The 144179-nt window shown below is 36.4% G+C and overlaps 3 protein-coding genes, 4 long non-coding RNA genes and 1 pseudogene across 19 annotated transcripts; 5 read left to right on the plus strand and 3 right to left on the minus strand.

The window, feature by feature from the left end:
* Positions 1-430: 430 nt before the first annotated feature.
* On the plus strand, positions 431-1169 carry LOC125776140 (tigger transposable element-derived protein 6-like). Its single transcript, XM_049447022.1, has 2 exons — positions 431-869; positions 940-1169. Exons 1-2 carry the CDS (start codon positions 431-433, stop codon positions 1167-1169), a joined length of 669 nt encoding a protein of 222 aa, XP_049302979.1.
* Positions 1170-26033: 24864 nt separating this feature from the next.
* Positions 26034-33451, plus strand: LOC125776773 (uncharacterized). Its single transcript, XR_007421914.1, has 6 exons — positions 26034-27745; positions 27800-27979; positions 28061-31708; positions 32407-32757; positions 32822-32888; positions 32955-33451. It is a non-coding gene; the product is annotated as an uncharacterized LOC125776773 (long non-coding RNA).
* An 850-nt stretch (positions 33452-34301) lies between these two features.
* LOC105234133 (uncharacterized) lies at positions 34302-112611 on the plus strand. Of its 13 annotated transcripts, none has more exons than XM_049450323.1 (3): positions 34302-34764; positions 77139-77212; positions 112334-112611. In XM_049450323.1, exons 1-3 carry the CDS (start codon positions 34528-34530, stop codon positions 112341-112343), a joined length of 321 nt encoding a protein of 106 aa, XP_049306280.1. In that variant the 5' UTR covers positions 34302-34527; the 3' UTR covers positions 112344-112611. The 13 variants fall into 13 exon arrangements, with proteins under 13 accessions (XP_049306280.1, XP_049306283.1, XP_049306285.1 ...); XM_049450326.1 differs by lacking the exon at positions 77139-77212 and adding an exon at positions 85140-85213; XM_049450328.1 differs by lacking the exon at positions 77139-77212 and adding an exon at positions 100416-100489.
* On the minus strand, positions 77332-114424 carry LOC125776799 (uncharacterized). The gene is made up of 2 exons (XR_007421971.1): positions 112641-114424; positions 77332-77444 (listed from the first exon to the last, which is right to left on the minus strand). It is a non-coding gene; the product is annotated as an uncharacterized LOC125776799 (long non-coding RNA).
* On the plus strand, positions 78345-81184 carry LOC125776779 (uncharacterized). Its single transcript, XR_007421940.1, has 2 exons — positions 78345-80429; positions 80498-81184. It is a non-coding gene; the product is annotated as an uncharacterized LOC125776779 (long non-coding RNA).
* On the minus strand, positions 89201-90030 carry LOC125776826 (uncharacterized). The gene is made up of 2 exons (XR_007422002.1): positions 89899-90030; positions 89201-89843 (listed from the first exon to the last, which is right to left on the minus strand). It is a non-coding gene; the product is annotated as an uncharacterized LOC125776826 (long non-coding RNA).
* An 88-nt stretch (positions 114425-114512) lies between the features above and the next one.
* LOC115066063 (uncharacterized) lies at positions 114513-118591 on the minus strand. The gene is made up of 3 exons (XM_029549695.2): positions 118435-118591; positions 118343-118369; positions 114513-117439 (listed from the first exon to the last, which is right to left on the minus strand). Exons 1-3 carry the CDS (start codon positions 118580-118582, stop codon positions 116853-116855), a joined length of 762 nt encoding a protein of 253 aa, XP_029405555.2. The 5' UTR covers positions 118583-118591; the 3' UTR covers positions 114513-116852.
* A 19309-nt stretch (positions 118592-137900) lies between these two features.
* LOC125776905 (small nucleolar RNA U3) lies at positions 137901-138030 on the plus strand (annotated as a pseudogene).
* The last annotated feature ends 6149 nt before the right edge of the window (positions 138031-144179 follow it).

A 144179-nucleotide genomic window follows, 5' to 3' on the forward strand; every position in this document is an offset into this window, starting at 1 on the left:
ATTGATTGAAAATTACAACGCAAACGACATCTTTAATGCCGATGAGACTGGATTGTTTTTCAAATGTCTGCCAAATAAAACACTGACATTCAAAACTGAGCAATGCTTTGGGGGAAAACAAATCAAGGAGAGAATAACTGTCATGATGGGAAGCAATGTGACTGGATCGGAAAAACTTAAATTGCTTGTAATCGGAAAGGCGAGGAATCCGAGGTGCTTTAAGGGAGTAAAATCGTTAGATGCGGATTATGAGTTTAACAAAACAGCATGGATGACCAGTGAGATTTTTACCAAATGGATTCTAAAGCTGGACAAAAAATTTGGTAAACAAGACAGGAAGGTCTTACTTTTTGTTGATAACTTCACTGCGCATCCTAGAGATGTAAAAGACAAACTAAAAAACATACAGCTTGCTTATTTTCCCTCCAACATGACTTCGTTACTGCAACCAATGGACCAAGGCATTATCTACAACATAAAACAACATTACAGGAAACGTATTTTAACGAATATATTGGCTCAGCTGGATGGGGGAACTTCTGTTTTTACCATAGACTTACTCCACGCTATTCGAAATTTAAGCACCGTATGGGATGTCTATGTTAAACCAGAAACAATTGCCAACTGTTTTAGAAAGGCAGGATTTTCAAAAGATGCCATGCAAAATCCTTCTGAGCAGTGGGATGAAGAAGACCTTTCAATAGCGGATTTGGCTGCTCTGCAGTCTTCATTTAAAAAAGTGACAAATATCGAGGCATCATTTGAGGACTATGTTAATGTTGATATTGATGTGCCGACCTCGGAAAACCCGTCCGAGGAAGATATCATCAGCAGCGTTCTAGAAAGTCGCGGAGTTCCAGCTGTACCTGGTGAATATTTATTTTTGTTGTAACCAAACAAATATTTATGTAATAAACATAATTTTTTTTTCCTTTTTAGATATCGATGAAGTCGATTTGGACACTGAAGAAGAAATGGCAGATACTGATGAGGCATTACCTACATTAGGACAAGTTTCTTCTTCCATTAACTGTATTAGAACCTTTGCGGAGATGAAAAGTGACGTACCGATTAATGTTTTTAACTGTCTAAATAATTTTGAAGCTTTTGTTGAAAATGAAAAATGGAAGAATGTAATTCAAACCAAACTTACTGATTATTTTAAATAAAATTACAAAAGAAAAAATGAATTTCTATACAATGAAGTCTTCATATAGTGAAGCGATTTTCAGGTCCCCTGCGAATTCACTATAAGGAAGTTCCATTGTATTTATATTCATATTATTCTGACAATACCGCTTCAGTTTATTAACTGTGAGAGGAATTGCTTCCAAAAAAGTAAGCAAAAAGTAGCAAGAAGAATATAGTATAAAAGAGGATACAAACATACATAATAGGTTGTCAAAAAAGTCTTGCGGTATTTTTAGTGAATTTTCATTTGTTCATAAAATTGGTTACAATACTGCGATTCAAGTCAAATATGCGCCGTTCTGTTCGATGATGCGTTCCCAACGAAATGCCAACTTCTTAATGCCCCTCTCATAGAAACTCGCTTCCCTATTGGCAAAAAACTCGGAGAGCCAATTTTCACAGGACTCTCTTGTGGCCAACTTCAGACTACCAAGCGCGTTCGCCATGGACAGAAACATGTGGTAATCACTTGGTGCGAGATCCGGACTATACGGTGGATGCAAAATAACCTCCCATCCGAGCTCCCGGAGCTTCTGGCGCGTCACTAAAGATGTGTGTGGCCTGGCGTTGTCCTGATGGAAGGCAATTCGGCCTCTGTTGATCAAAGATGGCCTCTTTTGCATAAGTGCTGCCTTCAAGCGGTCCAGTTGTTGGCATTACAGGTCCGAATTGAGCGTTTGGCCATAGGGGAGCAGCTCATAGTGGATTATTCCCTGCCAATCCCACCAAACACACAGAAGAACCCTCCTGGCCGTCAATCCAGGCTTGGCCACCGTCTGGTCCGCTTCACCGATTTTCGACCACGACCGTTTGCGCCTTACGTTATCGTTAGTGACCCACTTTTCATCGCCAGTCACCACACGCTTCAAAAACGGGTCGATTTTGTTGTGATTCAGAAGCGCTTAGCATGCGTCGATACGGTCAAAGATGTTTTTTTTTGCGTCAATTCGTGTGGCACCCATACATCGAGCTTCTTAGTGACTCCAAGCTTCTTCAAATGGTTAATAACGGTTTGATGACTCTTGCGCAGCTCTTGACCGATGCTACGGCTGCTACTATGACGGTCTCTTTCGACCAATTCAGCGATTTTATCGCAATTTTCGACGACAGGCCTTCCGGAGGGTGGCGCATCTTCGACCACCTCTACACCAGAACGAAAACGATGAAACTATCGTCGTACGGTGGAAATGGAAACTTTATCGGGTCCATAAACTGCACAAATTTTTATTTTGCTACATGTTTGCGACGCTATAACTCACGAACGACTTAAAAGAAACGACAATCAATTAAACACGTGTTAGCGCGTGAAATGAGCTTTCCAGAAAGGTATAGCACTACCCGATGCGATGAATAAAACTAAAACTACGCGCTTTCAGCGCCAACTAGCGAAAATACCGCAAGACTTTTTTGACAACCTATTATTATATTATATATATGTCGGTCCAGATATAGTAGCATCGTCTGTATTAATTTCCATGCAATTAGGTGCTGCAGTAGGAGCGCCGTTCATGGGCAAGCCGGTTTCCATTTCTCTAAAGTTAATACATATATATTTCTGGGAAAGCGCAGCGAACAACTGTGCGACCGATCTCCTCGAGTATTTTCACACTATTGATCCAGTACCAAAAGCACTTCATCACTCTCAGTATATCTACCAGAACAAAGCTTTGTGCACATTCTTTGTCTCTTTCTTGCCTTTCCAATACTCGTTGATTTTATCGTGACGCGTAGAAGCACACTCGGTAAAACAAAATGCTTTTACCTCGCTCTCACACCGAAGGATATAATGAAGAAAAACATGAAAAAAACATACTTCGATTACATTGAAATTTATTTACAAGTACTTTGCATACACAGTAGTTTGTCATGTAATATGAGATGCATATACAATTACTATACACAGTAGTTTACAAAACACGCCTCGGGTGTAATACCAGAACAACTAAATAATATTTTTTTTTTAATTTATTTATTTTTTTTTTATATATAAATGAAATATGTCAATACGACATAAATTAAGAAATAATTTCCATAAGGTAGCTTTCAGTGACAGGGTCTTGCAAATAAGAGAAACTTCCTTACATCAGGGCTTTATCAAATAGCTCACATAATATAATATTATAATTATTATTTATTTATTTATTTACGTCTTTTTCAACGTCTTCATCGACGGCAACGTCTTCATTGACAACCTCTCTTTCAACGCCTTTATCGGCATTAACGTCTTTTTCAACGTCTTTATCGTCATTAACGCCTCTTTCAACGTTTTTATCCCCATTAACGTCTCTTTCAACGTTTTTATCTTTATTTTTAACAGACTCAATTGCATTTTCATTGCAGCTCATGTTTATTTCATTAGCAATTTCTTCTTCTGGAAGCTTTCGCAAGTGCTCATGTGAGTATTTATACGACCTTTTACTATTCAACGATTTCAATATGTACCTGTCTCCCTCCAAAATCTCTGTCACTAAAAACGGCCCTCGGTACCTAGGGTCTAACTTTGTTTGATGTCTCTCTTCATTTTTAAGTAAAACGTAATCACCAACCTTATATCTAACAACTTTTGCTTTACCTTTATCAAATCTTCTCTTATCATAACAAGCGTTTTTCTGTATATTTTTAGTTGCTTGATCTCTCAATAAATCAATATCAACTTTGTTTTCTTCTATATTAAATGAGAGTAAACCGAACGGCCGTGCCTCTTTACCTATTAATAATTCTAATGGACTAGCCTTAGTAGTCCGATTAACCGTGGAATTCAGGGCCAGTTGAATTTCTCCCAAAGCATCCTGCCAAGAACGTTGCCTTGTTTCAACTGCTGTTAACAGATTTTTCAGCGTGCTCATTACTCGCTCTACTTGTCCATTAGCACGACTAACGCCTGTAGCAATCAAATGTAAATTAATGTTTTGCGAAATACAGAAATCCCGGAACCCTTTGCTATCGAAACACCTACCTTGGTCAGCAATTACAGGATTAGGCACGCCAAATAATGAAATTGATGACTTGAGAGACCTAACACAGTTTTCTGTATCAAGGTTTAGAGTGTGATAAAAATACACAAATTTAGTAAATGCATCGATTTGGACGATAATATATTCTTTAAGGTCATTCTTACCAGTTAACTTCCCAGTGATATCGATGTGAACGGTATGCCATGGAATGTTAACTTTAGGAATGGGGTGCAGTTCGGCTTGTATTTTGCCCGAATGTGATTTGGATAGGTTGCAGGTAATACAATTATCAACAAATCTTTTAACGTACTTAGACATATTATCGAACCAGTAATATTCATAATATTCTTTTCTGAACCCAAATGCATAATGGACTCATGCACATGATTAATTACGGACCATTTGAAAAGCCTACGAACGACCGGTAAACATTTTGCTTTGCCATTTCTTTGTATTTTTCTATGCAATGTCCCTGCACGCAGTTCATAAGTATTTGCCTCATCTCTGCTTAGTTCATTATTTCTTAACTTACTAACAATAGTAGCTATCTCTGGATCCCGTTGTTGCTCTGCAAGGAGCCAGTTTTCTGAAATTTCTGCTAGGTTGACCCGCTTCTCGGGAATTCTCATAACCGGTGGACTATCAGAGGGCAATGGGTTACGAGAAAAGAAATCTGCATGTGCCATTCGTTTACCCTCTGTATACTGAACCGCAAAATCAAAAGATTGCAGATAAGCCCACCATCTATGGACTCTAGGTGTTAAATCGTTTTTAGTCCGTGAAGCTTTGAGAGAATTGCAATCCGTGATTACAACAAACTCTAAGTGACGAAAGCAGTGAGTTCAATCGATTTTGGATGAACAGGGATTTGGTGAAATCCGCTCGCCATATCCAAACAAGAAAAATAATTTGCTCCACGCAGCCTAGCAATTTGGTCCGATATAAGTGATAAAGGATACTTATCCGACACCGTGTTCGAATTCAATTCGCGGTAATCAACACAAAGGCGATCAGACCCGTTCTTCTTCTTTACAAGTAACATAGGGCTAGCAAAAAGAGAACAACTAGGGCGAATATGTTGTATTTCATCAACTCTGCTATTTTATTTCTAACAATCTCTTTCTCTTCTGAACTAAGCCTATACGGTCGCCTTTGTACAGTTTTATTTTGATCAATTAACCGCTTCTCCAAATGGCCAGTGGCGACACGATTTTGCGGAATCCCTTCTATAAAAAACTCGATATATCCACTCAACAAATACTCTAACTGTGCTTTATCGTTTTCGACCAGGTCGGTATCAAGAGCAAATGAGCTGTTGCAGCATACATTCTGACTCAGAATTTTACGGCCAATCATAACATCGTGCTTTAAATATTTATCTAGTACAACATGAAACAAGACTTCGAGGGAATGTACACCAATTTCAATATTTGATAAAATTTGTAAATAACTACATATTTCCGATACCTCTTAAAAATACAGTATTACTTATACGTTTCCCTGAAAATTTTCCCGACACCGTCTCTTTGAGAAGCGAACATTCCGCCCCGGAATCAAAACACAATTGGTATAACTCACCAGATTGACTCAGTACTCCCTTAGGCTCGATAATTTCGCACACATTCACTCTCTTTTCAAATCCGGATTTATTGTTGCTTGAAGATTGCTTGCTGCTTTTGATGCACTTCGATGCAATGTGCCCAGCTTCTCCACACCGGAAGCAAATAAGTGGCTACCGAACTCTTTCAGTTGATGTGCTGTCTGAGAACTTTCCCGCTTTCATTGCTGATTTGGTTTTATCTTTCTTCATCCGACAATCGGCGATTTTATGGCCCACTTTACCGCAAAAATGGCATTTAAGGTAAGGCGACGGTTTATACTTTTTCGACTCTGGTGGATTTTCGAAAACAAACTTTCTTTTACCGAATGCAAAAGCTCTGAGTTCTTGCTGAAGTTCATTTCGAGTTTTTATATTCGTTTTAAACAACAAACGCTATAAATTGTTGTCAAAACGAGCTGAATGTGCGAGGACCACTGCGATAGCTATTTCTTCAATAGTCTGTGATTCCCATTTATGCATAAGAGAAGTCACTAGCCGGCTTGCATATACTGAGATGCATTCATTGTCATTCGGGTGACCATTAAGGATGTTCATCAATATAGCAGCTGATGTTTCAACACCCTCAAAGCGCTGTACAAACAAGTCCCTAAATTGTTCCCAAGTAATTCCCGCAAAGCTTATTTGTGGCAGCCATTGCGAAGCGCAACCTTCCATTGACTTACTGAGAGCTACTATAAGTGCACTGCCTTCCAATGGATTGTCTGCCATGATCACGTCTACAGTCGAACAGCAGGAAATCGCATCTACACCGAAAACGTCAGGATTAAACTTTGGCAATGTAATACTTCCTTGTCTTGCGGATTTTGAAGGCTGCACCGCTTTTAAAAGTTCAATAAATTGTCGATTTTGCATTTCCAATATTTGGCGCAGCTGCTCATTCGCATTTACTGAAGATGGGGGAGTCCATCCCACTTCTGATGTCGGTCCAGATATAGTAGCATCCTCTGTATTAATTTCCGTGCAATTAGGTGCTGCAGTAGAAGCGCCGTTCATGGGCAAGCCGGTTTCCATTTCTCTAAAGTTAATATATATTTCTAGGAAAGCGCAGCGAACAACTCTGCGACCGATCTCCTCGAGTATTTTCACCAGAGATAAAGAGATCCCCAACTCAACTGTCACTGGAAATGTGAGAGCCGCTCACCTACCGAACTTTGACAGTTGACTGGATTGGGTAGGTGTTGACGTTTCGCTATTGGAAGAAAAGAGACGACCGGATTGAAATCCCGCCAAAATAATATTAGAATGGAGGAATTCGTAACGGCCATCGTTTCTTGGCAGAAAAAAGAATTAGTAAAAAGTGAAGTGGTGAAGAACAGGTGAATAGTGAGTGAAGTGAGTGAAAATTGTTTAAATATACAAATTATAACAAATATAAATTAGCAAATATAAACGTAAGTACCATAAAAGTAATTTGCGTATATAATTATATATAAATCACATATTAATTTACAGCGAAAATGCCGAAAACACCAATGTGGAAAAAGTGCATTGTGGGCTGCAGCGAGGTAAATACCGTATTTAGATTTCCCAACGAGGGATCGGATCTCGAACGGTAAGTAATTTTAAATAGACTATAAATAGTGCAAAAAGTGACTGAATAATGTATTATAAAAATCGGGTGTTTCTTTAAAAAACAGAAAAAGTGTAATAGAATTATCGATACATTTCGATATTTTGAAATTTAATTTCGTAAATACATAAATGTAACGTTATCGCGGGTTCGTTTAAATATTTGTAATGTGAAATTGATAGCATTATTTAGATAATATTTAATTATATAATTTAAATAATTAAATTCAATTAGCGGGTAAAGAATTGTAAGAAAAAGTTTCGATAAATTTCGATATTTTGAAATTTAATTTTTTAAATATTTAAATGTAACGAATGTACCGGTTCATTTGAATAGATATGTTTATATGTTTGGTATTTTTGCACTATATGTAATATATGTAGTTATTTTATATTTTTATATTCTTCCTTTTTATTTTAAATAGACGTAAATGTTGGCTCAACCGTTTAGGTGTTTCCAATGAAACACGTAAACATATTTTTGCCTGTGAGCGGCATTTTTCGGCAAAAATGCGCCTTGAAAAGCGATTGCGTTCGAGGGCCGTTCCCGATATCAATTTAAAAGTTGAGCCTACATTTGACGTCCCAAATTCTAATGTAAATGATACAATTTTATTGGGTTTCGAGGATTTTGCTCCCCAAGTTGAAGAAGCTGTCTCAAATGCACACAATGCATCGAGACAGCTTTTTCCAATTATTAAAAGTGAGATAGAAGAAGAAATTTTAGAGCCTCTTCCATTTTTTGAGGAGGATATATCTCTTAATTTTGATACGGCCGCGCAAACAGGTAGGGGTCTGACAGCAGGTACAGAAAGGAAGAAGAAATTGAGGGAAGAGAATAGGGTTTTGAAAATAAAGTTAGAAGAAAAAGAGCAGGAAAATAGGAGTTTAAAGGCCCAGTTAGTTGAAATGGCCGCAGAGTTAGAAAGATGTAGGGAACAGCTAAGGAATAGCTCATTTAGGGAACAGTCAGACCCTCTTTCTTTAGTTTGTAGTAAAGTTCCTCCTCAATTAGGTGCTTGCATTAGGAGTAGTTTTATAAATAGTAATCGCCGTACCCATGGACGGCGATATGACAATTTTTTGAAAACGATAGCTTTGGGTGTTTTTTTTCTATCGCCAGTTGCTTATCGGCACTTAAAGCACCAATTAGATTTTCCATCCGAAAGTACTTTGGAAAACTTTGTTACAGACTGGCCCCGTTTCCCAGGTTGCACCCAAAGTAGCATAAAATCGTTAGAGATTGGGAGTAGGGGATTCACTTTCGAACAAAAGTTCGTGTCGGTTTCATGTGATGAAATGTCACTGAAATGTCATTTGCAGTATGTTAGGAAATTCGATAGGGTGATAGGTATTGAGGATTATGGCGATGAAAATCGCACTTCTAGATTAGCAACTACTGCAATGACTATAATGGTGCAAGGTATAGGTGGAGAGCCTTGGTCCCACCCATTGGCTTACTTTTTCGTAAAAGGTTCCTGCAAAGGGGATGTCCTCAAGAAATACATTTTTGAAGCCATTACCCAACTGCAAAATATAGGACTAATTCCTTGCCATTTTGTTTGCGACCAGGGCACCAATTTTCAGAATTTCGCTAGTTTGTTAGGTGTTTCAGCGTCACGGCCTTTTTTTAATGTTAATGGCAAGGAAGTGTATTTTTTTACGATAGCCCCCATTTGATAAAAAGTAGTCGTAACTGTTTACAAAATTTAAAAAAAACGGTTTTCTTTAAAAATAGTCGGGTAAGTTGGTCGGATATTGTTCATTTTTATGAAACCGACTCTAAGTCGAGTTATCGGTGTGCGCATAAATTAACCGATGCTCATATTTATCCAAATACCTTCCAAAAAATGAAGGTTAAATTCGCGTCTCAAGTATTGAGTAATACGGTCGCTTCTGGTATGTTGTCCCTATATAGCTCGGGAGCCTTAAGCTCGAATAGTAGTAGCTTTATTAATACCGCGGAATTCGTTTCGTTTTTTAATAAATTATTCGATATTTTAAATAGCAGTTTCGTTGAGGCTGTTGTACCCACTAAAAAAGTGTTTGTAGGTTCCCCTGAACAGTTAGAGTTTTTAAATGAGGCAGAACAAGTTTTAAAAACAATTCGGGTCGTAGACGATTTAGGAAGCAACACAACTAATAATTTTAATTTTATAAAGGGGTGGGTGTTAAACATTAACAGTTTAAGACGATTGTGGCGATTTTTGTCACACTCAGGTTTTCCGTACTTGAAGACGAGACGACTATGTCAGGACAGTTTAGAACATTTTTTTGGGCAGATTCGAAGCAGAGGAGGTACTAGAGTAACGCCCTATATGTTCTCTAGTTTGTTTAGGAAATCGTGGGGCTTACGTTACGTAAACGTCGTAACAAAAGGAAACTGTGAGCTGCCTTTAGAATCTGATGCTACAGTAATTTCGGAACATAGCAATAATGTTCTACTTAATGTGTGTAATGATTCACTATTGAATGACCTTTCTTGGCAGGATTTTCAAGGTTTACCACGGCCTGAGCACTCTCTCGTTAGATCAATCGCATTAGATAGTAGTTTAGAAATTAATTTTTTGAAAGAAAATGCGTTTAGCTACTTTTGCGGCTATTTTTATTTAAAAATTTTCAAACTGCACACATGTTCCCTGCCTTTACCATATTTAGGAGATGAAATTCCTTCGGACGAATTCATCTTCATGCATCAAAATCAAATAGACAAATGCAACTTAGTCAAGCCGCCTGAGGATTTTATTGCATTTGTAAAAATTTTGGAAACAAAATTTTTAGAAGAATTCGACAGTAATTGTCATAAAATAGGATTAGGAGATATTCTTTTTAATAAAATGAAAGATGTTAGGCCCTTTTTGTGTTGCGATAATTGTGACCCAAAAATAGTTTTAGCCCTTTTTATTAGAATTAGAATATATTTTTTAACAAAATTTTTAAATAAAGACCTTTCTGTCCCTAATTTTAAAAATAAAATTTTGTGTGTTTCACACCTATAGGTTTCCATTTTTTTTTATTTTTTAGTGGTTACAATAAGCGAACTTAAACTTCTTCTTCTTAATTGGCGTAGACACCGCTTATGCGATTATAGCCGAGTTAATAACCGCGCGCCAGTCGTTTCTTCTTTTCGCAACGTGGCGCCAATTGGATATTCCAAGCGAGGCCAGGTCCTTCTCCACTTGGTCCTTCCAACGGAGTGGAGGTCTTCCTCTTCCTCTGCTTCCCGCGGCGGGTACTGCGTCGAATACTTTCAGAGCTGGAGTGTTTTCGTCCATCCGGACAACAACTTCAATGGTTTCGGTTGCAGCTGTACGTAAGGAGTTTGAAATGCCGTCCCACAGTTCCCTTATACCGAGTTGTTGACGAGTGCTCTCAGAGAGCAGGAGTGCAAGCCGAGTAGAGAATCGTTCGGCTGTCTGTTGTGATTGCAGCTTCTCGACGTCGAACCTTCCTTGTGTTTGTTGGCGTGCGTTTTTTGCTGCACAGAGGCGGGTGCGAATCTTAGCTGCAACAAGATAGTGGTCCGAGTCGATGTTAGGACCTCGGAGCGCACGCACATCTAAAACACTGGAGACGTGTCTTCCGTCTATCACAACATGATCGATCTGGTTGGTAGTTTTTCGATCCGGAGACAGCCAGGTAGCTTGATGGATCTTCTTATGCTGGAATCTAGTACTACAGATAACCATATTTCGGGCCCCGGCGAAGTCGATCAGCCTCAACCCATTTGGGGAAGTTTCCTCGTGGAGGCTGAATTTACCGACCGTAGTACCAAAGATAGCTTCTTTGCCCACCCTGGCGTTGAAGTCGCCAAGCACGATTTTTACATCGTGACGGGGGCATCTCACATAAGTGCGCTCCAAGCACTCATAAAAAGCATCTTTGGTCACATCGTCCTTCTCTTCCGTCGGGGCGTGGGCGCAAATCAGCGATATGTTGAAGAACCTCGCTTTGATGCGGATTGTGGCTAGACGTTCATTCACCGCAGTGAATGATAGTACTCGGCGACGGAGTCTCTCTCCCACCACGAATCCCACACCAAACTTGCGCTCCTTTATATGGCCACTGTAGTAAATGTCACAAGGACCTACACGTCTCTGTCCTTGTCCCGTCCATCGCATTTCTTGGACGGCGGTGATGTCAGCCTTTGTTTTCACGAGGACATCAACCAGCTGGGCAGTGGCACCTTCCCAGTTAAGGGACCGGACATTCCAGGTGCATGCCCTCAATTCGTAGTCCTTACTTCGTTTGCCATGGTCGTCATCAAAAGGGGGGTCTCTCATCCGAGGCTGGTTATGACTATTCACTGGAGTGTTTTTTTTACGTGGCGGGTCCCAAACCCAGCGCACAACCCTATGCAGGGGATGTTTCGACTTCTCACGTTAGCTCGCCTTCAAACGGATGTTCTTAGGCTACCCAGAGGATACTTGGTCAAAGACCGGAAGTCGTGAGCTGCTTGAGTCACATGTAAAAGAATCGTTTCTGGCCACTCCCAAGTGAATGGCAATCAGAGAACTTTCCTCACTTGCGTGAACTTCTACACATGACTCCATCCTCCTTAAACTTACGATAGAAAATAAAAAAGTAAAAATTTTGTAAACAGTTAAAATAAAGAGGCTCTAAAATAAGAAAGCAGTTTTTTTTAAGGAAAATTAGAATTTGGGATGTAAATGTAGGCATTTGTATATATGTAAATATTTATATAACTGTGATATTTTTATATATTTTTTATATGAATTGTTATTGTTTTGTTTTAATCGTTTTGTTTTTTTTCGTTATACATTAATGAATTGTTATCGTTTTGTTGATTTTTGTAAATAAATTTATTAATGGGTGATATAGGCCTAAAGGGGAACCGAGCACCCAAAACTAACTTCGGTAACGCGCCGTTTTGCATACCTCCTGGGTGGTGTGGAAAGTGCAATTGGGCATTTTAATTTAAATGCCCAAAAATTTTTATTTTGTTCGATCTGGCCACAATGGAAAATGTTATAAAAAACGCTTATTTTGAGGCGCTCTCACACTGGAATAAGTTGGGCATCCCATTATCCCTGATTTTCACACTAATGGCATAGATAACTTGATACGAGACTCTTTAGTTCGAGAGAGAGCTGTCAAAACTCGCATTTTTTATAACATTTGCCAGTGATGCCACTGGTGATAAATATTAACTTGGACATTTTAGATATTTTGCAGTTTCCACACTATCACTGAGGTATGCAAATAGCGCGTTACCGATTTTATTTTTGGGTGCTCGGTTCCCCAGTAGGCCTATATCACCCATATATATAAATAAATACAAATATATACATATATAAGAAAAATTGTACTTACAGTAACAATTAAAAACAAAATCAAATAAATAATAAAGTAACAATTGAAAATAAATACAAAAAAATAAATGAAGCCATATCATAATTCACATGAAAACAAATTAAATAATAATATTAATTGACAATAATTCCTAAAAATAAACAAAAAGATAAATATTTCAAAAGCAAACATAATCCAACAATAAGCAAAAGACTTATTTTCATCACATATAATAATTATCACAAGTATACAATATAAGAACTGCACTCTGCGGCTAAATATAAAACTAAAAATACTCAATTTAAAAAAATAAGTACAAACATTTTTAAAAAGCAATCTGCACCCAGTCTCCAATACAAAATTTAAAACAGAAATAAGAAATTAATATTAAGAGGCAAAAAAAGAAACAAGGGTTTAAAAAAATTTCGAAAATTTAAAAAACAAATGATACAGTTTTGCCAGCCTATCCTACAGATGAGTAACACAAAGAATTTCAGTTCTAAAATTGGGCCTACTAAGATCTCTATTAAAAAACTTTACGAGGAAGAATATTCTCGTCCTGACAAAAAGAGTTAAAACAACATTCGGGTCGCAGTTGTTGCAGCAGAGAAAGGGTCTGACATGTTTCATTCTATCGAATAAAATTTGGCCTACTCCTATTCTGTGACAGGTGGATTCAAATTCTCTATTAAAAATATCTTCTAACTCCTTAATATAATCTAAAAATCTCTGGGGTGGTTTAATTAAATTGCACCTATCAATTTGCCTCTGCTGAATGAAATAAAAATCAATTGAAATCTCTTCTTCTCCAAAATAAGGTAATGGTTGGGAACAAGTGTGCGTCTTAAAAACTTTTAAATAAAGGTAACCGCAAAAGTATACATATGCATTTGCTTTCAGAAAATCTACTTCTACATCTTCTAATTCTGCCTGATGGTCTAACCTTAGCCTATTAAATTCATGTTCTGGTCGAGGTAAGCCTTGAAATTCTTGCCAAGATAAATCTTGGACTAAATTATCATTGCACACACTTTGAAGAATTTGGCTTGATAAGTCTGGAGAAAAATGCTCGTCCTGAGCTACTGGTTCGCAATTTCCATTTACAACTATTCTTGCATATCGCAATCCCCATGACTTTCTAAACAAATTACAGAACATGTAAGGTGTTATTCTTACACTTCTGCCACCCCCTCTCCTAATCTGTCCAAAATAATGCTCTAAACTATCCTGACAAAACCGTCTCGTCTGTAGGTGAGTGAAGCCGGCGTGTGACAAAAAGCGCCACAAACGTTCCAAACTAGAAATGTTTGTTTTCCAACCATTTATGTAATTAAAAGTATTAGTTATGTCAGACCCTGCTTCACACACAGCGGCACAGCGGACAGGATTTTGAGAATCTTTATTGTAGAAATGTACAATATCGGACCAACGAACTAAGCGCGATTTAAAACTAACTCTATTTTTTAAGTTTTCTAAACAATTCCTAACACTCTTTACAAGATGGGGGCAATCACTGAAAAAGTATACTTCCTTGCCATTAACCCGAAAATAGGGACGCGCTTCAGAAACTCCAAACACTCGAACTAAATTGAGAAAATTTGATCCCTGATCACAAACAAAATGGCAAGGTATGAGACCTATATTCTGCAATTGGGTAATGGCCTGCAAAATATATATTTTGGCAACATCACCCTTACAGGAACCATGGACAATGAAATAAGCTAGAGGATGGGTCCAAGGGTCGCCACCGATACCTTGGACCAAAAGAGTCATTGCACTGGTATCTATTCTACAAGTTCGATTTTCATCGCCATAATCTTCTAATCCTACAATTTTATCATACTTTGGCAAGTATTGCATATGACTCTTCAGAGCCATTTCATCACACAAAATGGACACATATTTTTGTTGAGTTGTAAAGCCCCGGCTTCTCAACTCTAAACACTTGAGAGTACTGTTATTACATCCTGGGTCACGGGGCCATTCTGAAACGAACTCATCAAGTGTTCTCTCTTCGGGAAATCTAAGGATAGACTTTAGGTGTCTATAAGCTAAGGGAGACAGAAAGTATACACCTAAAGCTAAGGTTTTGAAATAGCTGTCGTATCGACGACCTTTAGGGTGCCTATTATTATTTTTTAAACTATTTTCTACTATGGCTCTAATCTGTGGGGGAAGCTGGCTACATAAATGCATAGTATAATTGAACCCATCTTCCGTGTCTTTTAATAGTTTTTTTAAATTTGCATATTTCAGCGAAAGGTCTGACAACTGGTACTGCAAATAACTAATCTTTCTATCTTTTTCTTCTAATCTAGCCTTCAACTTCCTATTCTCCTCAACCAGTTTGTGCTCTTTATTAATTACAGCTGTCAGACTCAAATTTGTTTGACTCCCCCTGTCTACAAAGCTTTCATCTTCAAAGGATGTTATTAAACTAATGTCTTGATCCGCATGATCAACGACACTATCCCTCATTTCTATTTGAGCCTCTTCTGCCACAGATGCGAGTAAATTTAGATCGCTCGTATCGTGACACTGAAGCGCGTTTTCTTCCACCAATTGTGGGTAAAAATCGTCTGCTCCCATTTCTATCGGAGAATTGGGAGCCAAAATTTGATTACCTTGAAGACTGGGTGCAGGTACACATTGTAAATTAATATTAGGTACTGCAAACATCATCAACTTTTTTTCCATCCTCATTTCTTTGGAGAAATGGCGCTCACAGGCGTACAAATATTTAGGCCTGTTTTGCCCCACACCAAAAAGATTCAGCCAAATTTTAAATCTAATAAGCAAAATAAATAACCCATAACCTTAAAGCCATAATTAAAATATTTGATTATTTATTGCTACATTTTTTAACCAACAAACGCAATTTACAATAACCAACAATTAAAAACGCACTTAAAACAACTTATATTAAAACTAATAAAAATTAAGTTAAATCAAGTTAAAGACTAAAACATAAAAAAAAAGATGACTAGTATCTACATCATGCCTTCTATCTAGTCATATTTTATAATATATAGTAAAACTAATAAGAATTAAGTAAAATTAGCTTAAAACCTAAAATATAGAAATTACTATACTAATTACATACTACTATTATTTATTTATACAACTATTTAACCACTTATTAACAAATAAATATTAATTACCATTTCAAATAATCTTACCTGGCTTCATCCTTTTCCTGATTTGGGAAGTTGAAAAAACGCTGTTGACCTCTGCACCCCATTACACATTTCTTTGAACTCGGCATATTTCCTATAAAACACAAACATTTTTGTTTTAAAACATTCACATCACTTCTTTTTAACTTCTTCATGAACTTACGCACTTTTTTTATCGGTAAACTGCACCAAATTAATAAATTTAATATTTTTATAGTATTAAGAAATAACCACAACCGATTTGCAAAGAATAATAACAACAAACTGATTTTGGCAGTTCGTTTTACCGCTATTATTCTGGCATCCCGCCTTTTTGACAGACTGCTGGTTGACAGCACCCTGATTGTGTTTTGTTGCCAACTCAAAAAACAGATCAGGGTTCGCTGCCAGCTGACAAGCGAGAGAGCAAGAAAAGAGATTCTGATCAAGTTATCTATGCTAATGGTTCAGTACCAAAAGCGCTTCATCACTCTTGGTATATCTACCAGAACAAGGATTTGTGCACATTCTTTGTCTCTTTCTTGCTTTTCCAATACTCGTTGATTTTATCGTGACGCGTAGAAGCACACTCGGTAAAACAAAATGCTTTTACCTCGCTCTCACACCGAAGGATATAATGAAGAGAAACATGAAAACAGCATACTTCGATTACATTGAAATTTATTTACAAAGTACTTTGCATACACAGTAGTTTGTCATGTAATATGAGATGCATATACAATTACTATACACAGTAGTTTGTCATGTATTACAAAATGTATATACAGGGTCATTCGTCATTTCAAAAATGATATTCAAATTAACAAAGTTATTTGTTTACATCGACATATACATATCTTCAAGCGGATTAAACATAACGAACGACCTAGTATCAGTGCGCGCTGATACAAGGGCATACGAATAAAACCGTAAAAAATATTTTTTCAAACAAAAAAAGAAAAAAAGGCAAGTGAATACAAACGCGAGCAATAACAGCGATAAACGTGTTCTAAAATTATTTTTCGGAACTAACAACTCTTATTTATTGAAAACAGTTTTCGGTACCACATTCCTCTATTATAATAAAATATACATATGTATGTTCAAATTTTCTGCACAGATTCAAAAGAATCTAAAGCAGAATTCTTAAGAATTCCAAAAATGATTACTGATGACCAAAGTTCATGTACACCTGCAGAAGCTACACGATCGAAGCAGGATGCTACAAAACAAAGGAGGAAACAAAAGGAGGAAAGACATTTCGTATAGTAAATTCATTTCTGGGAGTGATAGTTTAATTAAATACTGCACTCGATTTGCATCTTCACCGATTCAGGACAACTCTGAATCAGTACTAGAAATAAAAAATAAATCGATTGACAATTTTTGGATACGCCTCCAAAACTGATGACTCAGATCTACTTGAAAATTTCAAATCCTCGGCTTACGCCAAATGGCTTAGACCAGTAGAAAGACACAAAAGCAATGATATCAAATCAAATAAAATGTATAAAATCAATTGCACCTACTCCCACCAGTTGAGTAGAGCTACCACAAGCCCAAGAGACAAGTAAGTTCAGGCATTCATCTCAAAGTGTCAGCGTGTGATACGGAAATATTTCACGGAGGTTATGAAAAATGGCCGTCCTTCTGGGACAATCCAAAATTCTCACAAGCGTAAAAAATTATCAAGAGCGATACAAAACTAATAGTCAAGCAATTCGCATTAAATTACGATAATTTCAATTTAGCTTGGAAAGCCCTAAGATCAAAATATGAAAATAAGAGAATATTGGTCGACAAGCAAGTAACGATACTTATGAACTTACCTAAAATTCAAAAAGAAACCAGTGAAGAATTAATCAAACTGGAATCCACTTTTGCAAATTGTTTATCGGTCCTATCAACACAAAATATTCGCACACAAAATTGGGATCCTATTCTGGTAAACATATGTACCGCCGCATTACCAGAAAATTCGTTACTTTTGTGGGAGCAATCGCTCTCATCAAGAAGAAAATGCCCAACGTGGCAGCAGATGAAAGATTTCTTAACTACCCAATACTAAATTGCCGAAAGGGTAGACAAAAAATAGTCAGAACTAAAAACGTTCAAAACGACCTAAATCAAAGTAGCGCTTTCTCAAAAAAAAAACCACGTGTTTAGTTGCAACAGCAATTCCCGAAACAAAAAATCCCGAAGTATGCCAAGAGACACCATGCTGCGCAATGGCATTAAAAACTCTAACGTTACACAGCGAAAATCTAAGTAGAGTACTACTACCCACAGCAGTTGTCTCCATCGAACATCGAGGAGAACTATTCAAACTTAGAACCCTAATAGACCAAGGATCACGAGGATCATTCATAGCGTCTAGGGCACAAAATAGGCTAGACTGCCAACAAAGCAAACCAACTACATATGAAATTACGGGAATGGGCGGACAAGTAGTACAAAACACAAATAAAATCTGTCCCATTACTCTAATTTCCCCTCAAGCGGATAAGCGCGTTCAAGCAGAATCCATAGTCTTCCAAGCTATCATATGTATACATTGGCAAAAGGTTACACACCTAAAGTTGGCAGATCGCAACTGCAACCCCTCCGCTCAAATGGGCCTTCTATTAGGCAGCGATCTTACATAGCAAATTGAAAAAATTTCAAAAACACCTCTGGCGCATACCATTTTCGGATAGGTCCTAAGTGGACTAGCCACAACAATGAAAACTCAAGTTGAGGAAATCACAAACGAGTACCTCAATTCACAATTAAGAAAATTTTGAGAGTTAAAAGAACTCCCCCCCATTTCATCAGTATTGTGAAAACTTTTACAATGCCACAACTACTCGATCAGATAATGGTCGGTATGTCGTACGACTACCACTAAAAGAACAATTTCCAGACACACTCGCCTAAGGTCTCTCGCACCTTTGCAATACGGCAGTTTCTAAGTATGGAAAAAACCTACTTAGAAAAGGTGAGCTCAAACAAGATTATGATGGTGTCTTAGAAGAATATCTCCATTAAGACCACATGGAGGATGAAGCCCATGCGAAAAAATCATAAGAGGCAAATATTACTCATTGTACTTGCCACATCATGCAGTAGTAAAGCATGACAAAAACAACAAAAGTTAGAATTGTCTTCAATGCCTCAAGATCCATTAGCTCGGGGAATTTCCTAAATGATATTCTATTGGCGTATATACAAATAAGTATTCCATGGGGATGTTGAAAAGATGTATCTACAAATACTCGTACATAAAGATGATAAAGATTTTCAGCGGATTATTTTATGAAAATCGGCCAATAGCCCACTATGCGACTTTATATTGAAAACAGTTACCTTTGGCGTAAACTGTGCGTCATATCTAGTCATTCGTATGCTCCACGAACTGGCAGAAGACACAAAGTCAGAGTTTTCTCTGGCAACACAAGTCTTAAAAACGCAAACGTATGTAGACGATATCCTGTCTGGAAGCCGCAGTCTTCCACAAGCACATGAGTCTTTATCACAGGTAATAAATGCCCTCAACACCGCAGGCTCTCCATTAAAGAAGATAACAGCCAATCACCCAAATATTTTAAAAAGTATTCCAAAAGACCATTTGTTGGATACTAACATACTTACATTTGAAAAGTACAACAAAAACACTAGGGATCCAATGAAATGCGATATCTGACAAGTTTTCATATTATACTACAGAGTCAATGTCAGCATTATCCGCCATAACAAAGAGACAAATTTTATTCTCGGTGGAAAAACTTTTCGATCCCGCAGGATGGCTTTCGCCAATTATAATACAAATGAAAATTCTGATACAAGAATTATGGCTAGACGGAACCGACTGGAACGAACAAGTCTCTTCGCTTAGAAAAATGGTCCCAGTTCGCTAATAAATTGAATGACATGAATGAATAAAAGTTACGCCGCCTCTTGTCTTGACCTAGTAGGATCAGCCAATTGGCGACACGTAGCCAGTGCTAACAATCCTGCTGATCTAGGTACAAGAGGATGCAAACCTCTGCATCTCACCACCTCCACCTTCTAATGGAATGGCCCCCGATGGTTAACAGAATCTCCAGATTCTTGACCACAATCGTGCATGCGCAACATACTTGCCCCAGAAAGTCGAAAATCGACAGTTATCATGCAACACTGGATGACACTGGCATTTTTGAACAATTTCATCGTTCCCCCGAGCCCTCCAGGTATTCGCCTAAATGCTTAAGTTTTTAGAGCGGTTTAAACTTAAAGTAAAGGGAGCAACTTATCACCATTGCGATTCATTGGCGCACCAAGACTTACAAAAGGCAAAGATCGCTCTTATCGCATAAACGCAAACGCGCTACTTCAGCCGCGATATAAAATTACTAAGAGAATCGAAGCCTCTTAATAAAAAGAGCTCACTCTTAGTTCTAAACCCATTTCTAGACACGAAGGGTCTACTTCGTGCGAATTGTCGGCTGCTTGCTAATTCAAGCCTAACGTATAATGAACGCCACCCTTTAATATACCAGAGAGGTGTCCGTTTGCCACTTTATTTATTAGATATATCCACATACTAGTGCTATACGCCGAACATCGTCTGTACATACCCCGACTGAAGCCCAAAATAAAGAAGTGCATTTTCATGTGCAAAATCTGCGCTATGCATATGCAGAAAATGCGATCGCAGATTATGGCAGCACTTCCACTTGAACGCTGCAACTTTGCTCTGCCTTTCACCACCACAGGTGTCGATTTTGCTAGGTCTTTTATGATAAAGGCGTCCTACCTTCATAAAAGGATATGCGGCTGTTTTTGGGTGTTTCACGACAAAAGCAGTACACCTTGAGCTATGTATGAATCTGAAGACGGAGGCTTTTCTTGCGTCTTTTCGTCGTTTCGTCGGACGACGAGGCTTTCCATCAGAAATCATGAGCGATAATAGTGAAACATTTATCGGAACTCAAAGAGCTACCGAAAAACAGTTTGTGGACTTCACAAAACAAGTCTCACCTGAAATTGTTCAAAGATACGCTTCTCAAGGTATCAATGGCAGTTTATTCCCCCAAGCGCCCCTCATATGGGCGGCTTATGGGAATCAGCCGTGAAAAGCTTCAAATCTCATTTTAAAAAGATAGCTGGCAACCACAAATTTAACTATGAAGAAATCACGACACTGTTAACTAGAATTGAAGCCGTTCTTAACTCACGGCCTCTCGCTGCACTCTCCCAAGATCCCTCAGATTCTACTGCCCTCACGCCAGAGCATTTTCTTAAAGGAGCGGCCATTCTGGCCACATTACATATGGCTCAAGCAGCTAACGACTTCCGGTCTTTGACCGAGTATCTTCTGGGTAGCCTAAGAACATTCGTTTGAAGGCGAGCTAAAGTGAGAAGGCGAAACATCCCCTACATAGGGTTGTGCGCTGGGTTTGGGTCCCGCCACGTAAAAAAACACCCCCAATGAAAGGAAACAACAAGCCTTGGATGAGTGAGCCCCTTTTCATGACGACCATGACAAACGAATTCAGGAATCCAACTCTATAAGTCACTCATAATTCCCATCCTGCTATATGGTGTAGAGGCTTGGACGATGACAACAACTGATAAGTTGACGTTGCGGGTTTTCAAAAGAGAAGCTCTGCGAAAGATTTACGGCCCTTTGGCCATTGGCCACAGCAAATATCGCATTCGATGGAACGATAAGCTGTATAAGATATATGACGACATTGGCATAGTTCAGCGAATTACGCTGGGTAGGTCATGTTGTTCGAATGGACGAAAACACTCCAGCTCTGAAAGTATTCGACGCTGTACCCGCCGGGGGAAAACAGAGGAAGAGGAAGACCTCCACTCCGTTCGAAGAACCAAGTGGAGAAGAATCTGGCTACGCTTAGAATATCCAATTGTCGCCACGTAGCGAAAGGAAAAACGACTAGCGCGCTGTTGTTAACTTGACTATAAGAGCGTAAGCGGTATCTACGCCAATTAGGAAGAATAAGACTTCAGTCGCCGATGGAAAGATGACTATTTAAAGGACCTCCACAGAAGGTACCGATGGAAAATCACAAAAAATGCGCCTCAGCTTGGAGATTGTATCTTAATCAATGACGATTGTCTCACCCTACCGAATGGCGGCTTGGCTAATAACAAAATCATCAACTAGTAAAAAACAACAGCAAAAGACAAAAACAAAACAAGCTCGATCCACATGACGACTCACTCGTGCCACTTTACATGGAACCAACGGTCATATGATTATATACACATATATATATGATAATAAAAAATACTATTTGTTAACAGATCAAGATGCCGAGATGCCGGTGGTACCTACGCCCACTGTACGTTCGGCCGTCACGGTTCCGCGCTCTAAAGCTACCCCAGTAGCAGCGCCGCGAACAACTATTGCTACCACAGCCCCCGAAAAGTTCCAACAGCTCCACGTAGTTACACGCGTTTACAACCCACATTCCAAACTACTCATGAGAGCACCTCACATCGAGACTCACATACACGTACACTAACCAACCACATCACACCATCTGATCCCACAACCAAAGGGAAAAAAGGAACCAACAAGGAGATGACACTTTACTCCGCTTTCGAACTCAACAGCGACTCGTACGCGTGTGCGGTAATAGTTTCTTTATTCGATCTCATCATCGAGCGGGGCGCATTTTCGCCAATTTCACACTCCTCATTATACCGGAGTTATATATTTAAATTTTCGTTTGTTAAACCCTTTTTAAATAAAACCCCGGCACGATTCCGGTTACTTTGGCGGAGAGGTAAAAAAGCGATTTTCCGTATAAATGGGATATGTACGGATAGGGGAGCTTCTCCAGAGGAGGAATATCCAAAAATAATATAAAAATTACTAATATTTTTTAAAATATTCATGTTTAAAAATTCATTTTTTTACGTTTTTTACACTGTATTTTTAAATATGCACTCTAAGCTTTGAAATAAGCTCACATTTCACATTTTTTTCCAATTTTTCAACTAAATTTAGTAATTTAAAAATCACTTATCAAATTTATGGCTGAAAAGTTTAGAGTGCTTATAATTACGAGGAAAACCAGCATTGCCACACCTTAAAAACCAAAAGTGAAGGATTTTTCAGCGTTTCACAGCGTTTTCTTTGTTTGTACTTTCGAGTAATTGTTTTTTCTTTATTAACTACAGAAAAACTATTAAGAAGATTTTTAAAGCTAAAATTGAATATGTGAACACTTTTCCATATACATACATATATATATGTATAATATGTGATTTATATTTAATAAACACAGATAAGTAAAATCGTGTGATAATATTATAATATGATATATAGTATGTACATGATCAGGGTCCTCCAGCTGATTGATTCTGATGCGGTGAGGAGTCCAATCATCTTCAGGTTCTATATTCAGTAATCGCACGTCGATTATACCTTCTTTTCCTTCTGATTTGGAGTAATGTTTACATTCCAGTGGACAAGGGCGACGTGATAATGCATCCGCATTTTTGTGGTGAATCCCCTTTCGATGTTCCGTTGGTTGTTTCCGTTTTGATGGGTTTACCTTTATATTGCAATTTCGGGCAAAGTGACCCGCTTTTCCACAGTTGAAACATCTGCCTGTTGTATTTACTCGCTGTGCAGCAATTGTCTTCAGAGTCTTCAATATTTCTTCCATCAGCGCTGGTTGTTCCATTTCAACCCTTTGTACTTTGTGTGCTGGTTTGCTTAGTAGGGAAGCTGTTTCCTGTGTGAGGGCGTGCGAAACCGTTTCAGCAAACGTTCTTTTTGGCAATGCATATGTGGCGCGTTTGGTGTCCACATCACGAATTCCATTTATGAAACATTAAATTTTTACCCTCTCAATGTAATCCACAGGTGCACCTGCATTTGCCAAATGAGCCAGTCGTTCTATTTCAGTTGCGAACTCTTGCAATGACTCGTTCATCTTCTGACCCCTATTTTGCAGTTCGATCTGGTATATTTGTTTCCGGTGCTCACTACCATATCGTATTTCTATCGCACTCATCAATGCCTCATAGTTGTCCCGTTCACAGTCTGGAATAGTCTTAAGGATTTCTGCCGCAGGTCCTTTCAATGATACAAACAAGGACGCCACTTTGTCCGCTGCATTCCAGTTATTGGCCATTGCTGTCTTTTCAAACTGAAGTTTGAAAATTTGAAATGGAATACTTCCATCGAATGTGGGTGCCTTCAATCTTTGATTATTTGTTGATGGTGCAGGGCCATGTAGTTGCAGTTCTCGCACACGATTACTTAGTTGAAGAAATTCTGATCTTAAATTTTCTTCGTCATTTTTTATTGTGCTTAATTCGTCTTCAAATTTTGAAAATTTCTCTTGCACTTGTGTATTATTTTCTGTAATCTGTTGTACCAAACGTTTTTCTAACTGCGTATTATTTTCAGTCATTTGTTGTGTAAGGCGAGACTCTAACTGTGATGTATTTTCAGCTATTTGCGTCATTTGCTGTGCCAGACGATTTTCTGTTTGCACTACATTTTCTGCTATTTGCTTAATAGCCACTAACAGCATGTTCGTGTCTACACTTGATGATGTTCGATGTTCTTCTACTTTTTCTTCTACCTTTGTAGAAGTTCCTGGCCCATCAAATTCGAACTCGTCCACATTAATTTCATCCGCTTCCATTGCTTCACGTAATCGTGCCTGCAGATCCGCCTTTTGCCCGCTTATCGGCAAATTACGCTCCTCCAGTTCCTTTTTTAATTGCTGAATTCTCAATTCTCCGAATTTAACCATCTTGAATTTGGATTATTTGACAATTTCACTTCTGACACCAATTGTTACGAATTTACTCCTTGCTAGTTTTACTTTACTAGGTTCGTATCTCTGGATTGAAAAATAAAACTAAAAGCCGTTTAATTCACTTCAACAAAATCTCTTTATTTTACAACTCGTCTACACTATATCAGTTTACTCTTAGCACTGGTTGATTACGTTGGTGCTGCCACGGCTTATATAGCCACGCACTTCTGGCTGATGCCGACGTGTCCTTCTAGAATATTGCGTCTGGAAATTACCAGAACATAATGCTATACGGCGCCAAACGCAGCTATTGCTTAGACAAGCAGACAGCCGTGGCGCCAGACTCAGCAATTGTTTAAGTAGATAAGCAGACGGCTGTGGCGCCAGATGTCTATTGTTTCTACAAGCAGACAGCCGCGGCGCCAGATGTCTACAACAAGACAAATGCTATTCCATATACCTACAGCTATTGTTCATAATAAGGGATGCATATAGCAATACAAATACAACTTAATACTACTTTTGTAACAATATTTTATTATATTTAAAATATGAGTTTTGGATATAAAGTGGTTATATTTTTCGAAACAAAAATTGAGTTTTCGTACTGTACTGCATACTGCATACTTTACACTAGGGGTATTCTCTTGCTCTTGCAAAATCCTTGCACGGTGCAATAACTGCATATATTTCCTCCTGGTGCACCGGCGCAACAATAAACCCACGCAGAAAATTATTTGCAATGGCTATATGTCAGACCAAAACCCATGTCTATTTGCGTGCAATGTCACGCAAAAATATAATTGCAACCCTGTTTTAGCTGTAATTTTACATAACGGGGCATCTCGACAGGATAAAATCTATGTCTTACTAACTGTCAAATCTATTGCTATTGCCATTGCCAAATCTGTATGTGGGCATTTGTTATCATAACATAATCATTTGCGCAAAGGCGTAGGGTAGGTAGGTTCGAGATGATGTAGCGCATGCTTTGAGCTCTTGAAAAATTTTTTTAATCACATTGCGAAATGCCGACAGGTAGGTAGCTGATGCGGCGCATGTTTTGAGCTCTTGAACTGTTTAAATCTTTTATGAGGGAAATAAAAAAAGGATTACGATCCTTTTTTTACAAATGTATTTCTGGGAAAAATAAGATAATAAGAAAGGAGAAAGATCCTTCTTTTACAAATGTATATGTATGCATAAAATTTATATACCAATTAAAATAATAAATTTAATATGAGCAATGATCTTTTGATTAATGCTTTTATAAATTTATTAAATTTAAGACTTCGCTCATTCCCAACCGAATTTGAATAATTTTTCTATAAATTATCAATATTAAACTATATATTCATATTTGGGAAAAATGTTATTTTGAAAATATACTTTATATTCATAATATAACACAGTCGTCTTAATACTCGCTCTACTAAATTTCATATTACCGAAACGAAAATCTCGTCGGCATATGTGCAAATGGGATATGTTGCCTCTTCGAAATTTTCATAGAAATTAAAACTGCGCTGTCAAACTGCTGAAGTGACAGCTTATTGCTTACAACAAATGGCAAACTAATTAGTTTACCATATATTGTAAGCAATAAGCAATATGGAGTCTCCACAGGCAATAGGCACGGCAATACAGTTAGTAAGACATAGATTTTATCCTGTCGAGATGCCCCGTAAAGACATATTACGTTGTTAAATTGTTGAGGAAGGTAACCGTGCGATTCTGTAACTTGAGACAGTCTCAAGTCTCTAAATTTGAGATTTTAAGTTAGAGACAATTTTTGAGACTTGAGATGATATTGCTATTCTGTAAGTGACAGTCACAAAATCTATTACATTTCATTAATCAGAGATGTTTTTACACTTGAATCAAAATAAATATGCCGATAACAAATATTAAATTTCCTATAACATAGTCAAAAAACATAATTATCAATAAAAATAAAAATATATGTTGACTTTGTTTCATAATATTTACGAAAATTATGTAAAATTGATTTATTTTTCATCTTTTCGTGTTTGAGTTGCTTACAAAATATAAAGAAACGACAATCAATTAATATCTATGATGATCTCTATTCAGTATATTCAAAATGGCAGACAAGAGCTCTTTTTAGTTTGTGACTTGCTAACTACCAGGTCTCAATATTTTGAGATTAACGCTAGAGACTGTTTAGTGAATAGTAACTAGTCTCAAATTGAGACTTTGTCTCAAAATGCCTCAAATAGAGACTAGAGACTGGTTACAGAATCCCGCTATAAGTTTTAAATAGATTTTATAACTTCTATTTAAATTATAAAGATTTGTTACAGTTTTTTTTTGTTAAAAATGTATGCAGAAGGTGCGCCAATTCACAATAGCCATGCATAATAGTCATTCACAATAAATTGACCGAATCAGCCGTTCATATATCACTAGATTCTGCAATGGGTGTTTTTGGTAAACAAATGAGATTCAAACGAGTGTAAAATGTAATTTTTAAAATAAAGATTTTTTAGGTAAAAAACCTGCTAAAAGAGTAAAATGTGGATTTAATTAAAAGATTATAGTATAATTTAATTAATTTGAAGAGAAAAACGTTAATAATGTGTGTTTAATGTGAAAATGTTCGAATTTTGCGAATTTTTGAACGTTAAGGTCGAATATCTCGTAAACTAACCGCTTGCGGTACCTATAACCCCATATATTTTTTTAATCAGGAGGACTTCCTCTTTCCAACGGTACCTTCAAATCGCGGCGTCAAAGAAATCGGAATTGTGCCAAAACCCTATTGGGACATCCCCTTTCGTTCACACATCGCGTGTGCATACATACAAACGTGTTTTTAATTTGGAAAATTACAGCCCTATTCTGAAAAAAACCTCTCAACTTAGTTCAGAGGAAAAATTTGAGAGATTTCTTGTGAGGCATATTTTGTGAAGCTATTCTTGTTCAAATCTCATTAGAATAAAGCTTAAAAAAGTCACCACGTGAGGTAAAAAGTTTTTTCAATAAAAATAAGCAAACAAAATGGATAATCAAGATATGTAAGTAATTTTGCTTTGCAAATTTTAAAATGTAACTCAACCTCAAGGGCTGCAAATACTTTGGTCGGAGTTAGCAGATACCTTAAATGCCTTAAGAGGTCCAACTCGGTCGGCAGCCAAGTGGAGGGAGGTAAGTTCATAAATGCTTGTGTATGTTTCACATTATTAAAATATGTTTCCATAGTCCTTGATGCATTGGAAACATCAGTTGCGATCGCGAGCACGCAAACTTAAGGCACATGCGCAAGCGACTGGTGGAGGCCCTCCGATAAAAGGAATAACGGAGTTCGAGGAGCAAGCCATTACAACCTTTGGTGCAGCAGCGGTGGATAGATTGCGGGGTGTTGGGGCTTTGGGTCACCAGGTAATATTTTAATTGAATATTTGTCGGACTATATATTTTATAATTACATGAGGCAATAATTGGTCCGTTTTATGCTTACAGATTTTGCCGCAGTTGCATTTAAATACATAACCAGTCCCCGCTCAAGCTCCAGCTTCCTCCCCAACAGTCACATCGCTTGCTCCAACTTCCTCACCAACAGTCACATCACCTGCTCCAGCTTTTCCTGCTTTCTCAATAAATTTTTCTTCCTCACCATCACCTCCAGATTTGTCCTCTTCTTCCTTATCTCCTCCCATCTTACCTTCTCCTATGCCATCGCCTTCTTACATCCCTTCTAAAGGTATATTGACTGCAGCGAAGATGCTTGGAGCAGGGCTAAAAAAATGGAGGACCGTGAAAAGCCAGAGGAGGAGGCCATTGGTATACAAAAGAAAATTGTAGAGCAAAACGAGCAGATGACGGGGGTGCTGAACCAACTATCACAAGCACTAAGCTCGATGTCAGAGGTTACGATTAAATTGTGCGAAAAATTAAATAAATAATAACAAAAATAAAATACATATATGTACTGAATTATTTAAACATATGTAGATGTCTTTTTATTCATACTTAGAGGAAGTCAAATGTACAGAGAGAGTAAGTAACTTACATATATGTATATACTTATATTTACAGTACACTGGAAATATATCTTCTTCTTTACTGGCGTAGACACCGCTTACGCGCTTATAGCCGAGTCAACAACAGCGCGCCAGTCGTTTCTTCTCTTCGCTACGTGGCGCCAATTGGATATTCCAAGCGAAGCCAGGTCCTTCTCCACTTGGTCCTTCCAACGGAGTGGAGGTCTTCCTCTTCCTCTGCTTCCCCCGGCGGGTACAGCGTCGAATACTTTCAGAGCTGGAGTGTTTTCGTCCATTCGGACAACATGACCTAGCCAGCGTAGCCGCTGTCTTTTAATTCGCTGAACTATGTCAATGTCGCCGTATATCTCGTACAGCTCATCGTTCCATCGAATGCGATATTCGCCGTGGCCAACGCGCAAAGGACCATAAATCTTTCGCAGAACTTTTCTCTCGAAAACTCGCAACGTCGACTCATCTGTTGTTGACATCGTCCAGGCCTCTGCACCATATAGCAGGACGGGAATTTTGAGTGACTTATAGGAGGATGGAGTCATATGTAGAAGTTCACGCAAGTGAGGAAAGTTCTCTGATCGCCATTCACTTGGGAGTGGCCAGAAACGATTCTTTTACATATGACTCAAGCAGCTCACGACTTCCGGTCTTTGACCAAGTATCCTCTGGGTAGCCTAAGAACATCCGTTTGAAGGCGAGCTAACGTGAGAAGGCGAAATATCCCCTACATAGGGTTGTGCGCTGGGTTTGGGACCCGCCACGTAAAAAAACAACCCCAGCGAATAGCAACAACCAGCCTCGGATGAGAGACCCCCCTTTTGATGACTGGAAATATATACATATGTATATTATAAAGACATGATGTAACGTTCTCTTACTTTAGCACCCTCCCTAAAATTGGGGTTTTCGAAAACAATTTCGGTGTCTTGTGATTCTTCTAAAACTTCTTCGAAGCCAAGGTCTGCAGCCACACCATGCTTCAGTAAAATGTTGTGAAGAATTGCACACGCGTAAATAATAACAGACGCTTTTTCAGGGCTGTAATGAAGAATGCGGTGTTTTGAGAGGCACCGGAATCGTGACTTCAAAACACCAAAGGCTCTCTCAATGGTGTTACGTGCTTTGGCGTGCAATTTATTGTAACGCACTTCCCTTGCATTTGAAGGTTCAGCGACTGGCGTGAACAGCCATGGCGCCATGGCTCCAATCCTTGTTTACCTAGCAACCACGAATCACTTTGCGTGTTATAGGTACTTATGAGGTGCATACGTGTAGGGGATGTGGGCCAAATACCAGAATCATGGCATGACCCGCGATATCTCGCGTTGACAGCGGTGAACATAAGTCGATGATCACAAACCTGCCAAAAATGCAAATATATACATACATACATATGTATTAACAGAAAGATTGGCAAATAGCTTGTATAATATAGAACATTACCTACTGCTTCTACATTAAGGCTGTAAAATCCTTTCCGGTTCATGAAAAGTGAGAAAGGAGTAGTGGCGTCTGTGCTTGAGGGTGAAACAATCCCAATATGGGTACAATCGATTGCGCCGATTGTGCCCTTGATCCCAAATTTCGTGTAAAATCTTTAAGAGAAAATTTATTTATTTATTTTTATTTATTTATCTTACCCGTTGTTTGTATTAAAACATCCTGCGCGCTTGAAGAGAAATAAATTTCACTGCCCTTAATATCCACAATTAATTTCGAAATAAAGTGCAGAGCTCATGCAGAGAGAACCTCACTACAGTGATGCTTCTCATTATAGAGAGGGTTACCTTATGCTGGCGAAAATTCAAAAGCTCAAATGCTCACTATTATCACAAATATCTGTGACGTGTGAAAGAAGCCATCATAATACAAAACATCTGTGTTTGTTTTGTTTGACATCAATATTTGACATTTTTTAAAAAATTGAGAATTGAGTGTTATAATTAGCGTGCAGGAACTATTCTTGTATATGCGGCAATTTTTGAGGAGGAGGAATCGGGGGATAGGAGGAAAATTTTGAAGGGTTTACGAGACAAAAGCGATCCTTTTACTATGCAAGACACAACATTTATTAATACATTTCGATTCCCAAAATCGCTATGTAAATTACTTATAAGTGAATCGGTGCCGTATGATGTACAGAAGTCGAATATATTTTGTGATCTACGTTTCTTAGCGTGTTTGTCTTTTTACGGGTATGGCTCTTATCAAAAATGCGTTGGTAATAGTTATATGCTCTCTATGAGCAGCCCTTGAGGGTTGGTCGTAGTTAGCTTCCCCCGTTGAAACTCAGGATGCTGCTTGCAAAACAATATGTAATGTTGCAGCTGCTCCTGAGCTATCCTTTCCGTTTTTGTAAGCCTAGGAATATATGAAATTATTGTTTATATATATATTTAAAATTTACAAAATTACTTACATACATACATATGCTGATTATCCATTTGCGTGTCCATTTTTGTTTGCTTATTTTTATTAAAACAGCTGTTTGACAGCAAAAAGCTTTTTACCTCACGTGGTGACTTTTTTAAGGTTTTTTCTTATGAGGTTTGAGCAAAATAGCCTCACAAAATATGCCTCACAAGAAATCTCTCAAATTTATCCTCTCAACTCAGTTGAGAGGTTTTTTCAGAATAGGGCTGTAAACTAATAGCCAATGAAAACTGAAGAGTAACGGGTAGTTTTACAAAATAGTTCGCAAAGTAGAGCAACGTTTAGGGAAAGGCAGAGATATTTTTTTTTTACCCGAGGCTAGAACTAAACTAACCTATCGGATAACCCTGCAAGGCGGAGGCAACAGATTGCACAAACACATTGAACCATTTTCAGCTGTTCACTAACACTGTTACATTTTCTGCAATTTTTAATTGCATGGGAGAATACGTAAGTAAGATAGAGAAAAACTATCGACATTCTAAACATATTGTAATGGTAACTAGCGAGAATAGGAGAGACGTATACCCTATTTTTCAAGAAAAAGAAAACGAAAAGCGCGGTTTCAAGAATGATAAAAACAAAGATTGCGCAATGACAAGTTCAAATTTTGTTCGTTGTTCGTTGTGTTGCAGACATACAAAATCAGGAATATCATCAAAAGTTAACATCAATATAAGTGAATATTTTATAGTGAACATTTACCCACATATTCATTTAATTGAATTTTCATTGTATTATTTAATTTTGTCTCTTTGCTGTGTTTGTTTCAACCATATACATTTATGTAAATAAAAAGATTGAATATTTTGTAACCAAGTATCAATACTCTAAGTCTATTATTACACGAGGCGACAAAAGTTGCTAATTCTCGGGCGATTCTCTTTTGCTGTCGCCCATTATCTTCACACGAGCAACTTGTGTTGCGCAACTTTGTTCGAGTTTTTTTTCATTCTCTTCCACTTTACTTTAACCCATTGTCTACTCTTTACTTTAACCCATTGTCGTTTCTTTTTCCTTATGGGTATTTGGGCCACTCTATCACATATATTAATCAGTTCTGACAATTAAGAAATACATTTTATTTATAATTCAAAATTAAAACAAAGATTATATGACAGACTTTCACATACATATGTCACCCTTTTCACTATAGTCTGAATCAATTTGTATGGCTTTCTCCATACATTTCACAATATCTTTAATTAATTCGATTTTTTCGTCATACTCCATTTTCTAAAATATTTGTATTATATTATGTATATCTGTATACATATTTGCAAATTACTTGCCGAAAGATGAAATTAAATTTTTTAAATATATTCAAAATATTAATTTCAAAAAAATATACTCAAATGCAACTATGTACTACGATAGAAAGAACACGAATGCCGAAAAACGTCGCAGCGAACTGCTACGAATAAGAACACAAAGCGAGTTGCTGAACACTGGAAACTCGGCGCGATTCTCCTCTCCTCGTCGCCCCCTCGCCTATAAACCAAGAGTTGCCGAGACAAAAGTTGCTGCGTGTAATAAGCGAGTAAATGTTAATTTTCTTAAACCTATGTGCTTCTGGGCGTAATTTGTGCATAAGTATATGCAAATCAGTACCATTGACTTCGTCAAATACTGATTGCAAGGCTCTCATATGCTCCATCAACATATGTATCTGTTGGATAGAACCATCAAATATTGTGGTACCGTCACCATCGTCTGGCGGCCATGCAGGTATAATGTATTAATATATAAATATATTAGTATTTGCTTACAAAAATATATTTATGTTTTTCAGATATAATCCAGAAGCTGGATGCCATTGAGACCCGTCTCACTGCAATTGAAAAGTCCTAACAGACAAAGTAAGTAACGCTGTACTACATTACCAAATTAAAACAGAAACTAATTTTTATATTTTAATTTTCTAGATGCCAGAAAAGGCCGAAGTGCAGGCGCAAAGTAAGTTATTGCGCTAATGCCGCGTCATAGCGGCAAAGATGCACCATTCAATTAGCCGATTCACCGGTGACTTGGAGGACGAGCATTACGTGGAGCTCGCTTCGAAACTGCCCATGTCATCGGAGGAGCACGAGCGCTTCGTGGAAGACAAACTTAATCAATATAAGTTTTTTATTATTACTTATGTATAATAGTTTTAAGTTGTAAATATTAGTTATAAGTTAAACATATTAGCTTTAAGTTGTAAATATTAGTTTTGAGTTGTATAAATTAGTTTTAAGTTGCATATATTACTTTTAAGTTGTATAAATTAGTTCTAAGATGTACATATTAGTTTTAAGTTGAAGTTTCTAATTTTACTTTTACAAATTTGAATTTTTAGAATTATAATTTTTTTACTGAAAAAACTTAATTTGTATTATTTTTCTGTAATAATAATATTAGTTTAAGTAAATATTTGATTATTTTGATTTTATTATTAAATAAAGCGAAATAATAAAAAAAAACTGAGTTTTATTTAAAATAATTGAATTTTCTAGAAGTAACAAATGGGTAACAGATAATCTTGTTACTGCTTGTTCTTGCTAACATGCTTATATGTTAAAGGTAACAAACTGATAACCAAAATAATAACACTAACAGATATTCGGGTAACAAATACTTTTTGTTATCCATAATACATAGGTAAGCTATGCGCTAACAAAATAATTTGTTACCCGTAACATACTGTGAAGAGATTTGCTAACAAATGTGTGTATTCTGTTAGAACAAGGCAGCATGCGATATTTGCCATTGGTTAGAGCGAGATAACCATTGAACATCGAATATCTATGAGTTTATTTTTTCCCACACTCTGAACAAAGGTAACAAATATTTTAACGAATGCAAAAGTGAACAATAACAAGTCGCTTACACGTTTGCTAACAACTACCCGCCTTGCAGGGAAGTAATGCATTCATCACTGATAACTAATCGGTTCTCAGTTAGATTGTAGTGATTTTATAGTAAAAGTCGATAAAAATTAAATATTTCTATCAGGTATCTAATTTGCGTCAAATGCTTTTCAGAAGTTAATTTAGGGACATTTCTGTTAACACTTACTTTTGATTTTTAATAATTTTAATGAGTTGTGTTGTTAGTGCATATGTGTAACAGATCCGAAATAAGTATGTGAACAAAGATCTATTACTTCGTGGCATTGAGTTACTAAATTAACGTTTATTTAACCAACAGAAAAATACTAGCATGTAATTTTCCATTGCTTTATCTGTGAAGTAATTGGATGTGGAGATATTGAATAAAAACATCTGATATAAATAAAGTAAAGTTATAAAATATGGTGGTGGGCATATTTCATATGAACCAGAGTATGGTTTATATATATATATTCATATATTTTAAGACGTGTTTTGAAATGTTGAGATTTGTAAAATTATGACGACATGGAATTAAAATAATAATACTTGAGCTACCGTTTGCTGTATTTACAGAAAAAGTATTATAAATTGCAAGAAATTGATTCAACTAATTTAAACTGTAATTATGTTTAATCAGGATAAAAATGGTCAAAATAATTTAATGAAAATGTCCAACATACATATTTCTTGCGAATACCCTTCTGGAAAAAGCAAATTCTTCGAGAACAAGCGTGTCTCGTTTATAAGAACCACTGGTATTACAAATAATGTTAATACCCCTAAAGAAATAATATCTATCAACAATAAGCGGATATTTCCACCAATAATTCCTACGCCGAATGCCAATAATAATTTTGAGAATGTAAGTAAAATATTGATATACATTTAGTATGCCCATAATAATATACACATGTATACTAGAAGACTCCCATAATGGCTTGCTGGTGTGAATTTATAATAAAATAATCAACAGCTCAGAGCAAAATTATTTTCGAATAAGAAAGCCGGGAAAATTTTACAATAGAAAAATGAGTATGGGCTGATAGTGGACGTTTCTTATTCCGGCAATATTACGATTTTTCCGGCGCCGCGATTTGATGGTACGGATGGATAGAGGAGGTCCTCAGCATTAAAAAATGTATACACATATACGGTCCTCAGACCCATAGTTTTCGAGATATTTCACTTTAAAGTTCAAAAATTTGTAAAAACAATGCTCGTTATTTCACTATGTTTAACCCACTTTTCACATATTTTTTAATTAATATATATTTAATTACACTGTACACATTCGTATTTATCAAAAATTTACACTAATTGTATATTTTTTAAGAAAATAAATATACTTTAAAAATTATTTTGCACATTCAAAGTTTCAAGTGATTTGCGTGTTTACATTTATGACAAATAGCAGTGTTGCCATACTTTGTGTCCTGAAAATATAATCAAAAATGTGTATATTATATCTTAAATAGAAAAAACGTATTATAGAATGGAAAGTTTTTCAGTTTTCCTCTCTTTTTGATTAAAATAGGTGTTCGATCGATGAGGGTTATTTTTTTTGAAGCGCGGCCGAAGGCCGCCAGTGCAGAAAGTAGTTCGACACAAAGGAACTATGAATACCCCGGTGTTCGATCGATGAGGGTTTTTATTTTGAAGCGCGGCCGAAGGCCGCCAGTGCAGAAAGTAGTTCGACACAAAGGAGCTATCAATACCCCGGTGTTCGATCGATGAGGGTTATTTTTTTTGAAGCGCGGCCGAAGGCCGTCTGTGCTGAAAGTAGTTCGACACAAAGGAACTATCAATACCCCGGTGTTCGATCGATGAGGGTTATTTTTTTTGAAGCGCGGCCGAAGGCCGTCTGTGCTGAAAGTAGTTCGACACAAAGGAACTATCAATACCCCGGTGTTCGATCGATGAGGGTTATTTTTTTTGAAGCGCGGCCGAAGGCCGCCAGTGCAGAAAGTAGTTCGACACAAAGGAATGTTATTTTTTATCTATATATTACTTATTTGCTTAATAAATTTAAAAAAGAAAATATCCATATGCATGAATAGAGGAATTTTTGCGAAAAAGAGGAATTTCAGCGAATTGCCTTATCATCACATGGCAGCGCTCCATTTCGTCGTAATTTTTGGTAAACAAATGAGGTTCAAACAAGTGTAAAGTGTGATTTTTAAAATAAAAATTTTTTAGGTAAAAAACCTGCTAAAAGTGTAAAATGTAGATTCATTTTAAAGATTATAGTGCAATTTAATTAATTTAAAGTGAAAAATGTGAAAAAAAGTGTGTTTAGTGTGGTGAAATAGCTCCTTGAAATGGTCCAATTTTGCGAATTTTTGAACTTTAAGGCCGAATATCTCCTAAACTAAGCGTTTGCGCACTCTATAACCCTATATGTTTTTTAATCAGGAGGACTTCCTCTTTCCAACGGTACCTTCAAATCGCGGCGCCAAAGAAACCGGAATTGTGCCAAAGTGGTTATATTTTTTGGTTATTATGCACTCAAACTCATATTTTAAATATAATAATATATATATTGTCACCTAAAATACAAACCAATGTATCATCAAAAATAAATGGAAATCGCTGACAGATATAATAACCAAAATTTACCACTTTATAACGAAAACTTAAATTTTGAGTGCATGATAACCATGAGTTATAACCACTTTATAACAAAAAGTCAATATATTTTTTTATTTTCAACGCAGAAACGGGTACTCGCGAAAGTACTTCAGTCACCCCGGGTATTCGCTCGGCCAGGGTTATTTTTTTTAGCGCCCGGTCGAAGGCCGCCAACGCAGAAAGGAGTACTATGCGAAAGTACTTCAGTCACCCCGGGTATTCGCTGGGCCAGGGTTATTTTTTTTAGAGCGCGGCCGAAGGCCGCCAACGCAGAAAGGAGTACTACGCGAAAGTACTTCAGTCATCCCGGGTATTCGCTCGGCCAGGGTTATTTTTTTAGAATATTTTTAAAAATATTAGCTATTTTTACATATTTTTTGGATATTCCTCCTCTGGAGAAGCCCCCTATCCGTACATACCCCATTTATACGGAAATTTTTTTACCCCTCCGCCAAAGTAATCGGAATCGTGCCGGACTGCATATTAAGAAACGGTTCTCAAGCGTGGAAAGACAAAAAAATCGGCTGGCAAGGTTATGGCATCATTCTTTGGGTGGGGCCCGTGGTGTATTATTCATCGAATGATAAATGAGCCAGTTTTAATTCATTGCATTGTGTATTTGATTGCAGTTCTATTCTACCATTCCCAATATTTAGCAATTTTATTATATTTCAGGAAGGATCAGTTTGAAATTGTACGCATATACATATGTATTCATCGTTCCCGTTTAAATATTGCATTGCTTTGTGCAATACTTCGAAAAGATTTCTGTATATCTCAAAATTTTTATCAACACTTCTGTAATTATCGAGCACTCCCCTTTCAGCTGACCACAAATTTCCCGTAACGAAAGAAATTAAAACAATGAATTTGTTTGTGCACGCGTGCTCGAATAGGGTTTTATTAATTTAAAATTCACCGCTGCTTAACAATAATTTTGGAGACGGGATGTCCTCCAATAAGGTTCTATAAATACTTTAAAATTCCCGAAGGCACTGATGATCGAGTTTCGGGAACGGTATAAGCCCACTAGGGTTTGATGGAAAAAAGCCGGAAACTTCCCGAAAAATTGAAAAAAAGGTATGTCACTGTTACTCTAGGCGGCGTGGGAGATGCGCGACGAAAAAAAATGCACCGATCGTTGCTGATGTCGATAACCAACTGAAACTGCATCTCCTTGTAGGTTCCCTTTTTCGCTTTGGTAAGGGGGCGGTGTCATGGTTGTTGGTTGGTGTACTTGTGGGTGGGTGTCAATATGTGTTGCTCTCGTGAGTAATGTGGATGGTAAGTGATGATGTGATGAGTGTGGTGAAGGATGCGTGTCAGTGTTGATGTGGAGTTGATGGGGCGTGCTAATGTGGTGTGTGTGTGTGGATGCTCATTTATACATCCTGGCCCCCCTAGGCGAGTATTTAGCCTAGTAGGCTCTGAAGTTGTTGCAGGGTTGCAACAACGTTGCTGAGGCCAGTTGTACGACGGGCTTGCGTTCTAGGGTGGCGCCTTCGGTTCGAGATTGCATGCCGATAACGCCAAAATCGGGACTCCTCCAATGGTAATGCCGGCCTTCGCGGTTGCGGCCGCGGGGGCCGACGGCTGGCAGTACGAGTGCGAGGGACATGATGACGCCCGACGTCGGGTTCGGCGGTGCGGTGCAGCATCGTGTGATGGTGCCGCATGCAGACTTGGCACTGGTACCCAGTCGTGCATTCGCGCGTGCTATGGGTAGGCGCCAGGCAATTCAGGCAATGGCCGTGTGCCTGTGCGATCTGCTGGCGTTGCAAGGGTGTCATCCCCTTGAAGATGCCACAGTGTGGCAACCGATGTCGTCGGCGACACAGCACGCATTGACGCTGTGGCTGCTCCGGAGCTATTGCTTGCGGTTCACTGCGGAGAGCCGATGGAGTTTCTCGGGGAGGTGCGGCCGCGATGGTTGTGCGCGGCGCTGCTACTGGGGTAGCTCTAGGGCGCGGAACCGTGACGGCGGAACGCACAGTGGGCGTAGGCACAATTGGCATCTCGACGTCCATATTAATCTGTTAAGAAAATAGTATGGTTAATTATTATATATTGTGTATATAATCATATGGGCGTTGGTACCACGTGATGTGGCACGATTGAGTCGTCATGTGGATCGACTTTTTTTTTTTTGGTTTTGGCTTTGGTGGCTATTTCTTATAGTGGGTAAGATTATTATTATATTTTTTTTTGTTAATTTCTTGTTTATTGGTTGCGGTTACGTTTCAATTTTATCAGCGGTTGGCAAAAAGCATAATTTAACGAGCGGTCTAGTTAGCGTTCCCGATTGTGTACGGAGATCGACTACGCGAATATGACCGTCGGAGCCGTAGTAGAGCTTCTCTATGCGGCCAAGCCGCCATTCGGTAGGGGGGAGACAATCGTCATTGATTAAGACACAATCTCCAAGCTTAGGCGCATTTTCTGTGATTTTCCATTGGTACCTTCTGTGGAGGTCCTTTAAATAATCATTTTTCCATCGACGACTGAAGTCATGATGGAGAATTTTAATTCTCCTGGCCTGGCTCAGGTGTGGCCAGAATGGGCGCTCCTTTAAGAAAATGCCCTGGCGTAAGGGCAGTAAAGTCTGAGGGATCTTGCGAGAGTGCAGCGAGAGGCCGTGAATTAAGAACTGCTTCAATCCTAATTAAGAGGGTCGTGAATTCTTCGAAATTAAATTTGTGGTTGCCAGCTATCTTTTTAAAATGAGATTTGAAGCTTTTTACGGCAAATTCCCATAAGCCACCCATATGTGGAGCGCTTGGGGGGATAAACTGCCAATTGATACCTTGGGGAGCGTATTTTTGGACAATGTCTGGTGAGACTTGTTTTGTGAAGTCCACAAACTGTTTTTCGGTAGCTCTTTGAGCTCCGATAAATGTTTTACCATTGTCGCTCATGATTTTTGATGGAAAGCCTCGTCGTCCGACGAAACGAGCAAAAGCCGCAAGAAAAGCCTCCGTCGTCAGATTCGTACATAGCTCAAGGTGTACTGCTTTTGTCGTGAAACAGACAAAAACAGCCACATAGCCTTTCATGAGGGTAGGAGACCTTAGCATGGATGCCTTTATCATAAAAGGCCCAGCAAAATCTACACCTGTAGTGGTGAAAGGCAGCGTTCAGGTGGAAGTGCTGCCATAATATGCGATCGCATTTTCCGCTTATGCATAGTGCAGATTTTGCACATGAAAATGCACTTCTTTATTTGGGGCTTCAGTCGGGGTATGTACAGCTCCTGGCGGACCATATGTTGCATGAGGCGATGTTCGGCGTGGAGCATGAGTATGTGGATATATCTAATAAATAAAGTGGCAAACGGACACCTCTCTGGTATGATTATAGGGTGGCGTTCATTGTACGTTAGGCTTGAATTAGTAAGCCGACCATTCGCCCGAAGTAAACCCTTCGTATCTAGAAATGGGTTTAGAACTAAGAGTGAGCTCTTTTTATCGATAGGCTTCGATTCTCTTAGTAATTCTATATCGCGGCTGAAGTAGCGCGTTTGCGTTGATGCGATAAGAGCGACGTTTGCTTTTTGTAAGTTTTGGTGCGTCAATTTATCGCAATGGAGATAAGTTGCTCCTTTAACTTTAAGTTTGAGCCGCTCTATAAACTTGAGCATATAGGCAACTACCCGGAGGGCGCGGGGGAACGATGAAAATCGTTCAAGGATGTCAGTGTCATCCAGTGTTGCATGATAAGTGTCGATTTTGCGACTTTCTGGGGCTAGTATGTTGCGCATGGGCGATTGTGGCCAAGAATCGGCAGATTCTGTTAACCATTGCGGGCCATTCCACCAGAGGGTGGAGGTAGCGAGATGCAGAGGTTTGCATCGTCTTGTACCTAGATCAGCAGGATTGTCAGCACTGGCTACGTGACGCCAAGTAACTGATCCTACTAGGTCAAGTATTTCAGATGTTCGGTTAGAAATATAAGTTTTCCACGCATGTGATGGTTTTTCTAACCAGGCTAGAACTATCTCGGAATCGGACCATAAATATAATCTGTATTTCGCCATTTTTAAGTGGGTCTGCACCATTGAAGCTAGCTTTGCTAGTAGCAGAGCGCCACAGAGTTCAAGTCGTGGAAGACTTAGCGTTTTTAGAGGCGCAACTTTTGCTTTTGCCGCTAATAAGTGGCTTGTAGTTGCGACATCGGTTTGTGTACGCACATATATAGTGGCGCAATATGCCTTTTCAGAGGCGTCGCAGAAGCCACACGGCTTCCACGTTGTATTCGGGGGAATAGTTTACCCACCGTGGAATTTGTATCTTCGAGATGTCCTTCAAATTAACGGGTGATTTTTTTGAGGTTAGGATTTTCATGCATTAGTATTTGACAGATCACGTGGGATTTCAGACATGGTGTCAAAGAGAAAGATGCTCAGTATGCTTTGACATTTCATCATGAATAGACTTACTAACGAGCAACGCTTGCAAATCATTGAATTTTATTACCAAAATCAGTGTTCGGTTCGAAATGTGTTCATCGACAAATTTTGTTCAGCGATGAGGCTCATTTCTGGTTGAATGGCTACGTAAATAAGCAAAATTGCCGCATTTGGGGTGAAGAGCAACCAGAAGCCGTTCAAGAACTGCCCATGCATCCCGAAAAATGCACTGTTTGGTGTGGTTTGTACGCTGGTGGAATCATTGGACCGTATTTTTTCAAAGATGCTGTTGGACGCAACGTTACGGTGAATGGCGATCGCTATCGTTCGATGCTAACAAACTTTTTGTTGCCAAAAATGGAAGAACTGAACTTGGTTGACATGTGGTTTCAACAAGATGGCGCTACATGCCACACAGCTCGCGATTCTATGGCCATTTTGAGGGAAAACTTCGGACAACAATTCATCTCAAGAAATGGACCCGTAAGTTGGCCACCAAGATCATGCGATTTAACGCCTTTGGACAATTTTTTGTGGGGCTACGTCAAGTCTAAAGTCTACAGAAATAAGCCAGCAACTATTCCAGCTTTGGAAGACAACATTTCCGAAGAAATTCGGGCTATTCCGGCCGAAATGCTCGAAAAAGTTGCCCAAAATTGGACTTTCCGAATGGACCACCTAAGACGCAGCCGCGGTCAACATTTAAATGAAATTATCTTCAAAAAGTAAATGTCATGAACCAATCTAACGTTTCAAATAAAGAACCGATGAGATTTTGCAAATTTTATGCGTTTTTTTTTAAAAAAAAGTTATCAAGCTCTTAAAAAATCACCCTATATTAGCGAACTGGGACCATTTTTCTAAGCGAAGAGGTTTCACTTGTTCGTCCCAGTTTGTTCCGTCTAGCCATAATTCTTGGATCAGGATCTTCGCCTGTATCATAATTGGCGAAAGCTATCCTGCGGGGTCAAAAAGTTTTGCCACCGAGGAGAGCGGATAATGCGGATATGGACTCAGTCGTGTATGAAAACTGGTCCGATATTGCATTCCATTGGATGCCTAGTGTTTTTGTTGTACTATCCTTTTCAAATATAAGGAAATTAGTATCCAACAAATGGTCTTTAGGAATATTTTTTAAAATATTTGGGTGATTGGCAGTAATCTTTTTTAAAGGAAACCCTGCGGTATTGAGGGCATTTATTACCTGTGATAAGGTCTCGTATGCTTGCGGAAGACTGTGGCTTCCAGACAGGATATCGTCTACATACGTTTGCGTTTTTAAGACTTGTGTTGCCAGTGAAAATTCTGGCTTTGTGTCTTCTGCCAGTTCGTGTAGTGTACGAATGGCTAGATATGGGGCACAGTTTACGCCAAAGGTAACTGTTTTCAATTTAAAGTCGCGTAATGGACTATTGGCAGATTTTCGGAAAATAATCCGCTGAAAATCTTGATCATCTTTATGAACCAGTATCTGTCGATACATCTTTTCGACATCCCCATTGAATACGTATTTTTATATACGCCAGTTCAATATGAGAAGGATTAAATCTGGTTGGAGTGTGGGTCCCGTAAATAGAATATCATTTAGGGAATTTCCTGAGCTCGTGGATCGTGATGCATTGAAGACCACTCGAACTTTTGTTGTTTTCTTCTAAGGCTTTACTACTGCATGATGAGGCAAGTCTTCTTCTTCTTTACTGGCGTCGACACCGCTTACGCGATTATAGCCGAGTCAACAACAGCGCGCCAGTCGTTTCTTCTCTTCGCTACGTGGCGCCAATTGGATATTCCAAGCGAAGCCAGGTCCTTCTCCACTTGGTCCTTCCAACGGAGTGGAGGTCTTCCTCTTCCTCTGCTTCCCCCGGCGGGTACAGCGTCGAATACTTTCAGAGCTGGAGTGTTTTCGTCCATTCGGACAACATGACCTAGCCAGCGTAGCCGCTGTCTTTTAATTCGCTGAACTATGTCAATGTCGTCGTATATCTCGTACAGCTCATCGTTCCATCGAATGCGATATTCGCCGTGGCCAACGCGCAAAGGACCATAAATCTTTCGCAGAACTTTTCTCTCGAAAACTCTCAACGTCGACTCATCTGTTGTTGACATCGTCCAGGCCTCTGCACCATATAGCAGGACGGGAATTATGAGTGACTTATAGAGTTTGGTTTTTGTCTGTCGAGAGAGGACTTTGCTTCTCAATTGCCTACTCAGTCCGAAGTAGCACCTGTTGGCAAGAGTTATCCTGCGTTGGATTTCAAAGCTGACATTGTTGGTGGTGTTTACGCTGGTTCCAAGATAGACGAAATTATCTACAACTTCAAAGTTATGACTGTCAACAGTGACGTGAGTGCCAAGTCGCGAGTGCGACGACTGTTTGTTTGATGACAGGAGATATTTCGTCTTGCCCTCGTTCACTGCCAGACCCATTTGCGTTGCTTCCTTGTTCAGTCTGGAGAAAGCAGAACTAACGGCGCGGGTGTTGAGACCGATGATATCAATATCATCGGCATACGCCAGCAGCTGTACACTCTTATAAAAGATTGTACCTGCTCGATTAAGTTCTGCAGCTCGAACTATTTTCTCCAGCAGCAGATTGAAGAAATCGCACGATAGGGAGTCGCCTTGTCTGAAACCTCGTTTGGTATCGAACGGCTCGGAGAGGTCCTTCCCGATCCTGACGGAGCTTTTGGTCCCGCTCAATGTCAGTTTACACAGCCGTATTAGTTTTGCGGGGATACGAAATTCAGACATTGCGGCATAAAGGCAGCTCCTTTTCGTACTGTCGAAAGCAGCTTTAAAATCGACGAAGAGGTGATGTGTGTCGATTCTCCTTTCACGGGTCTTTTCCAAGATTTGGCGCATGGTGAATATCTGGTCGGTTGTTGATTTACCAGGTCTGAAGCCACACTGATAAGGTCCAATCAGTTTGTTGACGGTGGGCTTTAATCTTTCACACAATACGCTCGATAGAACCTTATACGCGATATTAAGGAGGCTAATCCCACGGTAGTTGGCGCAGATTGTGGGGTCTCCTTTTTTATGGATTGGGCATAGCACACTTATATTCCAATCGTTGGGCATGCTTTCGTCCGACCATATTTTACAAAGAAGCTGATGCATGCTCCTTATCAGTTCTTCGCCGCCGTGTTTGAATAGCTCGGCTGGCAATCCATCCGCCCCCGCCGCTTTGTTGTTCTTCAGGCGGGTAATTGCTATTCGAACTTCTTCTTGGTCGGGCAATGGAACGTCTTTTCCATCGTCATCGATTGGGGAATTGGGTTCGTCTTCTCCTGGCGTTGTGTGTTCACTGCCATTCAGCAGGCTGGAGAAGTGTTCCCTCCATAATTTAAGTATGCTCTGGGCATCGGTGACTAGATCACCTTGGGGGGTTCTACATGAGTATGCTCCGGTCTTGAAACCTTCTGTAAGCCGCCGCATCTTTTGGTAGAATTTTCGAGCATTACCCTTGTCGGCCAGCTTATCAAGCTCTTCGTACTCACGCATTTCGGCCTCTTTCTTTTTCTGTTTACAAATGCGTCTCGCTTCCCTCTTCAACTCTCGGTATCTATCCCATCCCGCACGTGTTGTGGTCGATCGTAACGTTGCGAGGTAGGCAGCCTGTTTTCTCTCCGCTGCGACACGGCACTCCTCGTCGTACCAGTTGTTCTTTTGCACCTTCCGAAAACCAATGGTTTCGGTTGCAGCTGTACGTAAGGAGTTTGAAATGCCGTCCCACAGTTCCCTTATACCGAGTTGTTGACGAGTGCTCTCAGAGAGCAGGAACCACCACGAATCCAACACCAAACTTGCGCTCCTTTATATGGCCACTGTAGTAAATGCCACAAGGACCTACTCGTCTTTGTCCTTGTCCCGTCCATCGCATTTCTTGGACGGCGGTGATGTCAGCCTTTATTTTCACGAGGACATCAACCAGCTGGGCAGCGGCACCTTCCCAATTAAGGGACCGGACATTCCAGGTGCATGCCCTCAATTCGTAGTCCTTATTTCGTTTTCCATGGTCGTCATCAAAAGGGGGGTCTCTCATCCGAGGCTGGTTGTTGCTATTCGCTGGGGTTGTTTTTTTACGTGGCGGGTCCCAAACCCAGCGCACAACCCTATGTAGGGGATATTTCGCCTTCTCACGTTAGCTCGCCTTCAAACGGATGTTCTTAGGCTACCCAGAGGATACTTGGTCAAAGACCGGAAGTCGTGAGCTGCTTGAGTCATATGTAAAAGAATCGTTTCTGGCCACTCCCAAGTGAATGGCGATCAGAGAACTTTCCTCACTTGCGTGAACTTCTACATATGACTCCATCCTCCAAAGAGAAAGAGTAGTATTTGAGTAATATTTGCCTCTTATGATTTTTTCACATGGGCTTATTTCCTCCATGTGATCTAAATGAAGGTATTCTTCCACGACACCATCATAAACTTGTTTAAGCTCACCTTTTTTAAGTAGGTTTTTCTCCATACTTAGAAACTGCTGTATTGCAGAGGTGCGAGAGTGACCTAAGGCGAGTGTGTCTGGAAATTGTTGTTTTATTGGTAGTCGTACGACATACCGACCATTTTCTGATCGAGTAGTTGTGGCTTTGTAAAAGTCTTCACAATACTGATCTTCAGGTGTTGTAATTGGAATGGGGGGGAGTTCTTCTAACTCCCAAAATTTTCTCAATTGTGAATTGAGGTACTCGTTTGAGATTTCCTCAACTTGAGTTGTCATGGCTGTGACTGGTTCCGCAACTAGTCCACTTAGGACCCATCCGAAAATGGTATTTTGCGCCAGTAGTGTTTTCGAAATTTTTCCAACACCTTCTAATATGATTTGCGGTATAAGGTCGCTGCCTATTAAGATGTCTATCTGAGCTGGCGTGTTGCAGTTGGGATCTGCCAATTATCCCAATGCTTGCTATTTATTTGATAGCTTGGAAGCATGTTTGTTAGTTACGGTAAGACAATAGCATTTGCTTGAATGCGCTTATCCGCTTTGGGGGAAATTAGAGTAATGGGGCAGATTTTACTTGAGTTTTGTACTACTCGTCCGCCCATTCCCGTAATTTCATAGTTGGCATGTTTTGTTGGCAGTTTTAGCCTATTTTGTGCCCTAGACGCTATGAATGATCGTTGCGATCCTTGGTCGATTAGGGCTCTTAGTTTGAACAGTTCTCCACGATGCTCGATGGAGACAACTGCTGTGGGTAGTAGTACTCTACTATGATTTTCGCTGTGTAGCGTTTGAGTTTTTAATGCCTTTGAACAACAGGGTGTCTCTTGGCAATTTTCTTGAGTTTTTGTTTCGGGAGTTGCTGTTGCAACTAAACCCGTGGCTTTTTTTGAAAAAGCGCTGCTATAAGGTGTGTTGGGAAAGTTATTGAGATGTAACATAGAATGATGCCTTTTGTGGCAATATACGCAATTAAATTTGCTTTCGTATGTATTAAGATTGTGTGAGTGGGACAAGCAGTTTGTGCAGAGTCTTTTTGACCTGACAAAGTTGTTCCTTTCAGTGACATTCATTTTTTTAAATTTCTCGCAAGCTTTTAACTTTGAACTTTGAAAAAGCTTCTGTTTAAATGATTGTTGCTTCCGGCTTGGGGTTTATTGAAGCTTCGATTTAGTTCTTGTTGAACGTTTTTAGTTCTGACTACTTTTTTGTCTACCCTTTCCGCAATTTCGTACTGGGCAGTTAAGAAATCTTTCATTTGCTGCCACGTTGGGCATTTTCTTCTTGATGAGAGCGATTGCTCTCACAAAAGCAATGATTTTTCTGGTAATGCGGCGGTACATATGTTTACCAGAATAGGATCCCAATTGTGAGTGGGAATGTTTTGTGTCGATAGAACCGACAAACAATTTGAAACAGTGGATTCTAGTTTCATGAATTCTTCCCTGGTTTCTCTTTGAATTTTAGGCAAGTTCATAAGTATCGTTACTTGCTTGTCAACTAATATTCTTTCATTTTCGTATCTTTGTCTTAAAGCTTCCCAAGCTAAATTAAAATTATCGTCATTCAATGCGAACTGCTTGACTATTACGCCTGCTTGACCTTTAGTTTTGTATCGGAGGTGATACAATTTTTGCGCTTGTGATAATTTTGGATGGTTTATGTACACGGCTGTAAACATGTCCCGGAAGGACGGCCATTGTTCATAACCTCCATGAAATATTTCCGTATGACACGCTAGCACTTTGAGATGAATGCCTGAACTTGCCTCTTGGGCTGGCAATTGTGGTAACTCTACTCTACTGTGGGGAGTAGGTGCAATTGGCTTCATAAGTTTTAATTGATCTGAGATCATTGCTTTTGTGTCTTCATAGCGGTCTAAGCAATTTTCGTATTTGGCGTAAGCCGAAGATTTAAAATTTTCAGGTAGATCTGAATCATCAGTTTCTACTATTGCGTCGTATGCAGCTTGGAGGCGTGTCCAAAAATTGTCAATAGATTTATTTTTAATTTCTAGTACCGATTCAGAGTTGTCCTGAATCGGTGAAGATGCAAATCGAGTGCAGTATTTAATTAAGCTATCACTCTCAGAAATGAATTTAATATACAAAATGTCTTTCCCCCTTTTTTGCTTTGTAGCACCTTGCTTAGAGCGTGTAGCTTCTGCAGGTGTACATGGACTTTTGTCATCATTAACCATTTTGGGAATTCTTAAGAATTCTGCTTTTGATTCTTTTGAATCTGTGTTCATTCAGAAAATTGTATTTAATAAAATATATATGCATATTTTATTATAATAGAAATTTGTGTCACCGAAAACTCTTTTTAATAAATAAGAGTTGTTATTTCCGCAAAATTGGATTATTAAAATATGTATGTAACCGGTAGCTCTTTTCAGTAAATAAGAGCTGTTATTTCAGTAAAAGGATTTAAAAATGCGTTTATCGCTTTAATAATTTGTATTACTTGTTTTTTTTTTTTTTTGTTTTAGATATTATTACGGTTTTATCCGTACGCCCTTGTATTAGCGCGCACTGAATACTAGGTCAATACCCTTTGTACAGACGTATGGAGTTTATGAGCATATAGTATGCGTTAAATAAATATGTGCAATTATGCTGGTTCTTGTTTGACAAGGAACAAGAAACTCCTCGGAAATCGCCAAAATTGGACTTTCAATATGTGTATGAATGTATGTACAAAGGGAAGTATTAGTTTGAAATATTTAATTCTCTCAACCAATGTCGTTGGATTTTCCGCACCAAAGATATTTTTCGCACCGTTTGTTTAATTTCTCAATATCTCTTCATTAATTGTATCCTATTTTTATAGGTATACACGCATATGAGAATATAAGGCAGTATGTAGAAATAATTCGCGGTTGTGTACTCGCGTTTAGAAACATGCGCTAAAGCGCTAATGTAAAATATATATGTGTATATATATTATATATATGTGTCAATTTTAGTTATATAAGTTATCGCGAAGAAACGACACACCCTAATTCCCGTCGTAATAAGAGCCTACCACTCTGCACATGTCGCTAAGTCAGCACATTTTGCGTGAGAACATTGGCCAGACATCTAAGTAAACAAACACCATGCACGAGGCGCAAGGTCAGCAAAACGTCAGCAGAGGAGCTACAACGCGATGCGGGTTGGTGGCTTGAGCTAAGTTAGGAATAATTTAAACGGCACTTCATACTTGACAACTAAGCCGTGATGACGGCAAATAAAATAACTTCAAATTGAAGAATACATTTGAATAATTGGCGCCCAACGTGGGGCTCGCGAGTGAAAAGTTTAATAGAAAAATATAAAGTTCTTAACTCGACTCGTGTAACTACGACAGTTGGCTCACTTAAAATCGACAACAATCAACTACTTGGACTCAGCGTGGACTTAAAGAAGAGACAACCTTTGGCCCGATCAATTAACCGGAAGAACCTGAACCTAATTTTAATCTATTCAAATCCAATGGAAGGGTAAGTGAGATGCTCGTTTCCTGGAATAAATATAGCAATAATTGTGAATAAAATAAAGGAAAGTGACAGAACAAAAATTAATGAGTGAAGGTCTGGAAGACCTTTTTAGAAATTTAAAGTTAGGAAGTCAGAAAGCAAATATGAACACGGAACAAATAACCGAGTTAATTAAGGCGGAAGTTAGAAGTGCTTTGGCAGCACAAAGGTTGGAGTTCGATAGGAAGTTAGGAGCAATCCAAAACCAGGTGACAGGCAGCAGGCCAAAGGTAGAAAAATATCTAAAGGTATCTGTAAATCCACTAGTGACATGTGACATAACGCTTGATGCTATCAAATCACTTCCAGAATTTCATGGTCACATAGGCACATATGTGTCATGGCGCGAGGCGGCGCATAACGCTTATGAACTGTTCAAAAGGTACGATGGCAGTGAACGACACTACCAAGCAGTTACCATTTTGAGGAACAAAATAAGAGGGGCTGCCGATGCGGTCCTCTCATCGTTTAGTACTGTGCTGAACTTTAATGCCATTATAGCACGTTTAGACTTTACGTACGCGGACAAACGTCCCGTATATCTTATAGAGCAGGAATTATCTACCTTAAGACAGGGTTCTAGGTCCTGTCTGGAATTCTACGATGAGGTAGAAAAGAAGCTAACGTTACTAGCTAATAAGACTATAATGTCTTACGAGAGTAGCGTGGCAGAAATTATAAACGAGAAATATAGGGCAGATGCCCTAAGAGTTTTCATTTCCGGCTTAAGGAAGCCCTTATGCGACATTCTTTTCGCCTCACGGCCGTCTGACCTTCCGTCTGCTCTTGCTTTAGCACAGGAGGTAGACTCAAACCATGAGCGGTATGCGTTCGCGGCCAATTTTGCTGCCAGGAACGTCGAGGGCAACCACATTAAAAAAAATAATAATATAATTTCAAGCCAGAACAACCATAGGACAAACACTTATGATCCACCCTCAGCTCATAAGAGCCCACACTACTATAGTAATAGGCAGTACAAACCCGGACATGCACCTCATTTTACGGAAAATCAAAGGGTAAATAACGGACGTGACAACGACAGACTAGTCAGAGCGGAACCAATGGACGTTGATCCATCCTTATCGAAATTTAAACACCAATCGTTTGACAGAGACCGAGGTGCCTATCAAGGAAACAGTAATAGAATGCAACAGGGCTATCAACAAAAACGTCCAGCAAATTCTGGACGTTACACAGGACCAAAGATCCAACGTGTTAATCATCTGGAGGAGGAAGTTGAGCTACAGAGTGAATCATTGTACGGTGCAGAAGCCGAACAAGCGGCGGATGACGTAAGTTTAGATCAACTTAATTTTTTAGGGGAAGGTCCCTCCTACCCTGGATTTCAAAGTTCCTAGGAGGGAAAGAAGTGAAACTCCTTATCGATACTGGTGCGTCGAGGAGTTATATGAAACCAACACCGGCTTTAAGGACACAACATTTCAGGGACACATTCTCTGTAAAATCTATTCACGGGGTTACTTCTATCATGGAAAAATGCTACATGAAAATATTTGGCGTAGTGGCAGAATTTTTCATCTTACCGGACTTAACATCATTTGATGGCGTGATTGGGCTCGACATACTAAACAGGGTCCATGCGAACATTGACCTTAAATCGAATACAATAAATCATGATTTTGGTGAGGAGGAAATCTTCTTCATTTCCAGTCATGACGTAAGCCATCTTAGGCTTCAAACAAATCTAGTACCAACAGACGTTAGGGAAGATTTTTCTAGAATGATCAAAAGGATGAATAGGGTTTTTGCTGACCCCAATGAGGCACTACCGTACAATACAAAGGTGATAGCAACAATTCGCACGGAGGACGAAACACCAGTTTACTCAAGATTATACCCGTACCCACTGAGTGTAGCGGATTTCGTGGACAAAGAAATCAAGGATTTGTTAGCAAATGGAGTTATCCGGCCATCAAGATCACCCTTTAACAACCCTATATGGGTGGTAAAGAAAAAGGGGGTAGACGAAAACGGACAGGCGAAGCAGAGATTAGTTATAGATTTTCGGAAACTCAATGAAAAAACTATCGGTGATAAATACCCAATTCCCGACATAACAGGAATTCTTTCCAATTTGGGTGGTAGTAAATACTTCACCACTTTGGACTTAAAATCTGGTTTCCATCAGATTAAACTATTGGAGCGTGATAGGGAAAAAACAGCTTTCTCTGTCAAGAATGGCAAGTATGAATTTTGCCGGTTACCTTTTGGATTAAAAAACGTGCCGAGCATCTTTCAACGCGCCATAGACGACGTATTAAGAGAGCATATTGGGAAAAGCTGTTTTGTCTATGTAGACGATGTTATTATTTTTTCGGAAAACAAACAGCAGCATCTGAAAGATATAGAATCAATTTTAAATGAATTATTTAGGGCCAACATGAGAGTGTCAGTTGAAAAATCCAAATTTTTTAGGACTGAGGTCGAATACCTGGGGTTCTTAGTTTCACAAGGAGGAATAAAAACGTGTCCAGACAAAGTCGACACAATACGAAGTTTCCCTGAGCCCACCACTCTAAGGGGACTCAGATCATTCCTAGGTCTAGCGGGTTATTATAGATGTTTTATAAGGGATTTCGCTAGAATATCAAAACCATTGTCGAGCATCATGAGAGGCGAATACGGTCGAGTTACTGCGTCCCAATCAAAAAAAATCAGAATTGATTTGACGGACGAACAGAAAAAGACCTTCGAAACAATTAAAGAAATTTTAGCGTCAGAGGATGTAACCCTGACGTATCCAGATTTTAACAAACAATTCGACCTAACTACTGACGCGTCGGCTCATGCTATAGGCGCCGTCCTCTCTCAGGAGGGCAAACCGATTACCATGATTTCTCGCACTCTGTCCGGGAGCGAGGAGCATTACGCTGCCAATGAAAGGGAATTGTTAGCTATTGTATGGGCATTGAAAGCTCTTAGAAACTACCTGTACGGCGTAACAAAACTTAATGTTTATACTGACCACCAGCCGCTGACCTTTGCGGTTTCGGATAGGAATCCTAATTCGAAAATTAAAAGATGGAAAGCCTTCATAGACGAATGCAACGCAAAGCTAATCTACAAACCAGGAAAGGAAAATGTGGTGGCAGACGCTCTATCTAGGCAACATATAAATGCTTTAGATAACACGAGCATCGAGACAATTCATAGCGAGGAATCATCAACCCATACAATTGAAAGATCGGAAAAACCGGTAAATTGCTTCCGCAACCAGATTATTGTGGAGGTAGGTACAGAACCTCAAAGAAAAACTTTTATAATTTTTGGAAAAAAGACAAGGCATATCATTTCTTACCGAGAAAAAAAGGATTTATTAGAACTTTTACAGGAGGCCGTAAACACAACAGCAGTAAACGCAATACACTGCGATCTGCATGCACTTGCACAGTTTCAGCACGAACTGGTCGAAATGTTTCCAACAGTTAAATTCAGACATACGGAGAAATTCGTTAACGACATTTCGAATCCGAATGAGCAGCAGGAAATTATCGCTGCAGAACATAACAGAGCGCATCGAGCAGCGCAGGAGAACACAAAACAAATTCTAGAGGATTACTTCTTTCCAAAAATGGAGAAAAAAGTTAAACAATTTGTGGGAAATTGTCGAACTTGCTCGCGGGCGAAGTATGATCGGCACCCAAAGAAGCAGCTTATTGCTCAAACGCCCATACCAACATATTGTGGAGAAATTCTTCACATTGACATATTTTCTACCGGGTCCAAGTTCTTCTTGACGTGCATCGACAAGTTTTCAAAATTTGCGATAGTACAGTCGTTGAAATCAAGAACGATAGTAGATGTCAAACCACAGCTCCTTCAGTTACTCAACATGTTTTTCGGTACTCGAATAGTTTATTGCGACAATGAGAAGTCGCTGAATTCACACAGCATCAAAGCTACATTAAAGAATCACTTCAATATCGACATTGCGAATGCTCCACCACTACATAGTACATCAAATGGTCAGGTGGAGCGATTTCATAGCACACTAATGGAAATAGCACGATGCCTTAAACTTGACAAAAATCTTGATGATGTTGAGGAAATTGTCCTTTTAGCTACGATTGAGTATAACAGGTCCATTCACACAGTAACGGGGATGAAGCCCCTTACCGTATTTCGTTCAATTAAAGATGACAACCAAATACCATGCCGCTTAAGAAACGCACAGGAAAGAGAACTAACAACTCATAATAAGAACAGGCAGGATAGGGAGTTCCCTGTTGGAGAAAAAGTACTTGTTAAAAATAACAGGAGACTAGGCAATAAGCTTACGCCTCTTTATACTGAGGAAGAGGTGGAAAAAGACATGGGTACAACAGTTTTAATAAAAGGGAGAAGGGTCCATAAGGACAACCTTCGTTAAACTTAATCTAGAACCTAGGCGTTTCTAATGATAAACAATTAACAAAAAATTTCATATATGTTTTTAGGATTTTCATAATTTTGGCCATATCAATATCGGTAACGACAGGAAGGTTAATCGACTATACCAATGCAAGGTACATTCCGGTGGTCGGTGAGGACCTTGTAATTTGGGAAAATTCAGGACACATCAAGCATGTTACCAACTTGACACTTTACGAATTACTGAGAGACGAGACAATTAATGCCACAGACCACTTTCCTCAGTCACATATGAGGAAGTTACTAGACGCGGACATAAACCAGATAAGTCGACTGATACAAATGATAAACGCTCACCACAGACAGGCGAGAAGCCTGAATGCCCTAGGGACAGTCCTGAAATACATTGCTGGAACTCCTGACCATGACGACTTCAATAGATTAATGAGCACAGAAGAACAGCTAATTAACTCGCAGGACAGACAGTTTACCATAAACACTCAAGTACAGAAAGAAATCAATAACCTTACCATTACAGTAAATAAAATCCTGAAATTAACAAAAGAAAGAGAAATAAACACCGGTCACCTTTATGACATACTACTGGCTAGAAACAGAGCAATTATTACAGAATTAAATAACATTATAACAGCTGTCACTTTCGCCAAAATTGGGGTCTTAAGTCCCATTCTCTTAGACAGTAACGAAATAAATTTCATAACAGGAGACGAGCACTTCACTGACCTTACCGTGGCCGATGTTATGGCAGTAGCTAGAATTAAGATATTACAGTATAATAACATAATTTACTTTTTAATAAGATATCCGATTCCTATGTTTAGATGTAAGAAAATTACTATTTTACCGGTAGCTCATGGCCACCAAATCCTGCACCTAGAAGAATCCATCTTAGCCAAGTGTTATAACCATACCGTAGCCGTAAAGAACTGCAGCGACACAACACCAACGTTTTGCTTACCATCTCCGACTACATCATGCGCTCTGCAACTACTGACTCGCAACACCGCTAATTGCAGTACAACATTTAACAACCTCACACCAATTTCACCGATAAGTGACGGCCTTGTTGTCATCAATGACCAATTGGCTGTCATCGAGGAAAATAATGAGGTCCCTATTACGGTCAACGGAACATACCTCGTGGTCTTCAAAAACAACGTAAAGATTAATGGTACGACTTTTTATAACGAAAATTCTACATTGCCTCTAAAACCTGAAACTCCATGGGCTTCTACAATCAACTTGACGCAGCACACAGAAATATTAAGCGCTTCTTGCCTTCACCATGTGAATCTAGAGAATGTTCAAAGGATCAATCACCTGCAGCGATCAATCCATTATGGCCACGTTACAGGTTTCTCAGCCATTGGTGTCTTATTAATCATGGCATTCACTGTTTACGTCCTTCTCAGGATAAGGAGGACCAAGAGAGAGATTATCATAGCCAGGTCCGTTGAAACTGCAATTAAAACCGCTTCTTTGAGGACCGAGGACGTTCCCCATTTAGAAGGGGAGGAGTTATCGCGAAGAAACGACACACCCTAATTCCCGTCGTAATAAGAGCCTACCACTCTGCACATGTCGCTAAGTCAGCACATTTTGCGTGAGAACATTGGCCAGACATCTAAGTAAACAAACACCATGCACGAGGCGCAAGGTCAGCAAAACGTCAGCAGAGGAGCTACAACGCGATGCGGGTTGGTGGCTTGAGCTAAGTTAGGAATAATTTAAACGGCACTTCATACTTGACAACTAAGCCGTGATGACGGCAAATAAAATAACTTCAAATTGAAGAATACATTTGAATAATTTATATAATCCGCTTGAGGATATGTATATATGTATGTTTGTTTTCGTTCTCTTTTGTGCCTTATTTTTCCTATTACCCCTTAAGCTTATTAGCTTAACAAGCTGAAGCGGTATTGTCCGTTTAATGTGCAAGTGACTCTCTCTCCAGCTTAATATTCTGAAGGGGTATTGCTGTGATAATTTGCAATTATCCCTCTCACAGTTTAACAAGCTGAAGCGGTATTGCTAGAATAATTGTGTGTATTTCTATACACGAATTTAAGTTAAAAAAGGGCAAGGAATAAGAATTTATTTAGTTAATTATATACACATACATGTATATGTATACTGTGGATACATAACATATATATATATATATTATTTACCGAATTGGCCGGTTTAGAGCCTTTATTAACCGTTTTTATTAAACGGGTTTAATTATTATCGGTACTATGATTTTGACCGTTCGTGCACGTTACATACATACATATATACATTTAATAATAAAATCAAAAGTGGATTGGATACACTCACTCTGATTTCCCTCAGGGATTTTGGGGGTTAAATTGAGGAGCTGTGTGCGGTTCCTTGGTGGTGTTGCTCTCCTTCGCCAGCGTTCCGATTTGTATTTTTCTTGTTGTTGTGTTGATTTCTTGTTACTTTTTCTCACGTTTTTGTTTGTTTGTATTTAATATTTTATTTGTAATTTGTGTAAGCCGTTTTCTATTTATTAAGTTTCGCGCCCGGTTTCCTTTTTTGTAGTGTTAGAATTGCTTTGTTGTTTTGTAATAATCTTTTACAGGTGTTTTTTTTTTTTCACTGCTCTAAAGTTTCACTTTTGATGTGTTCTGATATTCTTTTTGTTTTTTATAAATTTATTTTTTCACTGTGAATCCACTTCACTTCTTTAGTTTAAAGCACTTTTGATTTTTTACTTGGTTTTGTAGTTTTTTATTCGTAAATAATTATTTCCTTTTGTAAAAAAAATTTTTTTTTTGTCACTGTATTCAATCTTGTGCTTTTTCTTTCACTTTTATATTTCCACTGTGCCGTTCTTTATGGCTCGAAGGACCATGTAATTATCGAGCATTCACCTTTCAGCTGACCATAAATTTCCCGTAACGAAAGAAATTAAAACAATGAATTTGTTTGTGCACGCGTGCTCGAATAGGGTTTTATTAATTTAAAATTCACCGCTGCTTAACAATAATTTTGGAGACGGGATGTCCTCCAATAAGGTTCTATAAATACTTTAAAATTCCCGAAGGCACTGATGATCGAGTTTCGGGAACGGTATAAGCCCACTAGGGTTTGATGGAAAAAAGCCGGAAACTTCCCGAAAAATTGAAAAAAAGGTATGTCACTGTTACTCTCGGCGGCGTGGGAGATGCGCGACGAAAAAAAATGCACCGATCGTTGCTGATGTCGATAACCAACTGAAACTGCATCTCCTCGTAGGTTCCCTTTTTCGCTTTGGTAAGGGGGCGGTGTCATGGTTGTTGGTTGGTGTACTTGTGTGTGGGTGTCAATATGTGTTGCTCTCGTGAGTAATGTGGATGGTAAGTGATGATGTGATGAGTGTGGTGAAGGATGCGTGTCAGTGTTGATGTGGAGTTGATGGGGCGTGCTAATGTGGTGTGTGTGTGTGGATGCTCATTTATACAACTTCAGTTATGCCGCTATTTTTTACGCCAGACCTTTTGCAATTTTAAATTGCCTGTCAAGATACCCCCTCTAATAGTTAGCAGGTATGAAAAAAATGTTATAGCTACCCATAGATGTATTGAATCACCCAATTTATTACTTAAGAACGAACAACTCTGTCCACAATATAAAAACTTGATCCACAGATGTCGCCTTTTACTTTGGCATCGTTTTCTTTAATGCACGTTTACGCCAATTTAAGGTTTGAATATTCGATACTGCGATGGTAGCGCCATCTATCGGTCAAACATTCCAAAATTACCAATTGATTAAAAATGAAAAAATAATTTAAAAAACATTTTCCAGTGGACCAAATTGTAAATCTAAACCATTCTCGAATCTCCTTGAACATACACAGAAAATTTCATCAAAATCGGTCCATCCGTTTAGGAGCAGTTTAAATGCAAACACACGGTCAGAAGATCAACAATTTAATTGTATAAAATGCCTGTTTTACCCATTTATAATGAATTTTATGGTTATATTTTTAATTTTTATATCCACTAACACTTCACTAAATCGTTTCTAACCATTTTTTTATATTAAATAGTGCAAAAATATCTTTTATTCAATATTTAAGTTTTGTTCATTTATTTATGTTCGTACAGTAACAAAAGGGTTGCATTCTAACTAATAATCTGTGCTACCTTATATTCATATTTTACAGAAAAACCAAAAGAAATAAAGAAAACAAATAATACCCCAATGACAGGAAATATATAACACATTAGCTTTCCAAAAATTACCCTCAGTCGGACCAACACTTGGTCGTTTTCAGTTTTTTTGCGTTGAACTCCTTTTTGCCTGACCCAACACCGGGATTTATCAAGATAATGAGAATTCTAAAAGATTTTACATTACTCATCACACGATAATGAATTTACTTATGACGTCATAATCTTTATTTTTTCTTATTTTTATTCAATTACAAAATACGGTAACACCAATTTTTTGCTTGTTTACAACCACTTTCTTATTTTATGAATAAATGGATTTTAACTAAAGATTGATATGTATATTTTTGCACTATTTAATATAAAATAAATTATTTCAAACTACACTAATTCGTTTATTAATTCGTGTTAGTGGATATAAAAGTATAAAATATAAGTGCATAATGCATTATAAATCGGAGAAACACGCATTTAAAATAGTTGATTTTTTGAACTTTAAATGCAAATATCTCAAAAACCATATGTCAGCGGCAACTATATGTAGCGTTACCAGATGTGCTGATTTTATCAGTACGCGTACTGGCTTTTACACCACCGTACTGATATACTAGGGGTATTCTCTTGCTCTTGCAAGATTGCAGATTGCAAAAATACTACACCGAAATATACAAGGGAACGAGAGCACCCATTGAAGAATCTAGTGATATATGAGCGACTGATTCAGTCAATTTATTGTAAATGACTATTGTTATAAAATTTAATTAAAATTTACCTTTCTCAACAATTTAACGACGTAATATATCTTTATGTAAAATGGCAACTACAGCAGGGTTGCAATTTTATTTTTGCGTGACATTGGACGCAAATATACTTGGGTTTTGGTCTGACATATTTTACAGCCATTGCAAATAATTTTCTGCGTGTGTTTGTTGTTGTGCCGTTGTAAATCTGCAATTCTTGCACTGTGCACCGGGTTTTGCAAGAGCAAGAGAATACCCCTACTGATTTTTTAATGAAGTGTACTGATTTTCGGCGCAAACGCCTGTTTTTCGCAAATTTATCCAATTTTATTGGATAAACACGCGCACATTCGATAAACGCACCGAACGATTTTTAAATCGGATGAAAAGAGACAAAATATATCGATCGTTATCGAGACTTTCGATACTGTTATTTACAGCCACCACCATTGTCAACAACGTTTATAATTCTTTCAAATCAATCGTGTTTTCGTTTAATTTACATACTTGTCGAACGAAAACGGATGTGAATGTAATTATATTGCAAGCTCCAGTTTTCAAACTTTTGGAATTCGTCGACGTTTCCAAGTTATCGGTAAGTGTACAGACCAAGACTTGTGAGGTTATAAATATGTTGTGAAATGAAATTATTTCGAAAATTAAATTTATTTTACAGATAATATTTGGAGTACTTGCAGTTATCAATGGCAACTGAAGCAAAAAGGAAAAGAAAACAATCCCCTTGTTTTGTACAGGGCAAAACCGAGCAAGAAGTGAAATGTGAAGTTTGTTCTTGTTTCCTTTCTTTTGCTTTTGTCGTTGGGTGACCTTTCTAATTTCTTCGCTAAGATCAATAATACTTGTTTTTCATGCCGTATACAGTATGACATGAAAAAAAGTATTGTTGATGTATATAAATTCTTGAATGTGTCTAAAAACTTTATTCGATTTTTTTCTCGCTTGTATTGTAGTTGATTGAATGCACGTTTTTCTGTCTTCTCAATCTTTTTTCTATGAACCGTAATAATTTGAATTTTAAATGATGCATTATGCATGATAAATGAAATTTGCCAGCTGATAGTTGAAATTTTTAAATGTTTCAATTGTTTTAGGAGTTTATGATTTAAGAAAACACGTCAACTCAGAGAAACACAAAAAAAAATTGAGAACCTCTACAACATCGCAATCCTTGGATACTTTCATGGTCGCAAAATCATCTCCAACGGCACTTAAAGTCTGGGCTGCAGAAGGAACTCTGGCATTCCACACTGTAAAACACCACTCCAGTTATAATGTAATGGATCGTACGTTATTCGTAGATTCTGAAATAGCCAAAAAATTGTCTTGTGCGAGAACAAAAACTGTGGCTATAATTAATGGTGTTTTGGCTCCACATGCGATATACTTACGATGTACAAAAAGCTTTAGAAAGAATTCAGTTCATAAGTTTGAGCACAGATACTTCTAATCATGGTCATCATTACTCAATACTTTGATTTTGGTATTCAAGTGAAATTGCTGGATTTACAAGAAACAAATAACGATAAGGCTGAAACGATTACAAATTCGATTGAAAGCGTTCTCGAGACACAAAATTTGACTGAAAAATTTACAGCTTTTGTAGCAGATAACGCTCCAATCAATTTTTGTGGCTTGAATCGCAAGGGGTCTAACAATGGGTTGGCCCTACTCAAAGAAAAAGTAAATTCTGGTGTCATTGGTGTTGGGTGCCCTGCTCATATTCTTCATAATTGCGCCCAGCATGGATTGGATCAATTCGGAAAATATGATATTGATGCCCTCGTTTTTAAACTTAAGTTCGTTGATGTTCAATATCAACCTTTACTTTCACACAGCAAGACTCGATGGCTTAGTTTGTTTCCTGCAGTGCAACGAATTCTCAAACTGTTCCCTGCATTAAAAGCTTTCTTTTATCAATCGAAAAACCTCCAAAATTTATGGAAAATTTCTTTTCTGAAGATTTGGCTGAAAGCTTTCTTTTGCTTGTCCACTCATTTATGTATGTTCATTTTTCAATGTAAAATAGCATCAATAGAAAGCGATGGCAACAGTGTTCTTGAAATTAATTCAATCATTGAATCCGTTGCTAATTCCTTGCGCGAGAGAATCAAGCCAAGGTTTTGCCTCTTACTCTACTTTCAAATCTTGACACTTTGAAATCATAAGGAAAAGAAAAGGAATGCCTTGATTTCCATGAAAGAACCATTAGTGTTTATCAGGTAGCTCTTGAATACTTCTTGAAATGGACTTCATATTTGTCCGAATAAAAGTTTTCCAATGGTTGAAATTTGATCACACATCACAAGATGTTTGATATGAAGAAGTTGTGCAAACAATGCAGTTTCTTGAGTCAAAAAATGTTCATATCCATGAAGAGAAGATAACTGATCAATTGGTGAATTTGAACAATTTTATAGAAAAGAAAAAGGAGAGTGACGAGGATTCTATAAAATTTTTTTCACAAACTTCAAATGACCAGATTTGTGCATTTTTTAAAGCGAATTCAAACATTGATTTCTTTTCTGAAATTTTGAAAATTGCGCAGTACTTTTTTTTATTCCCGGACATAATGCTAGTTGTAAAAGAATTTTCTCTCTCATCAATATCCAATGGAGTGATGAACGCAATCGTCTCCTTGTTGAAAATGTTCACGACATGATTGTCACTAAATATAATTATAAGAACATGCCATGCAACGATTTCCATAAGTATATAATGAAAACTGAAAATGTTGATATGCTAAAAGCAATCGGCAGTGGCAAAAAATATGACAAAAAAAATGTAAATTGTACGATGCTGGAAGATAATTAAATTCTATCTATTTGAGACGCTGGAATTTGAGATCTATCTGTACCCTGCTCCTTTTCTTTTTACTTTTTTTTTTTTTTGTTTTTTTTTTTATGGAGACGTACTGATTTTTCGCTGTACCGATCTGGTAACCCTAACTATATGTACATATATATGTATATTCTTGATCTGGAGGACCTCCTATATCTGTCCATACCCATTTTAACCCCGAAATCCGGAGATGCTATTCTAAATCGCAGCCATTTAAAGAAAAAAATTCAACTATTTAATGTGCGTGTTTTTCGATTATTTTAAACACAAAATCAGAACAATTAAATGGACTTATTATTCGCAATAGGGGCATTCATTAAAAAAAATCTTCGATGATTTAGCCCATATGATGTATCGAAAATACGATTTTACCGAAAATTGCTTTGCATTAAAACTGCAAATTAAGTTACCTTAGTTTGTTTGTATGGGCCCACGAAATATTTAGAACAGCATAGGTATGTACGGCTAGAGGAGCTCCTCGAGATAAGAAAAAATATATAAGTTAACACAATATAAATTCATATAAATTCGCTGACAACAATGTCTGCACAAAGTTAACACAATATAAATTCATATCAATTCGCTGACAACAATGTCTGCACAATTAGGAGTCAACTTACAGTGGAGATTCCTATTGCAACCTTAGCTCAATGGAATGCGCTACACGCGCAAACTTAATTCTGATGACTAGGCAATTATAGAGCTTGAGCTAAGCTTGATGGTGGCTTGCAATAGAATTAAGTTTTCAGTTTTGTAATAAAGCTCAACATAAGCACATAGTGCTGCAAAGGAAAACACATCGTTTTATTTTATGTGGCGCCGAGCAGGGACCGCGAAAGTTAAAAATCGTTCATTGATTTATATTCGCGGCTTCTAAAACAAAAAAAATTCTGGTTTGGCCCCGTAGTAAGAACAAAACACGTGTTCAAGAAAAGGATGGTCCGTACGGACCCGCCAAACAGAAGATTAACATAATCAACAAGAATAGAAAAAAAACTTTTTTACATTTTTAAAGAAAAAATAAAATAAAATTAAAAAAAAAAATTTTAAAGAATACTAAAATTAAACGAACTTAAAAGGCTAAAATCACCAAATAACGAAATTAACAAATAAAGCTAAGTGCAAAAAAGACTAAAAAAGGTGCAACAACATTCATCAACCCAGGAAGAAAAAAAAGGGTGCAACAACATTCATCAACTTACTATTAACCAGCAATCAACCATCTAAGGACATAATGCAGTGGCTAGGATTAATGTAAGTTAGTCTAAATAAAATATTGGTTACTAAATAGATAATATAAGGAAGAAATTATTAAAAATAAATGTTTTATATACTGGAAATAATATTAATAAATTATAAAGGAAAGGTTCATATTTTTCACCTTTCAAACGTAAAAGAAAGGTAGTGAATCAAAATGAATCAGGAAGAACAAATAGCATCGACATTGTCGAGATTAAATCTGCACTCATCCAGCACTAACGTTTCCCCTCCTAACATCCCTTCCACTTTCACTCCTAATCAAAAAAGAGAACTCGTTTCGTTAATATCGGAAACAGTTTCGGCCATACTACACCCACAAACCGAAGGAGAAGTTGAACATCCTGTAGATTTTAGCGTTAACGTGGACGCATCCGAGAGAGTTCCGGATGTGGTAAAATATTTAAGAGAATTTTCGGGTAAAAACGGAGAATTCAGTTCATGGCGGAAATCGGTAGATAGAATATTATTAATGTACGGACAGAATAAGAACACCCAAAAATATTTTGCTATCCTGCATACAATAATCGCTTGGAATATCCAATTGGCGCCACGTTGCGAAAAGAAGAAACGACTGGCGTGCGGTTGTTAACTCGGCTATAATCACATAAGCGGTGTCTACGCCAATTAAGAAGAAGAAGCATACAATAAGACACAAGATAGTTGGCGAAGCTGACACAGCCCTTGAGTCTTACCGCACCCCATTAAATTGGGGTAAGATAAAAAAATGTCTGATGCTACATTACTCAGACAAGAGTGACGTTAGCACGTTGGAATATCAAATGACAACACTTGCTCAACGGGGTAGCACTGTTGAAGAATTTTACCAACAAGTTTATCAATATCTCTCGCTTATCCTAGACAAAATCGATTGCCTTGAGTTAGGTGAAGAAGCTTTGTATGCCATGACAACGACATATAGAGAAAAGGCACTTGACACATTTATAAGAGGTCTGAACGGTGCCTTACCCAGTCTGTTAAGTGTAAAGGAACCAACCAGTTTACCACAGGCTCTCAACATGTGTCTCAAATTAGGCAACATGAATTACAGGACGAACCATTCGGCCGCTACAACAACAACAGGACGAACCATACAAATAGTATCAGTCGCTTGCCGACCAAACCTATTAGCCACTATCAACCTATTAGCCACAACCAACCAAGGTCATACTCATTCAAACCCCAAGTAAGACCCTTTTACCCAGAACTTACAAATGTTCACAACCAATCACTTAGACCAAATTCGTATCAACAGTACGGACAAAACCGACACTACGTCACAGTGCAACCAAACTTTAGACCACCTCTTCCTCCAAAACCTCCTACACCAATGGAAGTTGATCGCTCTCTTCAAACGAAGCAAATAAATTATCAGAATAGGCCTCAGTATCAACAAAATCAAGCATTTTATAATAGGCAGCAAACATTCAGTAACAAACCACAAGCATTTAGTAATGAACTAGCGCAGGCTAATAATAATCAAGCTAGTAAGAGACCACCATCACAGATAATACAGACTCCTAATAAAATGCAACGGATCTACAATACTGAAGTTACAGAAGCTGACCCAATAGAATACGATAATGAAATATTAGAATATCCTGAAGGGTACTACGAGTCTTCGCAGGACTACCAACCCGAATACAACGAAGAACAAGAAGAGATCGAAGCAACCCCTAGTGACAATATCAATTTTTTAGACTAAACTCCTCATTGCCATACTATCGTTTCAAAATGAAAAATGGCAATGAACTAAAATTTTTATTAGATACAATCGAACAAAAATTATATTAGTCCAACTTATATTAGGAACCCCACTCCGAACAAACCCTTCATTGCAAATTCTGTTGGTGGACCCGTCAAAATTACTCATCATGCTAATATCAGTGTTTGCGGTGATGAAATAGGTAATTTAAAATTTCACATTTTGCCCAAGTTAAGAACCTTTGATGCCATAATAGGTAACGATACAATGAAAAGTTTAAACGCAGTAATTTTTACTAAGGAGAACTATTTTACATTACTCAATAAATACGAATACCCCATCCACCAGTTAGCAATTAACTCTATTGCACACACTACATTAAGGCTAAATCATTTGAGTCCCGAAGATAACGAAAGATTAAAACAACACTTTAACTCTTGCCCAACATTATTTGCTGAACCAGATAAAAAATTAACATATGTCACGAACGTTAAAGCCGAAATTAGGACTAAAAGCGATAGGCCAATATATTCCAAAATTTACCCCTATCCAATGCCTTTAAAAAAAGAAATAGACAAACAAATTGAGGAATTACTTAAAGATGGCATTATTCGACCATCGAAATCTCCCTACAATTCTCCGGTATGGGTCGTACCGAAGAAAGAAGACGCCTCAGGATTGAAAAAATTCCGTATGGTAATCGACTATCGTAAATTGAACGAGGATACCATAGCAGATAAATATCCCATTCCAGATATTACCACTATTCTAACTAATCTAGGATCAAATAAATATTTTTCTACAATTGACCTTAAGAGTGGATTCCATCAGATGGCTCTTAACGAGGCAGATATTGAGAAGACCGCATTCTCCATTGCCAATGGGAAATTCGAATTTACTCGACTTCCATTCGGCTTAAGAAATGCGCCTGCCATTTTCCAACGCACTTTGGATGATGTGCTACGAAAACACATCGGCGTCCGGTGCTACGTTTATGTCGATGACATAATTATTTTTAGCAAAAGTAAAGAAGATCATTTTAGAAGTCTTAAAATTGTATTTGACACTCTCGAAAAAGCGCATTTAAAGGTGCAGTTCGATAAATGTGAATTTATCAAAAAGGAAATCGAATTCCTCGGTATAATAGTTGGCCAAAATGGAATTCTCACTACACAAAAAAAGATAGAAGCTATAATAAATTTTCCACGGCCCAAAACTGTCCATGCTTTACGCTCCTTTTCAGGAATGACCGGACATTATCGCAGATTTATAAAAGCGTACGCACAAATTGCAAAACCTCTGACTGAAATACTGAGAGGAGAGCTGGGAAGAGTTTCCAAGAGTCAGTCTAAAAGGACACTTAAATCTAACGGCACAACAAGTAGAAGCTTTTAAAGACCTGAAAAATTGCTTGACGTCAGACGATGTTATACTTCACTATCCAGATTTTGAAAAAGCTTTTGAGCTTACCACGGATGCTTCAAATTACGCTCTAGGAGCCGTACTCTCCCAAGACGGTAGGCCAATATCCTTTCTGTCAAGAACTCTAAGCAGAGCAGAGGAAACTTTTGCCGCCAATGAAAAAAAAATGTTGGCAATAATTTGGGCTCTACAGTCCCTGAAATGCTTCCAATACGGATCAAAAAAGGTTAAGATTTACACTGATCACCAACCATTGACCTTTGCTCTCAGCAACAAAAATACTAATGCAAAAATGAAAAGATGGAAGGCACAATTGGAAGAATATAACCACGAAATCATTTATAAACCAGCCAACACAAACATCGTCGCAGACCTACTCTCACGACCACCAATCGCTAACTTAAATTCAATGACTGTCCACAGTAGTGACAGCTCTTCCGAAAATTTAATTTCTTCAGTAGAAATACCCATTAACGTCTTCAAAAACCAAATTTTCATATCAGAAGATTCCAAAAATTCATATAAATTCGAAATAGTTTTCCCTACGTACCATAGGCACTTAATAACTGAAACAACCTACAATGAAAAATCGCTAAAATCGCTTTTAAAGAAATATCTTAATCCATCGGTAATCAACGGTATAAAAACCACAGAGCCCATTATGCTAAAAATCCAATCAATCTACCCTCTACATTTTGCAAATTACAAAATTCGTTTCACACAAATAGTAGTTGAAGATATTACTAAGACCGAGGACCAAGATAAAATAATAATCGAGGAACATAATCGTGCTCACAGAAACGAAAAAGAAAATAAGCTACAGATTTTGGAAAAATATTATTTCCCCGCTATGTCGAAAAAAAAAAAAAATCACAAAATTATGCAAAGTTTGTAAAGAAAATAAATACGATCGCCACCCAAACAATGCAAAATTAGGAGCTACACCCTTACCAGAATATCCAGGTCATACTATTCACATAGACATTTTCTCAACAGACAAACATAAAGTACTGACTTCTATTGACAAGTTTTCCAAATTAGCCATTATAAAGAAAATAGATGGGAAAAGTATGGACAGTATAAAAAAACCCTTAAGAGAAATAATATTTTATTTTGGAATTCCGAAGGCTATAGTTTTCGATAACGAAAAGACATTTAATTCTCAACCAATAAAATTCATGTTAGAAAACGAATTCAATATAAAAATATTCACTGCACCACCCTATAAAAGCGAGGTGAATGGACAAATAGAACGGTTCCATTCAACAATATCAGAAATTATGAGATGCTTAAAACAGGAACACTCTGATAAAAATTTCGACGAATTAATGGAATGGTCTGTAAACGAATACAACCATTCTGTTCATTCTGTTACAGGAAAAAAACCCGTTGACATATTCTTCGGTAGACCTACCTCAAATGCCACTAATGGAGAAGAAACTATGAAGAAGGTTCTAGGAAAATTAAAAGAGAAACAGGAAAAGGACCTACAATATCATAACAAATATAGAAAGGAAACTATTGACTATAGAACAGGAGACAAAATTTTTGTTAAACAGAATAAAAGATTAGGAACAAAACTTTCAAAAAGGTACAAAGAGGAAATAGTTAAGGAAAACAGACATTCCACTGTAAAAACAGAATCAGGCAAAATAGTCCACAAAGATCGTATAAGAAACTAATATAATCATATCTCCCTTTAGATCACTAATTTCCATAACCTTTCACATCCTTTGCTACGCTTCGGTTGAAGTACTCGATTACTCTCGATCCGAAATTGTTATCATCGAAAATGGCATCGGGAAAGTGCAGTCTGGAACTTACAGGATCCTTCACTTCATCAACCTCACCGAATACTCCATAATCCTAGAGGACATAAATACCCACATCACAAAAAATATCCCACCGTCCCATCCCTTGCACCTATTCATTGCAGAAGAAATTAAAATAATTAATATTACTATCAACAATATAACACCAAAATATAAGGTAAAGAGGTCATTAAATTTTATAGGATCAACATGGAAATGGATTGCGGGAAATCCCGACCATGATGATCTTGTAGCGATCAATAGTAAATTTGAGGAAAGCATAGAAAACAATAATCAACAGCTAGTAATTAATAGAAACGTTTTTGAAAGAATTAAAAATATTACCGATGTAAGCAACAGTATATTAAAAACACTACAAAATAGCAATGAATTTCGAACCTCACTAATACTTCAGTATAAATTTAAAATTGATATAATAAAAGAAGAAATTGAAAACATTAACAGAGTAATACATCTTACCAAAGCAAACATAATAAACAGTTTCATAATATCGAATGAAGAGGCTCACAAGATAAATGACATATTTATTGAAGAAAACATTCCGTTTGATTCTTTAGAAGAATCATTAAACTTTGCAAATATTCAAATAGCTATGAAACAAAATTTACTAATTTATGTAATAAAAGTACCAAAAACAAGGAATGAATTTTGTAATTGCATTTTAATAAAACCAATAAGCAAAAATGGAACAATTTTGAAATTAAAATTTGAAAACGTTTTGAAATGTAAGGAAAATTACTATGGAATAGAAAATGATTGTAAACAAATAAATAATGTAAAAATATGCAAACAAGACCAAATTGAAGATTTAAAAAACGAAAATTGTATTAAAAATTTGATAGAAAACAAACCTTATGATTGTATTATTACAAATACTGAACATGTAAGAAACATTGAAGAACTAAAAGCAGGATTAATTTTACTAAATAACTTTCAAGGAAATTTAACTGTAAGTAATAATGTAACGAGACATTTAAATGGATCATTTATTGTAAAATTTTTTAATGAAACAATAAAAATTAACCATTTAAATTTTACTGCCATCGAAGCTCACAGCCTGAGACCATTGCCAGCATTAATCCATAATTCAAATTCTCGATCCGAGTACGAAGAAGTACTATCTCTAAAGTTTATGAGAGAGCTTAATATTAAAAATATAAAAAAAAAATAGCTCTCTAAATTTACTAGTCAAGTCTAGTATGCTAACTCATTTCGGTATTTTGGTCGTTGTTATAATCATAATTATAACTCTTAAAATTCGGACACGGAAGATCGCCGAAATCACTATTCAAAACGCGGAAGCGATTCATATGCCGGCAAGAAAAGTAGCAAAACATAAAAGTCTTAACAACATACCATACTTTTAAAGACCAATCGGGGACGATTGGAATTTCGGAGGGAGGAGTTAACACAATATAAATTCATATAAATTCGCTGACAACAATGTCTGCACAATTAGGAGTCAACTTACAGTTGAGACTCCTATTGCAACCTTAGCTCAATGGAATGCGCTACACGCGCAAACTTAATTCTGATGACTAGGCAATTATAGGGCTCGAGCTAAGCTTGATGGTGGCTTGCAATAGAATTAAGTTTTCAGTTTTGTAATAAAGCTCAACATAAGCACATAGTGCTGCAAAGGAAAATACATCGTTTTATTTTATGTTATATGGGTGCCGCTGACTTTTTTTGAGATATTTGCATTTAATATTCAATAATTTAACAATTTAAAACGCGTGTTTTTCCGATGTATAATGAATTTTACACTTGTTTTTTTTTTTTAGCTTCTATATCCACTATAACACTTTAGGCTGGGATTTAGAATAGCAACCCTTGATCGTATATACATATATCCTTTTCAGACCTTCAATACACAATAGTGTGGGTAAGACTAAAAATACTCGAAAGCAATGATTGTGCCATTTATTTCTAACGGTTCTTTTTGTATATTTTTGTCACAATTTGCAAAGTTTTGAAGAGTTCAGCCGTGTTGTCAAGAATGGAAAAAGGTAAATTGAAATAAATTTTGTGCAGTATTCTACTTTCGTGATGTTTTGCAAAAATATATATTGAAAAATATTAAATAAACTATATACTGTCTTATTGTGAAAAAATTATAATTAAATTAAGTGTTTTGAACAAGTTTAAAAAAGGACCACACAATTGTGTGCTTCAGACTTTGACCTCGCATTTTCATTTACCCGCACAATTGTGTCATTCCAGGTCATTTCAATTTGAATCTTGATGAGGATGCTTCAGGTTCTCCAAATATTGGAAAATTCCGATGCTGACTTTAGTTCTGATGACTCAAATGATGATGCCCTCTGGGAACCACCAAATAAGCAAATGGACGGTTCATCCGAGTCGGATTGTAATGAAACTTCTTCGGAAGATGAAATTTTACTTCCAGCTAATCAAGACCCAACTGTAAGTCATGTAAATACAAGCGTATCTACTCGGGATGAAGTCTGGAAGAGCGTCGGTTTTGTTGACTCGACGCCCCCGCAACAAACAAGTCAAGGAAATATTTTAGTTGGTACACCCATAGAATATTTTCAGAAATTTGAAATGAAATGAAGATCATTTTCAAAACGCCGCGTTTTTCACGAATAAGTATCACTTATCTCAGGATGTGTCCTCAATGCCACTGCTGCCGATATTAAAAATCTTTATGGACTCCATATCATAATGGGTTGCCTAGCTTACCCCAGAGTCCGCATGTATTGATCGGAAGGCTTCGGATTAGCACAAATAAAAAACGCGATGGCCAGAAATAAATTCTTTACATTAAAGAAAAGCCTCCATTTTGTTGATACTCTACAGCTTCCGACAAACAAACTGTTTAAGATTCAGCCAGTTAAAGACTGGGTTAGATCTCGATGCCAAGCACAAGCAACAGAAATTACGGAATACTCGATTGATGAGCAAATGATCCCATTTACAGGCAGGGCGTCCATGCGGCAATACGTTAAAAATAAACCGAAACCTGTAGGTCTTAAGAACCTTGTTGTTGTGACTTCCAGCGGGCTCGTCGTCGATTTCGAAATATTCCAAGGAGCAGGAACTTTTTCTGACACTGGCTTGGGAGTTGGACCGTCTATTGTCATCAGATTGACAAAACCTTTGCCGAAAGGGAGTTTTCTCTATTTTGATCGGTACTTTACCTCGATTCTGCTTTTATAAAAGCTCCTGGAACTCGGCTACAAGGATATTGGGACCATAGCTTCAAACCGATTGCCTGTGCAGAGGATGGATTTCCCGTTAGACCGAAATATGAATAGAGTAGACATAAGCCAGTTTGTGAAAGGTAATGTAGTTGCAGTTAAATGGCGCGATAGCAAATGCGTTACGCTAGTATCCACAGAATGTGGAAAAGATCCAGTTTGAGTGGTACAAAGGTGGTGCAAAAAGGAACGCAAGCACATTAATGTACCATGCCCTCAAATCGTGAAGCGTTACTACGCTAAAATGGGCGGAGTTGACGCAGCTGATCAGTCAATGGAATACTACAGAATTTTTATAAAAACGAAGAAATGGACTGTAAAAACAACTTTTCATTTGATTGACATGGCAGTATGCAATGCATGGAGAGAGTACAGAGCCGATGCACTAAAGGCGGCCATGCGAAAAATAATATTAAAGACCTATTTAAGTTTAAAACTGAGCTCGGCGAAGTAATTGCCTGACCCCTGGATTCTCCCGTTGATGTACGTACTGATCGGTATGATCACTGGCCAAAGGCAAGGGATGTGACAACACTACGGATGTGCCGCGTGAAAGAATGTACAAGCAGAACTAGAATAAAATGCTCCAAATGCGATGTATTTCTCTATCTAACCAAAAATAAAAACTGTTTTCAGGAGTACCACATAAAAAAATTATCGCTTTCAATCAATGTACATGAATATTATTTTTAAATACATTCCACCAATATAAAATAATTTTTTTTTAATAAGATTTTTAAATCGTAGCAAAAAAGAAAAAAAAAACAACAAACACATGCGAGAGCTGTAGCACATGAAAATTTTCATTAGCTCTTCTCTACTACCGCTCCCTTTTTTTGCTACCGCTACATCAGAGCAGAACACAGCACTTAATTTTTTGCTCTCGCTTCAGCTATAGTTTTTTACCTAACAAATCTCGGAGGAGAGTAGAGCACATACTTTTACATGTTATGCTATGGCTCTGCTGTGGTTCCCGACAAAGTGAGAGCGGTAGCTTAGCAATAATTCTAGAAATTTTGATGCTACAGAGTAGTAAATGAAAACCCTGGTCATATGATTCTTTGTTTACAAGCCATTTAGTGTCGTCGTGTCACTGAGATTATACTGAATAAGTGTATTTTGATTCATAAAATTTGGTTTTTCTTATCAAACGACAAAACTTATTGAACAACCTGGTATATGTGCTTATGTTGCCTTAGTGTTTCTGCGTTTTGTTTGTTCTTTCCTTCTCTGTTCTGTTTTGTTTGCTTGTATAATTCTTTTAGTGATTGGTGTTTGTTTTATTGTTTAGGTATTTTTACTTTTCGCGCCCGATTTATATTTTTTGTGTTCGTAAAATTTTTTATATTTTTTTTTTCTTGTAAGTTTTTGTTTTGTCACTGCAGTTTTGGTTATTGCATATATGCATATATTTTTGCCTAAACACCCCCATTTTTTGTTTTGCTTCAATGCACTTTTTTGTGTTTTGTCTTTTTGTTGTATATGTTACTTTTTTGTATATATTGGGTCTAATTATTGAATCCGTTCCGATCGATAATTATTACATTGTAATCATTAAAACCGTATCGAAAATTAAGTTTTCGATGCAGTGGAACCGACTGATAGCCGACTTGATAAAATACATTCCGTGGCTAACAGATGGCGCTAATTTCGAAATCATTCAAAATCGAAAATTTGTCGAGATCTATCCGTGAGCATTTGTAAGTATTTATGTAAAAAATACAGTTTAAAAAACTAAAAAACCACGCTTTTAAAGCATATCAAACTAAAAAGTGAAAAATAATTCTTTGTATAAACTAACAATAATAATGAAAGAAAAATTCCTGCATTATTGTGAGAAAAGCGTGGGGTGCTTTGTGACATATTTTTCATATATCGAGCATGCCACGCTTTTCTCACAATAATGCAGGAATTTTTTTTTCATTATAATTTTTAGTTTATAACGGGTGATTTTTTTGAGGTTAGGATTTTCATGCATTAGTATTTGACAGATCACGTGGGATTTCAGACATGGTGTCAAAGAGAAAGATGCTCAGTATGCTTTGACATTTCATCATGAATAGACTTACTAACGAGCAACGCTTGCAAATCATTGAATTTTATTACCAAAATCAGTGTTCGGTTCGAAATGTGTTTCGCGCGCGTGTTTTGTTCAGCGATGAGGCTCATTTCTGGTTGAATGGCTACGTAAATAAGCAAAATTGCCGCATTTGGGGTGAAGAGCAACCAGAAGCCGTTCAAGAACTGCCCATGCATCCCGAAAAATGCACTGTTTGGTGTGGTTTGTACGCTGGTGGAATCATTGGACCGTATTTTTTCAAAGATGCTGTTGGACGCAACGTTACGGTGAATGGCGATCGCTATCGTTCGATGCTAACAAACTTTTTGTTGCCAAAAATGGAAGAACTGAACTTGGTTGACATGTGGTTTCAACAAGATGGCGCTACATGCCACACAGCTCGCGATTCTATGGCCATTTTGAGGGAAAACTTCGGACAACAATTCATCTCAAGAAATGGACCCGTAAGTTGGCCACCAAGATCATGCGATTTAACGCCTTTAGACTATTTTTTGTGGGGCTACGTCAAGTCTAAAGTCTACAGAAATAAGCCAGCAACTATTCCAGCTTTGGAAGACAACATTTCCGAAGAAATTCGGGCTATTCCGGCCGAAATGCTCGAAAAAGTTGCCCAAAATTGGACTTTCCGAATGGACCACCTAAGACGCAGCCGCGGTCAACATTTAAATGAAATTATCTTCAAAAAGTAAATGTCATGAACCAATCTAACGTTTCAAATAAAGAACCGATGAGATTTTGCAAATTTTATGCGTTTTTTTTAAAAAAAAGTTATCAAGCTCTTAAAAAATCACCCTTTACAAAGAATTATTTTTCACTTTTTAGTTTGATATGCTTTAAAAGCGTGTGTTTTAGTTTTGTTTAACTATATTTATTTTTAATTTTTTAGTTTGATGTGAGAAACCCCAAATTTGTTAAAATATGAACTATGACATGTATAGGGTGGGCATATAAAATTTTAAATTTAAAAAGTCAATAAAACAAAAACGGCTTGATTTTTAACATTTTTTAACATTTATTTAAAAGGCTGTTTTATGAAATTTATTTGTGGAAAACAATTTCTGACAAATGACCACCACGGCTAAGTTTACAGTAGCTTATCCGATCCATCCAATTTTGGAGTACTTTCTCGATGGTTTCAGGCCTTATGTCAGCTACAGCAGCTTGAATCTCGTACTTTAGATCTTGAATTGTTTTTGGATGGTTGGCGTAACATTTATCTTTAACAGCTCCCTACAGAAAATAGTCCAACGGAGTTAAATCGCAGCTTCTGTGAGGCCAATTCACATCACCTCTTTTGCTGATTATGCGATTTTCGAAGATAGGGCGTAAAAGATTGAGTGTAGCGTTTGCTGTATGGCACGTAGCGCCGTCCCGTGCCCCAAATGCGACAATTCTGCTTGTTAACGTAACCATCGAGGTGGAAATGAGCCGCGTCCGAAAAGATGATTTTTCGGTAAAATTGACCATCCTTTTTTTTCAATATTTCCCAATTTTCTTCTAGTAAATAGCGACACATTGGTAAATGTTAGACTTTTTACTGAATATCTGTCACTTTCCGAATGGTATTTGACGTTTCCAATGTCGAAATATAGATAATTCAAATTTAAAACGTTAGATGGCCCACCTTTAGTATTGGTTAAGTAAATCGATAATTAGGCAGCATTTAATATCTACTCGTAACCTTTCATTGACTAATTGTTACGTTATTTGCGACCAAGTTCTATTGACGATTTTACGAATTATTACTTCTTAATCGAATCATTTCTTCTAAAGCTTCTCTGTTACATGGGGTTTTACCTGTCAACTTTGAACAGTCTAGTTCTTCAATTCGAATACCATCCAAAGATCTACAACGACTGAGTGCTACATAAGCTTGTCCAGCAGCAAACAGTCGAGAGCCCAGATAAATTACTGCATGCTCTACTGTACAACCTTGCATCCTATGAACGGTCGACGCCCAACTCAGTATGCTATTTAAATGTCACCAATACTAGTTTTATATATACGTTGCATACTTTTAAGCGCATCGTTTTGGTGAGCTGCTTAAATTTACTATCGCCTTCCTACAGTCTCGCTCAAATATTCTAGGTTTCAGTACCATTTAAAAAAGTTACATACATACATTCATATGTACATACAAGTGAAGCTAATAAAAGCGTAATAAAAAACTCATTAAATTATGTTTTAAATGTGTAATTTATTTATTTATTTATTAAAAACACACCAACGGAAATCAACCAACCAATTCAAATCACTCATATCCCATATGTGAGAATCATGACTACTGGTGGGCTATTTAGCACAAACGTAACCTATTTGTAAATTGTGGTCAGACACACCTACATACGAAAAACATATATGTATATATAGAACACTGAGTAAAACTTAAATTTGAAAAAGTCTAACCACCATAACATCCAGACTTGAGAATCCTTTGCGATTAAAATACTGATGTTTATCTCTTGACGGTGCAATTATATTTACGTGACTTCCATCAACTGCCATTGCCACACCAGGATTTTTTGATTTTCCAAAAAAAATGTGTTTTTTTTCTTCCTCGCTGGCGATCAATTCAATGGAAATCCAACTTGAACATAGCCTGTACTCAAAAATGTTGAGTAAGTACTTCAGTTAATACAACACAAAATGTCGATTAAGCCATATTTATATTGAAGTCCTTTCCAATACAATGGTGATTGTGGCTAAGAAACGTAGACATGCAGCAAGTTTTATTTTTGGAGAAAGAGAACCTTGTCTTTTGTCGTTTCCAAATTAATTTTCGCATTCCCCCAAAATGTATATAAATGCCCTTTTTTGATACGAGAATTTTTGATGAAACTACGTATGTACATACATACATATATATGTAAATAAAATGTTGTTTTTTTTAGCTTAAATAGTACAATTCACTTATAGTGATCCATTTCCAACACGTCTTTTGAAATATTCCTCAAATTTCTGCGCTCACGACGAATGTTTACACTATTTTCATCATCACTGTCACTTAAATATAATGCAATTGTATCCATTTTAAATATAAAGTATTAGCTCGTTGGCCGGTATGGCCGCCAGTATGCCAGTGCAAGCCTTTTGAATGGCCTCTACGTTTGCATAACCCTTTCCTTTCATGGTCACATGCTTTTTCTGAAAAGAAAGAAGTCGCACAGGTGAATACGGGGAGTAGTTAATGGTTAAAATGTGATTTTTGGTCAAATAATGGTCCTTCGAATGTTGGATTCTGATCAATGTTTGGTCGTCAGTCAATTTTTGCGGAGCAAACCCTGCATACACCTTTCGTAAACCCAAATGTTCGGTCAAAATGCGATAAATCGATGTTTTGGAGATGTTCAATTTCATTTCCATGAATGCTTTTGGCTGATTTTTGATGAATTCACGCACAGTTTTGATGAAATTTCCGGTGATCTCGGATTTTGATTGGCCAACGTGTTGATCGTCATTTATGTCTTCACGACCACTTTGAACGTTGAAAGCACTCATGCACTCTGTTACAGGATAGGCAATCATCGCCATAAACTTGTTTCATCAATTGAAACGTTCCGGTAAAAGTTTTACCAATTTTAAAACAAAATTTAATGTTGGCTCTTTGTTCGAAGCTCATTTTCGCACCGATAACACAAACATATTGACACTTAAAACCCAACAACTTCTAAAAGATTCCTGTTACTTTGGAACGCACTTTGCATGTCATTTTATGACCGAATATTGCTCAGTATGTGAGATAAATGATTGAAAATGAAGGATAATCCTTCGCTGGCAATGGTATATCTGTATGTCAAAAATGGGTTGAATAGGGTCAATACTTCCCTTAGCCCCCATATACCTAACATAAAGATTTTCGAACTTCCGAGTGACTTTGTACCGCATATATCGGCCAACATCTGAGTTATGTTAATACAAATGAGAGAGCGTGTTTTACTCACAATTTTGTATCTTTGTGCCTAAAATTTATAAATTTGAGCGAAAACTTGACGTAGACCCTATATAACTAATATCAGGATTTTCGAACTTCCATATACTTCATGGAAGGATTTTCATTTTTCTATCAAATCTTATGTGTCTTTCAGTGCATGAGTTATATGAAGTATTAAATATATACAATTGCTTGGACGTTTTACATCTGAAGGTTTGTCCCTGGCTTTGCAAGAGTATAAAATATTCAGTTTAACCCAAACTTAGCCCTCTGTTACATGTTTTGTCTATTTATGTATATATTTGTTATTAAGCAAATCACTCAAATTTAGGAAAACTGCAATTTTAATTTAAAACTATTCGCGCATTAGTTATGATAACATAAATGTATAAAACTCTTTATTAATGTGTTAGTTGATATAATATTGAATTAATTTAACCGGAAATGCACAATACATAAAAATATTCATTTTTTATAATAATTTGTGAATTTTCGGACTTTTTGTGCGAATATCTTAACCGAGAGAAGATTCTCATCAGCCCATACCCATTTTATTGTCGAATTCGGAGAATGCTGTATTAAAGCCCAATTCTCATATTAATTAATAAAACTTATTTTTTATTTTTAGGTGGCTTTAGGAGCAGTAAATGATAAAGGTAGTTTTGGAGGCTTTCGAAAGCAATTCAGTGGACGATTCAAACGGTTCGTTTCGAAACAACCGAAAGCACATAATTCATCCATTCCCCCCGAACTCAAACCACAATTAAAAGCTATATACGTATATTAGGAATCTCGGAGCGAACTGAAGATGCCATACTCTAAAACTTAACTGTCATATATAAATTTGATTGGATAATACTTAAGGAATAAAACAAGTGTTGTTTTTCTCTTAATTTTCAGTTGTGCAACTAAAATATGAATATGTAATAAAGACCTATAATTCTTCTTTTCAAGCAAAAAAAAAATACTAAAATTCAAACTAAAATAGCTTATTAATGGTTAACTAAAGACAACAACTGATTTGTTTTGTGGCTAATTGTAATTCTGTGCTATATGTTTTAATTTTTTAGTTTATATCTTCAAATATTTCTTTTCTCAATTGTTGTATGCAGTCCTTCTTATTACTACTTCTTAGATCGTTGCTACTAGCCCAACATTTTTTGTTTTGTTGCCTCACTTTTCATATGAACGTATGTGAAGTTTCATATCAATCTGTCATATCCAGCGTTTGTAAAACTACGCTACTCCCGTAGCATTTCATTTTGCTATCGCTATCGCTACCGACCTCTCTTTGTCGGGAGCCACAGCAGAGCCATAGCATAACATGTATCATTAAAGTATGTGCTCTGCTCTTCTCCGAGTTTTGATAGGTAAAAAACTACAGTTGAAGCGAGAGCAAAAAGTGAATTGCTGTGCTCTGCGGCGTAGCGGAAGCAAAAAATTGGGAGCGGTAGTAGAGCAGAGCTAATAAAAGTTTTTATTTGCTACCGCTCCGCATGTGTTTGTTGTTTGTTGTTTTTTCTTTTTTGCTATTTTCTGTCTTAATATTTGAATTAATTGAAAAATTCAACCAAAAAAATGTTATGCGAAATATTTTGGCACTTGTTGCGTCAAGTGACTTTATAAATCTAAAATCAAATATTTTAAGAAATAAATTAATAAAGTGAATTAGATAATAATTGAATAAATTATGTGTAAAATGTTTTTTATATTATGTAAAATATTTACCATTTTTATATTATTACAAATGTATGTATTACAATACCCAATTACTATGAATTTTCGAGATTAATTTTAACTACATATACTTTCCCCTTTTTTATATACATACTTACCCCTAGTTTAAGATGTTAGGATAAGTTTTAGGCTAAACCATGAAATTCTGGTAATAAAGAATTCTATTGTACTAAAACCATTATCGCGAACGTACGTTTTCTTAACCGGCATCTTTTAAATTCGCTTATACACAGGCGCGTTCTCAGTAATTCGCGCAACCCAATTAATTTTTTCGTTCAGAAACAAAATCAGTTTAACCCATATACTAAATTTTTTACTTTTTTCTTTCTATTTTTTAATTACTAAAATTTTCAAATGATTCTTACATGAATTTTGAACCAATGCTTATGATTTGAAATATAATTTTTGTATTTATTAGTTGTATTGAACTTTAACATAAAGAGATAAAAAGTATCCTTGTCCTTACCCTGCTTCTAAGCTACCTCCCCACCAATTTTCAGCCAAATCGGTCCCGCCGTTCCTGAGTTATAAGTGGTGTAACTAATATGACTTTTTTTATTTATGTGCATAAAGGACAGAAAATAGCAAAAAAGAAAAAAACAACAAACACATGCGAGAGCTGTAGCACATGAAAATTTTCATTAGCTCTGCTCTACTACCGCTCCCTTTTTTTGCGACCGCTACATCAATTATATAAATTTTGCTGCTATAGAGTAGTAAATGAAAACCCTGGTCATATGATTCTTTGTTTACAAGCCATTAAGTGTCGCCGTGTCACAGAGATTATACTGAATAAGTGTATTTTGATTCATAAAATTTGGTTTTTCTTATCAAACGACAAAACTTTTTGAACAACCTGGTATATGTGCTTATGCTGCCTTAGTGTTTCTGCGTTTTGTTTGTTCTTTCCTTCTCTGTTCTGTTTGTTTGTTTGTATAATTCTTTTAGTGATCGGTGTTTGTTTTATTGTTTAGGTGTTTTTACTTTTCGCGCCCGATTTATATTTTTTGTGTTCGTAAAATTTGTATATTTTGTTTCTTGTAAGTTTTTGTTTTGTCACAGAGGTTTTAGTTATTGCATATATGTGTTTGTGTGTATCGAAAATTAAGTTTTCGATGTAGTGGAACTTACTTGCCGACTTGATAAAATACATTCCGTGGCTAACAGATGGCGCTAATTTCGAAATCATTCAAAATCGAAAATTTGTCGAGATCTATTCGTTGATCAGTGAACTGCGTAAATTGGCAAGAATGGAGAATTTATAAATTATGTTTTAAATGTGTAATTTATTTATTAAAAACGCACCAACGGAAATCAACCAACCAATACAAATCACTCATATCCCATATGTGAGAATCATGACTACTGGCGGGCTATTTAGCACAAACGCATCCTATTTGCATCTTGTGGTCAGACACACCACATACAAAAAACATATATGTATACTAGAGGACCCGCCCAAGTTTTACTGTGGCTGTTACATAGGTAGTACTACTAATACCATCTATATGATTTCTATTAGTTAGATTATAAATATTATTTAAGGAATAATCGCATTTTTGGTGAAGCAACTTGTGTTAGTTTACAAAAAAAGAATCATAAAGAATTTCGTGCGTTAAGAAAGAATTGGTTTTTGGGGTAAAAATACTATTGAATTTGGGCTGTGCATCAGTGAAATCAATCGAGTCCAATCGATTGTCAGCCTAGTGAACTGCATATTAAGAAACGGTTCTCAAGCGTGAAAAGAGAAAAAAATCGGCTGGCAAGGTTATGGCATCAGTCTTTTGGGATGCCCGTGATATATTATGTATTCATGGTTCCCGTTTAAATATTGCATTGCTCTGTGCAATGCTTCGAAAAGATTTCTGTATATCTCATATTTTAATAGACCTTTTTATCAACACTTCAGTTATGCCACTATTTTTTATGCCAGACCTTTTGCAATTGTAAATTGCCTGTCAAGATACAGAAAATTTATATATATAAAGATATACATAGAATAGGTCGACTTCCTAAACGCAGGTTGCAATGCATATTTACAATGCATATAGTTCCTAAAGTCATACTTGAATTTTCTGGCAACGCCTAATGTTTCTAATTAGTTGGCAACTCAGTTTTAAACGCATCAGATGTTTAAAGCGTGCATCAATTTTATTTGGTATGCAGAACAGACAATGGCAGAGTAAATAATTTTTATTTATTGTAACTAATTTAAATTGTGTTATCATTTCGTTTTATCTTATATTATAGAGAAAAAAAAGTGGACACACGAGCGGAAGAAATTATTAATAACAACAAGGCTTCGCCATGAAGCAGAATTTTCCGGCAAAAAAAGAAAGAGAAATACAATTTGGGAGTCGATTTTAAGGGAAATGAGGGACGTTGAGAGCTCGTTTCCATTTTCAAGAGATGAAATAACGAGGTGTTTTCTCAACATAATGGGGACTTATAAGCGTATAAAGAAGAGAAACAGTACTTCTGGCGAAGCAGCATCAAATTGGGAATATTTTAGCGAAATCGATGAAGTGTTTGGGAGTCGTTCTAGTATTGAAGTCCCACTAGAAATGACCGAGTATTCTATAATTTCATTGGAAAGTCCTTCCACCACAGCAACAATTGACGGAATGGATGTAACACCTACAACATCAGTTAAAAGAAAGAGATTTGACGTAATCGAATTCTTAGAGAAAGAATCCGAAAAGGAAAACGAAGCTATAAATAAGCTTATAAAAATAGAAAGTGAAAGACTTGAAGTTGAAAAAGAAAAACTTACAGAATTAAAGCAACTACGGGCTTTATTTGAAAACCCAGGATAGTTTATAAATAATATAAATAATTACTATTATATAATTATAAGAAATATATATATATATATATATATGTTATAGTTTTGAAAGTTCCTATCTTATGAAATAAAATACATTTATGTTCATGTTATTCAAATTGTGTTTTTATTTTAGAATTGTCGTTTAATTCAACTTGAAAACAACGCTGCCAGGGCATTTCGTTTTTGTTGGGCTTCATCTCTTTGCAATGATGGAACACTAACTTCAGATGTTTGGGCCTCCTCTTCGTCCAATTCTATGCAATCAATGTTTTGCTGACCTTCATTGATTATAATCACGTTATGTATTATCATGTTTAAATGAGTTAAGCATCCGCCCACTCTTCCCGGAAAAACTGGCGCACCTTAATAAACCATCTCAGTTCACCACAGCAGATGACACTAAAATATAACTCACCACATCAGTAAACCAACCCACTCCGCAGAAAGGATGAACAAGGAAAAAGCAGGTCACTTCGTTACAGACAGATCACACATCAACATACGCTTTTCGTCACCGATCTCGCGCTACAATTTACAATTCGTTCGATACATACTTTTCAACCATCAATTTTCGCTGAGACACTGCGCCGCGTCAACACGTCTACTCAAGCGGGATTATACCTTTCGACTTTTCTCGCCGCCCCGTTTGACGACATCTATTTTAATAAAATTCAATTTTTATAATAATAAAAATTATAATCTCTGCAATCCAATTGTGAAAATACAAACAAAGTTTATTTTAATAAACATAAATTTCGTGTACTTTTATTCAATGCACGTTAATACAATAATTTTTGGAATATGAGCGAGCTGTACACCAATAAATTTTAAAATTCTGAACTTTTGTTTTAATATCCCGAACGCCTGTTCAACAAAAACTCGGTTAGTGCTTAAAATAGTGTTAAATTTGCTCTGCTGCGATGTTAAAAAACCATTATCCCGATATGGCACCATGAGAAACGTTTCTAGCGGATAAGCTGCGTCGCCTAAGAAGTGGTGATTTGGTGGAATTTTAATTCACCGCTTACTACTGCTCTACGAAATGGGCTCCTTTGCCACACTGATGCCTCATGACATCGTCCGGGACAGCCGACAAAGACGTCCAGAAATTTCATATCGCTGTCAACAATGCCCTATACAAATTGCTTATTATAATTTGACAAGAGATGAGTATACATGTGTAATTACCTGTGCAATGATGGAAAACGTCCCTTTTCTGTTATAGAAACTTATTGCATCATTTTTTGGTTGTGATATGGGAATGTGCGTTCCATCAATGCATCCTAATACAAAAGGAAATATATTGTGGCGACGTTGAGAAAACGTCGAAATGATGTATTATTGGCAAGCTTCCAAATTGTCAAACACAATGCCTTTTCCATGGAAACTGCAGTACGACCTATTGATGATTCGGTCCACATTGGTTGTAGCATAGTCATCAGAGTCTGAAATTGCATCGAACACGTTTTATGTTATCCATATTTGAAATTCAATCGTGTACTTACCTTGAACGTGCTTCTTCGCATCCGAAAATGGGAATAAAATATATCGTCTTCCATCAATACAATAGATCCACAAAAATTTTTATTTTTCAAAAATTTTTTTATTTTTTTATTAACTTAAAGCTAAAGCTAATTCTTCAGCATTTGCTAATAAAATTAATGAATAATTTCTTCTCTCGTCCATATTAACTCAAAATTTCGTTATTTGTAATAACAGTTATTATTTGACATATGTTTTATGTATGAAATTTACGATGACGTTCCTAAACGTCATTTATATGCAAAGCATTAATTTGCAACGCAGAGTTGCGTTGAAAATCAGCTTTGCATTTCATACGCATTTTTTCGAGTTATGCATCGCAACTTGCGTTTAGGAAGTCGGCCATACTGAGTAAAAGTTAATTTTGAAAAAGCCTAACCACCATAACATCCAGACTTGAGAATCCTTTTCGATTAAAATACTGATGTTTATCTCTTGACGGTGCCATTATATTTACGTGAGTTCCATCAACTGCCATTGCCACACCAGGAATTTTTGATTTTCCAAAAAAATGTGTTTTTTTTCTTCCTCGCTGGCGATCAGATCAATGGAAATCCATCTTGAACATAGCCTGTACTCAAAAATGTTGAGTACTTCAGTTAGTACAACACAAAATGTCGATTGGGCCATATTTATATTGAAGTCCTTTCCAATACAATGGTGATAACTGTCTGTGGCTAAGAAACGTAGACATGCAGCAAGTTTTATTTTTGGAGAAAGAGAACCTTGTCTTTTGTCGTTTCCAAATTAATTTTCGCGTTCCCCCAAAATGTATATAAATGCCCTTTTTTGATACGAGAATTTTTGATGAAACTACGTATGTACATACATACATATATATGTAAATAAAATGTTGTTTTTTTTAGCTTAAATAGTTCAATTCACTTATAGTGATCCATTTCCAACACGTCTTTTGAAATATTCCTCAAATTTCTGCGCTCACGACGAATGTTTACACTATTTTCATCATCACTGTCACTTAAATATAACGCAATTGTATCAATTTTAAATATAAAGTATTAGCTCGTTGGCCGGTATGGCCGCCAGTATGCCAGTGCAAGCCTTTTGAATGGCCTCTACGTTTCCTTTCATGGGCACATACCTTTTCTGAAAAGAAAGAAGTCGCACAGGTGAATACGGGGAGTGGTTAATGGTTAAAATGTAATATTTGGTCAAATAATGGTCCTTCGAATGTTGGATTCTGAGCAATCTTTGGTCGTCAGTCAATTTTTGCGGAGCAAACCCTGCATACACCTTTCGTAAACCCAAATGTTCGGTCGAAATGCGATAAATCGATGTTTTGGAGATGTTCAATTTCATTTCCATGAATGCTTTTGGCTGATTTTTGATGAATTCACGCACAGTTTTGATGAAATTTCCGGTGATCTCGGATTTTGATTGGCCAACATGTTGATCGTCATTTATGTCTTCACGACCACTTTGAACGTTGAAAGCACTCGTGCACTCTGTTACGGGATAGGCAATCATCGCCATAAACTTGTTTCATCAATTGAAACGTTCCGGTAAAAGTTTTACCAATTTTAAAACAAAATTTAATGTTGGCTCTTTGTTCGAAGCTCATTTTCGCACCGATAACACAAACATATTGACACTTAAAACCCAACAACTTCTAAAAGATTCCTGTTACTTTGGAACGCACTTTGCATGTCATTTTATGACCGAATATTGCTCAGTATGTGAGATAAATGATTGAAAATGAAGGATAATCCTTCGCTGGCAATGGTATATCTGTATGTCAGAAATGGGTTGAATAGGGTCAATACTTCCCTTAGCCCCCATATACCTAACATAAAGATTTTCGAACTTCCGAGTGACTTTGTACCGCATATATCGGCCAACATCTGAGTTATGTTAATACAAATGAGAGAGCGTGTTTTACTCACAATTTTGTATCTTTGTGCCTAAAATTTATAAATTTGAGCGAAAACTTGACGTAGACCCTATATAACTAATATCAGGATTTTCGAACTTCCATATACTTCATGGAAGGATTTTCATTTTTCTATCAAATCTTATGTGTCTTTCAGTGCATGAGTTATATGAAGTATTAAATATATACAATTGCTTGGACGTTTTACATCTGAAGGTTTGTCCCTGGCTTTGCAAGAGTATAAAATATTCAGTTTAACCCAAACTTAGCCCTCTGTTACATGTTTTGTCTATTTATGTATATATTTGTTATTAAGCAAATCACTCAAATTTAGGAAAACTGCAATTTTAATTTAAAACTATTCGCGCATTAGTTATGATAACATAAATGTATAAAACTCTTTATTAATGTGTTAGTTGATATAATATTGAATTAATTTAACAGAAAAATGCACAATACATAAAAATTTTCATTTTTTATAATAATTTGTGAATTTTCGGACTTTTTGTGCGAATATCTTAACCGAGAGAAGATTCTCATCAGCCCATACCCATTTTATTGTCGAATTCGGAGAATGCTGTATTAAAGCCCAATTCTCATATTAATTAATAAAGCTTATTTTTTATTTTTAGGTGGCTTTAGGAGCAGTAAATGATAAAGGTAGTTTTGGAGGCTTTCGAAAGCAATTCAGTGGACGATTCAAACGGTTCGTTTCGAAACAACCGAAAGCACATAATTCATCCATTCCCCCCGAACTCAAACCACAATTAAAAGCTATATACGTATATTAGGAATCTCGGAGCGAACTGAAGATGTCATACTCTAAAACTTAACTGTCATATATAAATTTGATTCGATAATACTTAAGGAATAAAACAAGTGTTGTTTTTCTCTTAATTACATTCTTCAGTTGTGCAACTAAAATATGAATATGTAATAAAGACCTATAATTCTTCTTTTCAAGCAAAAAAAAAATACTAAAATTCAAACTAAAATAGCTTATTAATGGTTAACTAAAGACAACAACTGATTTGTTTTGTGGCTAATTGTAATTCTGTGCTATATGTTTTAATTTTTTAGTTTATATCTTCAAATATTTCTTTTCTCAATTGTTGTATGCAGTCCTTCTTATTACTACTTCTTAGATCGTTGCTACTAGCCCAACATTTTTTGTTTTGTTGCCTCACTTTTCATATGAACGTATGTGAAGTTTCATATCAATCTGTCATATCCAGCGTTTGTAAAACTACGCTACTCCCGTAGCATTTCATTTTGCTATCGCTATCGCTACCGACCTCTCTTTGTCGGGAGCCACAGCAGAGCCATAGCATAACATGTATCATTAAAGTATGTGCTCTGCTCTTCTCCGAGTTTTGATAGGTAAAAAACTACAGTTGAAGCGAGAGCAAAAAGCGGCGTAGCGGAAGCAAAAAATTGGGAGCGGTAGTAGAGCAGAGCTAATAAAAGTTTTTATTTGCTACCGTTCCGCATGTGTTTGTTGTTTGTTGTTTTTTCTTTTTTGCTATTTTCTGTCTTAATATTTGAATTAATTGAAAAATTCAACCAAAAAAATGTTATGCGAAATATTTTGGCACTTGTTGCGTCAAGTGACTTTATAAATCTAAAATCAAATATTTTAAGAAATAAATTAATAAAGTGAATTAGATAATAATTGAATAAATTATGTGTAAAATGTTTTTTATATTATGTAAAATATTTACCATTTTTATATTATTACAAATGTATGTATTACAATACCCAATTACTATGAATTTTCGAGATTAATTTTAACTACATATACTTTCCCCTTTTTTATATACATACTTACCCCTAGTTTAAGATGTTAGGATAAGTTTTAGGCTAAACCATGAAATTCTGGTAATAAAGAATTCTATTGTACTAAAACCATTATCGCGAACGTACGTTTTCTTAACCGGCATCTTTTAAATTCGCTTATACACAGGCACGTTCTCAGTAATTCGCGCAACCCAATTAATTTTTTCGTTCAGAAACAAAATCAGTTTAACCCATATACTAAATTTTTTACTTTTTTCTTTCTATTTTTTAATTACTAAAATTTTCAAATGATTCTTACATGAATTTTGAACCAATGCTTATGATTTGAAATATAATTTTGTATTTATTAGTTGTATTGAACTTTAACATAAAGAGATAAAAAGTATCCTTGTCCTTACCCTGCTTCTAAGCTACCTCCCCACCAATTTTCAGCCAAATCGGTTCCGCCGTTCCTGAGTTATAAGTGGTGTAACTAATATGACTTTTTTTATTTATGTGCATAAAGGACAGAAAATAGCAAAAAAGAAAAAAACAACAAACACATGCGAGAGCTGTAGCACACGAAAATTTTCATTAGCTCTGCTCTACTACCGCTCCCTTTTTTTGCGACCGCTACATCAATTATATAAATTTTGCTGCTATAGAGTAGTAAATGAAAACCCTGGTCATATGATTCTTTGTTTACAAGCCATTTAGTGTCGCCGTGTCACAGAGATTATACTGAATAAGTGTATTTTGATTCATAAAATTTGGTTTTTCTTATCAAACGACAAAACTTTTTGAACAACCTGGTATATGTGCTTATGCTGCCTTAGTGTTTCTGCGTTTTGTTTGTTCTTTCCTTCTCTGTTCTGTTTGTTTGCTTGTATAATTCTTTTAGTGATTGGTGTTTGTTTTATTGTTTAGGTGTTTTTACTTTTCGCGCCCGATTTATATTTTTTGTGTTCGTAAAATTTGTATATTTTGTTTCTTGTAAGTTTTTGTTTTGTCACAGCAGTTTTAGTTATTGCATATATGTGTTTGTGTTTTGTCTTCTTGTTGTATATGTTACTTTTTTGAATTTATTCGGACTAATTATTGAATCCGTTTCGATCGATAGTTATTACATTGAAATCATTAAAACCGTATCGAAAATTAAGTTTTCGATGTAGTGGAACTTACTTGCCGACTTGATAAAATACATTTCGTGGCTAACAGATGGCGCTAATTTCGAAATCATTCAAAATCGGAAATTTGTCGAGATCTATTCGTTGGTCAGTGAACTGCGTAAATTGGCAAGAATGGAGAATTTATAAATTATGTTTTAAATGTGTAATTTATTTATTAAAAACGCACCAACGGAAATCAACCAACCAATACAAATCACTCATATCCCATATGTGAGAATCATGACTACTGGCGGGCTATTTAGCACAAACGTATCCTATTTGCATCTTGTGGTCAGACACACCACATACAAAAAACATATACATATGTATACTAGAGGACCCGCCCAAGTTTTACTGTGGCTGTTACATAGGTAGTACTACTAATACCATCTATATGATTTTTATTAGTTAGATTATAAATATTGTTTAAGGAATAATCGCATTTTTGGTGAAGCAACTTGTGTTAGTTTACAAAAAACAGAATCATAAAGAATTTCGTGCGTTAAGAAAGAATTGGTTTTTGGGGTAAAAATACTATTGAATTTGGGCTGTGCATCAGTGAAATCAATCGAGTCCAATCGATTGTCAGCCTAGTGGACTGCATATTAAGAAACGGTTCTCAAGCGTGAAAAGAGAAAAAAATCGGCTGGCAAGGTTATGGCATCAGTCTTTTGGGATGCCCGTGATATATTATGTATTCATGGTTCCCGTTTAAATATTGCATTGCTCTGTGCAATGCTTCGAAAAGATTTCTGTATATCTCATATTTTAATAGACCTTTTTATCAACACTTCAGTTATGCCACTATTTTTTATGCCAGACCTTTTGCAATTGTAAATTGCCTGTCAAGATACAGAAAATTTATATATATAAAGATATACATAGAATAGGTCGACTTCCTAAACGCAGGTTGCAATGCATATTTACAATGCATATAGTTCCTTAAGTCATACTCGAATTTTCTGGCAACGCCTAATGTTTCTAATGAGTTGGCAACTCAGTTTTAAACGCATCAGATGTTTAAAGCGTGCATCAATTTTATTTGGTATGCAGAACAGACAATGGCAGAGTAAATAATTTTTATTTATTGTAACTAATTTAAATTGTGTTATCATTTCGTTTTATCTTATATTATAGAGAAAAAAAAAGTGGACACACGAGCGGAATAAATTATTAATAACAACAAGGCTTCGCCATGAAGCAGAATTTTTCCGGCAAAAAAAGAAAGAGAAATACAATTTGGGAGTCGATTTTAAGGGAAATGAGGGACGTTGAGAGCTCGTTTCCATTTTCAAGAGATGAAATAACGAGGTGTTTTCTCAACATAATGGGGACTTATAAGCGTATAAAGAAGAGAAACAGTACTTCTGGCGAAGCAGCATCAAATTGGGAATATTTTAGCGAAATCGATGAAGTGTTTGGGAGTCGTTCTAGTATTGAAGTCCCACTAGAAATGACCGAGTATTCTATAATTTCATTGGAAAGTCCTTCCACCACAGCAACAATTGACGGAATGGATGTAACACCTACAACATCAGTTAAAAGAAAGAGATTTGACGTAATCGAATTCTTAGAGAAAGAATCCGAAAAGGAAAACGAAGCTATAAATAAGCTTATAAAAATAGAAAGTGAAAGACTTGAAGTTGAAAAAGAAAAACTTAAAGAATTAAAGCAACTACGGGCTTTATTTGAAAACCCAGGATAGTTTATAAATAATATAAATAATTACTATTATACAATTATAAGAAATATATATATATATATATATATATATGTTATAGTTTTGAAAGTTCCTATCTTATGAAATAAAATACATTTATGTTCATGTTATTCAAATTGTGTTTTTATTTTAGAATTGTCGTTTAATTCAACTTGAAAACAACGCTGCCAGGGCATTTCGTTTTTGTTGGGCTTCATCTCTTTGCAATGATGGAACACTAACTTCAGATGTTTGGGCCTCCTCTTCGTCCAATTCTATGCAATCAATGTTTTGCTGACCTTCATTGATTATAATCACGTTATGTATTATCATGCACGTTAATACAATAATTTTTGGAATATGAGCGAGCTGTACACCAATAAATTTTAAAATTCTGAACTTTTGTTTTAATATCCCGAACGCCTGTTCAACAAAAACTCGGTTAGTGCTTAAAATAGTGTTAAATTTGCTCTGCTGCGATGTTAAAAAACCATTATCCCGATATGGCACCATGAGAAACGTTTCTAGCGGATAAGCTGCGTCGCCTAAGAAGTGGTGATTTGGTGGAATTTTAATTCACCGCTTACTACTGCTCTACGAAATGGGCTCCTTTGCCACACTGATGCCTCATGACATCGTCCGGGACAGCCGACAAAGACGTCCAGAAATTTCATATCGCTGTCAACAATGCCCTATACAAATTGCTTATTATAATTTGACAAGAGATGAGTATACATGTGTAATTACCTGTGCAATGATGGAAAACGTCCCTTTTCTGTTATAGAAACTTATTGCATCATTTTTTGGTTGTGATATGGGAATGTGCGTTCCATCAATGCATCCTAATACAAAAGGAAATATATTGTGGCGACGTTGAGAAAACGTCGAAATGATGTATTATTGGCAAGCTTCCAAATTGTCAAACACAATGCCTTTTCCATGGAAACTGCAGTACGACCTATTGATGATTCGGTCCACATTGGTTGTAGCATAGTCATCAGAGTCTGAAATTGCATCGAACACGTTTTATGTTATCCATATTTGAAATTCAATCGTGTACTTACCTTGAACGTGCTTCTTCGCATCCGAAAATGGGAATAAAATATATCGTCTTCCATCAATACAATAGATCCACAAAAATTTTTATTTTTCAAAAATTTTTTTATTTTTTTATTAACTTAAAGCTAAAGCTAATTCTTCAGCATTTGCTAATAAAATTAATGAATAATTTCTTCTCTCGTCCATATTAACTCAAAATTTCGTTATTTGTAATAACAGTTATTATTTGACATATGTTTTATGTATGAAATTTACGATGACGTTCCTAAACGTCATTTATATGCAAAGCATTTATTTGCAACGCAGAGTTGCGTTGAAAATCAGCTTTGCATTTCATACGCATTTTTTCGAGTTATGCATCGCAACTTGCGTTTAGGAAGTCGGCCATACTGAGTAAAAGTTAATTTTGAAAAAGCCTAACCACCATAACATCCAGACTTGAGAATCCTTTTCGATTAAAATACTGATGTTTATCTCTTGACGGTGCCATTATATTTACGTGAGTTCCATCAACTGCCATTGCCACACCAGGAATTTTTGATTTTCCAAAAAAATGTGTTTTTTTTCTTCCTCGCTGGCGATCAGATCAATGGAAATCCATCTTGAACATAGCCTGTACTCAAAAATGTTGAGTACTTCAGTTAGTACAACACAAAATGTCGATTGGGCCATATTTATATTGAAGTCCTTTCCAATACAATGGTGATAACTGTCTGTGGCTAAGAAACGTAGACATGCAGCAAGTTTTATTTTTGGAGAAAGAGAACCTTGTCTTTTGTCGTTTCCAAATTAATTTTCGCGTTCCCCCAAAATGTATATAAATGCCCTTTTTTGATACGAGAATTTTTGATGAAACTACGTATGTACATACATACATATATATGTAAATAAAATGTTGTTTTTTTTAGCTTAAATAGTTCAATTCACTTATAGTGATCCATTTCCAACACGTCTTTTGAAATATTCCTCAAATTTCTGCGCTCACGACGAATGTTTACACTATTTTCATCATCACTGTCACTTAAATATAATGCAATTGTATCCATTTTAAATATAAAGTATTAGCTCGTTGGCCGGTATGGCCGCCAGTATGCCAGTGCAAGCCTTTTGAATGGCCTCTACGTTTCCTTTCATGGGCACATACCTTTTCTGAAAAGAAAGAAGTCGCACAGGTGAATACGGGGAGTGGTTAATGGTTAAAATGTAATATTTGGTCAAATAATGGTCCTTCGAATGTTGGATTCTGAGCAATCTTTGGTCGTCAGTCAATTTTTGCGGAGCAAACCCTGCATACACCTTTCGTAAACCCAAATGTTCGGTCAAAATGCGATAAATCGATGTTTTGGAGATGTTCAATTTCATTTCCATGAATGCTTTTGGCTGATTTTTGATGAATTCACGCACAGTTTTGATGAAATTTCCGGTGATCTCGGATTTTGATTGGCCAACATGTTGATCGTCATTTATGTCTTCACGACCACTTTGAACGTTGAAAGCACTCGTGCACTCTGTTACGGGATAGGCAATCATCGCCATAAACTTGTTTCATCAATTGAAACGTTCCGGTAAAAGTTTTACCAATTTTAAAACAAAATTTAATGTTGGCTCTTTGTTCGAAGCTCATTTTCGCACCGATAACACAAACATATTGACACTTAAAACCCAACAACTTCTAAAAGATTCCTGTTACTTTGGAACGCACTTTGCATGTCATTTTATGACCGAATATTGCTCAGTATGTGAGATAAATGATTGAAAATGAAGGATAATCCTTCGCTGGCAATGGTATATCTGTATGTCAAAAATGGGTTGAATAGGGTCAATACTTCCCTTAGCCCCCATATACCTAACATAAAGATTTTCGAACTTCCGAGTGACTTTGTACCGCATATATCGGCCAACATCTGAGTTATGTTAATACAAATGAGAGAGCGTGTTTTACTCACAATTTTGTATCTTTGTGCCTAAAATTTATAAATTTGAGCGAAAACTTGACGTAGACCCTATATAACTAATATCAGGATTTTCGAACTTCCATATACTTCATGGAAGGATTTTCATTTTTCTATCAAATCTTATGTGTCTTTCAGTGCATGAGTTATATGAAGTATTAAATATATACAATTGCTTGGACGTTTTACATCTGAAGGTTTGTCCCTGGCTTTGCAAGAGTATAAAATATTCAGTTTAACCCAAACTTAGCCCTCTGTTACATGTTTTGTCTATTTATGTATATATTTGTTATTAAGCAAATCACTCAAATTTAGGAAAACTGCAATTTTAATTTAAAACTATTCGCGCATTAGTTATGATAACATAAATGTATAAAACTCTTTATTAATGTGTTAGTTGATATAATATTGAATTAATTTAACAGAAAAATGCACAATACATAAAAATTTTCATTTTTTATAATAATTTGTGAATTTTCGGACTTTTTGTGCGAATATCTTAACCGAGAGAAGATTCTCATCAGCCCATACCCATTTTATTGTCGAATTCGGAGAATGCTGTATTAAAGCCCAATTCTCATATTAATTAATAAAGCTTATTTTTTATTTTTAGGTGGCTTTAGGAGCAGTAAATGATAAAGGTAGTTTTGGAGGCTTTCGAAAGCAATTCAGTGGACGATTCAAACGGTTCGTTTCGAAACAACCGAAAGCACATAATTCATCCATTCCCCCCGAACTCAAACCACAATTAAAAGCTATATACGTATATTAGGAATCTCGGAGCGAACTGAAGATGTCATACTCTAAAACTTAACTGTCATATATAAATTTGATTCGATAATACTTAAGGAATAAAACAAGTGTTGTTTTTCTCTTAATTACATTCTTCAGTTGTGCAACTAAAATATGAATATGTAATAAAGACCTATAATTCTTCTTTTCAAGCAAACAAAAAAAATACTAAAATTCAAACTAAAATAGCTTATTAATGGTTAACTAAAGACAACAACTGATTTGTTTTGTGGCTAATTGTAATTCTGTGCTATATGTTTTAATTTTTTAGTTTATATCTTCAAATATTTCTTTTCTCAATTGTTGTATGCAGTCCTTCTTATTACTACTTCTTAGATCGTTGCTACTAGCCCAACATTTTTTGTTTTGTTGCCTCACTTTTCATATGAACGTATGTGAAGTTTCATATCAATCTGTCATATCCAGCGTTTGTAAAACTACGCTACTCCCGTAGCATTTCATTTTGCTATCGCTATCGCTACCGACCTCTCTTTGTCGGGAGCCACAGCAGAGCCATAGCATAACATGTATCATTAAAGTATGTGCTCTGCTCTTCTCCGAGTTTTGATAGGTAAAAAACTACAGTTGAAGCGAGAGCAAAAAGTGACTTGCTGTGCTCTGCGGCGTAGCGGTAGCAAAAAATTGGGAGCGGTAGTAGAGCAGAGCTAATAAAAGTTTTTATTTGCTACCGCTCCGCATGTGTTTGTTGTTTGTTGTTTTTTCTTTTTTGCTATTTTCTGTCTTAATATTTGAATTAATTGAAAAATTCAACCAAAAAAATGTTATGCGAAATATTTTGGCACTTGTTGCGTCAAGTGACTTTATAAATCTAAAATCAAATATTTTAAGAAATAAATTAATAAAGTGAATTAGATAATAATTGAATAAATTATGTGTAAAATGTTTTTTATATTATGTAAAATATTTACCATTTTTATATTATTACAAATGTATGTATTACAATACCCAATTACTATGAATTTTCGAGATTAATTTTAACTACATATACTTTCCCCTTTTTTATATACATACTTACCCCTAGTTTAAGATGTTAGGATAAGTTTTAGGCTAAACCATGAAATTCTGGTAATAAAGAATTCTATTGTACTAAAACCATTATCGCGAACGTACGTTTTCTTAACCGGCATCTTTTAAATTCGCTTATACACAGGCACGTTCTCAGTAATTCGCGCAACCCAATTAATTTTTTCGTTCAGAAACAAAATCAGTTTAACCCATATACTAAATTTTTTACTTTTTTCTTTCTATTTTTTAATTACTAAAATTTTCAAATGATTCTTACATGAATTTTGAACCAATGCTTATGATTTGAAATATAATTTTGTATTTATTAGTTGTATTGAACTTTAACATAAAGAGATAAAAAGTATCCTTGTCCTTACCCTGCTTCTAAGCTACCTCCCCACCAATTTTCAGCCAAATCGGTTCCGCCGTTCCTGAGTTATAAGTGGTGTAACTAATATGACTTTTTTTATTTATGTGCATAAAGGACAGAAAATAGCAAAAAAGAAAAAAACAACAAACACATGCGAGAGCTGTAGCACATGAAAATTTTCATTAGCTCTGCTCTACTACCGCTCCCTTTTTTTGCGACCGCTACATCAATTATATAAATTTTGCTGCTATAGAGTAGTAAATGAAAACCCTGGTCATATGATTCTTTGTTTACAAGCCATTTAGTGTCGCCGTGTCACAGAGATTATACTGAATAAGTGTATTTTGATTCATAAAATTTGGTTTTTCTTATCAAACGACAAAACTTTTTGAACAACCTGGTATATGTGCTTATGCTGCCTTAGTGTTTCTGCGTTTTGTTTGTTCTTTCCTTCTCTGTTCTGTTTGTTTGCTTGTATAATTCTTTTAGTGATTGGTGTTTGTTTTATTGTTTAGGTGTTTTTACTTTTCGCGCCCGATTTATATTTTTTGTGTTCGTAAAATTTGTATATTTTGTTTCTTGTAAGTTTTTGTTTTGTCACAGCAGTTTTAGTTATTGCATATATGTGTTTGTGTTTTGTCTTCTTGTTGTATATGTTACTTTTTTGAATTTATTCGGACTAATTATTGAATCCGTTTCGATCGATAGTTATTACATTGAAATCATTAAAACCGTATCGAAAATTAAGTTTTCGATGTAGTGGAACTTACTTGCCGACTTGATAAAATACATTCCGTGGCTAACAGATGGCGCTAATTTCGAAATCATTCAAAATCGAAAATTTGTCGAGATCTATTCGTTGATCAGTGAACTGCGTAAATTGGCAAGAATGGAGAATTTATAAATTATGTTTTAAATGTGTAATTTATTTATTAAAAACGCACCAACGGAAATCAACCAACCAATACAAATCACTCATATCCCATATGTGAGAATCATGACTACTGGCGGGCTATTTAGCACAAACGTATCCTATTTGCATCTTGTGGTCAGACACACCACATACAAAAAACATATACATATGTATACTAGAGGACCCGCCCAAGTTTTACTGTGGCTGTTACATAGGTAGTACTACTAATACCATCTATATGATTTTTATTAGTTAGATTATAAATATTATTTAAGGAATAATCGCATTTTTGGTGAAGCAACTTGTGTTAGTTTACAAAAAAAAGAATCATAAAGAATTTCGTGCGTTAAGAAAGAATTGGTTTTTGGGGTAAAAATACTATTGAATTTGGGCTGTGCATCAGTGAAATCAATCGAGTCCAATCGATTGTCAGCCTAGTGGACTGCATATTAAGAAACGGTTCTCAAGCGTGAAAAGAGAAAAAAATCGGCTGGCAAGGTTATGGCATCAGTCTTTTGGGATGCCCGTGATATATTATGTATTCATGGTTCCCGTTTAAATATTGCATTGCTCTGTGCAATGCTTCGAAAAGATTTCTGTATATCTCATATTTTAATAGACCTTTTTATCAACACTTCAGTTATGCCACTATTTTTTATGCCAGACCTTTTGCAATTGTAAATTGCCTGTCAAGATACAGAAAATTTATATATATAAAGATATACATAGAATAGGTCGACTTCCTAAACGCAGGTTGCAATGCATATTCACAATGCATATAGTTCCTTAAGTCATACTTGAATTTTCTGGCAACGCCTAATGTTTCTAATGAGTTGGCAACTCAGTTTTAAACGCATCAGATGTTTAAAGCGTGCATCAATTTTATTTGGTATGCAGAACAGACAATGGCAGAGTAAATAATTTTTATTTATTGTAACTAATTTAAATTGTGTTATCATTTCGTTTTATCTTATATTATAGAGAAAAAAAAGTGGACACACGAGCGGAAGAAATTATTAATAACAACAAGGCTTCGCCATGAAGCAGAATTTTCCGGCAAAAAAAGAAAGAGAAATACAATTTGGGAGTCGATTTTAAGGGAAATGAGGGACGTTGAGAGCTCGTTTCCATTTTCAAGAGATGAAATAACGAGGTGTTTTCTCAACATAATGGGGACTTATAAGCGTATAAAGAAGAGAAACAGTACTTCTGGCGAAGCAGCATCAAATTGGGAATATTTTAGCGAAATCGATGAAGTGTTTGGGAGTCGTTCTAGTATTGAAGTCCCACTAGAAATGACCGAGTATTCTATAATTTCATTGGAAAGTCCTTCCACCACAGCAACAATTGACGGAATGGATGTAACACCTACAACATCAGTTAAAAGAAAGAGATTTGACGTAATCGAATTCTTAGAGAAAGAATCCGAAAAGGAAAACGAAGCTATAAATAAGCTTATAAAAATAGAAAGTGAAAGACTTGAAGTTGAAAAAGAAAAACTTAAAGAATTAAAGCAACTACGGGCTTTATTTGAAAACCCAGGATAGTTTATAAATAATATAAATAATTACTATTATATAATTATAAGAAATATATATATATATATATATATATATGTTATAGTTTTGAAAGTTCCTATCTTATGAAATAAAATACATTTATGTTCATGTTATTCAAATTGTGTTTTTATTTTAGAATTGTCGTTTAATTCAACTTGAAAACAACGCTGCCAGGGCATTTCGTTTTTGTTGGGCTTCATCTCTTTGCAATGATGGTACACTAACTTCAGATGTTTGGGCCTCCTCTTCGTCCAATTCTATGCAATCAATGTTTTGCTGACCTTCATTGATTATAATCACGTTATGTATTATCATGCACGTTAATACAATAATTTTTGGAATATGAGCGAGCTGTACACCAATAAATTTTAAAATTCTGAACTTTTGTTTTAATATCCCGAACGCCTGTTCAACAAAAACTCGGTTAGTGCTTAAAATAGTGTTAAATTTGCTCTGCTGCGATGTTAAAAAACCATTATCCCGATATGGCACCATGAGAAACGTTTCTAGCGGATAAGCTGCGTCGCCTAAGAAGTGGTGAGTTGGTGGAATTTTAATTCACCGCTTACTACTGCTCTACGAAATGGGCTCCTTTGCCACACTGATGCCTCATGACATCGTCCGGGACAGCCGACAAAGACGTCCAGAAATTTCATATCGCTGTCAACAATGCCCTATACAAATTGCTTATTATAATTTGACAAGAGATGAGTATACATGTGTAATTACCTGTGCAATGATGGAAAACGTCCCTTTTCTGTTATAGAAACTTATTGCATCATTTTTTGGTTGTGATATGGGAATGTGCGTTCCATCAATGCATCCTAATACAAAAGGAAATATATTGTGGCGACGTTGAGAAAACGTCGAAATGATGTATTATTGGCAAGCTTACGCTGCAGTACGACCTATTGATGATTCGGTCCACATTGGTTGTAGCATAGTCATCAGCCTCTGAAATTGCATCGAACACGTTTTATGTTATCCATATTTGAAATTCAATCGTGTACTTACCTTGAACGTGCTTCTTCGCATCCGAAAATGGGAATAAAATATATCGTCTTCCATCAATACAATAGATCCACAAAAATTTTTATTTTTCAAAAATTTTTTTATTTTTTTATTAACTTAATATTTGAAGAATTAGCTAAAGCTAAAGCTAATTCTTCAGCATTTGCTAATAAAATTAATGAATAATTTCTTCTCTCGTCCATATTAACTCAAAATTTCGTTATTTGTAATAACAGTTATTATTTGACATATGTTTTATGTATGAAATTTACGATGACGTTCCTAAACGTCATTTATATGCAAAGCATTTATTTGCAACGCAGAGTTGCGTTGAAAATCAGCTTTGCATTTCATACGCATTTTTTTCGAGTTATGCATCGCAACTTGCGTTTAGGAAGTCGGCCATACTGAGTAAAAGTTAATTTTGAAAAAGCCTAACCACCATAACATCCAGACTTGAGAATCCTTTTCGATTAAAATACTGATGTTTATCTCTTGACGGTGCCATTATATTTACGTGAGTTCCATCAACTGCCATTGCCACACCAGGAATTTTTGATTTTCCAAAAAAATGTGTTTTTTTCTTCCTCGCTGGCGATCAGATCAATGGAAATCCATCTTGAACATAGCCTGTACTCAAAAATGTTGAGTAATTCAGTTAGTACAACACAAAATATCGATTGGGCCATATTTATATTGAAGTCCTTTCCAATACAATGGTGATAACTGTCTGTGGCTAAGAAACGTAGACATGCAGCAAGTTTTATTTTTGGAGAAAGAGAACCTTGTCTTTTGTCGTTTCCAAATTAATTTTCGCGTTCCCCCAAAATGTATATAAATGCCCTTTTTTGATACGAGAATTTTTGATGAAACTACGTATGTACATACATACATATATATGTAAATAAAATGTTGTTTTTTTTAGCTTAAATAGTTCAATTCACTTATAGTGATCCATTTCCAACACGTCTTTTGAAATATTCCTCAAATTTCTGCGCTCACGACGAATGTTTACACTATTTTCATCATCACTGTCACTTAAATATAATGCAATTGTATCCATTTTAAATATAAAGTATTAGCTCGTTGGCCGGTATGGCCGCCAGTATGCCAGTGCAAGCCTTTTGAATGGCCTCTACGTTTCCTTTCATGGGCACATACCTTTTCTGAAAAGAAAGAAGTCGCACAGGTGAATACGGGGAGTGGTTAATGGTTAAAATGTAATATTTGGTCAAATAATGGTCCTTCGAATGTTGGATTCTGAGCAATCTTTGGTCGTCAGTCAATTTTTGCGGAGCAAACCCTGCATACACCTTTCGTAAACCCAAATGTTCGGTCAAAATGCGATAAATCGATGTTTTGGAGATGTTCAATTTCATTTCCATGAATGCTTTTGGCCGATTTTTGATGAATTCACGCACAGTTTTGATGAAATTTCCGGTGATCTCGGATTTTGATTGGCAAACATGTTGATCGTCATTTATGTCTTCACGACCACTTTGAACGTTGAAAGCACTCGTGCACTCTGTTACGGGATAGGCAATCATCGCCATAAACTTGTTTCATCAATTGAAACGTTCCGGTAAAAGTTTTACCAATTTTAAAACAAAATTTAATGTTGGCTCTTTGTTCGAAGCTCATTTTCGCACCGATAACACAAACATATTGACACTTAAAACCCAACAACTTCTAAAAGATTCCTGTTACTTTGGAACGCACTTTGCATGTGATTTTATGACCGAATATTGCTCAGTATGTGAGATAAATGATTGAAAATGAAGGATAATCCTTCGCTGGCAATGGTATATCTGTATGTCAAAAATGGGTTGAATAGGGTCAATACTTCCCTTAGCCCCCATATACCTAACATAAAGATTTTCCAACTTCCGAGTGACTTTGTACCACATATATCGGCCAACATCTGAGTTATGTTAATACAAATGAGAAAGCGTGTTCTACTCACAATTTTGTATCTTTGTGCCTAAAATTTATAAATTTGAGCGAAAACTTGACGTAGACCCTATATAACTAATATCAGATTTTCGAACTTCCATATACTTCATGGAAGGATTTTCATTTTTCTATCAAATCTTATGTGTCTTTCAGTGCATGAGTTATATGAAGTATTAAATATACACAATTGCTTGGATGTTTTACATCTGAAGGTTTGTCTCTGGCTTTGCAAGAGTATAAAATATTCAGTTTAGTTCCAAACTTAGCCCTCTGTTACATGTTTTGTCTATTTATGTATATATTTGTTACTAAGCAAATCACTCAAATTTAGGAAAACTGCAATTTTAATTTAAAACTGTTCGCGCATTAGTTATGATAACATAAATGTAGAAAACTCTTTATTAATGTGTTAGTTGATATAATATTGAATTAATTTAACAGAAAAATGCACAATACATAAAAATTTTCATTTTTTATAATAATTTGTGAATTTTCGGACTTTTTGTGCGAATATCTTAACCGAGAGAAGATTCTCATCAGCCCATACCCATTTTATCGTCGAATTCGGAGAATGCTGTATTAAAGCCCAATTCTCATATTAATTAATGAAACTCATTTTTTATTTTTAGGTGGCTTTAGGAGCAGTAAATGATAAAGGCAGTTTTGGAGGCTTTCGAAAGCAATTCAGTGGACGATTCAAACGGTTCGTTTCGAAACAACCGAAAGCACATAATTCATCCATTCCCCCCGAACTCAAACCACAATTAAAAGCTATATACGTATATTAGGAAACTCGGAGCGAACTGAAGATGTCATACTCTAAAACTTAACTGTCATATATAAATTTGTTTGGATAATACTTAAAGAATAAAACAAGTGTTATTTTTCTCTTAATTACATTCTTCAGTTGTGCAACTAAAATATGAATATGTAATAAAGACCTATAATTCTTCTTTTCAAGCAAAAAAAAAAAAATACGAAAATTCAAACTAAAATAGCTTATTAATGATTAACTAAAGACAACAACTGATTTGTTTTGTGGCTAATTGTAATTCTGTGCTATATGTTTTAATTTTTTAGTTTATATCTTCAAATATTTCTTTTCTCAATTGTTGTATGCAGTCCTTCTTATTACTACTTCTTAGATCGTTGCTACTAGCCCAACATTTCTTGTTTTGTTGCCTCACTCTTCATATGAACGTATGTGAAGTTTCATTTCAATCTGTCATATCCAGCGATTGAAAAACTACGCTACTCCCGTAGCATTTCATTTTGCTATCGCTATCGCTACCGACCTCTCTTTGTCGGGAGCCACAGCAGAGCCATAGCATAACATGTATCATTAAAGTATGTGCTCTGCTCTTCTCCGAGTTTTGTTAGGTAAAAAACTACAGTTGAAGCGAGAGCAAAAAGTGAATTGCTGTGCTCTGCGGCGTAGCGGTAGCAAAAAATTGGGAGCGGTAGTAGAGCAGAGCTAATAAAAGTTTTTATTTGCTACCGCTCCGCATGTGTTTGTTGTTTTTTCTTTTTTGCTATTTTCTGTCTTAATATTTGAATTAATTGAAAAATTCAACCAAAAAAATGTTATGCAAATTATTTTGGCACTTGTTGCGTTATGTGACTATAAATCTAAAATCAAATATTTTAAGAAATAAATTAATAAAGTGAATTAGATAATAATTGAATAAATTATGTGTAAAATGTTTTTTATATTATGTAAAATATTTACCATTTTCATATTATTATAAATGTATTACAATATCCAATTACTATGAATTTTCGAGATTAATTTTAACTACATATACTTTCCCCTTTTTTATTTACAAGTAAAGTATGTAGGCTGTAATCCCTGTATCAGCCGGTCGATGGACGCGGCAATAACAATGCAGGTTATATATTTGCAGTACTCTTTTATTGGCCACAGACGTGTACTCTGGCTAAAGTTCAACTTAAATCTAAACTAGCCCAAAACCTAACTTAACAATTAAGCCTAAGAACGCATATCCATATCCAGTAATCGACGCTGCCGGCTTTGACGTCTGCGTCGTGCTGACTCTGCTCCATACAATTGTTTACCCAATTGCTGATAGTGCAAGCAACGATCGCTGGTCAACTGTTTACGCAATCGGCTATTGACACTGTGGTTCGCTGTCCGTCCGCCTCGCCGCCTTGGTGGTTGTTATTGTTTATGTAATCTGAGTCGTTGCTTTAGTGGCGGTCGTCGCCCACACAATCTGCTGATGAGGCAAGATGTTGTATTGGCCTCACCACACTCGTACCCAACTGGAAATTGGGCACTATGTGTTAACTACTCCCCCCTTCGAAACACGATCGTCCTCGTTCGTTGCCATATCTTTCACTACCAGGTTGATCTCGTGTAATGCTCGTGTTTTCTTCTTGTACTGCCAGAGGAAAGCGAGGCAACTGATCAACGCAGCTACTCCCAGACCCAGGATGAAAGCAAGTGTTCGGCTCGTGACGGTCGTTAGTTCTTCTTTAATTTCGTCAATGGTTTGTAGATTTTGATTGTTGAGGCGGTGAAGGTAAGGCAAACTCAAAATGGTCTCATGGCCAGTGATGTTCAGCAGGGGTGAAGCAGCAATACCTGGAGCCTTTTCCAGCCTACTCATTCTGTTAACGTACTTAGTGCCGTTCAGAAACACATGGTTCTCGAAAGTGACGAGATACGTGCCACTTACACTTTTCTCAGGTGTTTCATCAATGGCGATTCTGGTTGGGCTGTCGTTAATGATTATGACTCCGTCGTCAACTATGGTGCTAGCGTTAAGGTGACTCGGTTGCGTGTTACAATGTGCTGTGCCACCGGTGTGAAGTTGCTGAGCGCATGTTGTATTTGTAGTTAAGCTGCAGAACGTTGAAGTTGTTGTTGCTTCACAGTTGTTGACCGCCAAAATTCCGCTCTTGCACTCGACCACTGTGTTTTCGTTGATTTGCAGCACGACGTCGTTGTGTACCACCGGAAAAATCAAAACTTTCCTACACAAAAACTTAATTCTAGGATATTTGATTATAAAATGAATTACATCATTGTGCTGAATAACTTTAACGGTTGACACTTCCATTAGTTCAGTGATTGCTATATCTGTGATTGGCCCAACCAATATGGATTTCAAACCCTCGTCATCAATGATTGCTGGATTTACTACCTTTATTTTCGCAAGGGTTATTGCGAGCATTATATTTTGAATTTCCGTGATCATAATCCTATTTCGAGTGAGTAAAATTTCAAAAAGGTGCGCCGTATCGATTCTTTCTTTCTTCGCTTCTTTGAGGAGTTCATTTACCGTACTAGTTAGTGCGTTAATCTGTTCCTGTGTCTTTGTGTTAATCACTACCTGTCTATTGTTGGATTCTATTAGTTGGGCTTCTGTCATTCTAATTTGGTGGAAATCGTCAGCGTCTGGGGTACCTGTGATAAATTTAAGGGCTGAACCCAGAAAGTCTAGGCTTCTTGCCATTCTATGATGTACGCTTATAGTCGCTAGTAATGTTCTAACATGTTTATTGTCAGTCTCTAGCAACTTTCGCATGTGCGACTGCGGGAACAAGTCCGTCATGTTGGCAGTTTCGTCTGTCATGCGCATAAACTCGGTCAAATTAGTTGAGTGCCTCAGGTAATTGTATTCGTTCCATACTAGTGCGTCGCCGTCCACTACCGGTATGTAATGTGAGTGTGAGTAATCCGTTAACTTGGCTGCCGCCAAGTGAGAAGTATTGTGATTGAAAACCTAAAGAAGCAATATAAGGTGATTAGAAATTAATGTCGTCATTTTATAAGGCTAAGTACTTTATCTAATGTTGTCCTTATGGACTATCCTTCCATTAGGACTGTTGTCCCCAGATCTGCATCTACTCTCCTCTCCTCACACAGGGGGGTTAACTTGTTCCCTAACCTTCTATTAGTTTTTACCATTACCTTTTCCCCTACTTCAAATACCCTGTTCTGCCTTGACGGGTTATTTCTATCGAGCTGAGCCTGTTGTGCTTGTTCGATTTTACCTTTCACTTCCTTTCGGAATTCTTCGGTTGAGGCGTATATTACCTCAATAGGCTCCTTATTTGTGACCGAGTGTATTGTTCGGTTGTATTCAATGGTAGCTTGAGTGATCAGGTCCATTGTATCGCTTATTCTTCTTTCAAGTTTAAGGCACCTAGCAATTTCTACCAAGGTACTGTGAAACTTCTCTACTTGTCCGTTGGAAGTACTGTGGAGAGGGGGAGCGTTTACTATATCAATCCCATATTGGTTCTTCAACAGAGTCACAATGGTGTCCGAGTTGAAGGACGCCTCATTATCACAATAGATAGTTTTTGTTCCTGGGAAGAATTTAATCAATTGGAGGATGGGTATTTTTACATCCGTTATTGTCCGCGACGGTATCGGTTGAACTACTGCAAATTTAGAGAATTTATCAACACAAGTTAAAAAATGCTTCTTGTCTGTGGAGAAAATATCTATGTGCAGCATTTCACCTGCGTACGATGGAATCGGCGTAACGCCGAGTTCCTGCCTTCTAGGGTGTCGATCGTATTTGGCTTTCGTGCATATTTTGCAGTTTGTGACAATTTCGTTTGCTAATTTGGACATTTTCGGAAAATAATAGTCACAGAGGATCTGTTTCACATTTTCCTGCGCAGCTCTATGAGCACGATTGTGTTCAGTAGTGACTATTTCCCTTTGTTCATCCTTGTTCGTAATATCCGACACCATATTTTTGCAGTACCAGAATTTGGTAGATGGGAAGCATCTTACCAATTCGTGTTGTATGCTGGCTAGCGCCGGTAGCTCGCAGTGAATCGCGTTCACCACGAGGGGGTTAACAACCTCCTTTACTTCGTCAATGAGGCTGTTTTTATCTATGAAGTGAATAACGTGGCGGGTTTTTCCGCCAAAGAGTATAAAATTCCGTTTCAGAGGGAAACGCGACTTCTCCAAAACTATTTGATTCCTGAAGCAGTTTATGGGTTTTTCTGTTGATTCGACCGTGTAGGTCAGTGACAATTCACTGTGAACTGTCGCTGCGTCAGATTTGAGTTCGCTCTCCAACGCATTTATGTTCTGCCGTGAAAGAGCATCTGCGACAGAGTTTTCCTTACCAGGTTTATAATAAATTTTAGCATTATGCTCGTCTATGAATGCCTTCCACCGTTTTATCTTTGCATTCGGGTTCTTATCAGAAACCGCAAACGTTAGAGGCTGGTGGTCTGTATAGATGTTGATGTCCCTAGTTCCATAGAGATAATTTTGAAGTTTCCCTAAAGCCCATACTATGGCCAGTAATTCTCTTTCATTTGTTGCATAATGCATTTCCCTATCTTTCAGCGTTCTTGAAATCATTGTAATCGGTTTACCATTCTGCGAGAGGACTGCGCCAATGCCGTGAGCGGAGGCGTCTGTCGTTAAGTCAAATGGTTTTTTAAAATCTGGGTACATTAAGATGACATCTTCAGATGCTAGGATGTTTCTTAATCTTTCGAAGGCATTGCGTTGCGCTTCACTAAAACCAATGGGTACCCTTCTAGACTTGTGTTTACTTACTAAGCCATTTTCACCTTTTAGGATCTCAGTTAGAGGTCTTGCTATGGAGGCGAAATCTTTTATGAAACACCTGTAATAACTTGCTAGCCCTAGAAAGGATCTAAGGCTGAACAAATCCTTAGGTTCAGGATATTCCTGAACGGCTTTGACCTTTGCGGGGTCAGTTTTTGCCCCACCTCTTGTTACTATGAAACCGAGATATTCCACACTTGTTTTAAAAAAATGTGTTTTTTCTCGTGAAACTTTCATGTTGGCCTCACACAGTTTTTCCAAGACCCAATTTATATGTTTGACATGTTCCGATTCATTTTCAGAAAAAATTATGACGTCATCGACGTAAACATAGCATGATTTGCCAATTTGTTCACGTAAGACGTCGTCGATCGCCCTCTGGAAGATGCTTCCAGCATTCTTCAAACCGAATGGCAATCGACAAAACTCATATTTTCCACCGTTAACGGAAAAAGACGTTTTCTCGCGATCCTGCTCGGCGAAGACAATCTGATGGTAGCCTGACTTTAAATCTAAAGTCGTAAAGTACTTGGCTTTCCCTAAATTTGCCAGAATCAAAAAATGTTCGGCATTGGGTACTTATCGGCAATAGTGCGCTCGTTGAGCTTCCTAAAATCAATAACCAGACGTTTGTTTTTGTTGCCTAACTCGTCGTAACCCTTTTTATCTACGACCCAGGTTGGGTTGTTGTAAGGGGACCTTGACGGTCTAATGATTTTATTGCGTAGCAGTTCTCTTATTTCCTTTTCGACGAAATCTGCCACTCCCATTGGGTGAGGGTACAACTTCGAATAAATAGGCTCGTTATCTTTGGTTCGGATCGTGGCCACAACCGAAGTGTTAAATGGCAACAGCTCGTTAGAGTCTGCGAATGCCTTAATCCTTTTCAGGATCATTTTTTTAAATTCTGCCTTCACTGAACTTGGTACCTGTATGTCGTTGACATTTGTAAAGTTAACGTTGCTGCACTTATGATATTGCAGATCTTCTGACATGGTACCATAATTTATTTTGCCTCCGTCTAGGTCAATAGTCGCGCCCACCTGCGTTAGCAGGTCAAGGCCTATGATTCCGTCGAACAGTGTTAGACTATCCAACACAAAGAATGGGGATGTTACCCCGAAAATATTTATCAGGCATTTCTGTTTGATTTTATTGGACCCATGGATAGAGTTCACATTAAACGGGGAGTCTACCGACTTTACGCCTTTAAGCTCCTTTACGGGCCTGACATAATTTTTTGCCGCTCCCGTGTCAATTAAAAACCTTAGTGTTTTCCCAGCCAACGTCCGCTCAAGGAACGGTAGCCGGGAGTGGCCTCTAAAAAATTACTAGAGTCACTTTCGTAGTCAACCCCATTTTCATTGTCTACCTCTGCTACTGCAGCTGCGGCAGAAGCCTCATACGCTTGGTAATCCTGATCAACATCTGAATGATTCAAATTGTTGATCCTTTGACGCCTAAAATCTGTCATACGCTCTGAATTATTCTGTCTCTTATTTCTCTGAACGGGAGCATTGTGAATACCGGCAGCTTGTGCCTGTTGGTATTCCGTTGGGTGCCTAAATTTAAACGAACTAGGATCGACGTCCATAGGTTCGGGGCCTCTACCATGAAAATCCCTATAATTTTCGCGTTGCCTAAATGATGAAGCCTTTCCTGGATTATTTCTGCCCTGACTCTTGAAGTAATGTGGATTTTTTGCGTGATTGGCATCGCCGCCACTATTCTGTGAATAATTATTTTGCCGCCGAGTTTGGGATTTTTGACCCCCTGACTTTTGGGCTCTCTCTTCGGCATTTTTAGCGTACGTTGCCGCGAACATGTACCTATCGTGACTCGACTCGGCCTCGCGGGCTAGTGCCAAGGCACTTGGTAGATCCTTTGGTCTAGCTGGGAATACAGCCTGGTGTAGGGGTCTTTTTAAACCCGATACGAACGTGTTTAGGGCATCACATCTAAATTTTTCATTTAGGACAGCTGCAGCAGCTGCATCATATGTCATAAGCGTTTTATTTATTATGAGGGTCAGTTTCCTTTCTATCTCATTATAGTACTGTGACAAGCTCAAATCGCCCTGACGCAAGGTATCTAATTCTTGTTGGAGAATGCGCACTGTCAGCGTAGGTGAAATCTAACCGTGCCACAATGGCCTTAAAATTTAAAACTGTGTTAAATGAGGCCAGTATATTATTCGCTGAACCCCTAATCTTATTCCGAATAATACCTACTGCCTCGTAATACTTTACGCTGCCTTCATAGGGTTCGAATAATTCGTAGGCGGCCATCGCTGCCTGCCTCCACGAAATATATTCCTCTTGTTTACCATCAAACTCTGGCAATGACTTGACGAGGTCTAACGTCTGACTACACGATTTTCCCTGCACTATCGCAATTTTCTGGTAGCTTTCTACTTCAGGGGCCGTGATCCTCAATGCACTCATCTCGTTCCTAACTTCACTAATTTTTTCATCAATAACCTGTTTCCATTGAGCGGCCTGTGCCGCCAATGCGGCTTCTAACACCGCTTGTACCTGTCTTGCGTCCATATCCGTTTCTGTTTCCACTACGTCTGCCACACGTAGCCTTCTAGTATGGTTTATTAATTCCTGCACTGAGTTATCGTAAAGCTCTTTATCGTGAGGGGGGTGGCTCATTAGACCCTGAACAAACTAACACACATAAGTATTTTTTCACTCAAACGCGGCACAATCGTTAACGGCCACCAAAACAATAAAAAATAAAAAAGGATCACTTCACTCTTTATATAATGCTGCTTTTAACAAACAATCACGATTGGCTGTGCCATTCACTTACATGATTTTCTAATGAATATGATAATTCCGTAATTTTGCTCTTTGCCCCACGTTGGGCGCCAGTAAAGTATGTAGGCTGTAATCCCTGTATCAGCCGGTCGATGGACGCGGCAATAACAATGCAGGTTATATATTTGCAGTACTCTTTTATTGGCCACAGACGTGTACTCTGGCTAAAGTTCAACTTAAATCTAAACTAGCCCAAAACCTAACTTAACAATTAAGCCTAAGAACGCATATCCATATCCAGTAATCGACGCTGCCGGCTTTGACGTCTGCGTCGTGCTGACTCTGCTCCATACAATTGTTTACCCAATTGCTGATAGTGCAAGCAACGATCGCTGGTCAACTGTTTACGCAATCGGCTATTGACACTGTGGTTCGCTGTCCGTCCGCCTCGCCGCCTTGGTGGTTGTTATTGTTTATGTAATCTGAGTCGTTGCTTTAGTGGCGGTCGTCGCCCACACAATCTGCTGATGAGGCAAGATGTTGTATTGGCCTCACCACACTCGTACCCAACTGGAAATTGGGCACTATGTGTTAACTTACATACTTACCCCTAGTTGAAGATGTTAGGTTAAGTTTTAGGCTAATTCTGGTAATAAAGAATTCTATTGTACTAAAACCATTGTCGCGAACGTACGTTTTCTTAACCTGCATCTTTTAAATTCGCTTATACACAGGCACGTTATCAGTAATTCGCGCAACCCAATTAATTTTTTCGTTCAGAAACAAAATCAGTTTAACCCATATACTAAATTTTTTACTTTTTTCTTTCTATTTTTTAATTACTAAAATTTTCAAATGATTCTTACATGAATTTTGAACCAATGCTTATGATTTGAAATATAATTTTTGTATTTATTAGTTGTATTGAACTTTAACATAAAGAGATAAAAAGTATCCTATGTCCTTACCCTGCTTCTAAGCTACCTCCCCACTAATTTTCAGCCAAATCGGTTCCGCCGTTCCTGAGTTATAAGTGCTGTAACTAATTTGACTTTATTTTATTTATGTACATAAAGGACAGAAAATAGCAAAAAAGAAAAAAACAACAAACACAACGAGGGCTAGAAATTTTGCTGCTACAGAGTAGTAAATGAAAATCCTGGTCATATGATTCTTTGTTTACAAGCCATATAGTGTCGCCGTGCCACAGAGATTATACTGAATAAGTGTACTTTGATTCATAAAATTTGGTTTTTCTTATCAAACGACAAAACTTATTGAACAACCTGATATATGTGCTTATGCTGCATTAGTGTTTCTGCGTTTTGTTTGTTCTTTCCTTCTCTGTTCTGTTTGTTTGCTTGTATAATTCTTTTAGTGATTGGTGTTTGTTTTATTGTTTAGGTGTTTTTACTTTTCGCGCCCGATTTATATTTTTTGTGTTCGTAAAATTTGTATATTTTGTTTCTTGTAAGTTTTTGTTTTGTCACAGCAGTTTTGATTATTGCATATATGCATATATTTTTGCCTAAACACCCCCATTTTTTGTTTTGCTCCAATGCACTTTTTTGTGTTTTGGTGTTTTGTTGTATATGTTACTTTTTTGTATTTATTGGGTCTAATTATTGAATCCGTTTCGATCGATAATTATTACATTGAAATCATTAAAACCGTATCGAAAATTAAGTTTTCGATGCAGTGGAACTTACTTGCCGACTTGATAAAATACATTCCGTGGATAACAGATGGCGCTAATTTCGAAATCATTCAAAATCGAAAATTTGTCGAGATCTGTCCGTTGATCAGTGAACTGCGTAAATTGGCAAGAATGGAGAATTTGTAAGTATTTATGTAAAAAAATACTTGAGAACTCATTAAATTATGTTTTAAATGTGTAATTTATTTATTAAAAACACTCCAACGGAAATCAACCAACCAATTCAAATCATATGTGAGAATCATGACTACTGGCGGGCTACTTAGCACAAACGTATCCTATTTGCATCTTGTGGTCAGACACACCTACATACAAAAAACATATATGTATATATAGAATACTGAGTAAAAGTTAATTTTGAAAAAGCCTAACCACCATAAAATTCAGACTTGAGAATCCTTTGCGATTAAAATACTGATGTTTATCTCTTGACGGTGCCATTTTATTTACGTGAGTTCCATCAACTGCCATTGCCACACCAGGAATTTTTGATTTTCCAAAAAATGTGTATTTTTTCTTCCTCGCTGGCGATCAGATCAATGGAAATCCATCTTGAGCATAGCCTGTACTCAAAAATGTTGAGTACTTCAGTTAGTACAACACAAAATGTCGATTGGGCCATATTTATATTGAAGTCCTTTCCAATACAATGGTGATAACTGTCTGTGGCTAAGAAACGTAGACATGCAGCAAGTTTTATTTTTGGAGAAAGAGAACCTTTTCTTTTGTCGTTTCCAAATTAATTTTCGCGTTCCCCCAAAATGTATATAAATGCCCTTTTTTGATACGAGAATTTTTGATGAAACTACGTATGTACATACATACATATATATGTAAATAAAATGTTGTTTTTTTTAGCTTAAATAGTTCAATTCACTTATAGTGATCCATTTCCCACACGTCTTTTGAAATATTCCTCAAATTTCTGCGCTCACGACGAATGTTTACACTATTTTCATCATCACTGTCACTTAAATATAATGCAATTGTATCCATTTTAAATATAAAGTATTAGCTCGTTGGCCGGTATGGCCGCCAGTATGCCAGTGCAAGCCTTTTGAATGACCTCTACGTTTCCTTTCATGGGCACATACTTTTTCTGAAAAGAAAGAAGGCGCACAGGTGAATACGGGGAGTGGTTAAGGGTTAAAATGTGATTTTTGGTCAAATAATGGTCCTTCGAATGTTGGATTCTGAGCAATCTTTGGTCGTCAGTCAATTTTTGCGGAGCAAACCCTGCATACACCTTTCGTAAACCCAAATGTTCGGTCAAAATGCGATAAATCGATGTTTTGGAGATGTTCAATTTCATTTCCATGAATGCTTTTGGCCGATTTTTGATGAATTCACGCACAGTTTTGATGAAATTTCCGGTGATCTCGGATTTTGATTGGCCAACATGTTGATCGTCATTTATGTCTTCACGACCACTTAGAACGTTGAAAGCACTCGTGCACTCTATTACGGGATAGGCAATCATCGCCATAAACTTGTTTCATCAATTGAAACGTTCCGGTAAAAGTTTTACCAATTTTAAAACAAAATTTAATGTTGGCTCTTTGTTCGAAGCTCATTTTCGCACCGATAACACAAACATATTGACACTTAAAACCCAACAACTTCTAAAAGATTCCTGTTACTTTGGAACGCACTTTGCATGTCATTTTATGACCGAATATTGCTCAGTATGTGAGATAAATGATTGAAAATGAAGGATAATCCTTCGCTAGCAATGGTATATCTGTATGTCAAAAATGGGTTGAATAGGGTCAATACTTCCCTTAGCCCCCATATACCTAACATAAAGATTTTCGAACTTCCGAGTGACTTTGTATCGCATATATCGGCCAACATCTGAGTTATGTTAATACAAATGAGAGAGCGTGTTTTACTCACAATTTTGTATCTTTGTGCCTAAAATTTATAAATTTGAGCGAAAACTTGACGTAGACCCTATATAACTAATATCAGGATTTTCGAACTTCCATATACTTCATGGAAGGATTTTCATTTTTCTATCATGAGTTATATGAAGTATTAAATATATACAATTGCTTGGACGTTTTACATCTGAAGGTTTGTCCCTGGCTTTGCAAGAGTATAAAATATTCAGTTTAGTTCCAAACTTAGCCCTCTGTTACATGTTTTGTCTATTTATGTATATATTTGTTATTAAGCAAATCACTCAAATTTAGGAAAACTGCAATTTTAATTTAAAACTATTCGCGCATTAGTTATGATAACATAAATGTATAAAACTCTTTATTAATGTGTTAGTTGATATAATATTGAATTAATTTAACAGAAAAATGCACAATACATAAAAATTTTCATTTTTTATAATAATTTGTGAATTTTCGGACTTTTTGTGCGAATATCTTAACCGAGAGAAGATTCTCATCAGCCCATACCCATTTTATCGTCGAATTCGGAGAATGCTGTATTAAAGCCCAATTCTCATATTAATTAATAAAGCTTATTTTTTATTTTTAGGTGGCTTTAGGAGCAGTAAATGATAAAGGCAGTTTTGGAGGCTTTCGAAAGCAATTCAGTGGACGATTCAAACGGTTCGTTTCGAAACAACCGAAAGCACATAATTCATCCATTCCCCCCGAACTCAAACCACAATTAAAAGCTATATACGTATATTAGGAAACTCGGAGCGAACTGAAGATGTCATACTCTAAAACTTAACTGTCATATATAAATTTGTTTGGATAATACTTAAGGAATAAAACAAGTGTTATTTTTCTCTTAATTACATTCTTCAGTTGTGCAACTAAAATATGAATATAAAGACCTATAATTCTTCTTTTCAAGCAAAAAAAAAAATACGAAAATTCAAACTAAAATAGCTTATTAATGGTTAACTAAAGACAACAACTGATTTGTTTTGTGGCTAATTGTAATTCTGTGCTATATGTTTTATTTATATCTTCAAATATTTCTTTTCTCAATTGTTGTATGCAGTCCTTCTTATTACTACTTCTTAGATCGTTGCTACTAGCCCAACATTTCTTGTTTTGTTGCCTCACTCTTCATATGAACGTATGTGAAGTTTCATTTCAATCTGTCATATCCAGCGTTTGAAAAACTACGCTACTCCCGTAGCATTTCATTTTGCTATCGCTATCGCTACCGACCTCTCTTTGTTGGGAGCCACAGCAGAGCCGTAGCATAATATGTATCATTAAAGTATGTGCTCTGCTCTTCTCCGAGTTTTGTTAGGTAAAAAACTACAGTTGAAGCGAGAGAAAAAAAGTGAATTGCTGTGCTCTGCGGCGTAGCGGTAGCAAAAAATTGGGAGCGGTAGTAGAGCAGAGCTAATAAAAGTTTTTATTTGCTACCGCTCCGCATGTGTTTGTTGTTTTTTCTTTTTTGCTATTTTCTGTCTTAATATTTGAATGCAAATTATTTTGGCACTTGTTGCGTCAAGTGACTTTATAAATCTAAAATCAAATATTTTAAGAAATAAATTAATAAAGTGAATTAGATAATAATTGAATAAATTATGTGTAAAATGTTTTTTATATTATGTAAAATATTTACTATTTTCATATTATTACAAATATATTACAATACCCAATTACTATGAATTTTCGAGATTAATTTTAACTACATATACTTTTCCCTTTTTTATATACATACTTACCCCTAGTTGAAGATGTTAGGTTAAGTTTTAGGCTAAACCATGAAATTCTGGTAATAAAGAATTCTATTGTACTAAAACCATTATCGCGAACGTACGTTTTCTTAAACGGCATCTTTTAAATTCGCTTATACACAGGCACGTTCTCAGTAATTCGCGCAACCCAATTAATTTTTTCGTTCAGAAACAAAATCAGTTTAACCCATATACTAAATTTTTTACTTTTTTCTTTCTTTTTTTTAATTACTAAAATTTTCAAATGATTCTTACATGAATTTTGAACCAACGCTTATGATTTGAAATATAATTTTTGTATTTATTAGTTGTATTGAACTTTAACATAAAGAGATAAAAAGTATCCTATGTCCTTACCCTGCTTCTAAGCTACCTCCCCACCAATTTTCAGCCAAATCGGTTCCGCTGTTCCTGAGTTATAAGTGGTGTAACTAATATGACTTTTTTTATTTATGTACATAAAGGACAGAAAATAGCAAAAAAGAAAAAAACAACAAACACATGCGAGAGCTGTAGACTTTTTTCACCGAAGTGATGAACAACGAAAAATTAAACAACTGGGTTGAAGATATACTCGATAATCAGCATTCCGTTTTATTTTGTGCTTTCTTAAATACTAATATTTTGCTTGCTTGCAATAACTTAAAAATAAATGCTTGCGTAAAAATTCTTAGGAAATGTGTCTTGTTTAACTGTTGCATTTTCGTTAGTGGAATTAATGGTACATTTTATTAACTGTTGCATTTTCGTTAGCGAAAATGCACTTGGACAAACAATTCTTTGGAAAACTCAATTAATACATATTCTTTATAACACCCCCACCTTTAGTTTGAGGCTCCGACGAAATTATATTATCTTTTCCGGATTGTTTATAGTAGTTTCATTTTTTAATTGTACATTTGGAATATATGTTTTTGTATTCTTAAAGAGGTATATAAAAATAATTAAGATACATATTGATATAATAATTGAGATATCTATACCAAAACTAAGTATTTTTTAGTTCTTATCTGTATATAGTATATTTTTCAGTGTTTCTTCGTATTCTATTTGCTTCAGATATAAAGATTCAATTTTTATGTCTGCTAGTGTTGTATTACTATTGTCTTTAATTTTTGTAATGATATTAGGTAGAATAAACTTGTCTTGTATTTTTATTTTGACATTTGTAAAAGTCTTGTTTAACGCGTTTATTTCACAATTTTCAAATTTGATTAAGTAATTTCCTGAAATGTTTAATTTAGCTTTGTTGCAGTTATGGGATATTGTGCTGTTAAAATGTTTAAGAATTAGTACTCCAGGAATTATTTCGCTTATCTCTTGTGTATTTAATGTTTGCATTTTGCAACTAGCTTCTTCAAAGTTTAGTATTTTGTTTAAACAATCATCGTTAATTTTTATAAAATCATCTAAAAAAAATTACTTTTATTTAATTGTAGCTTTGATTTTGGGGTTACTCTTGTCTTGGTATTTCTTCTTAGGTCTAACGTGAGCTTTATAATGTTTATGTCCAGTTTCTGTTATCTGTAAGTGGTCATCATCTATTTTTTAAGTATTAATTTTCCTGTATTTTCTGTGATTTTTACCCCCTCTTATCTCTCTAATGTAATTTGGTCCGCCTTCTAATTCTATATCCTTCCGGTTTTCATTTAACTTCTGAATGTACTTTTCTTTCTTTGAATTTATAAGATCATGAATTTCTTTGTATCTATCTTCATGTACTTTGCCATTTACAAAATCAATCGGTTTGATGCCGGTCGTGCTATGTATTGTATTATTATAAAAACCTATTATTCTTATCATTTTATCTTCTATACTTTCGTCTTTGTTTTCTTTATCGTGCCTTAACAAGCGTATGTGCTCATTGATTGTGTTGTGTAGTCTCTCAATGTCGGCGTTAGTGCACGGCCACGCACTGAGCGATGAGCGACGAAATTAAAACATATGGAATGCCATTGAAGTGGCCACGCAGTAAGCGATGAGCGACTGAGCGACTGAGCGATTTCTCTGCGACTGAGCGACGTCGCTTAACAATTAAAACATGTTCTAATTTTCAGTTGAATGCTGAGCGACGAACAGAAAGAATGGAAAAATCTAACATTGAAATGCTTATTTCTGAGGTGCAAAGCTACCCGGTTTTGTGGCAGGATAGCCACAAAGACTTCGAAATAAAAATATCACTGAAAACATATGAAAAAAACTGGGAGAAATATGTGGTTGTTCTGGTGAGTGTTTTTTTTATTCATAAAAAAAATTGATTGTTAACATATTAGCATGATAAAATGATTTGATGAGCTTCATTAAAAAAAACGTTGTTCCGGATCCTATGGATGGGAATCTTTTGGAACCAGAGCAATATCAATGTTGCAATCCTAATTATTCGACTTTGATTAACGATCTACTAAGTGAAGAAGACTCTGTTTTTAAAACAGTTGATATGCCTGAAACCAGCACTTCTGTTTCCACCAGTTGCTCTACAAATGTGCCACCAAAAACAAAGAAAAGAAAGGGAAAAACAAGCGAGTTTGAATCTGAATCAAATTGAAAAGGAGCGAATGAAAATTTTAAAAGCTGAGATAGAAAAGAAGGAAGAAGATGATGATGATCTTCAGTTTTTTAAAAGTTTCTTACCATTTATGCGGCAGTTTAACAATATTGAAAAATTACAAGTCAGAGGAGAAATACAAAATGTAATTTTAAACAAATACCGGACATCGTACATATTGAAAGAATCTATCTGGAAATTTACGTAGATTTTGATATAAATGATTAAATTCACCGAACCTCCATCTTGTTTGGTTTATAGGATCAACACCATACTTTCTTTTTTTATACGTAGCAAGATTCTATAAATATGATATCTATTTTCAAGCAGTAATATACGTTGTACAGCCCTTGACAACGGCATTTTAGCAACTAATCGCTCAACAACAGTCGCTCAGTAAAAAGCCACACGTCGCTCAAAATCGTCGTTCAGCAGCTCATCGCTCAGCCGCTCATCGCTCAGTCGTTTACTGCGTGGCCGCGGCCTAAGGCCGAAGGCTAGAATCTTGCTACGTATAAAAAAAAGAAAGTATGGTGTTCATCCTATAAACCAAACAAGATGGAGGTTCGGTGAATTTAATCATTTATATCAAATTCTACGTAAATTTCCAGATAGATTCTTTCAATATCTACGTATGTCTATACAATCTTTTCATATATTGCTTGAAAAAGTTCGTCCTAAATTAACAAAACAAAGGAAAGCAATTCGTGCAGAGCAGAGGCTCGTTTTGACCTTGAGGTAAGTTAAACATAAATTTCATTTTATTCATTTATATAAGTTAAACATAATATTACATATATACTTTACTGTTTGTTCTGATTATTGGCAAACGATGTCCGGTATTTGTTTAAAATTACATTTTGTATTTCTCCTCTGACTTCTAATTTTTCAATATTGTTAAACTGCCGCATAAATGGCAAGAAACTTTTAAAAAACTGAAGGTCATCATCATCTTCTTCCTTCTTTTCTACCTCAGCTTTTAAAATTTCCATTCGCTCCTTTTCAATTTGGAGAAATTCAGATTCAAACTCGCTTGTTCTTCCCTTTCTTTTCTTTGTTTTTGGTGGCACATTTGTAGAGCAACTGGTGGAGACAGAAGTGCTGGTTTCAGGCATATCAACAGTTTTTAAAACAGAGTCTTCTTCACTTAGTAGATCGTTAATCAAAGTCGAATAATTAGGATTGCAACATTGATATTGCTCTGGTTCCAAAAGATTCCCATCCATAGGATCCGGAACAACGCTTTTTTTAATGAAGCTCATCAAATCATAATATGGCCACTTAACTTTAACTGGAAGAGCTTCGGAGCCCGATTTTGCTGGTTGACTCTTTTGCAGATTTCTCCTGTATGTGTCTCTTAAATTCTTCCACTTTCCTTTTGCTGCTTCTCCTGAAATGTTATTAGTATATTGAATTAAATTATACTACATATTTGCAGGTTTTTAGCTACAGGACATTCGTTTCGCGATTTAGCTTTTGCTTTTCGCATGGGCAGAAGCACAGTCAGTTTAGTTATTTCAGAAACATGCGAAATCATATGGAAAGAACTTTTGGCGGAGTATATGCCTATACCAACAACAGACCGCCTTAAAACTATCATAAATGATTACTATAGGCGTTGGAAATTTCCGAACTGTTTTGGCAGTATTGATGGCAAACACTGTCAAATTAAGTGTCCGGCAAATTCTGGATCCCATTATTTTAATTATTTGCACTACTTTTCCGTAGTAGCAGATGCTGACAAAAAATTTGTAACTGTAGAAGTGGGAGGAAGAGGAAAGCAAAGTGATGGCGGTACTTTTTCTGGATCAACATTATTTCGATTGCTTGAAGCGGATAAATTGAATGTTCCTCTTCCCCAAGCATTGCCAAACTCAAATACTATTTTACCTAATTTTCTGATTGGTGATGAAGCTTATCCACTGAAAACATATTTGTTAAGACCTTTTCCACGTAGGAATTTAAATGCGAAAACAGAAAATTTTAATTATCGACTTTCAATAGCAAGAAAATGCATTGAATGCGCATTTGGAATATTAACCAGTAAATGGCGTTTTTTGCAAAAGCCATTGAAACAACACCAAGAACAGCTATTATTTTAATTAAATGTGCTTGTGTACTGCATAATTTTGTGAGGGAGTGCGATGGCGATAGTGATCTTGATTACTTACAAACAACAACAACTATAAACAATGCTAACGCTCAAACAAATACCGTTGATCGAGAACAACAGCAAAACTTCAACAGAAGCAGCCAAACAGCATTAAATATACGTAATGAATTAACAGAATACTTGTGGGAGTTTGGACATTAAATTCCACTTAAAATTTTAATTTTATCATGTTAATATGTTAACAATCAATTTTTTTTATGAATAAAAAAAACACTCACCAGAACAACCACACAATTCTCCCAGTTTTTTCCATATGGGGTCCGTAATATTTTTATTTTTAAAGTCTTTGTGGCTATCCTGCCACAAAACCGGGTAGCTTTGCACCTCAGAAATAAACATTTCAATATTTAATTTGTCCATTCTTACTGTTCGTCGCTCAGCAATCAACTGAAAATTAGAACATGTTTCAATTGTTAAGCGACGTCGCTCAGTCGCAGAGAAATCGCTCAGTCGCTCAGCCGCTCATCGCTCAGTGCGTGGCCACTTCAATGGCATTCCATACGTTTTAATTTCGTCGCTCATCGCTCAGCCGCTCATCGCTCAGTGCGTGGCCGCGCACTTAGACGTATGGTTACTATTGGAAGTATAGTGAATATCTATGTTCTCCTTTTTCAAAAATTCTTGCATCGGTATAGCTTTAAAGCCTAGTTCATTATCCACAACAATTTTATTTATTTTCCCATAAGTATTGATTATCAGCAAAAGTTTTGTTTTAAATTCTGTCCAACTCCTACCGTTTATTTGAAATGCTAACGCGAACTTCGAAAATTTATCAATTGCTGTCATAAAAAGTTTCTTACCTAAAGTATAAAATACGTCTATATGTAATGTTTCCAGAGGTTTGGATGGAGTTTCTGTAATTTTGTAAGGGATCTTCGGGGGTCCCCTATCGTATTTTTCTAAGTTACAAATTTCACAGTTATTTATGAACTGAGTTATCCTTTGTTTTAATTTAGGATTGTAAATTCGCGTAATTAATTCTTTATATACTGCATGAATTCCTCTATGGTTTTTGTCAAGATGTTCGTTTTTAATAACTTCAGTTAATCGATTTTCGTCTTCTATGTCTTCCGTCATGAGTGTAGATCTAAGTACTTTAAAATTTGGGTTATTTGAAAATAGTTCTTCGTAAACAGTTTTAAACATAGTATAAAATTCGTCTTCGATAAAAATAGCATTCAGTTGTGTTGGATTAAAATGATTCTTTAGTATTGCAATTGCTGCTTCCCTGTCCATTTCCTTCATAGAAATTATTCTCCTTTTATTTTTAAAAACAGATTTATTTTTTATTCTTAATGATCCAGAGGTAGTTTTCATTATAACTACTTGATTTTTAAACATATTAATTGGTGAAGTAGTACTTTTTATCGTTCGTATTAATGCTGGGTTCAATTTCAATCCTTGACAAAGCGTCGGCATTATTATTCTTTATTTCTCTCTTGTACCTAATATCATAATCGTATTCAGATAGTCTTAATCTCCAACCTAACAAGTTTTGAATTTGGTTCCTTTATAGAAAAGAGCCATGTCAGTGGCTTGTGATCTGTCTCTATTATAAACTTACGACCAAAAAGGTATGGCCTAAAATATTTTGTAGCCCACACGATTGCCAATAATTCCTTCTCTATTGTGCTATAATTTGTTTCATGCGTATTAAGGGTGCGACTGGCGTAGCATATTGAATGATTATCTTGCGAAAGTACCGCTCCCAAAGCGTAATTACTCGCGTCCGTTGTCAATGTAAATGTTTTGGAAAAGTCTGGGTATCTTAATATTGGATCATGTGTTAGTAGGGTCTTGAGGGTGTTAAAACTTTTTTCGTAGGCCGAGTCATTTATATTTATCTGTGAATCCTTCTTTAAGCACCTAGTCATTGGTTTAGCTATAGCCGAGTAGTCCTTTATGAACTTTCTATAGTAGCCTGTGAGCCCTAAGAATTGCTTGATCTGTTTTGCTGTTTTGGGTATTGGAAAGTTAACAACGCATTCTATCTTTTTAGGATTGGGCTTGACTCCTTCCGTTGTAATTATGTGCCCAACAGAGTTCCGTTTCCTTTTTTAGAAATTCTGATTTATCTAGCTGGACTTTTAAATTTGCCTCCTGTAATCTTGCGAATATAAGTCTAAGTGAGTTCATATGTTCCTGTAAGGATGTTGAAAATATGATTATATCGTCCAGGTATACTAGGCAGATTTTGTTGATATAATCTTGGAGTAGATTATTCATCAATCTCTGGAACGTTGCAGGGGCTGTTTTTAGTCCGAAAGGCATTCGCAGAAATTCATAGTGCCCTCCTTCGACACTAAATGTAGTTTTGTGGAAGTCTTCTTCCTCTATCTCGATTTGGTGGAAACCCTTCGCCAGATCGAGTATAGTGAAGTACTGGCTTCTTCCCAGTTTTTCAAGAATCTCGTCTATGTTCGGGATGGGAAACTTGTCATCGATCGTTACTTCGTTCAGTTTACGATAGTCGATTACAAGTCTCCACTTTGGTTTCCCGCTGGCATCGGCCTTATTTGGCACGATCCAAATTGGGGCTGAGTAGGGAGAATTGCTATTCCTAATTATCCCGTGTTTTAACATTTCTTGGATTTGATCTGTGATTTCTTCCTTATGTACGTACGGGTACCTATATGACTTAGAAAATATAGGTATGTTGTTTGTAGTTCTAATTCTATGTTTTATTGCTGAAGTAAATGAAAGTCCTTCATTTTCCTGGTAAAAAATATTACGATATTCTTTTATTATTTGCAACAATTGTGACCTTTCCTCGGGGTTCAAGTGCCCTATTCTAATTTGGTCAGCCAATGGTTTAAATTCTTTATTTTCGATTATGTTAAAATTTTCGTGATCTACTTTTTGCGTAGTCACCCGATTGGTTTCAGATAGTAAGTTTATCTTTGCTTCTTGATTTTGTACATTTAAAATTCCCTCTCTAACAATGTTTCTGCTCTTTTCTTCCTTATAATATACTAGGTCAGAGTCATCTGGTACTACTATCTTTCTTTCATTTAAGTTTTCGTTTTCGAAGTGCATAGGGAGTGTCTTGTTACCGATCTTTATTTCGTTCTTTTTATAATCGATACAGGCATTTAGTGGTCTCAATATATCGTTACCTATTAGACCGTCAAAAAAGTTATGAAACTTTATTATATAAAATTCTATTGGTTTATTAGTTCCAATGTCGCTAAATTCTTCGAACATGGGTACTATTGCCTTTTTGTCAACGTAAATTCGATGTTGGAGAGTTTTAATTAAAAGTGGGCTAGTTGGATGAATTCTTTTGGGGTCGCAGATACCCGGATTTAAAATGGAGTTTGTTGCGCCTGTGTCTATTATAAGTCTTATAAAACCTATCTTTGTTTTTATTATTATAAATGGTAATTTATTCTTGAGGCTAATTCCTGAAAATTTTCAGCCACTTCTATTTTTCCTATGTCCATAGGTTCCGGTTGGTTTCTGAAATTTGGTCTCTGGAAGGATGGGTTTTAAGGAGTGGGGTTTTGTGGGTTTGCTTGTTGGTATGGTTGGGATTGTTGGTAATTTCTTCCGTTATTTTGGGGCATTGGTTGGAAATTCCTTCTGTTGAATAGTTGTTGGGAATTCTCGTACTGTGTTCTATTCCTACTGTCTTTTTTATTGTATTGTGTATACTTTCTATAGTCAGTATTCCTATTACTTGAATGAGTTTTAAATTCTGTGCTGTTGTTCACGTTATTGTTCCCTGTATGTGCGTACCCGGCTTGGAACAGTATGTCCATAGCATGTTCCAAGTCTTCTGGGTTCCTACAGAAAAGGATTGATTTCATTGGTTCAGGAAGTTTGTTTTTAAAGATATTGAGGGCAGTGCGCTTGTTGTTCATCGCACTCTCTCTAGTTGCTTCGGTTTCTCCTAAAATGGTTACTAATTTGTTATTTAACCTGTGTAACCTGGTTTTCATGTCGTTGTAAAAATCTAAAGTGTTTGTTCTAAAGGTCACGCTTCGTAATTCGTCAAAGAGTTCTTCGCAAGAACGTCTATCGTCGAAATTATTCTGTAGTATGTTTTTAATCTCTGCCCATGAGGTCGCGTGGCAGTTTATTTCTTTTGCCTGTCTTGCTCTTCCTTTTAGCTTTGATTTTATTATGTCCGAAAAAACTAGTTGGGCCAGTTCGTCATATGTTTGTAGGTGTGGGTGTATTCGGTTAATAAGTGTGGTGAATGTCTGTAGGTCTCTTTAGTCGCCACAGAATTCAGGTAAGTTATTAAGATATTTTAAAGAGTTTATAGTAAGAATGTTTTGAACTGGTACTGCCATTTTATTTCCCTTTTTTTCACTTGTTTTCCAGACGTATATAGTAATTTTCTTTCAATTTCTTACTCTATGCTAATTTTTTCAGTTACATACATTTAATAATAATAATAATTATATATAATATAGTTAATCGGATTCTCACTTTCTGATGTTGTTGTTGAATATTATATTGCTGTCTGTCTGGCTCTGTGTTGGGTTTGAAGTTGATCTGGATGTGTAGCCAAGGATGGAAAAAATATTGTCACTATGTTGAGTTTAAAGTTGATTAGGATGCGCAGTTGGTTTCTGGTGTTGTTGTTGAATATTATATTGCTGTCTGTCTGGCTCTGTGTTGGGTTTGAAGTTGATCTGGATGTGTTTCCAAAGATGGAAAAAAATTTCTCACTATGTTGAGTTTAAAGTTGATTAGGATGTGCAGTTGGCTGATGAGTTGTTAATATGGGTATATCTTTATATTTCGGTTGTTGTCTGAAATTATCATCGATAAGAGTAAATCTTTTTTACCCTTTTCTTCACCCTTTTTTGTATTATTTTCGAAAAATTTGTACGTTTTAAAGGATTCGTTCTTCAATCTTATGAAGTTCAAATGTCACTCTCACTAAACTTTTTCGCAAAAATTATTTTGTATGCTTAGAAGATTCGTTCTTCAATCTTATGAAGTTCAAATGTCACTTTCACTAAACGTTTTCGCAAAAATATTTTGTATGTTTTAGAGGATTCGTTCTTCAATCTTATGAAGTTCAAATGTCACTTTCACTAAACTTTTTTGCAAAAATTATTTTGTATGTTTTAAAGGATTCGTTGTTCTTATTTTTTTCTCTACCCGTTACGAATATAGAAATATTCAATATCCTTTCTTATGTAACTTGATTTTAAATTTTTACACACAAGGATACACGGGTATCCTACCGACTGCGCCACTCTTTTCACCGAAGTGATGAACAACGAAAAATTAAACAACTGGGTTGAAGATATACTCGATAATCAGCATTCCGTTTTATTTTGTGCTTTCTTAAATACTAATATTTTGCTTGCTTGCAATAACTTAAAAATAAATGCTTGCGTAAAAATTCTTAGGAAATGTGTCTTATTTAACTGTTGCATTTTCGTTAGTGGAATTAATGATACATTTTATTAACTGTTGCATTTTCGTTAGCGAAAATGCACTTGGACAAACAATTCTTTGGAAAACTCAATTAAAATGAAAATTTTAATTAGCTCTGCTCTACTACCGCTCCCTTTTTTTGCGACCGCTACATCAATTATAGAAATTTTGCTGCTACAAAGTAGTAAATGAAAACCCTGGTCATATGATTATTTGTTTACAAGCCATTTAGTGTCGCCGTGTCACAGAGATTATACTGAATAAGTGTATTTTGATTCATAAAATTTGGTTTTTCTTATCAAAAGACAAAACTTATTGCACAGCATGGTATATGTGCTTATGCTGCCTTAGTGTTTCTGCGTTTTGTTTGTTCTTTCCTTCTCTGTTCTGTTTGTTTGATTGTATAATTCTTTTAGTGATTGGTGTTTGTTTTATTGTTTAGGTGTTTTTACTTTTCGCGCCCGATTTATATTTTTTGTGTTCGTAAAATTTGTATATTTTGTTTCTTGTAAGTTTTTGTTTTGTCACAGCAGTTTTGGTTATTGCATATATGCATATATTTTTGCCTAAACACCCCCATTTTTTGTTTTGCTCCAATGCACTTTTTTGTGTTTTGTCTTTTTGTTGTATATGTTACTTTTTTGAATTTATTGGGACTAATTATTGAATCCGTTTCGATCGATAGTTATTACATTGAAATCATTAAAACGGTATCGAAAATTAAGTTTTCGATGTAGTGGAATTTACTTGCCGACTTGATAAAATACATTCCGTGGCTAACAGATGGCGCTAATTTCGAAATCATTCAAAATCGAAAATTTGTCGAGATCTATTCGTTGATCAGTGAACTGCGTAAATTGGCAAGAATGGAGAATTTGTAAGTATTTATGTAAAAAAATACTTGAGAACTCATTAAATTATGTTTTAAATGTGTAATTTATTTATTAAAACACACCAACGGAAATCAACCAACCAATTCATGGGCACATACTTTTTCTGCAAAGAAAGAAGTCGCACAGGTGAATACGGGGAGTGGTTAATGGCTAAAATGTGATTTTTGGTCAAATAATGGTCCTTCGAATGTTGGATTCTGAGCAATGTTTGCGGAGCAAACCCTGCATACACCTTTCGTAAACCCAAATGTTCGGTCAAAATGCGATTAATCGATGTTTTGGAGATGTTCAATTTCATTTCCATGAATGCTTTTGGCCGATTTTTGATGAATTCACGCACAGTTTTGATGAAATTTCCGGTGATCTCGGATTTTGATTGGCCAACGTGTTGATCGTCATTTATGTCTTCACGACCACTTAGAACGTTGAAAGCACTCGTGCACTCTGTTACGGGATAGGCAATCATCGCCATAAACTTGTTTCATCAATTGAAACGTTCCGGTAAAAGTTTTACCAATTTTAAAACAAAATTTAATGTTAGCTCTTTGTTCGAAGCTCATTTTCGCACCGATAACACAAACATATTGACACTTAAAACCCAACAACTTCTAAATGATTCCTGTTACTTTGGAACGGACTTTGCATGTCATTTTATGACCGAATATTGCCCAGTATGTGAGATAAATGATTGTAAATGAAGGATAATCCTTCGCTAGCAATGGTATATCTGTATGTCAAAAATGGGTTGAATAGGGTCAATACTTCCCTTAGCCCCCATATACCTAACATAAAGATTTTCCAACTTCCGAGTGACTTTGTACCACATATATCGGCCAACATCTGAGTTATGTTAATACAAATGAGAGAGCGTGTTTTACTCACAATTTTGTATCTTTGTGCCTAAAATTTATAAATTTGAGCGAAAACTTGACGTAGTCCCTATATAACTAATATCAGAATTTTCGAACTTCCGGGTAGCAATATGATTGGCTTTTTAGTACGGGCATGTTAACAGTAAGTATTGGGAAAAAACATAAAATCGGATACTACCCGAACTTCCATATACTTCATGGAAGGATTTTCATTTTTCTATCAAATCTTATGTGTCTTTCAGTGCATGAGTTATATGAAGTATTAAATATATACAATTGCTTGGACGTTTTACATCTGAAGGTTTGTCCCTGGCTTTGCAAGAGTATAAAATAATCAGTTTAGTTCCAAACTTAGCCCTCTGTTACATGTTTTGTCTATTTATGTATATATTTGTTACTAAGCAAATCACTCAAATTTAGGAAAACTGCAATTTTAATTTAAAACTATTCGCGCATTAGTTATGATAACATAAATGTATAAAACTCTTTATTAATGTGTTAGTTGATATAATATTGAATTAATTTAACAGAAAAATGCACAATACATAAAAATTTTCATTTTTTATAATAATTTGTGAATTTTCGGACTTTTTGTGCGAATATCTTAACCGAGAGAAGATTCTCATCAGCCCATACCCATTTTATCGTCGAGTTCGGAGAATGCTGTATTAAAGCCCAATTCTCATATTAATTTATGAAACTTATTTTTTATTTTTAGGTGGCTTTAGGTGCAGTAAATGATAAAGGCAGTTTTGGAGGCTTTCGAAAGCAATTCAGTGGACGATTCAAACGGTTCGTTTCGAAACAAGCGAAAGCACATAATTCATCCATTCCCCCCGAACTCAAACCAAAATTAAAAGCTATATACGTATATTAGGAAACTCGGAGCGAACTGAAGATGTCATACTCTAAAACTTAACTGTCATATATAAATTTGTTTGGATAATACTTAAGGAATAAAACAAGTGTTATTTTTCTCTTAATTACATTCTTCAGTTGTGCAACTAAAATATGAATATGTAATAAAGACCTATAATTCTTCTTTTCAAGCAAAAAAAAAAAATACGAAAATTCAAACTAAAATAGCTTATTAATGGTTAACTAAAGACAACAACTGATTTGTTTTGTGGCTAATTGTAATTCTGTGCTATATGTTTTAATTTTTTATTTTATATATTCAAATATTTCTTTTCTCAATTGTTGTATGCAGTCCTTCTTATTACTACTTCTTAGATCGTTGCTACTAGCCCAACATTTCTTGTTTTGTTGCCTCACTCTTCATATGAACGTATGTGAAGTTTCATTTCAATCTGTCATATCCAGCGCTTCAAAAACTACGCTACTCCCGTAGCATTTCATTTTGCTATCGCTATCGCTACCGACCTCTCTTTGTCGGGAGCCACAGCAGAGCCGTAGCATAATATGTATCATTAAAGTATGTGCTCTGCTCTTCTCCGAGTTTTGTTAGGTAAAAAACTACAGTTGAAGCGAGAGCAAAAAGTGAATTGCTGTGCTCTGCGGCGTAGCGGTAGCAAAAAATTGGGAGCGGTAGTAGAGCAGAGCTAATAAAAGTTTTTATTTGCTACCGCTCCGCATGTGTTTGTTGTTTTTTCTTTTTTGCTATTTTCTGTCTTAATATTTGAATTAATTGAAAAATTCAACCAAAAAAATGTTATGCAAATTATTTCGGCACTTGTTGCGTCAAGTGACTTTATAAATCTAAAATCAAATATTTTAAGAAATAAATTAATAAAGTGAATTAGATAATAATTGAATAAATTATGTGTAAAATGTTTTTTATATTATGTAAAATATTTACCATTTTTATATTATTACAAATGTATGTATTACAATACCCAATTACTATGAATTTTCGAGATTAATTTTAACTACATATACTTTCCCCTTTTTTATATACATACTTACCCCTAGTTGAAGATGTTAGGTTAAGTTTTAGGCTAAACAATGAAATTCTGGTAATAAAGAATTCTATTGTACTAAAACCATTATCGCGAAAGAAAGTTTTCTTAACCGGCATCTTTTAAATTCGCTTATACACAGGCACGTTCTCAGTAATTCGCGCAACCCAATTAATTTTTTCGTTCAGAAACAAAATCAGTTTAACCCATATACTAAATTTTTTACTTTTTTCTTTCTATTTTTTAATTACTAAAATTTTCAAATGATTCTTACATGAATTTTGAACCAACGCTTATGATTTGAAATATAATTTTTGTATTTATTAGTTGTATTGAACTTTAACATAAAGAGATAAAAAGTATCCTATGTCCTTACCCTGCTTCTAAGCTACCTCCCCACCAATTTTCAGCCAAATCGGTTCCGCCGTTCCTGAGTTATAAGTGGTGTAACTAATATGACTTTTTTTTATTTATGTACATAAAGGACAGAAAATAGCAAAAAAGAAAAAAACAACAAACACATGCGAGAGCTGTAGCACATGAAAATTTTCATTAGCTCTGCTCTACTACCGCTCCCTTTTTTTTGCGACCGCTACATCAATTTTGCTGCTACAGAGTAGTAAATGAAAACCCTGGTCATATGATTCTTTGTTTACAAGCCATTTAGTGTCGCCGTGTCACAGAGATTATACTGAATAAGTGTATTTTGATCCATAAAATTTGGTTTTTCTTATCAAACGACAAAACTTATTGCGCAACCTGGTATATGTGCTTATGCTGCCTTAGTGTTTCTGCGTTTTGTTTGTTCTTTCCTTCTCTGTTCTGTTTGTTTGTTTGTATAATTCTTTTAGTGATTGGTGTTTGTTTTATTGTTTAGGTGTTTTTACTTTTCGCGCCCGATTTATATTTTTTGTGTTCGTAAAATTTGTATATTTTGTTTCTTGTAAGTTTTTGTTTTGTCACAGCAGTTTTGGTTATTGCATATATGCATATATTTTTGCCTAAACACCCCCATTTTTTGTTTTGCTCCAATGCACTTTTTTGTGTTTTGTCTTTTTGTTGTATATGTTACTTTTTTGAATTTATTGGGACTAATTATTGAATCCGTTTCGATCGATAGTTATTACATTGAAATCATTAAAACCGTATCGAAAATTAAGTTTTCGATGTAGTGGAACTTACTTGCCGACTTGATAAAATACATTCCGTGGCTAACAGATGGCGATAATTTCGAAATCATTCAAAATCGAAAATTTGTCGAGATCTATTCGTTGATCAGTGAACTGCGTAAATTGTCAAGAATGGAGCATTTGTAAGTATTTATGTAAAAAAATACTTGAGAACTCATTAAATTATGTTTTAAATGTGTAATTTATTTATTAAAACACACGAACGGAAATCAACCAACCAATTCAAATCATATGTGAGAATCATGACTACTGGCGGGCTACTTAGCACAAACGTATCCTATTTGCATCTTGTGGTCAGACACACCTACATACAAAAAACATATATGTATATATAGAATACTGAGTAAAAGTTAATTTTGAAAAAGCCTAACCACCATAAAATTCAGACTTGAGAATCCTTTGCGATTAAAATACTGATGTTTATCTCTTGACGGTGCCATTTTATTTACGTGAGTTCCATTAACTGCCATTGCCACACCAGGAATTTTTGATTTTCCAAAAAAATGTGTTTTTTTTCTTCCTCGCTGGCGATCAGATCAATGGAAATCCATCTTGAACATAGCCTGTACTCAAAAATGTTGAGTACTTCAGTTAGTACAACACAAAATGTCGATTGGGCCATATTTATATTCAAGTCCTTTCCAATACAATGGTGATTGTGGCTAAGAAACGTAGACATGCAGCAAGTTTTATTTTTGGAGAAAGAGAACTTTGTCTTTTGTCGTTTCCAAATTAATTTTCGCGTTCCCCCAAAATGTATATAAATGCCCTTTTTTGATATAAGAATTTTTGTGAAACTGCGTATGTACATACATACATATATATGTAAATAAAATGTTGTTTTTTTTAGCTTAAATAGTACAATTCACTTATAGTGATCCATTTCCAACACGTCTTTTGAAATATTCCTCAAATTTCTGCGCTCACGACGAATGTTTACATTATTTTCATCATCACTGTCACTTAAATATAATGCAATTGTATCAATTTTAAATATAAAGTATTAGCTCGTTGGCCGGTATGGCCGCCAGTATGCCAGTGCAAGACTTTTGAATGGCCTCTACGTTTGCATAACCCTTTCCTTTCATGGGTACATACTTTTTCTGAAAAGAAAGAAGTCGCACAGGTGAATACGGGGAGTGGTTACTGGTTAAAATGTGATTTTTGTCAAATAATGGTCCTTCGAATGTTGGATTCTGAGCAATTTTTGGTCGTCAGTCAATTTTTGCGGAGTGAACCCTGCATACACCTTTGGTAAACCCAAATGTTCGGTCAAAATGCGATAAATCGATGTTTTGGAGATGTTCAATTTCATTTCCATGAATGCTTTTGGCTGATTTTTGATGAATTCACGCACAGTTTTGATGAAATTTCCGGTGATCTCGGATTTTGATTGGCCAACGTGTTGATCGTCATTTATGTCTTCACGACCACTTTGAACGTTGAAAGCACTCGTGCACTCTGTTACGGGATAGGCAATCATCGCCATAAACTTGTTTCATCAATTGAAACGTTCCGGTAAAAGTTTTACCAATTTTAAAACAAAATTTAATGTTAGCTCTTTGTTCGAAACTTATTTTCGCACCGATAACAGAAACATATTGACACTTAAAACCCAACAACTTCTAAAAGATTCCTGTTACTTTGGAACGCACTTTGCATGTCATTTTATTACCGAATATTGCTCAGTATGATTGAAAATGAAGGATAATCCTTCGCTGGTAATGGTATATCTGTATGTCAAAAATGGGTTGAATAGGGTCAATACTTCCCTTAGCCCCCATATACCTAACATAAAGATTTTCGAACTTCCGAGTGACTTTGTACCGCATATATCGGCCAACATCTGAGTTATGCCAATGCAAATGAGAGAGCGTGTTTTACTCATAATTTTGTATCTTTGTGCCTAAAATTTATAAATTTGAGGGAAAACTTGACGTAGACCCTATATAACTAATATCACGATTTTCGAACTTCCGGGTAGCAATATGATTAGCTTTTTAGTACGGGCATGTTAACAGTAAGTATTGGGGAAAAATAGTAAAAAATCGGATACTACCCGAACTTCCATATACTTCATGGAAGGATTTTCATTTTTCTATCAAATCTTATGTGTCTTTCAGTGCATGAGTTATATAAAGTATTAAATATATACAATTGCTTGGACGTTTTACATCTGAAGGTTTGTCCCTGGCTTTGCAAGAGTATAAAATATTCAGTTTAACCCAAACTTAGCCCTCCCTTACTATTATGTATATATTTGTTATTAAGCAAATCACTCAAATTTAGGAAAACTGCAATTTTAATTTAAAACTATTCGCGCATTAGTTATAATAACATAAATGTATAAAACTCTTTATTAATGTGTTAGTTGATATAATATTGAATTAATTTAACAGAAAAATGCACAATACATAAAAATTTTCATTTTTTATAATAATTTGTGAATTTTCGGACTTTTGGTGCGAATATCTTAACCGAGAGGAGATTCTCATCAGCCCATACCCATTTTATCGTCGAATTCGGAGAATGCTGTATTAAAGCCCAATTCTCATATTAATTAATGAAACTCATTTTTTATTTTTAGGTGGCTTTAGGAGCAGTAAATGATAAAGGCAGTTTTGGAGGCTTTCGAAAGCAATTCAGTGGACGATTCGTTCGAAACAACCGAAAGCACATAATTCATCCATTCCCCCCGAACTCAAACCACAATTAAAAGCTATATACGTATATTAGGAAACTCGGAGCGAACTGAAGATGTCATACTCTAAAACTTAACTGTCATATATAAATTAGTTTGGATAATACTTAAGGAATAAAACAAGTGTTATTTTTCTCTTAATTACATTCTTCAGTTGTGCAACTAAAATATGAATATAAAGACCTATAATTCTTCTTTTCAAGCAAAAAAAAAATACGAAAATTCAAACTAAAATAGCTTATTAATGGTTAACTAAAGACAACAACTGATTTGTTTTGTGGCTAATTTTAATTCAGTGCTCATGTTTTAATTTTTTATTTTATATCTTCAAATATTTCTTTTCTCAATTGTTGTATGCAGTCCTTCTTATTACTACTTCTTAGATCGTTGCTACTAGCCCAACATTTTTTGTTTTGTTGCCTCACTCTTCATATGAACGTATGTGAAGCATCAAAAAGAAGCTGATAAGCCGTTGGATTTCTTTGAACAAAAGTTGAAAGCTCTTAGTCAGCAAAATACTATAATTCAGGTAAGTAAGAAAATAATGAAAAAAGCGTGGGGTGCACTATAAATCAGCTCTTAAAAAGCGTACCACCCTTTTTTCACAATAATACTATTTTTTCTTTATTTATTTATTTTCCATATTAACAATTATTTTTGATTTTTTAGTTTACGTTATCGCCAAAGCATGTTTTTTAGTTTTTTTATTCTATATTTTTACTGTTGGTGTTTATTTCTTTGTTATTTGCATACAACTTTTGATTATACTTAATTTCGGTGAGCTATTTTCAGGCATCCAGTGTCAACGAGTCAACATTATTAGCTACGAAGTTGCATATCGAGTTGCTAAAGCAGGGAAACCACATACAATTGCCGAAAATCTTACTTTGCCAGCGGCACTCGATATGATTGAAATTATGGTCAGTAAGCAGGAGACAAACAAATTAAGAAAAATACCACTTTCTGACAATACTATTTCACGCAGAATAAACGATATGACCAAGGATATAATCACGTTCTCGGAATTAAACAAACGCTTTCGTTAGTGTCTGTTAAAGAACTACTTTTTTATTTTTGTATCATTTACACTTATCCTATCTTATTATAAAGCTTAATCCTAATTACTCTTCTAATATCTTCTTGTTCTCTTACTCTAATTTCTCTTAAAACTAAGGTAGTATTAGTTATAATAAGGTAATGTAAATATGTAAATGGATATGTAAATGGGTTCTTACATTACTATATATTGTTACGATTTTACTTCTTGCTAGTTTACTTTGCTAGGTTCGTATCTCTGGATTGACGAATAAAACCAAAAACTGTTTAATTCAGTTCAACAACTCTTTATTTTACAACTCGTCTACACTATAACAGTTTACTCTTAGCACTGATTGATTATGTTGGCGCTGCCACGGCTTATATAGCCACGCACTTCTCGCTGATGCCGACGTGTCCTTCTAGAATATTGTGTCTGGAAATTACCAGAACATAATGCTATACGGCGCCAGACGCAAGCAGACAGCCGCGGCGCCAGACTCAGCAATTGTTTAAGTAGACAAGCAGACAGTGCGGCGCCAGATGTCTACAACAAGACAAATGCTGTTCCATATACCTACAGCTATTGTTCATAATAAGGGATGGATATAGCAATACAAATACAACTTAATACTACTTTTGTAACACTGCCCTCCACTAAAGCCTAGGCACAAATCCTCTTGAACCAAATAGGGCGAGCCTCTCCAAATGTACTACTTTCATTTTACATCGTGCTTTTCCATTTCTTTGTATGTGGTATACCACGTCATTTAGTCGTTTCATCACCATATAGGGTCCTTCCCAGGCTGTCTGCAGTTTCGGGGACAAGCCTTTCTTTCGAAGTGGATTGTACAACAGGACCAGATCACCTTCTTCAAAACCTTTTGAATTTGCCGCTTGATCGAACCGGTCCTTCATCTTATTGCTCATCAGATGCGTATGCTGTCTTACCATTAGATGCAATTCATTCATTTCTTCCTTTTAGGCAGAACAATAATCTCCATCATTTCTTACAGCTGTAGGATTCGTTCCAAACTTAAGATCAGCAGGGAGTCGCGGATCAGATCCGAAAATAATCTTTGCTGGCGTGTAACCAGTTGTCTCGTGCTTCGCTGAACGATACGCCAGCAGGAACATCTGGATGCACTTGTCCCAATTCCGTTGATCTTTATCAACGATTTTCCGCAGATGTTCTTCGAGCGTTCGGTTGAATCTCTCCACCATTCCATCTGATTGTGGATGTAACGCTGTTGTCCGTGTCTTGTGGATGCCCAATAATGTACAGACTTCTTGGAAAATGGAAGATTCGAAATTCCTGCCTTGATCTGAGTGTAATTCGACGGGCACTCTGAACCTTGTTATCCAATTTTCTACAAACGCTTCGGCTACTGTCTTCGCTTCTTGGTTTGGTAAGGCATATACTTCTGGCCATTTACTGAAATAGTCCATGACAACCAGTAGATATTTGTTTCCGGCCGTACTGGTTGGGAACGGACCTGCAACATCCATTGCGACTCGTTCAAATGGTGATCCCACGTTGTACTGTTGCAGCCTACCGCGACTTTTGGCTTTAGGACCTTTAGCTGCCATGCACTCTACGCAATTACTTATCCATTCTGCTATGGAATCTCGACAACCGATCCAGTAGAACCGTTGTTTAATCTTCTCTATAGTTTTTGTAATTCCAAGGTGCCCTCCACTAGGTCCATTGTGATATTCTTTCAATACTTTCGGGATCATGGACTTCGGTACTATGATCAGCAGACGAGACTGTTTGCCATCTTCGCTTTCCCAGGTACGATGAAGGTATCCATTAACGAGGTTTATGCTGTTCCATTGGGCCCAATATGCTTTTGCAGTTGGACTCTCGCTACTTATTTGTTCCTTTGGTGGTCGTACCCCATTTTCTTTGGCCATTACCAGCTTTGCAAGATCAGGGTCCTCCAGCTGATTGATTCTGATGCGGTGAGGAGTCCAATCATCTTCAGGTTCTATATTCAGTAATCGCACGTCGATTATACCTTCTTTTCCTTCTGATTTGGAGCAATGTTTACATTCCAGTGGACAAGGGCGACGTGATAATGCATCCGCATTTTTGTGGTGAATCCCCTTTCGATGTTCCGTTTCGAAGTCGTAATTCTGTAATCTTTCGATCCATTGTGCAATTTGGCCTTCCGGATTCTTAAACTGTAATAACCATTTTAATGCTGCATGATCAGTCCTCAGCAAGAATCGTTGTCCATACAAATACTTGTGGAAATGTTTTACACATTCCACCACAGCTAGTAGTTCTTTTCGCGTCACACAGTAGTTTTTCTCTGGTTTCCCGAGCACTCTGCTGTAATACCCAATTACTATTTCTTGTCCGTCGATGAGCTGAGACAGGACACCTCCAATTCCATAAGCGCTCGCATCTGTATCCGGGATGAATTTCTTTCCAGGTATTGGATAAGCTAACATCGGCGTCGTACAAAGTAGTTCTTTCAGCTGCTCAAACGCGTTTTTTTGTTCCAACTGCCATACAAACGGGCGATTCTTCTTTGTTAAATCATGTAAACTTCTAGCCACGTTCGCAAATCCAGGTACAAAACGGCGGTAATACGTGCATAAGCCAAGGAAGCTGCGGAGATATGCCGAGATATGTGACCTGCTTCTTCCATAATGAACACTTTTTGAGACTCAAGCGTAATCCGGCTGATGCTATTCGCTGAAAGACTTCCTCTAGATTTTTCAGATGATCATCGAAACTTTTTCCCATGATGATAATGTCATAAAGATACACCAACCATGTCTTCCAGTTGAGTCCTTTTAACACATGTTCCATCAGTCGCTCGAACGTTGCAGGCGCATTACATAACCCAAATGGCATCACAGAGAATTTCCATAACCCGTCGCATATACTGAAAGCGGTCTTTTCACGGTCACATTCATCAATCTCGACTTGCCAATATCCACTTTGTAGATCTAATGTAGAAAACCATTTCGCTCCAGACAAGGTGTCTAATGTATCGTCGATTCTTGGTAGAGGATAACTGTCTTTCTTTGTGACATCATTCAACTTCCTATAATCTACGCAGAAACGGGTGCTACCATCTTTCTTTTTAACTAAGACGATAGGTGAGCTCCATGGACTTATTGAAGGTTCAATTACACCGTTTTTGTGCATGTCTTCAATAATTTTGTTAGCATCCTCACGTTTTGCTAGTGGAACCCTGCGCGGAGCTTGTCGGATTGGTTTAGCGTCTCCGGTATTTATGCGATGTTTGACAATGCTGGTTCTTTCTGTGTTGTTTCCTTCGTTGGCAAATATGGATGCGTATTTTTCTAATAGTTTTTCTGCTTTTAATTTTCTTTTCCATGCACCTCGTTCAGCAAATTGTTTAGGAGTGTAGGACTTATCTGCTGTGGCTCAATAGTAGGCTTCTGTTGTGACCGTTCGCATCGTGCTATTGCACTTATATTCTGGCATTGTCCAATTAATGCTCCTTTCTTCAGACTTATAGGCGTGTTGAATTCATTCTCTACTCTGACCGGAATGGTGGCGTCTTCTCTAGTTTTCACAAGCGTTCTTCCTACCAATATGGGTGTATCTACGTTTTTGTTCGTTCCACAATCCACAATTCTTCAGTCCCACCTCCTCCATTCACTTTAGCCCATACAATTGCCTCAGATTTTGGTGGAATACTCTGATTATCATCAACAATCACCCTCTTACTTTCAACGTTGGTCACATATCCGGTGTTTATAGGCATCTCCATGTTCTGGCAAAACAGCATTTGCTTGTTTAAATCCAAAGTAACCCCGTGATCAATCATGAAATCTACTCCCATTATAATTTCATCCGTGATTTCTGCTACGATGAAGGTGTGATTAACTTCCAGGGTACCAATCATCACTTCGAAAAACACCTTTACCGCGACAGCTGCTTCCTCCCCGGTGGCCGTTGCAACCGACTAATGGTTCAACCGTTCCTCTTACCACATCCGGTCGGATAATTGAATGTGTGGCACCAGTATCCAAAGTAAGCGTTGACAGTCGTCCATTTACGATGCCGTTGATAGTAAGATTGTTGTCATGGCGACCTATTTGTGATATCGAGATGGCGGGGCAAATAGTTGTGGGAACCAGCTCACGCCCCTTTGAACTGTTCCGTTTTAGTTTAACGACTTGTGAGATGTGGATGCTCCGTCCTCGTTATCTGTTGGTTGTTTCCGTTTTGATGGGTTTACTTTTATATTGCAATTTCGGGCAAAGTGACCCGCTTTTCCACAGTTGAAACATCTTCCTGTTGTATTTACTCGCGGTGCAGCAATTGTCTTCAGAGTCTTCAATATTTCTTCCATCAGCGCCGGTTGTTCCATCTCAACCCTTTGTACTTTGTGTGCTGGTTTACTTAGTAGGGAAGCTGTTTCCTGTGTGAGGGCGTGCGAAACCGTTTCAGCAAACGTTCTTTTTGGCAATGCATATGTGGCGCGTTTGGTGTCCACATCACGAATTCCATTTATGAAACATTGAATTTTTACCCTCTCAATGTAATCCACAGGTGCATCTGCATTTGCCAAATGAGCCAGTCGTTCTATTTCAGTTGCAAACTCTTGCAATAACTCGTTCATCTTCTGACCCCTATTTTGCAGTTCGATCTGGTATATTTGTTTCCGGTGCTCACTACCACATCGTCTTTCTATCGCACTCATCAATGCCTCATAGTTGTCCCGTTCACAGTCTGGAATAGTCTGAAGGATTTCTGCCGCAGGTCCTTTCAATGATACAAACAAGGACGCCACTTTGTCCGCTGCGTTCCAGTTATTGGCCATTGCTGTCTTTTCAAACTGAAGTTTGAAGATTTGAAATGGAATACTTCCATCGAATGTGGGTGCCTTCAATCTTTGATTATTTGTTGATGGCGCAGGGCCATGTAGTTGCAGTTCTCGCACACGATTACTTAATTGAAGAACTTCTGATTTTAAATTTTCTTCGTCATTTTTTAAAGTGCTTAATTCGTCTTCAAATTTTGAAAATTTCTCTTGCACTTGTGTATTATTTTCTGTAATCTGTTGTACCAAACGCTTTTCTAACTGCGTATTATTTTCAGTCATTTGTTGTGTAAGGCGAGACTCTAACTGTGATGGATTTTCGGCTATTTGCGTCATTTGCTGTGCCAGACGATCTATTTCTTTAATAGCCACTAACAGCAAGTTCATGTCTACACTTGATGATGTTCGTTGTTCTTCTACTTTTTGAAGTTATACTTCTTATACGACGCCGGAAAAGGTTGCGATAGATTCTGGTTGCGCAACCTTCCATATAAAAGTAACGCAAAGTTGCGCAACCTCGCTCCATCCATATGAATGTAACGCAACCTTGTCTGCGAAGATGTGCGAGCAGCAAGCGAAGCGGTGACAATCAGCGATCGTTTGTTCGTTTCTTTCGGCACAGCTCGGCCGACACAACAACACAACACAATGTTCCATGCTTATGCTGTTGTTGTTTTTGTAGAACAATGTTTCAATTTTTGGTTGGTGACATATTCGCATGTGTGCGCATATGTATGTTTGTATGCTTGTGCATTATTGAAGTTATACTTCTTTTTCTTTCGTTTGTCTTTCATTTCTGCGAATTCTCAACTATTTTACGTATGTTTTGGTTGAAATACTCTGCGTTGGCCTTTCAGAATCACACAGAATCATTTCTGTGGTTTTTGAAACTGACCCACGAGGACGAGGTATATGGTTTTATCTGGGAGCGTGAGATTTAAGAAAATCGCTCGCTTACAAGGGATAAAATGACTTCTGAGTGGCGATTTTAATGAATAAATTCACAGAATCATTTCTGTGCTTTTGGAAATCAATACTAATAAATATTTTTTTCTTACTAATAGAAAATAAATTTATCACAGCAATATACATAAACATATACATAATATTGCTGTGATAAATTTAATTTCTATTAGTAAGCAAAAAATTAAAAATAAATTTATTAAGACTATACTTCTCAGGGCATCACAGCAATGTTATGTATATGTATATACATATTATGCAAATGTATTGCTGTGATAAATTTATTGCGAAAGCAAATGTTCTACAAAGTATGTATATTTCTATACTTAAACAAAATTATTAGAACCATCGTATGTTTCTTGCATTCATAACCAAAATATACTTAAGTCAGCGCAACCTAATTGTCAATGGTGGTATTGGTGGTAAGCGCTTGGAAGGTCAAGATGCTAACACAGGTCCCAGGTTCGAATCCCGACAGAATAAATTTTTAATTTTTTGCTTTTAACATCGTATACTATACAAATTAATATTTTTCTTACTAATAGAAATTAAATTTATCACAGCAATATTATGTATACATATGTATATACATATTATGTATATGTATATTGCTGTGATAAATTTATTGCGAAAGCAAATGTTCTACAAAGTATGTATATTTCTATACTTAAACAAAATTATTAGAACCATCGTATGTTTCTTGCATTCGTAACCAAAATATACTTAAGTCAGCGCAACCTAATTGTCAATGGTGGTGTTGGTGGTAAGCGCTTGGAAGGTCAAGATGCTAACACAGGTCCCAGATTCGAATCCCGACAGAATAAATTTTTAATTTTTTGCTTTTAACATCGTATACTATAAAAATAAATATTTTTCTTTATTTTAATTTCTATTAGTAAGAAAAATATTTATTTGTATAGTATACGATGTTAAAAGGCATACATCTTCTATCCTATCTTGTGTATCTGCACATGCTCATATGAGTGTATGTATACGCATGTGCACGCATTGACTTGCATGTTCATACATTCATATATACTTATATGTACATATATTTGCATACATTGCCGAACAAATAAATCACAAGCATACAAACATACATATGCGTACACATATGAATATGTCACCAACAAAAAATTGATCTTCACAAGTCAATCCGGCAGCCAAATTGGCGAAGAACAAAAGAGAGATGATTACGCTGCATATTCTCTTCCGCAACGAAGAGACGGAACTACTTTCTGAGTCAAAATTCATTCATTTAGACTTTGCTTTATTCTTCATTTTATGTGCATAATAAATTTATAAAATGTGAATTTAAGTTTTCTAGTTTTCTTTCATACAAAATGATATGCATTTCTGAATATCACTAAGAAGTATAACTTCATCCGCGCGTAGGGACTCCACGCACCTTTTTTTCTTCTACCTTTGTAGAAGTTTCTGGCCCAACCAATTCGAACTCGTCCACATTAATTCCATCCGCTTCCATTGTATGTAAAGGGTGATTTTTTAAGAGCTTGATAACTTTTTTTAAAAAAAAAACGAATAAAATTTGCTCTCATCGGTTCTTTATTTGAAACGTTAGATTGGTTCATGACATTTACTTTTTGAAGATAATTTCATTTAAATGTTGACCGCGGCTGCGTCTTAGGTGGTCCATTCGGAAAGTCCAATTTTGGGCAACTTTTTCGAGCATTTCGGCCGGAATAGCCCGAATTTCTTCGGAAATGTTGTCTTCCAAAGCTGGAATAGTTGCTGGCTTATTTCTGTAGACTTTAGACTTGACGTAGCCCCACAAAAAATAGTCTAAAGGCGTTAAATCGCATGATCTTGGTGGCCAACTTACGGGTCCATTTCTTGAGATGAATTGTTGTCCGAAGTTTTCCCTCAAAATGGCCATAGAATCGCGAGCTGTGTGGCATGTAGCGCCATCTTGTTGAAACCACATGTCAACCAAGTTCAGTTCTTCCATTTTTGGCAACAAAAAGTTTGTTAGCATCGAACGATAGCGATCGCCATTCACCGTAACGTTGCGTCCAACAGCATCTTTGAAAAAATACGGTCCAATGATTCCACCAGCGTACAAACCACACCAAACAGTGCATTTTTCGGGATGCATGGGCAGTTCTTGAACGGCTTCTGGTTGCTCTTCACCCCAACTGAGTGCGAAACTTGGTCACAATCGCATTAATTGTTTGCTCACTTGGTCGATTATGTAGACCATAAATCGGACGTAAAGCGCGAAACACATTTCGAACCGAACACTGATTTTGGTAATAAAATTCAATGATTTGCAAGCGTTGCTCGTTAGTAAGTCTATTCATGATGAAATGTCAAAGCATACTGAGCATCTTTCTCTTTGACACCATGTCTGAAATCCCACGTGATCTGTCAAATACTAATGCATGAAAATCCTAACCTCAAAAAAATCACCCGTTATGTATGTATGTTTGTAACTTTTTTAAGTGGTACTGAAACGTTGAATATTTGAGCGACACCGTAGGAAGGCGATAGTAAGTTTAAGCAGCTCACCAAAAAGATGCGCTTAGAAGTATGCAACATCTATATAAAACTAGTTTTAGTGACATTTAAATAGCATACTGATTTAGGCGTCGACTGTTCATAAGATTCAAGGTTGTACAGTAGAACATGCAGTAATTTATCTGGGCTCTCGACTGTTTGCTGCTGGACAAGCTTATGTAGCACTTAGTCGTTGTAGATCTTTGGACTGTATTCGAATTGAAGAACTGGACTGTTCAAATTTGACAGGTATGTAACAGTGAAGCTTTAGAAGAAATGATTCGATTAAGAAGTAATAATTCGTAAAGTCGTCAATAGAATTTGGTCGCAAATAATGTAAAAATTAGTCAATGAAAGGTTACGAGTAGATATTAAATACGGCCTAAGTATCGATTTACTTAACCAATACTACATGTCATAGTTCATATTTTAACAAGTTTTGGGGTTTCTCACATCAAACTAAAAAATTAAAAATAAATATAGTTTAAAAAAACTAAAAAACACGCTTTTAAAGCATATCAAACTAAAAAGTGAAAAATAATTCTTTGTATAAACTAACAATAATAATGAAGGAAAAATTCCTGTATTATTGTGAGAAAAGCGTGGGGTGTTTTGTGACATATTTTTCATATATCGAGCATGCCACGCTTTTCTCACAATAATGCAGGAATTTTTCCTTCATTATTATTGTTAGTTTATACAAAGAATTATTTTCACTTTTTAGTTTGATATGCTTTAAAAGCGTGTTTTTTAGTTTTTTTAAACTATATTTATTAATTGCTGAATTCTCAATTCTCCGAATTTAACCATCTTGAATTTGGATTATTTGACAATCCCACTTCTGACACCAATTGTTACGATTTTACTGCTTGCTAGTTTACTTTGCTAGGTTCGTATCTCTGGATTGACGAATAAAACCAAAAACTGTTTAGTTAAATGGGGGCGAAAAAAAGATGCTTTTGGTTTTTGGACACCATTTGACTTTATTTAATTTAAAACAAAAACTTTACATTTACAAATAAAAATGTAAAATTAATCAAAAATGTAAATCGTACGATTAGCCGACGAAATAGTACTCGGTGAGATCATTTGATCGTTTGTATTTTGTTGAACGTAGCCCGTAGGATTGATGTCGCACCAAGTAAATAAAACGAAAGATGGTGTCGACGCGGCACAGTATGGAATGCGGGATGGATGTTGCAACCGGACGGTGTATCAAACGAATGCAATGCTCGAACTGTATGTGACGAAAGAATTGTGTCGAATGTGTCTCTATCCTGCTGTCCATCCTTTTTGTTTAGTGGGTACAGGTGTGGTGAGTTGTTTTGGTGTTGTGTGGTGATGTGTGTTCGCCTTTAAGGTGCGCCAGTTTTTCCCGGGTAGGATGGGGGAGGATTAACCCATTTAAACACTGTTTAATTCAATTCAACAACTCTTTATTTTACAACTCGTCTACACTATAACAGTTTACTCTTAGCACTGATTGATTATTTTGGCGCTGCCACGGCTTATATAGCCACGCACTTCTCGCTGATGCCGACGTGTCCTTCTAGAATATTCCTTCTGGAAATTACCAGAACATAATGCTATACGGCGCCAGACGCAAGCAGACAGCCGCGGCACCAGACTCAGCAATTGTTTAAGTAGACAAGCAGACAGTGCGGCGCCAGATGTCTATTGTTTCGACAAGCAGACAGCCGCGGCGCCAGATGTCTACAACAAGACAAATGCTATCCATATACCTACAGCTATTGTTCATAATAAGGGATGCATATAGCAATACAAATACAACTTAATACTACTTTTATAACAATATTATATAGACGATTTGGAGGCTTACATTACTAACTATATTCAATAACAAGTAGTCGAAAAATTAAAGAATAGCCAATATTTTGCTTTGCAGTTCGATGAATCTACAGATGTTTCCGACTGTGCACAGTTTGTAGTATTTGTGCGCTTTGAAGCAGATGACAGTATTACGGAAGAAATCTTATTTTGCAAAGCACTTCCTGCAAACACTACTGGCCAATGTTTGTACGATATGTTTTTAGAAAGCACTTGCGACTACGATATTGATTGGAAAAATGTATTACTAACGGGTGATTTTTTTGAGGTTAGGATTTTCATGCATTAGTATTTGACAGATCACGTGGGATTTCAGACATGGTGTCAAAGAGAAAGATGCTCAGTATGCTTTGACATTTCATCATGAATAGACTTACTAACGAGCAACGCTTGCAAATCATTGAATTTTATTACCAAAATCAGTGTTCGGTTCGAAATGTGTTTCGCGCGCGTGTTTTGTTCAGCGATGAGGCTCATTTCTGGTTGAATGGCTACGTAAATAAGCAAAATTGCCGCATTTGGGGTGAAGAGCAACCAGAAGCCGTTCAAGAACTGCCCATGCATCCCGAAAAATGCACTGTTTGGTGTGGTTTGTACGCTGGTGGAATCATTGGACCGTATTTTTTCAAAGATGCTGTTGGACGCAACGTTACGGTGAATGGCGATCGCTATCGTTCGATGCTAACAAACTTTTTGTTGCCAAAAATGGAAGAACTGAACTTGGTTGACATGTGGTTTCAACAAGATGGCGCTACATGCCACACAGCTCGCGATTCTATGGCCATTTTGAGGGAAAACTTCGGACAACAATTCATCTCAAGAAATGGACCCGTAAGTTGGCCACCAAGATCATGCGATTTAACGTCTTTAGACTATTTTTTGTGGGGCTACGTCAAGTCTAAAGTCTACAGAAATAAGCCAGCAACTATTCCAGCTTTGGAAGACAACATTTCCGAAGAAATTCGGGCTATTCCGGCCGAAATGCTCGAAAAAGTTGCCCAAAATTGGACTTTCCGAATGGACCACCTAAGACGCAGCCGCGGTCAACATTTAAATGAAATTATCTTCAAAAAGTAAATGTCATGAACCAATCTAACGTTTCAAATAAAGAACCGATGAGATTTTGCATTTTATGCGTTTTTTTTTTTAAAAAGTTATCAAGCTCTTAAAAAATCACCCTTTATTTGAAACGATGGCGCTAAAGCTATGACTGGCAAAAATAGCAGACGCATTGCAAAATTAAAATCGATAATACCAAACATATCCTGGACACACTGTTTTCTTCATCGACAAGCTCTAGCTACTAAGGTAGTACCTTCTGATTTAAATGACGTGCTCAAGGAGGTAATAAAAATTGTGAATTCTATCAAAGGTAAAGCTTTGCAAACCCGGCTATTCAGAATCGTTTGTGAAGATATGGGCTCGCTTCATCAAAATCTCCTTTCTCACACAGAGGTCAGGTGGCTATCCAAAGGAAAGGTATTGACAAGAGTTCTGGAACTGAGAGCTGAATTGTTAATATTCTTACAAGATGCAAAATCAGAATATGCTTACCGTTTTCCTGACCCTATTTGGGTCTTGAAATTAGCATTTTTGAACAAGAACCTTCAAGGAAGAGAAGAAAATATTTTAACAGTTAAAGATAAAGTAAAAGCATTTCACGCAAAACTTTGTTTGTGGTCGACCTCTCTGCAAAACAAAATGTTTGAGTCTTTTCCGTGTATTCAGAAGATTGTTGAAGATAATGCATCAGATCAAAGTTTTGCAGTATTGGCTCATATTCCTTGCATGATACAAAGCTTGCA

Source organism: Bactrocera dorsalis, chromosome 2 (assembly GCF_023373825.1).
Source record: "Bactrocera dorsalis isolate Fly_Bdor chromosome 2, ASM2337382v1, whole genome shotgun sequence".
In the NCBI taxonomy this organism is placed as follows: domain Eukaryota; kingdom Metazoa; phylum Arthropoda; class Insecta; order Diptera; family Tephritidae; genus Bactrocera; species Bactrocera dorsalis.

What these genes read in the sequence shown, in the direction of transcription:
- LOC125776140 (XM_049447022.1), top strand. Translation starts at nt 431, where the DNA reads ATGACTTCGTTACTGCAACCAATGGACCAAGGCATTATCTACAACATA. An exon ending in CGGAGTTCCAGCTGTACCTG is followed by an intron (nt 870 to 939) that starts GTGAATATTTAT and finishes TTTCCTTTTTAG; the next exon opens with ATATCGATGAAGTCGATTTG.
- LOC105234133 (XM_049450320.1), top strand. Translation starts at nt 34,528, where the DNA reads ATGTTTAATCAGGATAAAAATGGTCAAAATAATTTAATGAAAATGTCC. An exon ending in CCAATAATAATTTTGAGAAT is followed by an intron (nt 34,765 to 112,333) that starts GTAAGTAAAATA and finishes TTTTATTTTTAG; the next exon opens with GTGGCTTTAGGAGCAGTAAA.
- LOC115066063 (XM_029549695.2), bottom strand. Translation starts at nt 118,582, where the DNA reads ATGGACAAATTAAATATTGAAATGTTTATTTCTGAGGTGCAAAGCTAC. An exon ending in GTGTGGTTGTTCTGGTGAGT is followed by an intron (nt 118,370 to 118,434) that starts GTTTTTTTTATT and finishes TAAAATTTTAAG; the next exon opens with TGGAATTTAATGTCCAAACT. An exon ending in TAATGTCCAAACTCCCACAA is followed by an intron (nt 117,440 to 118,342) that starts GTATTCTGTTAA and finishes ATAACATTTCAG; the next exon opens with GAGAAGCAGCAAAAGGAAAG.